We start from the raw sequence: 119,397 nt of genomic DNA on the forward strand, positions 1-119,397 counted from the left end.
ATTTTTATTTATGTTATAGTACAATCTTAGATACAATATTAGGCAAATTAAAATTTGTATTATTTTTTTTTTGCTAGAGCTTTATCAACTTACTCCTCTGTGTGTTAGGTTTCATTACACCCCAGTGACGCAAGTAAGTTTCTTTCTAAATGTTTCTAGGCAACACACACTAACGAAGGGTTAAAACTTTAATGGTAACACATATATTTTATTGCATTTTTAAATTAGGAATAATTTACTGAACATTTTGACCGGTCGATATCCAGTTTTGAATAATTTTTTTTAAAGTTTTTTAAGTTTAAAATTAAGAACAGGGGGTGGACTGCGGCTAAGTAATGCATGCAGAAAAAAAAATAACTCTACTCTTCACCTTTCTTCTTATCCTAAATTTTATACTTAAATAACTTTAAAACTATTCATTCAAAACTGATTATCGACCAATCAACATTTTCAGCAAGTTATGCTTTATTTTAAAAGTTAATATAATATAAAGGTTACTGTTTAAGTTTCAAAAGTTGATAAAGCTCTAAAAATAATAAAAATAAGATGAAAACTAGAATATTGTCTAATTGTAATTATAATTAGTTTAAAATTTAATTAAATTGTAAACTCTAATTTAGCACAAACAAAAACGTTATAAAAATAAAATATTAATTATTTTAAGAGAAAACCGGTGTAAGACGTTAAAAGAATCACTCGGTATAAGCACACTCTATAGGCATTTCTAAAAGGGGAATGCTAAATAATGTAATAAATTGATAAAACCCATCGTGTGTGTGCGGTGTATCTTAAAGCTTGGGTTTTCTTAACAGCATATTCAAGCTTAATGTAACTTGTCAAACTTGACGCTAATGTGATCAATCACGTGGGTTCAAAATCGATTTAAGTAACCTGTAATTTGTCGTAACACACTTAATCTCCTACTTGGATGTATTAGCCAATAGTCTGTACTCTGTAGTATTTTAAGTAATCGTAAAATTACCATTTTCAACGACTGTTGCATTACAAATCAATTTCATATTCATTTATAATGACTATTAATAGAACACGCGGGATAAGTGTGACTGAAATTTCGATTCGAAGTAGGTACTGTCAAAAATAATGAGGAAATCTTACTTAATCTATGAGTAGGTAATACACATTTGTGACCGGAGCGAACTATTGTAATGTCAACAATTTGTTGACTTTTTAAATAATATGTATTAGGTATCAAAAAAATACCAAAGGTTTTGTTTGTAAACATAATCCAAAAAAGTATATGCAAGTAAAAAATGTATAAAACAATACTTATGTCTGCCAAAAGAAAGAAGGCTTTAGCTATCTCATGTCGACACATCCAGATTGATATTTTTTATCTAAAGTGCTCAATAAATAATTGATGTGATTGATTTTTTGTTAGTCTCAAAGACAAAGATAACAGTAATTCTACCCCTCTTGATACCTCGCTCTGTAATGGTCATTAAAAGAAAAAACATTTTTGGTACCAGGAGAAACATTTTTTTTTTTGGTAGATATATAAATATATTTCATTTATTGACAGCATTTCAGAAATTAACTTTTAGAAGTCAATTTTTTGTTTAGTTAAAATGTTTTCGAGAAACAACCAACAAATTATGTAAGTGTTTAGATTATTAAGTACATTGTTATCAAACATTGTTTGTATACAAAAATTGAATATTAAAAAAAAAATATTTCAGTATAATAGTTAGAAGTGCATTAAACTCAACAAATCATTTAATCGTTTTATTTTAATCGTAATTAACAATTATATTTATTTAATATAATATAACAAAATATATAATTAAATATATAAATAAATATCAGACTTTAATATGTGTAATTACAAAATAAAAGAGCAATAAGTAAAAAGGATAAGAATAATGATTACTCATAATTTTGTATTATCTGAATAATTAATAAGAGGAATTAATTTAAGTACCTAATCGTACGATGAAAATAGAGGCAACCGTAAATGAAATGTATAATATAAATATATTATAATTAATAAGAATATGAAACATCATTGCATAAACAATAAACATTACCATAATAGCATCGAATAAATTAAACAAGAAAATTAAGAGTAACGGTGTAAGAACAAATATTAAAACACCATGGGTTTGAACCAATGAATAAATTAAATAACCAATTAATTCATGTTCTATAATGACAAACGCCCAATAAATGGAAATCATTTCAACGGAAACATCAATACAATTAATTTAGTCGATTCATAATAAAATAAGGCGATCAAAGCCCTAAGGCTAATATAATAATGTAGTATATTATTGTAATATTTCATAGCGTTAAATTATTTTTTAAAAACTAACGAAAAATTGAATAGGTTTTATTTTGTAGTTTGTAAACGATGCTGACAGGTTACTCCATTCTTGACCGATGACCGTACCAAAATCTTTGATTAATTTGCTTATAACTCAGACCTGGGCAGCTCGATACAATTAACTTCAATCAATCATCTCTCCGTTCCAATAAAAACCGCTAATCGGTTTCTTTTTTCAGGCAACGTATGTCGTTAATAATTTTTAAGCCCGAAGATATAATATTACTGTTGCAGTCTATCTAAAAATCAAAATTAGGAAATACCTAATTCTAATTTCTAATTGAATACGTTCTAAGATCTAAAATTAAACAATTACTATTTAAAAAAAAAAACGTTTAATTATCATTCAAGTACACGTTATTGAGCATCTGCTATACAACATAATTAAACGCACAACACCTACACATAGTATGCTTTGACAGATTTTTAATTGGAAATACTACTTCCGAAATATTAACGGATGCAAATGAAAAAAAAAATAATAAAAACCGTTCCAATGATTGCGCGGGGCGTCACCGGAAACCGGAACTTTAATGCACCTGTCCACAATAGTTATTCTTCCTATAAACAAATCGTACCTTTCTATCTGTCTACGAGCCACCAAAATACATATTATAACTACGTTTTGAATATTTTACTATCGGGAAACACAATAAAACCGAAGACTTAAAGGGTGTGTCCACAATTTCTTATCTAAGCCTGTCTCGAGTCCATTAGTGCGGTCGTTTAGTTGACTAGACCTTGATGTGGGTACCCAAATGCAATAAAATACCAAACTCACAAGTACATTATCATAAAAATTACATTTCTGACACTTAAAGTATTTTTTTTTTTTAAATAATCATTCTTTTTTTTTTTGGAATACGTTTTTTCTAAAGATATTAAAATAAAATACAACTTTTAGGAACTATTGATGTCTACCGAACGGTGTTGTTGACACCTTCCATAAAACAATGACGGGTTTTATACTATTTATTATTGTTGTATATAATTTTATAAACTCTTCAATATTGGCTCTATATTATTTGTTAGATCGTAAGTCGCCTATTTAAAATAACTATTAGTTGAATATTATAATTTTTTTATTAATCTACAACTATATAGACTTGAAAATAATAACCACAGCATTTATTTCATTTTATTTAACACCAATATAAATATCAAACCATAAAAACTGTTAATATATATATATATATATTTTTTTTTAAATTGAAATTTACCAGGACCATTAAAAATAATGTTATTAAATATGTTTACGCCTACTTTTTACGGTAATTGCGTATATTGTTGCATTTAATACAATGAAATATCGTTATATTTATTTTATGCTTTCCAACATATTAAAAATGGTACGTTTTTATAATTTATAGTTTATATATGTATTTTTGTCTTTAAATTTTAATTTAAACGTTAACTATTTGGATATGCCTTTACGTCCATGGTAGATAGGTAAGTAAGTAATAAAAATTATTAATTATTATCATAGAAAGGTCGGCATACTATATAAAACCTTTGTAACTAAGTAACTTGGTATATATAATGATAACATCATTAAATAACTAAATGTTTTCTAATGCTGTTTCCTATTTCTTAGCTTCAATGCGGATCTAAGAAGGTATTTTTAAAATTGTATTTACTCTTTTCAAATTAAATAACCGAGATGACGTAGGTACCAGAAACGAAATGGCAGCAAACGCAATTAACGTTAAGTGGATAATAGGTCGGTAACTGGAATTTTGTTAGTAAGACCTCTTGATAATGCCTCTGGATAACATCTCGAGCACCTCATTATAATCTAAAGAGCTAAATTTAGTTACCCCTTTTCGGTAAACGTAGGTCACAGAATTAAAAAAAAAAGAGCCATCACGCCAGCTCGAAATATATGCTTGTCACTTCATTTTATTTGAGTTAATATTGTTAAAGTCATGAATATTCCTTTATTACAATTTAGTTCTTTAAATACAGTTTTATACAGCGTTAGGTAAATTTTCGATATAGCCTATAAACCTATTATATATCTAAAGATCTTTGCCATGTTAATCGATTTTTATTTTATTTTTTAATTTAGAACAAGCTTTAATTAAAATACTTTAAAAGCTATTTACAGTGAAAATTATGAAAAAAACAAAAAAATTGACAACCGCTTTGTTATGAAAAAGTAAACAAAGCCTGTAACACTTAATGGACACGTTTTTATTCTAAATACACAACCATTGTTCATTATAAATAATAGGCAAATTATTTTTTTTATATTAATTTCACCGGCTTCTAAGAATCGATTTTGTTATAGAGCTGGATACAACTAAAAAAAATCATGATAAAATGTTATTATCTTTCGAGCTGATGTAGATCTCAGTTAAAACATATTAATTTTGTTCTTGTTATTATTTTTTAACTATATTTCAAATAGGTCCTAAACTTCAGTCTTGATAAACTTAGGGTACAAACAAGTGGAAACCATTAATCATTTTTATGATACTACTTAAGGATTTCAAACTTCAAAAACGCAAAAAAAAAACTCGTCCCATCAAGACAAACTACATAAAACGTTTGCTAACCAATCTCGGAAATTGTCTATGAAATTTATTCTTTAATTTACATTCATCATAATATGTACACTAGAACACAAAACTGAGTATAAATTATTCATTTCTTGTAGGATAATTCAATAAATCTATTTAGGGATTGTTCTAATATGTTTATTAGCACCTCCAAAAGCAACGATAAAGTCATACAAATAATAATAATAATAAGAATTTAAGTAAATTAACTGTCATAGGTAACATAAAAATGCAAAATAATAAACAACATTATAGAGTTAATGTATGTTGTATAAATTATGAAAGTAACAGAGGGAAATGATAGAGCAATCGCGGTTACAGTGACACCACAATTTGCAGACAAAATTAGACTTGACAACAAATTAAGAACCGCCAAAGCAGATTTACATTATAATAGCGTAGGTTTCCATTGTGACAATGTCATGTTTTGTTTTTGCACACCAAACAATGTACTTTTAATCGTGGGAATAACGTAAGGTTCAAAAACCAGCTAACAATAAAACTTTGTCCTTCGTATGGTTTGTTAATAATATATCAAATATCATACATAAAAATATTTTATATACTTAAAGACATCCGCTCAACTAATATTCGTACTTTGCTAAATTAATTTTTTCTTTGTTCCTTTGTTTTACACGTAGACAATTAGATTACACTAGATAATTATTGTACCGACAACAAGAAAATATGTCCATGTGTCCAAATAAGCAACCGACAATAATTTACTTACCGAGACTGACATTGACAAGTGTTCCGTATCATAGATGTTCTATTAAATCAATTTGTATCTACATGCAACCCTCTTGTATTGTAATGATTTAGTACATCCACTTGACGTTTTAATTCAAAATGCTCTATGTCTTAGATAAATGACAGTGTTAGTGAGAAAGGTCATAAGTCTAAAATCACTAGTTTTCACGAGACGCAAACAACTTTATAATAAAAACTATTTTTGAGGTAAATTTCAATTTTTTTTATAAACTAACTACACTTAACGATTATGAAACAAAAATTTAGAATCATGATACACCTATCTCCTTTTTTAGATTTTTTCAAATAGGGTAGAATTTTCTTTTTTTGGATTTAGAACTAGCCCATAAATTCAGGTAGTTTAAAATAATGTTAAAAATAATACCCGGAAGCCTTATACAAAATTAACCTGTAAATAAATTTACTTAGTCGAAATTTAATAAAACCTATTTTCCTTAAATATTATAGCCCATGACAAATTCCGCTCGCTTTCAATCCGCTTAAATATTAATAAAAAAATATTTTTTCTCGTAAGGCATGTTAAGCAAAAAAATACTTAATTTTTGACTGGCCAACACAGTACTGTCAAAACGAGACATATTATAATTTACATAGCAGAGAGGGACCTTCTTAAATTATTTTTTAGATGAATTTAATTTATAATGCATTATTGAAAATGGATTAAAAAAAAAAAATGAAAAATTTAGTATAATATCAAACTAATAAATCATACCTGCTACCAAATTTAACACTTCGGAACCTTAGTAATTGTTCAAGGATAATACAGCGCTAATAAGTGTACACCGTGTATGATAATGACGTATATATGTGTAATTATTAAGTGCGATACGTTTAAATGTGTCTAATTGTTGTAAGGTCCTTTTGATACAAGTCTGTAATTACTGCAGTATTGTGATCGGACCGTAGACGGGTTAAGTATAATGACCGCATGGTCTTGTATAGCACGTATTGTGGTGCGAGCCTTTGCCGGAGGTTTAGCACCGTGTCGTTTCACATGATTACAATAATTTATAAAGCTGCTTTGGATAACCGATAAATCTTTAATTCGGACCGTATAATATTGTTATGTGTCCGATCGCGGTGTAAATGATATTTTATGTTACCGACAAGTAGAGCTGCGGCTTGTAAAAGGCACCGACGAACCCCAAAAGCTAGCCAACCAGCTACGTCTCTTTTGCAGCCTGAGCGAATATTTCCATTCTCGTGTGTTTAATTTTAATCAGAATTTAAATGGAATTAATTATTCAGCGCAAGCCGATTGCCTTCATTAAATAATGAACGTGAAATATGGGTAATAATTAATACACTTGTACGGCGATTAATAAATTGCCGATATTATATTATACACTTGTGTTTACTCGTCATTAATCATTGAAGACTGTAGTAAATAGCGTAAATTTAATAACGCTTCGGATACACTCCACTCGACCCGTTTGGTTTGTATACATAATAGTACATTTTAACAAAGCGCTCAATCTAAAATGTTGCGAATTCCGTTTTAACTATACAGGAGGATTCGGTTTACCCCCCTTTGAGTTCTGATGCCATAGACAACGCACAAAAAGGATCCGGCTTCCATCGGGTAAGCAAATAACTTGTAAAAAGTAGTTTACGACACCAGTTGGTCCTCATTTCTCACTCACCGAACTTGATATACGAAAAAGCCCTTATCTTTAAGTGGCAGCAAACGAGCATTCAGAGAATGGTAGACTTCCCAGATGACAGTTCAATTTATGATCGATGAAGTCAAACACAGCCAATCAACAATGCCATTCGATTAACACGATAAACATCTAAAGGCCTATATTATACCACGCACGTACCTGACCAGTATTAAGCGAGGTTTAACAGGCCTGGTCATGATTTTTGGTTCTATTACAATTAAAACTAACTAGGTTAGGTGTCAAAGTATGTTGTTGGATGCTGGTGTCAGGACGTGAGCAGTCAACATAAATGTCCGCTAATAGAAAATGTTCAGACAAATGCTGTGTTAGGTGTAAAACGTACTGAGGGATGATCTATTAACTATTGTATAGGTAATGCTGTGTCAACTAGCTCAATCGCACTAACGTTCAGTAATTATGGGTGTCAATCAGTGTCGAAATCAGCTTCACATTGTTGAGAGAATAGGAGTGGCTTAAGCCCTCCACTATAGGGGCCGATGACAACTTAATCGCTGAGTATAATTAGATCTTGAAGCGGTTTCAAGTGACAGGAGAGGCTTTACTCCCTCTATCCTCGCCCTATTTATTTCGTCATTGGCGTCAACTGTCTTCGCTAGTAATGTAACGAATTACAAGAGGTTTGCAAGTAAACGGCTACAAAATTATATTATAAATAATAATACTGTTCCATACTATGCGCGATAAGTGTCGATAAGGGTCTTATGGGTGCCACCATAGTGATGGCCGACGATAGTACTTTTGAACCCTGCGGCTAATTTAGAAAATAGATAAAATTTGTACACGGTCTTTGAGGTAAAACCTATGCACTTGCGTGGTGCTTAAGACCAAGTACACGGACTCTGGTAAAATGCCGTTGTCGGAACCGAACAAATTCCACCGTCTGGCGTCAACAAGGTCGCATTCCTCGTCTAGACTCCTATACGGAGGTAGGTACCGCCGCGATTTTTATTTAGTCGATGCCTACACATACACACGCGCACATAAACGCTTGGGAAAATATAATAATTTAGATAACGCACTAGACATCTGGACACTTATTTCTCGGATGACACCACTATTCGATTACCTACGGTACACCGAGTGGTTGGCCGAGTGAACGCGTACATATACAAAATATAATATCATACGAAACGAGGGCAAAAACAAATAAAAATACGCATTACTGGTTTATAGTCCTTTTTTTTTTTTTTTTTTAAGGAATTCAATAGAGTACTCCCGATCTGATTTCCAGCTAAATTGCGTTTTTACGATGTAAGAGCATGTAACAGTAAAGTAATTCAGATGACCGATGGTCAAACTGCCTTGTGGCATTCCACAATTAAATTGACAATGCGTGAGGCGATTCATTGAAAACTACCAAACACAATTTACCCCGCAACAACCCTGCACAATAATACTATAAAACCTTTTTGAGCTGTTAGTCGATTGGTCCTAAACGGAACTTCGGGTCGAACAGTGTCGAGATTCAATATTATAACGTTTCTTTGTTACTGCCAGGCCGCAAAAAGAGAAGTTTTATTTTCAGGGTATGTTATTTAAACCAATGCATAGACATCTCAATTCTCAGTTACCAACAAGATTCCAATACTGATTCTTTTATATTCAATTTGTGAATTCAGATTCTGATTGTGGTCAATATCATGATCCGTCTTCAATAAGTGGATTCAGATTGAGTTGTCAATGCCACGTAAGTCAACAAAACATCTGGTGACTGTTTCCTAACCAAGTTTCCAGAGGTTTGTTTTATTGTCTTTGAGGGAACATTTGCGTATCTTTGGCCCCCAATAGAAATTTCTCAGTATAGTTCACGTCAATTATAAAATAGAATAAAATAATGTTAACAAATAATAATTTACCATGGTAATTAGCAAAACGATTAAAATGTTATTTATTGGTTGGACAGATTTGCGAAGGCCAAAAAGTATGGGAATTATGTACTATACATTTGAACACATAACTTAGTATTTTAGCTTATAGTATGATGTTGACATTTGTCTGGGATTCATATTTATAATATGTAGGAGTTCCGCCACTGGGCGGTCTCTCCATAAGCTATTTTTCTCAAAATCATATGTATATAATATATAACAAATGCTTATTGCATATTTTATACAGATTGTGTTTTTTACTTAAATAAAAATATATATATATATTTATAATATCATACTATATATTGTTTTGGTAAATCAAGTAAGGATTGCTGTGTTATATATCTTTTACCAAGTTTAATATTCTTCTTGTTTGCGTGTCGACCTCGAAATAAATTATACACACTTATAAAAAGCGGGTTTTCAAATCACATTCGCCCTCTTACAACTAATTTAGGTCCAGAAACGCCTATTGGATGTATAACGGAACCAGATTAAACGAATTGTTATTAATACACTAAACTTACTTAAAAATGTAATGAAAATAAATAATTACAATCCTATAAGTAAAAAAAAAAAAAGAAATTCTCAATTTTAAGTATAATATTGTTTATTGGGTAAATTGCTCCAATTCTGTTATAAATCGACATCAATAAATATTATGTATACCATTTAACTGCCTTAAGCCTTAACGTTTTTTATTAAGCGTTTTGTTTATTCGTATCGAGTTGTTGTACCGAAATTCATACAAACAACCTTTTTGGTTTATCAAATGTGTTTAGTGTGCTAAATCCAACGTCAATCAAGACATTTCAGAAAACGAATAAACATGAATAACGAAAGTATTCCAGAATAAAGTGATTCCGGATGAACCGTTTTCATCCCGACTTTGTACGGGATGTTTTTAAATTGTATTTTTATAATCTAAAGATATACATGGGATTTCGTAACAAACAAAAAGACATAAAACAGGCGGAAGACGGTACCAGAAATCTACTAACGAAATCACAAGATTATTTCAATCGGTTTTTTAAGGTTGTTTAATTTCGCTAAGCGTTTTATCTTATCTCGGAGATCCGCGTGGACTGACAAAGGAGTAAGTACGTATCCGTAAGAGAATTAATTTAATTTCCCCACCACTTTTCCCCTCTTGTAGCCTTAAGACGGTTTTTGAATTGAACGTAAACCCTATTTGGAGCATCTACGTTCTAGAAAAGAAACACATTTATTCTAAACGCAATTTTATCTATATAATACATAATATAATGATATTGTATAATAATAATTGTCATTGTTGTGAGACCGAATGAGTCCTTGTCGTGAACTGTTAAAAATTATATCACGGTTCGTCGTGATTGCTCCTCTCCTTTTTCGCTATACACCGCTATTGTCTATTCATATATTTCTCAATATAAAAAAAAAACACTTCTATAATAGTGTTACTTTTGGCAGATATAGAGACAATGACAAAACGATTTGCAAAACCAACTATTAGTTTGTGGTTGATATTCAACATGAATGTGTATACCTATATATTATGCGATTCGGCCCTTACACACACTTCCAAACCCATAAAATACTACTGGAAAATACTGTGACGTTAAAAAAATATCTCCAAAATCAGTTTTAGGTAGTGGCCGTGAAACGTTTAGTTTTTTTTGCCGCATAAAAACTAAATATTAAGTATTATAACTGTAGGGTAGCGAGACTGAGCTTTTGCGCCACCTGCGAGCCCAAGCTAAGTTCTGGAATTTCAGCCAAGTATTAACTGCGGCCTTGATCCAAGAGACTTTAAACTCGCATTATCACAACGTCGTGCAAAACCCTAACATTATACTTTTTCTTATTAATCCATTTTGTCTTGTGTGTTTATGAATATTAAAGGAGGAACTTGATAAACGATGCTACAAAATAAGTTAACTTTTAACAAAAACTGAAATAGTAATAGTCAGTCAATATTTTGAATTTATTAATTTTTTGTACAATTTGTATTAATTTACATAAAAATTGATCGATATTTATTTTTTGTGCAAGTTTGAACAATTGGTTTTTTATTATTAAATTAAATTGTGGTAATTAATTAAGGTAATTGTTGAGCTATAACAGAAAAACAAAAGGGTATTCATTTTATATATTAGTAGGTATATGTGTGAAGTTATCTTTGTTTTAGATAATTAAAATCATAGTTATAGACTTCGAATCGTGGCAGGGAAAGTGAGGTAAACTCCCAGTTTCAAACCTATCCAGTCTAACTTCTCGGCTCTTTTTTTAAATGCACTACCAACCGAAAAGTTTTCTCATGCCTATCAGTATAATTATTAGATTGGATGGGGACGAAATAGTAAGTTTCCTAACGCCTAAACATGAAACGTTCAAAGCCGCTTCGGGCTAATTTACTCGGGATAAACACTTGAACGCGTTTTGCGTTTCAGTCCTTTATTTAGTTTGTAAACCGTCATTGGAGAGCGTCTGTAATAGTAATGTTTTAGAACTCAGGTGACGCAAAATGGCGATGAATTAAAAGCGATTGATGTGTTTACTTTTAGCCTTTAGGCTAAAAGTGTAATGGAACTGGACCGGAGTCGCTCAATACAAGTCATTCGGTACAAGCTAATAATATAATTACACACAGGGTTGTCCCCTGTGTATAACAGTGATTGTCAGTTGCGTCGTTTCATCAGCGCTTGGGAGAATTTAGTATGCCATTGTATTTCGCGATTATATTATTAAGATTTAAGATTAATATGATGAACACTAACGTATCTAACATGCGGCACCACGATACGGTAAAATACACCTTGATGTATGTATCCACCGCGATAATTGCATTACAGAGATCTATAGTCGGGAAATATAATTTTGAAAGGGAACGTTGGGTTAATCCGAGAAATAGCAGAATTATACCTGGAAAATAATACAGAAAGCAGTATCCGAAGGTAGGTCAGAAGGTCTTATCATTCGGTTTATAACATAGACACCAGTCATAACGGCCAACAGGACGTGCCAGACAACGATGGATCGACAAGAAAAATGAGAAAGAACTAACGAAAATTAGAGATAAAATGGGTAGGGCTTTTATGTTTGCGGCAGTAGCCAGAATGTAAGATAGAAAACCTAAAAGAAGAAGAAAACCTAACTTTCAAATTACCTCTTAAAATAAACTCATTGTCAATATTCTTTCCAACCAATGCAAACGCGCCATGCATCCATCTAAAAATCCTTAACCTTCTTATTCGGTGTCCTATACCGAACTATCATCTCGCAAGACTGCTCCAAAACGAGTAAAATTTCTTAACTCTATTTAGTATTTACCACATGCAGGCTAAGCATAACAAGTCCTCTCTACCTCCAGCATTAACCCTTTCATTAAACTCCATAAGTACTCCGTTTTTTATACACTGCTATTTATTCTAACAATTACAATATGGCCAGCGGTATAGTGTTACTGTGTTTGTTATAACATTAATTATATGAAACAGTACATCAATCAAAGTTGATTTGTTTATTTTTCATTACAAAATTGCCAAGTTTTTAGTTGATTAAACCTATCGAATTCTATTATGCCATTAATCCGACGTTGATCAAGGCTTTTTAGGATATAATTTAATAAACAAACTAAAATACTCTAGATTATAATATAAAGATAAGTGTATTTATAAGAATAAATCAATATCCCAACAAACGTCATTAAGAAAATTATTTACATTAAATGTACATTTTACCAAATTAATGCAGTCTAACATCATTTTAACATAAATTATATTTTTTTATGTGTAATATTTGATCAGTTATTGAGTTATTATTTGTTTTATAATATACAAATATGTTTGAATTTAAAAAAAAAAAGTTTTACAATTATAGATTTTTATATAAATCATTCTACAGGTAGCCCCGTTACAACATACGATATAGGCACAGTATTAATTAAATAGTAACTTCCAATTTTTTTACAATCCTTATACGGAAAATATGTGCCAATTTCTTACTTATTCTTATAAATTATTAATTAAAATCATGGGGTGACCAATACTACCTTATCCGACTGTGACAATGACACAAATAATGCTCAATATATAAAGAAGATTACATAACCATGGCAAAATTATTTTTTTTAAAATTCAATTGATTATTGTGTTATTTAATCTGGGTATCGTTTTCTCACGATGTCGTGCATTTATTTCGTTTTTAATGTCCATGTGAGGAAGTAATAGAAAATATATATATAGGTTTACTTGAATTATTTATTAATTTAATGTAAGATAAGTACCTTTGAACCCTTTTAATGAATGAAGAAAAACACCAGAAGAACGTTTGCATCTGTTATGGAACAAAACGTTAAGAAAAGGTTGTCGATGTTGGACCGTTTTTGTAACATTAATTTAATTATTCATTTATTCATAATAACATATTAAAATATATTTTTTACTAACATAATATTATACTTAATTAAGATTTTTTTTTTAAACATTGTTGTATACATAACCTCATACCAATAAACATTATTAGTAACTTCAGGTATCTCAAAACGTACAATGATCACTCGGCAGGAATTTCAAATTTTTATTAATGCGGGTATTGATACCTATTTTTATTACACATTCATAATACTTGATACATGTATCAATTTCAAAATTTGTTGATACATTGCTCAAGTGTCAACAATGATTTAATACTTTCGTAGTTGATACTTGATACATTATTTAAAAAAATTCTAAGTACAAATTGTAATTGTAATTTATTTATAACCACTTGGTGCGTATAGCCACAAAAATTGTTATATGATACAATTGTTTCTTAGACATTTTTTAAAATAATTTTATGCAAAGTAAGGTTGCTGAGCACATCTAAGCTTCCTCTAAATTGCGCCTATGTTCAGAGAAATGAGCCATACTTTTTGCCCGCAATCTCTCGGGAAAGTATATAAAGCTGGAAAATATCTCGAGCAAACGTTGTATATTAAATATCTCCTCGGCTTTGCATTTTTTTTTTTTTGTATTTACACTTTTGAATATTGCAATATTTAAAAAGGCGAGGTAAAGATGTCTGCACTTAGGAAGAGAAATAAAGACAAGCGAGCTTTTCAAGTAGGGTAGTAGCAGCAGTATAAGGGAAGAAAAAAAGGTAAAATAGAAAATCGCCAGATGACCGCATTACATGTGTTCCGGTGCAATGCCGAGGCTTTTAGAAAATTAGTAGGAGACATCTTGGGGGAAAATTGCGGTGGCGACACAGTTGCAAATAAATAACGTGAAGCACCGAGCCTTTATTTAAGCCGTGATTGGACATAAAACGAGTTCTGAAAGATATTTCAATACCATTAATAATAATAATGAAAAAAAGAGGGAACAACCGAAGAATTACATGCGTTTGACTGTCGAAATTTTGGGTAGGTATATATAGAGAGAGAAAGAGACAGATCTATAGCAGATTACTCCTTTGATAGAGTGTAATTGAAACCTTTTTTTTTTATCAAAAGAACCAAAAAAAAAAATGCGTTTTTTTGTCCTCTTTCTAAAACGGTCAAACTACATAGGAACTCCTCCAAAAATAATTATTCCTACAAAATGTACCACACAACGCTTGTCGAATGTTAATGTTTCAATTGTACAAAATACAATGTATAATTTTGTTTTTCAAGTGCAAATGGAGATAATTATCCAAATTTCACGTTTGAAAATTCTAAAATCAAATCAATATTGTATTAAATTATCACATAGGTTTTAAAATTTACCCTGAAAATATGATTATAAAATGTATGTTTTAGGTGGTACAGGGCACAGGGCACAGAGGAAAACGGTAGTAGTCACAATATGAAAATTTTAGAGTATAGCAAAAACAAAGTTCGTGAATCCTCTCCCTCTTACATAAGAACGAAAAAAATCACATTAAATGCTACTCTAATAATAAATGTATTTATTTAAACAATCTATTGACATAAAAAAAAAAAAATGAATGGCATAAATTGAAAAAAACTATTTGAAAAAAAAAAATTGTATAACGTGACTACTACCGTTTTTCCCCTGTGCCCTTCAATTGTGTAAGCTACAAAAGTTTCTAACGAAATCCTTATAATATTTAATGATAAAACATTATATTTAATATTTTGTTAAACAATACTAAAACTAAAGCTATCTTTAAAAACTACCCTTTAGTATAATAAGTAGTAGTAGTAGGATTTTTTACAATTACTTTAGTTTTTTGCTCGAGGGTGAATTATTTGGCAAATAAACCGTTGTTGAAACGCTTTTAATTTCTGTTTCGCCGTGTTTTTCAAATTTTATTTGGAAAAGGAAATAAGCGTCCACCAGCTGTGGCCTGTGAGTGCCCGAAAAAGACACAAAATAAGTGTATACCTAGTACCTAAAAAATAATAATACCTAAAAATCTCCAAAAAAGATATATAGCCTTTTTCAGATTTTTAAACCGTTTGTGTTAAGTAAATAATAGTTTTTTATGTTTTGCTGACATTTTGATTATTTTTAAATAGAAACCAACAGCTCCCGTTCAAAGGACTACCTATTGTTTGGCTTCTTCTTGTTCGGGTCACTGCAGATCCGACCGATTATGAAGCGTTTATCAATTACAAGCGTGTAAAACGTCCAGTGTGTAATAGAATACTTTTTTGTGGCCAGTACTAAGTCCTCGTCTAAAGTTACACAAAACCGAAATTACTATTGTTTTGTTGTGTTCGCTATGTTTTAGACAGTCGTATAGCCGTTCAAACGTTATTGCCTGATATATTATAGCAACTTAAAACTCGTGTAGTATAATGTACACTGTCAGTGGCGCATGAGGTGGGAAGGGGGGTAGGGTCACGCCTTTCTTGAGTCATCTGAAGCCCCCTCGAAATGCTAATTATACCCTGCGAATAAGTTTTTATTGTAAGGTACTACGATGTAGGCAAGGGTTGGCAAATAATAATAATTTAAAAAATACAACTATCCAATGTAATTAATACATTAACTGCGAATTACATGTTACAAAGTTTTTTTTTTTAATATTTAACGTAAAAGAAAATTTGAAATGAAAAAAATGTTGATAAAAGTGCGGACACAATGTCTGGTACTTTCAATTGTGTATAAATATACGTTTGTTGGAATAATTGTGACGAGCTCGGCACTCGAAACAAAACTTTTGGCCTTTGAATAATAATTACACCGTTTAGAATGAAAAATTTGTATAAGAGTTGCTTTCAGCAGCGGGATAAAAGTTTGAGTTTCAATAGAACAAAGAATTAAGTAGCGCACAAAAAAAAACGAAAATAATAAAAAAACTTTGATTTGAAGAGAGAAAAAGAAAAATGAAATAAATATAAATTAAACGAAACGATACTCGGTGGAAGGAAAAAAGGGAGAAAAAAGGACACCCTTTGTTTTGTGCCTACCTCTAAGTTTCGGTAAGGTATGTACTATATACCTATTGAGGTGCTGTCAGCCGAAATGGGAGTTAAATAAAGAATCATTTGAATTCATCGTTTGTGTTGTCTGAAGCTTATATAATAGATTGTTATCTGGTTTCAATATTTTCACAAACACTGCTTCTCTTTGATGGAATTCCTTTTTTTTTATTCGGCCGCAAATTTGTAAAAAGAGTAATCGAAATAACGTCTTGATAATATAAAGATTACATATGTACACCAAGGCGGATAAATACAGATACAAAAGTATACAGCAAGTTAAAAAAACGGGGTATAAGAACGTTGGAAAGGTGACAAAGTCGATGGGAAGTTGTAAAAATAATAAATATACAGAATGTGTTTAAAGTAGATAAGTAGTAATCCTAATTAAAATGATGCTGGTCGTTATTTGAATACAATACATTTTTATCGATATATTAATAATTAAATTAAATTTGATAATTAAAAAAATAATTAACTAGAAAATTTGGCAAACAAAAAATTAGTATTTAAATACATTGTAATGTTTTATGTTAGTAATTAAAATATTTTTTCATTAAAATTCAAATGACAAACTACAACTTTCAAATTTGCTGTCAAAAAATTGTATTATACTTCATTATTTCCAATTTATGATAACTTATTATCTTTTTTTTCTACTAATTATTTGTTCTCCTTATATTATTGATGAGAAGTTTTACAATATCAACTAGATAGCTACTTAGTACCTACTTTCATTTTTATATAAAAGCATTTTTTTTTTTTGTATATGAAATAATTTTAGTATAGTAAGTATGCCGCCAACAATCGAAACAGGTCAACATTTTTCCTCGGTGAGGCCATTTAATAAACTATATGTCGGTTCTTAAGCTTAATAAGAATACAACAGCTCGGTATAGATGTAATTCTATGTCATTATATTTCACATTACATAGTTGGCCACGCTTTAACTCTGGTCTCTGAAATCAGACAAATTCATAGCCGGATTTTCTGGATTATTCGGTTTATCAATCAAACGTTTAGAATTAGGTGTCTAATTATAATTCGTTTAGGTATCTTTTCACCGAAGCAAACATTTTTAGAAACTAGTAATGTCCTCCAACTGTGTTTTTGAGTCTTTGCCGCATAGATACAACACTATGGATTGTCTAAAAAAAGTTTTAAACAGTTCTTAACGTGAAATATTTATGGTGCAAGTTTACAAGACGATATCTTCACTCAATTTATTTCCGAGTTGAGCAATTACATTTCTTCGAGTTTATTTTTGACTCGCCTGAATCAAATCTAAAATAACAAACACAATGTACATATTTTAATACAATACAAATTTAATACATTTTTTATATTAAATGTTATAATTATTAAATGTTTATAATATGTTATATGATTTGACACCCATTCTTCGAGACACGATTTTTGAAATAGGTAATATAATGGATTGTTTTGTTTGAACTTATATTTAAATTTTTTTTTTTTCAATAACTTTTTGCACGTGAAAATTACATAATAGGTCGTCAAAGAACTGTAACACTCGCCCGGGTTTTATTTTTAAGCCATTTGGGACGCCCCTCTTTCCTTTCCTTTGCTGTATTTGGAAACGCATTTGGCATTTCCACAAGTTTCACGTGACCTGTAGGTAAAGCAAAAGGTTTTACAATATTTTACAATTACATTAATTGCATAATAGCCATTCAAAGATAGACTGGCAAGGAGTAGAATTTTTTAAGCTATTAACGTATAGGTGATGTAAAAAAAAATATTACAAATTCTTTTTTTTTTCATTATTATTTTATTTTAAAATAAACATATAAAAATATTTTTATTTATATATTAATTTTAGTACGAAAATTTTGATCTTGGTGTTCTGTAGCATGAACAGTCCAGATTGTTAAAACAAAAAATAATTTTAAAACGCATAAAAATAGATACTAGAACAATATTAATAATAATAAAAAAGGGTAATAAAAACAAATACAATATAATTTTTTCTTACGAAATATTGTTTTCAAAAATCAGATTGACAAAATATTAAATGTATACATAAACAACATGATTTATACAATTTTTGTATGTTATTTCTTAGATGAATTTTATAATTGATCAAAGTTTTAACTGTAATGTTAGTGCATCGAAACCAACTTGGCACGAGATTTCTTTTCATCGCTTGAATCGCTCGTATCGAAACCAGAATCTTCGAAATATGTTTTGTTATTGCATGGCGATTGAGCAAGACGAGTCATGACGCAGTCTATAAGTTTGCCGAAGAAATCCGGAAACCCATCATAGCCTAAACAAAAGCAAAATGTATAAATGACGTTACCGAAAAAAGAAGACCACTATTATATTAAGCTTAAAATTATTTTTATTATAGGAATTTACCGGGGTAAGCGTTGATATCAATGATTGCATGCCGATTAGTGTTATTTTCGACTACAATATCAATACCGTAGAGAGACATGTTCAGGTAACTACTTATTGTTTTTACGATACTGTGCAATTTGATTGGATCTATGTTGGACGGTTTGGCACTTTCTGACGGGTCTAAGACGCTGAGCTCACTACTCGAATCCGATTTTGACACAGAATGACTGTCAAATGTTATTGTTTTTTTATCCTCTGCAAAGCAATAATAACAACAATGAGTTAATTGTTATCTGGCAATTAGTTAGATTTAGTTTGGAAATTCTGACTTGTAAAAATCAATAAACAAAGTTAAAACATTTTTCAGTTTTTAAATAACCCATTCTTAATCATGGCCATTTTTTATTTAAATAACTAACAAATAACCACTAATTTTAAAATACTCAATTATGATTAAATTTTTATTAAACATATCAATTTATATTTTATCATAAATAACTTGTTATTAATAATTTCAAAAAGGTACTAGATTTCACCCAATTATCGACACCACTGTTGTTTATGGTGAAAGAAATTAGGTGTAACATACATGTTTATAGTTATATAAACATTTTTATATGTAAATAAATTATTATTACACTCAAATTTCATTGATATAATGTAGTTCTCAATTATAGTTCAATTGTAATTTTAAATAGTAACAATTTAACGGAGAGCAACTAACTGGTCAAAGAAATTACCATTTGAAGGATAGAAGTTTTTTAATGACGGTCGTTCCACCACCTGGTAATGATCTCCGACGACATATATTTTGTACAACACAGCGTTGTGGTTAATAAATGATTGGGCCACACAAGGCGGCTTACAATCGGCCACGCCGCATTCATTAAAAATCACAGACATCTGAAAAATAAAAATAGAAACACTCTAAATGCAGTCAAATCAAAATTGATCAGTAGCGAGGCATGAGTCAGTCGGAAAGATGATTGAAAAATATTAAGTGTAAATATTTCAAAATAAATTAAGTGGATTGACATTGTTTCATCATCTCCTATGCCGCTTCGTTACTCAGATTTGTCAAAATTATTATAACAGGCATATCTTACCTGGTGACAGTATGTTGTACCTTGAGCTACGTACGGCTTGCATACTACAATAAAAAAAATAGCCATTATTCCAATAACCATTATATTAAATGCATCATAACTCATAAGAAATGTTTTTATAAAAAGCTTACTAAATGGGAAAGTAACGCCAGCATTTTTCAGCTTTTTTATGTTTTCTTCCACATTGTTAGACAGAATTTCCACAAAAGTTGGTGTAAACACATCTATGATAAACATAAATTAAAATAATATACATTAATTTAAATTATTTAAAAATAAAATATAATATATAAAATGTACACAAATTGGTTTTTGTTGGGAGGTTTAAATAAATTGGAATTAGAACTTAAAACTGATGACAAAAGAAAAAAAAAAGTACTATAACATAGTGATCACTTTTGTAATAATGTTAAAATTTTTAAATGAAGTTAATGGTAGGAGAGACGGCTGCTCATTTTCTCTTAACAGTTTTTCTCGCCTAATAAATGACCCTCGGCCACTCGCCATCTTAATTTTTAATACATAACCTAATTTATAAGTAAAAAAAAAAATAATCAAAACTTTAGTATTTGGCAACAATAAAAAACAAGCCATATACTGCGAAATTTAACACCCAGATTAAAAATAAATAAATCAAACTTAAAATAAAAAGTATTCCTCTTCTCCTTTTTTTTTTTTTATTGATAAATACAATTTTTAGCAAGTGATGTTAATTTAAAAAAAAACTAGAGCAATTCGTAAAATCATACTTGACTAAATAGTTATAAATTCATAAACAGAATAATTTGTAAAATAATTAACTCAAGTTGAATCCAAACCTAAGCATTATTTAAATAAATATTTAAAATAAAAACATAAATAATAAATACAATTGGTGTAAAAAACCCCAATCGTTATTTAAAATTGTTTACAATATTATTAACTGCATCAAAACTAAAATTATGTATTACAAAAAAAAAAAAAAAAAAATGGAATATCGAATAACATATGTGGCAATGAACCAAAATAAAGTGCAAGGCTGCTCATACCACCTACAAAATCTTGGCAATATGACATAATGACAAATTATAAAATTGCGATTGGGACTGAGCCAGCAAAAAGTTTAAATATTGTGATTTAGAAAATTGTCTTATTAACAGGGAATATTGCCAAATTAAAAAAAAAATGTTTAGTTGGTCTACTGTTTAAAAAGAATTATTTCATCGAGAAAAAAAAACAAAAGTCTGTCCTTCATGCATCAGATGTATAATTCAAAGTCAATGCTTTAAACCGATTCAGACAATAAATTAGAATTATTTTAAGTTGAGATCATAATTTACGTAAATAAAATGTTACATATTATAATAACTATCGTAATTAGGCCGATTAGCATGAAAAGCACTTGGGTTAATGTCCGAGTGCATTACCTATTTATATTTACTGACTAGTGAGCCGAATTAATTTAACTAAAAATACCTAGTTACGCAATAATAATTGTATATTGGTGTACCAATATTGTTCAGGCTGGTGTTCAACACGACACTATATGTTTTGAAACGATCGAGCAGGGTACGTACACTGTCTAACGGATCAATGATCAGTACTTTTGGATGATTCTTAATATACTGCTCGATCCTACCGATGATTTGTACAGCCTGTAGACAGTTAAAAAATAAAACCAAACATACCGTAAACGATAAATAATAATAATGATAAAATATTCTTTACTTGTTCATCTTTTCTAGCAATTATTTCCGTCAACTTGTGTAGGATTACGGCAAAAGGTCCTTGGTTTTCTAACGGTTTATCCAGGTCCAACTATAAAAATAAAAATAAAATAAAAAGTTATTTTAGAACTACTCTTCTTGCACAGTTTTTAATTAATAGCGTAAATATTATAATAACACACAAGAATAGACTTTTGAGATTTTCATAAATAATATAATATTTTATTATTTTTAATACCTGTTAATTATTATTAGAGATATTTTATTAAGTAATTAATATTAAAGATAAGTAATTTGATAACTATGATACATTTTTTAATCAAATTATGTAAATGAATATTTTATCAAGTAATTAAAATTTAAAAAAAATAACAGTTCTCGAAATAAAAACCACTTACTTTTACAAGTTCATATCCATGTTTTCTGCAACATAAAATTGACACAATTGATTTTTGTTGTTTTAACAATAATTGTATTAACTAATAAAGATTAGATTGGTTCAAATTTATTTAAAAAAAACACATTTGGGTATTTATCGCATTGAATAAAATAACACATTTTTTATGACATATAAAAGCAGACTTTACGAAATAGCTTACTTTCATCACTACAATTTACAATTTATTATAGACAAAATAAAAAAAACCAGCACAGGTCACAGGAATTATTATAAATTAATTTAAGTAATTATATTATTATTATTTAATATTAATAAATGCTTTGATGCGTATCTAAATAGAAGTATTGAACAACGAGGAAAACATTGTAAAATCAAATATGTGCTTAAAATTTTATTTTTAGCAATAGAGCAGATACAATAGCAGTTATTAATTTCTTGACAATATAGATAAACGCAAATGCGTTAGCAATGTCAGATAATACTATATTAGTCATCAAATATTGTTTTTATAACTAACAAACATCATCTCTGAGTAGATTTTAGATTTTAAACAAGGAATAAACATTTGAAATGAACCAATTTTTTCCTCAGCTTTGTATTTTTATAAAACAAAATTATATTTTACCGTGTATCACTAGTATTTACTAATGGAGTTTAGACATTAGACATTATTAAGCTAGGGCCGATACAAGTTAAACCTATTGTACTTCCAGTACAATAGGTTTCCAACATAACAGCCCGATTTATGGTTACCAATAAAAATAACAAATATATCCACAATAATAGTATTTGATTATTAAATGAGTTCCTCTAAAAAAGTGGGGTAGTGCGTTTTTTTTTTTTTTAATACCCTAAATTATAATAAATGTTGGAATGGTTGAAATGTGGAAATTTACCTGCACACTTTACCGAATTCGACCCAGTTGAGCTTCTGGCTCTTTCGGTCCGACATCCAGTAGCCGATGACCATTGGTGACGGTTTCTTGTTATCGGTCATCTCGACAGTGGACGTCGGTCGTGCCAAGAAATCGCACAAATCGATGTATTCAAGTGTTGCGTTGAGACACCACCGCGTGCACTTGTTTCACGAATTGACTGGACACAGACACAACAACATTGGCACATATTTTGTCATGTCGGTTCGATGAACGATTTTATTTTAAACTATTTTAGTTGGTTAGTTTTTTTTTCTTACTTACGACCAACACCAAAACAAAAACAGTAACACGCATACACCAGACCTGTTGTAGAGAATCGACGAAATTTATATTCGAAGGCCGCTTACCGCCCATTGCCGTATTACCTGATATCTATTAACAAACGGCGCGTCAACAGTTTCACTTTTTTATTACTTTTTCCTCCTTAACCTTATCACGCGTGAACACATGCAAAAGCAAAACATTATTTTTATTTTCGAGACGTTATCATTTATCACAACTGTTAACAACGGACTGATAACGACAGAAATTCGGCCATATAGCTGTGGCGGGCTACGGGCCCCACATAAAGCACTGTGGCGGATGCATACGAGGCGCCACAGCTCGCGCAACCTAGCTGTCGGCATCGATACCGCCTCAACACGTGGTCAGATCGCCAGATCCCGGTAGTTGTGACGAACAGCGAACTTCTCGCATGTGATCTAAGACCTAAGTCATTGATTAAATATACAATTGTATATTTAATCAATGCCTAAGTCATCCAAAGCGCACATAATATAAATACGCACACGACAACTACCGACCAATGTCTTCGGACACCGGCCGGGCAAAGCCTGCGTTTCGGGTGTGAATTTCGCTTAGTAAAACATTCTTACTGATATGCTAAAAAAATTCAACAAATTAATTACAAAATGTACAGCATGTATATTTTTGGCCTAAATGTGTTTATTGTGAATTTTTTTATTTTTAAACCATAGCAAATAAAACGTTTGAACCCCCTTAAAGCGTAAAACAATGAACACAGTACATGTAGCCTCATTGCATTTCTACTACAGTTAAAGTAGTAATAGTACTAATGGTACAATTAGTAATTAAGTTACTATTAATTCTTATTACTGAATGATGCAACATATTTCTACCATTGTCGTGGTCAGTAGAAACTAAAACTTCGTACAATTGTTTGAAGAAAAAAAAATGAATAACTATTTAGAAAGTTTTAAATAAATGTGCATGTTATCAGATTACCCTTGTAAATGTTATTAATTCTTATAATTTTAACAATTAACATTAAAGAAAAAATAATTATATTTCTCAGCTTATGATAAGTAAACCAAATCTTCACAAACGAATGTAAGTTATCAATAACTTAAAATAAATAGAAGGATAATAATTCATTGATGATTGAACTAAGAAATATAACAAAAGTATAGAAAAAATGTATCACAAACCTTGATAAAAAAAAACATAAGCAATTTATCCCTGCTACAAATAAAAATGTATTTTTCCTTTAATGTATGATAAAATATAAAAACGTATTACAGTATAATAAACATCAGTTACATATTTCTAACGTACACCAGACTTAAAAAAAATATAACGTAATAATGTATAAAAAATCACCAGAATGGTTACAAAAAAAATATAAGTAAAATGTAATTCAAACAATTAACAATAAAAAAAAAAAAAGAATTACATTTCTCTGTTTATGATAAATAATGCAAATATTCACAAACAATGTAGGTATATTATGTTGATAACTTACATATTTAAATGATTATTAGAACTCATTGAACTGGGAAATGTAACAAAAGCGTAGAAAAAATGTATCACAAAACTTGATATAAAAAACCATTAAACCTATTTATCCCAGCAATAAATTTAAAAAATACATATTTCTGTTAACATATAATAAAGTATAAAAATGTACTATAGTATAAATATAATAAACTGTAATATAAACCATCAGTTATTGTTAATAATCGACTTAAAAAAATATAGCAATAAAATAACTAAAACTAAAATTAAAAATCATCATAACGATTAAAAAAACAACTTAATAGAAAAATATAAAAAAAAAAACATCAAACAGAAGTTGACAACAAAAGTTTGTAAAAGCAATAAAAAAATTGTCACACTGTTGAATTTATACTTGATGTTGAGTAGCCATTTCGTCTGTTGATATATTTATAGCACCTCGACCAATATTTACTTGACATTCAGGGCACTTTGTTTGAATCATTGGAGAACCACATTCAGTTATACAACCTAACCGTATGACGTAAAAAACATAGTTTTGAGGTATTTTCAACGTGGTTTGTACGTTTAAAAAATTAGGATTTTTTAAAGTTTTTTTTTAAATAAAAAATTTTTCTTTTTAACCAAACACCACGTTGAAAGTACCAAGCAACTGTTTTTTTTTTATAAATAAGAAGGCGAATTAAAAAATAATAGACGCGATGGATAAATTATAAATCCAGATTAGGATTTAGTGAAAAATTCCAAAATAAAATGTTGATATATTTAATATTTTGTTTTCCAAAAAAAGGTCAAACTTACATGATCTGCAGTTTAACTTACGAGTCTGAACTCTAAAACTATTGTTTTATAATACATCTTAATGTATCTTAAATGATTTCTAAAACTTAAGAAAAGTTATTTTTTTTTAACAATAAACAACTATATCCGTTATATTAACTTTTGAAATATTTAATATTAATATTTAATAACTTATACTTTCCACAGCAATTTATAAATTAAATTTTATATTTCCTGAGCCTTTGTTTTTAGGTTTGGTGGTAAATAGTAAAGTAAAAGACTAGAACATTAATATTATTATTTATATTTAAGTATATTAAGAATATTTAATTCAAAACGATTTTAAATTTTACCACGTATTTTAACCGGTACACGTTTGGCAAAACAGCTGTTTGCCAACGTGTTTGCTATGTAGATAGTGTTATCAATATCAAGCGCTGTTATCACTATTTTCAAAACTTTCATTATATTATCATCATCATTATTACTATTGAGGACGGTAATATTTATTATTTTTCAACGATATTACGTACGTGTTGGCATAAAGTAGATGTTTAATGTAACTTTTTTTTTTTGCAGTAAAAGTTACGTATTTTTATTTATTCATATTATTTTATAATACGTATTTTTATACTTTTTGTTCGTTTTATAATTACTATCTATTCAGATGACTTAAGTGTCTTCCGAAATGTTTGTGTTAAAAATAATCGCGATTTCTTTGACGTTGTACACCAATGTGAGAGCAGAACTGTGTGATCCGAATCAAGTAGTCGAATTTACATGTAAAGATTCTTTATGTGAAACCATATCACCTGGTGAGTAAGATTTTACCTTAGTTCGTTCGATCACAATAATGTACACGGAACAGTCAGAAAAAAAGGTATTTTTTATTTTGTATTGACTTATAATTTATTTTCTACATATAGGCATGTTAACTTGTATGTTGCTCTCAGTATTTTTCAGAATTTTACTTTATATTTTTAATAACAATCAACAGACGTTATATATTATCTATTATGAACATTAATTTTATTCTTGTACAAATCTGATTGTCCAAATATTATCTACATTCTATCAGAATTGGAAATTATAAAAACAATTCATAAGTTATACATAAAATTTTAACAACGATTTGAAGAATACAATCATAAGTGTTTTTTTGTATAATATATAGTGTTAATTGTTCCGAGTACATGATTGAGTTTGTATTCAATTTTTTTTCAATAATATTGTTTGATATATCAATGAAAGTTGTATTTTTTATTTATTTGTTTTTAGAATCAAAATTATTGAATAGACATACCAAAAAGAATATTACCGATGTAGTGGGTTTTAATGAAAACAGTTTTTTGGTAAAGATCAAGGTAAAAAAAAAAATAAAATAAATAAGCTTATAATCAACAGAGTGTTATTATCAAATTCAGTTTTGAGTAAAATGTAACTTTTTAATTATTATTATTTTTAGCCATTTAAATTTACTTAACTATAAATTGCATGTTTCAGAATAATTTTAATATTATACCAAGAAACGATTTAAGAATAACAACATTCTCAGAACGAGGCTTCAATCACAAAGTTAAAATTAATAAGAATACTCGTAATATCTGTCAATATAAAGAAAAAAATAATAATGACGGGACACAATCCGATATTGTAAACAACTTGACATCTCAAACCATTGGTACAAATGTTGAAGATGAATTGAAAAATCCCATTAAGAAATTAGATTCTATCAATACACCTAGCGAACATACTGACAATGTACATGATATTAATATGTTTGAAGAAAATAAAGATGATGTCCCAAGTACATTGCTCAATATCTCTGAATCGGAAAATATAAATGTAGACCATAGCTTAGACGACACGTCAATTACTACTGATGAACTTAATGTTTCGACAATGAAGAATATTGCTGCAGTAGTTGAAAAGAATGTACCAAGTGAATCTGTTGGTTTATCAGAAGAAAAAAAGTTTGATAATCAACCGACGTTCAGTCCATTAGAAGCTCAAAAAGAAATTCCGGAAAACAGCGACAGCATTGACAATAATGACAATGAAAACGAACAAGATTTGAACTCCTTGCTATCCGACGGCACTGACGGACCAGAAACTACTGACCCGTTAGAATTACCTGATAAGTCCACTTTAGAGACAAGTGTAAATAAAGAATGTTCTTTAGGCGACTGTTCAAACAAAATGGAGAAGACATTACCTATAGAAGGAAAGGACGGCAATCAGCAGTTTCAAAGTAACCCGTCAATGAACGTTGCTGCACAAGCATCTGATGTGCTAATTACTGCTAACCCAAAAGAAACTAATACTATTAGCCTCAATGAAACTGATTTGAAAGATAAACAGAATGAGAGTATTGCACCTACTGCAACACCCGACATGCCAAATGCTAACCTGGAAAAATCTAGTACTAAGATCCCGAATGAAATAGATTTAATAAATGAACAGAACGGCGAAATTTTTCCTCAAGCTATCGGTGCTACAAGCCCAAATGAAATCTATTCAATAGACAAATCAAGCAGCAGCAATACTTTACCTCAAATTAACGGTATAACAATACGAGAGGGGACAAATATTGTTAACGAGGAAAAACCTAATACTACGAGCTTTAATGAAACTGATTTAAAAGATGAGCTGACTGAAAATACTGCACCACAATTGAATGAAAATCAATTGCAAGAAAAGACAAATACTTCAAATGAAGAAACAGTCGCTACTAAAGTACAAAAAGTTCCAATAAATGCTTCAAACGAAAAATTGGATGATGTATTAACCAAAAATGTTCTTTTTCATAACCAATCAACCAAAACTAAAGAACAAGAACAAATAAACATACAAAATAATCAAATTACAAGTTTAGATTTAAATAGTACAGATACCTACAATACGAGTGATGAAAACAATACAACTTTTGATAGTTCAGTAGAAGTACCATCAATTGAAACAAATAAAAAAGATTATGTGAGTCCGTACCAAAAGTCTTTGGACAATCCGGTAATAATTGAAACGGAAAACATTGGAAATGTTCAAAATAAAGATCGCGAAACGCCAGTAGATGTGCAGGCCGAATGTAACTCAGTCACTGATTGCCCCCATTCAACGGTCAGTCAAAATGGTCTTAGTTCTTCTTATCAGTATCAACATAAAGCTATAAAAAATGCAGTTGACCCTGAATTGATAGTTAAGAAAATTGATCGAGGTAGCTTTGTGTCATCTTTTGGTCACCCTGACAGTTGTAGCGGGATTAGTTGTATGTCAAACGAAGTTCTTAAACAAGACGTTAAAACCGTTGCACAGACTGTTCCTACTAGTGGTCAGGACGATTCTGTTCACGCCAATGATGCTGCTTATACCATTGAAAAGGTAGAAAAAGAAGATAAGTCAATGAATGAAATTATTGAAACCCATACAGATGAGTGGAACTTTATGGATTACATTCAGCAGTGGTTATCTTCACCTACGACAAACACAGTCGAGTTTATTTCAAATATTTTTAGTAACTCGAATAGTTTTAACGGTGAGTTTTTCACCTAATACTTGAGTTATTTGAAACTTTAAGGAATCCATGTTGTAATTTTTGCTTGCAGATAACCAAATCGAAATTTTTTCTTGTGATGATTTTGGTAACGAAGTAAGTTTAACTTTACTTGTTACTTCAACCTTTACCAACTAAGTATCTAGTATGATGAATCTCAATGGCGCAAAAACTAAACTTTTTTAATTTACTTTTCAACTGACAACTTAGAATTTATTTTCTGGACAAAATACTTAATTGTTGAAAACATTTTTTTTTTTATCAAACAACTATTTTTAAAGAATTTGACATTAATTGCTATTATTTTGTTTGCGTGTTTCAGGAAAATTTAAATCATCGCAAGCAAATGAATGACCATCTTAAGACATATTTTATTGTTGCCGCAGTGGTAACACTTTTATTTACTGTTGGCTATTGCAAATATCAAGTACGTAAAGAACATTTTTTGTACAAGTTATGATTTTCACAAGTTCTTAATGCTTGTTCAATCTATTTCAACCACTTTCTTTTTTTATTGTTAAAGTTAAATTTTTCTTTGTAGAAAGGTGCTTATGAAAACCACTTGTTAACGTTATTAGCAGTTAAAGAGCAAAGTTTGTTGATAGCTGAAAACGAACTGTGTATATTAAAAGAGCAGAACACCGAAGGCACGACGATTGTAAGTATAAACTTTCAATGACAGGTTTAAATACATTTTTAAAAATTATTATATTTATTTGTTTTGTTTTTAAGGCGGTCGAAAAGAATGCAGAATTTGATGAGCTAAGAGATCAGTTGGCAAGATCTGAGGTGTGTAATGTTTTTATTTTTAGTTGTATACAATCATATTTCTCATGAAATATTTTATTCAATAGGATATTATTTCATCTCAATCTATAAAAATCGAAAATCTCGAACAAGAAGTAGAAGAACTGACTGAATCTGGTATGGAAATGCACTCGCTGTTGTCCTCAGCGTTGGAATCGAGTACGAAAAATAACGAGAACTTACATGCAGTCAAAGCCAAGTTGGTAGAATCTGAAAATTTAATTACAGCACTAACTCAAAAGGTATTGTTTCTATATTTTATCAGATTTAACTGATCCAGTTTTAGAAATTTTAATAAAATATTTTACAAATAACTTTTAGAATTTCGAAAAAACTATGGAATTAGAAAAGAAGTGTGAGGTTATTAAAAATTACCAAATGTCTACAGACGAACTAGCACAAAAAAATTCCCAACTGTTTGAAGAAAACGAAAAACTCTCATCGGAACTTGAACAAGTGAGTTAAGCTAAACACTCTTGATTTTTATTACAATACATAATTGTCTGTTATTTGTGATTAAAACTTGTGTTAATCGAAAATTTAAACATCTAAACGCTTTGTTTAGATTATAGCTAAAAACATGTTGAAAGAATCAAAAATGATTAAACAAATAAAAACTTTGGAATTTGAGCTGGACAAAAAGAACAGTGCTTTAATAACAGCCGAATCTGAAGTGACTCTATCCAAAAATTCTTTGGAAGACATGTTGTCGCAAAAATTCAATCTTGCCGATGCTAAAAAAATGATGAATTCCATTAAAGCCTCTGCCGAATTAAAATCGGCCAAACACATGTGCGAACAGTACAAATGTAAATTAGAAGAATATGCTCAGTCGAACCAACAATTCACAGGTTAAAAAAATATGGGTTAATGTTTGTCTTTCTGAAATTTTTTTACAGTTCTTTTTTTTACTTTTATAGATCATATTGATACTTTGAAAACTGAGATCACCAATATAAAAGCCAGTTATTCAAAACTGAACAAAACAAACGACGAACTCGAAAACAAATTAAATGTTCTTACTAAATTTTTCAAAGACCAGGAAAAAGAATATCAGAAGTAAGGTAGAAAATATGATATTTCATATGTTAAATTACCAATGTTTTAATTTTACAGACAAATTAACGAGAAATCATTATTATATAACAACAAAGAAGGAGAATCTGCTAATCTTAATGAACAGCTCGAATTTTTAAACCAAGAAATCTCGAACTACAAGTATAAATAGCTAAATTATTTTTTTTTTTTAATTGTTATTTATAAATAATTTTTGTTACAGATCGGAAATTCAGTCGCTGAAAAAAGAAATAACCGATCAAGAAGCGAGTTATAAAATACAATTATCGGCTGCAGAAAAAAAAGCGAGCGATTACTGGGTACATGACTTGAAAACGTTTTTCCTTCTCAGTACAAACTTAATTTATACATTTTTGCTGCGATGCCAAATACATTGGTCAAGTACGATATTGATTAATAATATATATTATATATTATTTTTTTAGATTTCATTTAGGCAATCTGAAAGAAAACTCAAAGAAATGGAACTTGAATCTGCTCAACTTAGAAATAAACTGACGATGTCGGATAAGAAGCATGAAAACGGCACGAGTGAGTGATTTTTTTATTTTGGTGGAGAGTTTCCCACAATAAAAAGTGTGTAAATTAAATTTTCTCAAAATTCTAAAAACAAATTAAATAAAGGTACTGAAGAGAATAACTATTAAATATAGTTATTTCATATTGAAAAGTGTGTACATTTTCAGTGTTGAACTTTTGTCTTTTTTTGGCCTTATATATAATTAATATATACTACCTATATCTGTAGTCCGCTAAACAAAAAGTGGCTGGTGACCGTCATGCACCAAGTGAATTTTTCGTGATAATGGTTATCAAATCATTTGCCGCGCTTTTTAAAATATTTTAAAAATTATTCTTCAATGAATGCATGGACAAAAAATAAAGGGGGATGCAGAAATTTGAAATTGTACAATACCGTACTGTAGATATTATTCACGATACAGCTGCATGTGGTGCGGATAATGGTCACAGTAAAATGAGAACCATTGTGTACAGGCTGGTTGAGCCCAGGGTACAACGGCGGTCAACCGTCATTTTTTGTGTTGCGCACTATAATATATACTATACATACTTGCTACAAAAAATTAAAACACATCACTGTATAAACAATACCTTCTGAGCACCACATTCAAGCTATAATAAAACAACCATTTTATGTTTGCAGCTAGCATTGATTCGTCCAAAGACTTTGAAGACGAACTCTTGGACATTCCGTTACCTACGGTTTCTCCAGAATTCACCCTGTTAGATTTTGAACCTCCACCACCATTGATCCCGTCGTCTCTACGCCATGCGTCTACTGACCAACGGCTCCCTCCACTCGGAGCACTAGGCCAAGCGTCCACATCTCCCATCCCATTGTCCAGGCGGATCAATCGCTCAATGTCACCTGACTCACCGCCACCGCCACCTTCAATTCAAAGGTCTTCCGCTTTTAGGCCTTTGCCACATCGATACAACTATATGGATCGTCAAAGTGAGTTCTTGACAGTTTTGAACCATAAATTTTGATTATATTTGTTTACTAAAGCATGATGTACAATTTACTTTCAGATTCATTAGGCCATTCAGTCGAATCACTTGACAAATAACTTCTATACGTTATGTATTTTTAATGGTTACTAATATTATGGTATCTGTAAAACGGATATTATTATTAATTCTTAAATCCATTTGTTTATGTTCATATTATTATATATATATATATTACGTATGTTTAGTGATTTATATTCTTCTAACAGTGTTCATATCACTCTACAATAATTCTTTCAGACCAATAATAATAATTGTTCTTTTCTTTTTTACAAAAAAAAGTTAATTTCATTTTATTGTACTGTTTAAAACAGATTTTATTAACGGCCAAGAAAAGTGAACTGTTTAGTTTCAAAAATAAAAAATAAAATAGTTAATTTTTTTTTTTAACTGAATTATAGTTATTAGGATTTGCATTTACAAATCTTAATTATGGCAACTATTCAGTGACTGATCGTAGGAGAAAAGGTACTGATTTATTCCATTTTGATTGTACATACAATATTATAATATTGTAATTAATATATATATATAAATACAATAATTACATATTATTTGTATTTATCAAATATATTTGTCATTTCACTTTTTAATTTTCGTATTAAAGTATATATATTTTATTATTTTGCAAGTTTTAGGTCGAAATTATTACAACGGTGTATGGTATAGAAAAATTGTTGTGCATGTATTATTTGTCAAGCAAAAACATTTTTTTCTTAATTACTATGTCCTAACTTTTGGACACTTAATGGAGTATGTATTACCTACGACGAGTAAACTGTACCATTTAATCGTTATTTACAAAGATCCAATTACAATGTACTAGCAACTTTTTATTTTTTTTATATAATTTTTTTGTTAAATATTAAAACGGAAAAATTAAATTAAAACATGTCCTATGGATTATTTGGCCTTTATGTTCAGAAACCAAAAATAATTGTTACATATGATCAGTGAAATCATGGTAGTACTTTATACAATTTTTTTAAATTTTAAGTTAGAATGATTTGGGAATATATTATTATTATTATTATCATTATTTTGTATTCATTATTATTTTTGTTAATCGTTAGATATGTGTTACATTCTAATATTTGTTAAATGTTTATAGGTTAACTACACTAATTAGAATATAGAAAATGAATTGATGATTAATTATTATCTACCACCTAAAACATCTTATATGATAACATTTTATTAAATGTCTTCTTTTTTTTTGTATATAAATGTAGGTGTTTTTTTTTTTTAAAACCGCATCCTAAATCCAATAACTTATGTTCCTTTATCGATGGTATAAACATGGGACATTTTTTTAAAAACCCGATTTTCCTGTTTTAAATACAAAATAAAATTCCCCCAAAAAATGTCTTTGCTTTTAGGACAGAATATCACCCATCGGTAATGACAACATTTCAATTTTATTCAATAAAATATATTTTTCATCTTTTTTTTTTTTTTGTTACACATTATACAGGCCTAAAAATACAGTAATATCATAAAGGATACATAGGTTTTATTTATTTAGGGATTAATAGAACAGTAATTAATATATTTGTGCTTGAACAGAATGAACTTGGAAGGTCCCTTGAGGATAAATATTTTGCAATGTCTTGCAACAATTTCTATTAATTACAAATATAATTTGACCAGAAATTAAATCAAAAATAAAATTAATATCTGGCCAAAACTTATTAAAAAATATTTAAATTTATTTGCCAAATGGATTGGGTAAGACATTTTATTTCATAATACAAAAATCAAATGCTTAAATTTTGAGATTTAGCTTTTTAATATATTATTCTTAATGAATATACGAATTCTGTCCTTGTTCTATAATATATTTTATTGTTGTGTAAATATGTAATTCACTGATCGTTGATTACTTGAAATGTTTGCGAAAATATAAACAAAATATGCATTTATCTTTACGTAGATTTAAGTCATTAAGGTGGTTGAAAACTCGGCTTATTATTCCGGACACCTTTTCCGGGTAACCCAAGTGGACCTCATGGTTTCCTTCCACATCGGTCATCACGAAGTACGGGTTCGTTTCAAATATGTCGTACACCTGTTTGTAGATGGTACCGTAGTACTCCACGCTGTCCTTGGCTCTTATAAGCAGTGTAGGACACTTGACACTTTGCACGAAGTTCAAATGACTTTCGGGCGACAACATCGGATTGTTGGTCACTTTGTTGAGCCTTTGATCCGCGTTGAACGAGTACATGCCGTCGCTGCCACGCTTCGCAGACCTGACAAGTAACACCTCGGCTGTCTCGTCCGTCATCGGCCCGTAAAATCTGTGCTTGATGAGGGCAAAAGCTTGGGCTCGAGTGTACGCCGCGCCGGTGATGCAATTAAAGCCGGTCTGTTCTCTTTTACCACGAAAAACGTTTAAAAACCTTCTCCATTTTTACTTACTAAAAAAGTAAGTATAAAACTAAATTGGGAAAAAAAAAATACATTAATTTTAATTTTAATAATTAAAAATATATGGTAGCTATATTTTTTCTTCGCCAAATATTTTGGTAATATAAAAAATAGTAGTACCTACTATTAACCACTACGAACAAATTACAGTACCTATTGTTACTGTACACTTTTCAGTAACCGAAATCAATAAGGAAAAAGCTTAGGTAACTTAGGATAAAAAAGTATCAACATTTCTTTTGGGGGAGAAATTAAAAAAAAAAATAAAACTAATAAACAAAATTATGATATTTTCTTCTGTATACACCGTGCATTATTATTTTTATTTAAAAAATGTCATCAACCGTCCATTAGTGCATTGCTTAAAAAAATATTAAAAAGTATACAATTAAAGCTTAGACTTTTTAGACAACATAAACGCATTGATTAAATCTGCAATTCGTTCGGGATGATTCAAATGCACGTCGTGGTTGCCTTTTACGGTCCTAATCGTCACGTTGGGTCTGGTACTGTAAAGGTCGTAAGTGTTTTTCAAGTATGTTGAATAGCGCCCAAAGCTTTCATCGGCCAATACGAATATGGTTGGACACGATATACGATTGATGATATTTTCATGCTGGTCAAACGTCATGACCAGATGAAATGGCAATTTTAAGCGTTGATCGTAGGCAAATTTAAATCGATTTTCGTCTACTCTGATTAAACTTCTTTTAGCCAGTATATGTGCAGACTCGTCTGTCAATTTAGACGGTCGTGTGCTTTTGATTTTATCAACGGCTTGATCGTATGTATAAACTGGCGGATCGCGACCATTCTGTCGCCTCAGCAAAACGTGTAAATCGTCAATGCGACTTTTAACAGTTTCCACCGTATTGTTTCGTTCAACGGCCCGAGGTTCCATAGTATCGAGAATTATAAGGCATTTAATACTCTCTGGATAAAGGGCTGCGAACCAAGTGCCCACTGCCCCGCCTAAGCTGTGGCCTATGTAGACAAATTGAGACCAGCGAAAATGATCTTTGACTAATTTGATTGCAATTAGGAAATGTGTCAATTCTAACGGCAAAAATTGGGGGAAATGCGAAGAGTGACCGTGGCCTGGTAAGTCAATGCAAACGTAGTAGTACTCTTTTGGTAATAACGGCAGAAGCGTCGAAAACGTATCACAGTTGTCTTGAATTCCGTGGACGCATAGTACGGCAGAATTACAGTCGTCGCCATACACTTTTGCTGTAACCAAAATTAAAAGGGGAAAAGCTTCTATAAAAAGATTGTCAATAAATTTATCGGGAGAAAATGTAAAGCAGTCGTTATTGTTATAACAGGACATTTGTAATAGGTAATTGTATATTATATTGTCTGCAGCAGTTAGACGAAACTTTATATATGCCTTGGCTGAATTGTTGGAAATTGGCCATAATATTTTTAATTTTAATTTTAATGGTTATATTCAGGCTTTACACCAAAATTATCCGCAACCAAACTAAGTTCGTTAAATGTATCTGTTACTTTTTAAGTTTCAAAAGTTGATGGTGCTCATCTTTATTAATCTCAGAGGTCTTATAATTTTTACAGTAACATTGATAAACATGTTATCAAAAAAAAAAAATTATAAAATTGTAATTATTTTTTTGAGAAATTGAATGCATTATCCTTCATGAATCATTGTATTTAAACAAAAAATGTACGTGGAATGTAGATCAATGTGGAACTATGGGCATTTGACTAAAAAATATCCAAAAAATGTCATAGTGGATACGTATACCCATATTTGTATATTATACGTAGTTACCTAATATAAAATATATTCGTGTAAAACATGTGATTTAAATTTGAAATTATTAAGTTAAACAATTTTTTTTAAACAGTTGGCATAGAAAACTTACCGGAAATATGACCCCAAGGAACTGGAATTGAAATTTCTTGAGTATTCATTCCTATATTTTTTGATAACTTCAACTATAAAATTAAAAATATATTTTTCAACAAAATTTAATTTGTCTTGTCTTTTAAGTCTTATTAAAAAAAGTCCGACAGACAACAGTACAAGAAAATACTCAGCGGCCAGCGCATTATATTGAACTTATTAAGTTTTTATTCTAGGTATTATACAATTCATTAACTTAACGAATAGAGTACCTAAGTTTATTTTACTTTGGGTTTATAATTTATTCGTTAATCAAGGACGTCAAATTGCACAATTTAAAAAAAAAACAATGAAAACGGAATAATTAACCTTAAGGCCATCTTGAAAGTAAGGTCACAAAATATATATAAAATTAAAAAAAGCGAATATATTAATAAAATTTACAAGATATACCATAAATATAATAAACCATTTTTTTAACATAATCGCCTACAAGTTCAATGCATTTTTGCAGTCGGTGGATAAGCTTTTGTATGCCCGTGTCGTAGACCTTTGGCGCTAACAGCGACTTTTCCACCGTTTGCTTGACTTCGTCGTCATTGGAATGACGTTTCCCACCCAGAAACTCCTTCAATTTAGTGAACAGATGAAAATCCGACGGTGCCAAATCAGGTGAATAAGAGGGGTGGTTGACGATTTCCCATCCAAATATAGTGAGCAGCTCTTGAGAAATCCGTGCCGTGTGGGGCCCGGTGTTGTCGTGAAGAAGGGAGAATCCACGACTCAACATCCCACTTCGACGGTTTTGAATGTTTCTTCTTAGCTTGTTTATTTCAGCTTTATTTTATTAAATAATTAAATGTATTATACAATAATATAATAATTTAATTTATTGTTTTTAATATAAAATTGTATATATTTGTGTTTGTTAACACATTACACGGAGGCTTGAAAATACAATAATTCCGTAAAGGGTATAAGTTTTATCTATTTGTGTATTAATTAAAGATTTATTAAATAGATGCCAGTTAATTCTACAATAAATTTGTGCCTAGTTACAGTACACGGTTCTGAGATTTTCGACAAAAATTGTGCAAAGTCTTACATTAATTTCTATTAAATACCTACTAATATTAATAGATAACTATATAAAAAAATTTTGATTACAATCAGTTTTCGCAAAAATAAAAATAAAACCCTGCATTACTGCATTTAAGGAATTTAAACCTCAAAGGAAATCACCAACGTCAAAAAAATATATACATATTTATATATATACATATATAATTTGCTTCATAATTTGCTAAGTTTTTCATTCAAAAATCGGTTTATTATCCCATAAACCCTTTCGGGGTAACTTAAGTGGACATCGTGGTTTCCTTCCACATCGGTCATCACGAAGTACGGGTTCGTTTCAAACATGTCGAACACCTGTTTGTAGATGGTACCGTAGTACTCCACGCTGTCCTTGGCTCTTATAAGCAGTGTAGGGCACTTGACACTTTTGACGACGTTCAAATGGCTTTCGGGCGACAACATCGGATTGTTGGTCACTTTGAGCCTTTGGTCCGCGTTGAACGAGTACATGCCGTCGCTGCCACGCTTCGCGGACCTGACAAGTAACGCCTCGGCTGCCTCGTCCGTCATCGGCCCGTAAAATCTGTGCTTGATGAGGGCAAAAGCTTGGGCTCGAGTGTACGTCGGTGGTGCGGTTAAAAAAGCCGGCCCGTTCTCTTTGCTCAACAGACTGTCAAAGGCTCGCCGAGCGAACGGAACCAGTTCGTCGGGTTCCACGGGTATAGGCCCGGCAGTGTCCAACACCACCAGTCGTGACACGTGTTCCGGATAGACGGCGGCGAATATGGTCAAAATCTGTCCGCCCATGCTGTGGCCCAACGCGCAGAAATCGGGCCACCGCAGATGGTCGACTATACGTTTCAGGCATATCACGTAATCCACATGAGTCCACCGCGTGCCCAAAGGAGTGCCGGATGAATGACCATGATTGGGCAGGTCCACGCACAGGTAAACTTTGCGGCGGTCCAGTAGTGGAATAAGACGATCGAACGAACCGCAGTTGTCTTGCAGGCCATGCACGCACAACACTCGTTCGCGTTGTGACTGTTCGCCCCACAGTTTTGCTAGAATACACAATACAAACGCAATTTCAGTAGTTTCCAATTGACAACTATCCACTGTGAAGGAAAAGCAACCGCGGCATATTATGATGAATACAGGGAGAATGAGATATTAATAAAGTACAATAGACATTTCCCTAGTATATTATAGGAACGCACAATAATGGGAGAATCCCAAAGTGTGTCCATCATGGTGGTCGTTATTTTTGACTTCATGCTAGATCCCGGATTCAAATTGAAAAAAAATATACTCTTCATTTTGTTGAGTCTTGTTTGAATCCCTTGTCTCCCTGTTCGAGCGGTGGCTTTCTCAGTAAGTTACAAAATATATCCCAATTTTTTTATCATTATGTATTCAAAACAAATTTCCTGCGAGAATACTTTTAGGTGTGATAAAATATTCAACATGATTTTGCAGTCTAGAACACCGTCAAATAGACTTACCCCATTTATACTTGAGCAAATATGTAACTAAATACCAATTTGGAAAAATATGAAGAATTTTTGTCTGATTAATAACTTGAAAAGTAAAAATATTTTGTGAACTTTTTTCCAACAAAAACTACGAATTAAAAAACTAAATTAAATTATCTTCTGATTCGCCTATGAACTTCACCGCTTGGCAGTATAGGTGTAATATACATAAAAAGTATCCAAATTTTAAGTAATCAACTATCACATACCACATCACCATTATTTTATATCTCCCTCAGCGCCACTAACCTGAGTAACAAGAATTTTTAACATAGTTATTGTGTTAGTTAAAAATCAAATATAAAGGTTTTTCTAATATCTAATCATAGTTTTAAAAATAATAAGATATTATGCGCACTTTTCATTACAAAAATTCTATCTGAAAAAAAAGTATTTACTAAGTTTTTAAAAATTAAGCATACAAAGGTTTTGTAAATCATTTTACAAGGAATTTTGACTCAGGGAAGCCCTCCACCAGTTCTGTGATATGAATAGAAAAAAACAATTAAACCACATTGAGTGATAGACCCACAATTGTATGACAAAAATTAAAAAATAAAAGTTGATAGTTTGAGAAGAATAATCACAACAACTATAGTAAATAATTATATTTTAGTACCAACAAACAATTGAAAAAAAAAAACAAAGTATGACTATACAATAAATTCTAACAAATAACATCTCTTCTTAGTAATTTTGTTTCAAAAATTCTGAAACAAACGCAAATACTCGGTCAGGATGATTTAAATGTACATCGTGGTTGCCATTAACAGTCCTAATCGTCATGTTGGGTCTTGTACTGTAAAACTCATAAGCGTTTTTCAAGTATGTTGAATAGCGCCCACAGTTTTCATCGGCCAATACAAATATGGTTGGACATGATATACGATTGATAATATTTTCATGCTGGTCAAACGTCATGACCGGATGAAATGGCAATTTTAAGCGTTGATCGTAGGCAAATTTAAATCGATTTTCGTCTACTCTGATTAAACTTCTTTTAGCCAGTATATGTGCAGACTCATCTGTCAATTTAGACGGTCGTCCACTTCTGATTTTATCGACTGCTTGATCGTATGTATAAACTGGCGGATCACGACCACTCTGTCGCCTCTGTAAAATGTGAAAATCATCAATGCGACTTTTAACAGTTTCCATCGTATTTTTTCGTTCAACGTCCCGAGGTCCCATAGTGTCCAGAATTATAAGGCATTTAATACACTCAGGATAAAGAGCGGTGAACCAAGTTCCCAGTTGTCCTCCAAAGCTATGGCCTAAGTAGACAAATTGAGACCAACAAAAATGATCTTTGACTAATTTGATTGCACTTAGGTAATTTGTAAATTCTAACGGCACAAATTGGGGAAAATGTGAAGAGTGACCGTGGCCTGGTAAGTCAATACAAACGTAGTAATACTCTTTTGGTAATAACGGCAGAAGCGTTGAAAACGTATCACAGTTGTCTTGAATTCCGTGGACGCATAATACGGCAGAATTACAGTGGTTACCATACATTTTTGCTGTAACCAAAATAAATAAGGAAAAAGTTAAATTTTGGATAAAAAAGGTGAATCAATTTTTTTGTAGGGAATTTAAAGGAATTAAACTAATAATCATATGTATATTATTTAATAGATTTTTAAACGTAAATGCCTTACATAATTATTTATATAAAAAAAAAAAATACCCATTAACTTCCTTGAATAAATTTTAAATAAAGTGTATAGTTAAAGCTTAGATTTTTCAGAAACAAAAAACACATTGATTAAATCTGCAATTCGTTCGGGATGATTCAAATGTACGTCGTGGTTTCCATTAACTCTAACGACTCGAGCATTGGGAATGCTTTTGAACAGTTTCCTTGTTGATTTAACATCATTTCGTTTTTGTTCTGGATTGTCCGTAACCCAAATGTACAGCAACGGACATTTGATACTTTGTACGACCATCCATTGTTGCATTGGAGACTGTATTATGTTATAACTTAATTTCATCCTTTGATCGGTAGTAAACGAATAATGGCCATCGCTGTTTGTTTGTAAAGAACGTTTTACTAACACGTTTGCAGACTCTGGAGTCAATTTAGATGGTCTCTTTGTCAGTAATAAATTTATAGCTTGCTCATAGGTGTAAGACGGCGGCCCTCGGTTTGCTGTTTTGTTCTCTAAATTCAATAAGTCATCACAAACTTTTCTCATACTCTTGACTGTATCCTCGGGCCGTATACTTATCGGGCCAGCACAATCTAACATTACAAGTTGATCCAAATGTTCTGGGTAGATGGCAGCAAACAAACCAGCAACCATACCACCCAAACTGTGACCAATACATTTAAATTTTGTCCATTTTAAATAGTCGACAACGCGCTTCAAGGAGATCATAAAGTGCTCCAGGGTAATTCGAAATCCAGCACCAAAATGTGATGATTGCCCGTGTCCTGGGAGGTCTATGCATAAAAAATAGAAACCTGTATGCAGTAACGGGATGAGCCGATCAAATGTTTCACAATTATCTTGTCGTCCGTGGATACAAAGAACTCTAGTGGCCAAAGGATTACCCCAGGTTTTAGCTGAAATTAAATGTTCGTTTTTGTTTACCAAACTATTCATATTAGTTAACAATAAATTATTGTTAGTTACTCAATAACATAAATTACATAGTCAACAACATGACTGTAATATTATACATGATTAAAGTTCAAAGTATTCTTAATTGTTTTGCTATAATTTAAATACACTATAAGGAATATATAATTGACGGCTACATGGCAAAAGGGACTGAGCATCGTGACTTATTCGGTTGGATAGAGAAAACAGTTAATCTGATAATTTTATAATGCTCAACAACTTTTCATAAATAAGTCAACCCTGTTTGAAACTTAGAAACACTGCAGTCTTTTTTATCTTGGAAGGTACGACCGTTAAAATAAGGTAGTAAAATGTACTTATTTTTTAATCGTACAAAACAGGGATTGATACTACAAGAATATTTAAAACAATTAAAACCCAACAACCATAATCAATAATATTATTATGATATAAATCAGTGTAAAATACAATCATAGTTAACAAATAAATAATCTAGTATAAAATTTAAATTTGTTGCTTAAGAAATAAAAACAAATTTAAACAGTTGGCACAGAAAACTTACCAGAAATGTGACCCCAAGGAACTGGTATTAGAATTTCTTGAGTGTTCATTCTTGTAATTTTTTTTTAACCAACAATTATAAAATTAGAAATACATTTGTATTTTATGTAATAATTATCAACTTTTATTTGTCTTGTCTTTGTCAAAGTCACGACAGACAGAGTACAACACAATATTCAGTATTATACTGAATGCATTATATATTTATACTTAAACTGATACGTAATACTAATTACAGAGGTAAATCGTAAAAGTTATAACATTTATAATTGTTAATTGTTATCATTTTTAGGTTGTCATTTATCTGTTATCACTCATAAATATTAAACGTGAAAATTAAAAAATCTAACTGTTAATTCAAAATCATATTTAAAAATGTTAGAAGCAATAAGTTATAATAATATAATTATTATATAATAACAAACTTTACCTATAGTGTTTTAATAGTGATTTTTTATTTTATTTAATCAGAATGTATGTTTTTAAATTGACTCATATTAATTAAAAACGAATAGTTTAAAATAATATACACTGTAAAGTGTACCCATAACAAAAAAAAATACTATGCTTAATGTTGAAAATGAGCAACCAATCAGCCAATACTATAGTCAATAAGTTGCTGAGACTAACGGATCAAGCTATAGAGAGATTGGAGTATGGACCTGCATTTGTCCATCTCTCGGTTTTATTAGAAATAGCACCGCATCACAAAAGTAAAGTTCAACAAAAATTTGTAACTTGTTTATGTAAGTTATTTCGTTGGTCGTAAAAACTCCAATATCCCTAAATGTTGAATAGTATTATTTATAAAATGTTATTTTAGGTAATTATGGAAGAGAACTTGAAAGCAACCAATGTTACTCCGAAGTTTTCAAATTCTATGAAAGTGCGTTGAAATGGTTTCCAGATTGTGAAACTTTATTCAACAATTTGGCATCTCATCTTATAAGGTTTAACATTTTTCAAACGACACTTGTATTATATTTTTAACTTTTAAAACAATGTTAGTATTTGTTTACCGCTTTATATAGATTAGGCTATAACGAAGAAGGAGAACAATTTGTAAAAAAAGCACTAGCCATCAACAGTCAGTATTTACCAGCCTTAACAAATTTGCAAATTGTTAAGAGCAATTACATAGAACGTTGGCATTACAGAATGTTAAACGATTCAAAACGAAATTTAGCTTACAAGCAAGCCATTGGTTGCAGAATACGAGAAGGCTATAATCAAGTTTTGGACATCGGTAGCGGTACTCTTATTTTAAGGTGAACAAACAAGCAGTTGTATTTTTTTTTAAATATTAATTTATTTAATAAATATTTTAGTATGTACGCAGCGGAATACCATCCAGAAAAAATATACTCTTGTGACTATTCTCCAATCATGTCGAAAATTGCTTCGGAGGTGATGGTTTTAAACAAAATGGAAAATTCAATCAAATTGTTCAACATAAATTCTAATCAAATTTCTATTCCAGAACACATTGAAGAACGGTAATTATCTCTCATCTTGTTTGCTTTCTTGGACTGATATCTTAGTCCAATGTTATATATCAACCTATGGTTTAACCACAGCCATCCATGGTCGAGCTACACGTCCTGCTTTAAAACATAATTTTAAAAGAATTACTTTTTTTTCCGTCAGTTGTGGTATATTTTAAAACAGCTACTTTTGGTAATTATAAAATCTAACTAACTAACAAAAATAATTAAACAGTTTACCTGATGAGAAAAATGTCGACTAATTTTAAATTGCCCAATGATTAAAAATAACTGTTTGTATTTCAGCGTTTCTTTGGTTATAACTGAAACAATGGACGCTGGCTTGTTTGGTGAACACATTCTCAGTACTCTCCAACATGCTTGGGAAAATTTGTTGTTGCCTCCCAAGTCTAAAGAAAATCCAGAGCTGCCGCACGGGTGTGTTATTCCTCTTCGAGCTACAGTTTATGCAGTACCCATCGAATGTTCTTACATTCGCCAAAGGAATATTTACGATGGAGAAAAAAAACAGTACTTTAAACATCTTAATTTATGTTCAATGCTCGATGAACCGTACGATTGCGAAAAATTAAATCAGTTACCCGGAGGTTATGTTTTATTAGCCGAACCTCGAGTAGTTATGGAAGTCAACTTTAATGATCCTTCTGAAATAAACTATTTGTTAAGTACTGAAAATCAAGAAATGAAAACCGTTAACTATCAGGTATCTCGTACAGGTGTAGTGGACGCAATTGCTTCATGGTTTGTTGTGCATTTAACTGAGGACATTGTAATCGATACGTTGGATACACAAAACGAAAATTGCTGTTGGGAACAATCGTTGTTTATTTATAAGAAGACCAAAAGAGTCAAACCAGGTGAAGAACTAACTGTTCAATTCAAATGGCAAAATGATCATTTTGTTCTTAATTTGTATGACAAAATCGAAGATCCTCTGTCAATTTCATTAGACAGAGAAATCATATCTTTTTTAAATGACGACAGTCAAGTCAAAACTTACATTAACACTGCAAAGCAATGGTAAACATCAGACGAGATAAATCAGAATTTAAAAGTAAATAGTATATTTGTTTTAGGTACTCTGAAAATCAATCAAATTTTCAAAATATCACTATTTTAGATCTATGTCCGTTTCCAATTTTCGGTCTTGAAGTGCTGTCATTAGATTCTACAAATGGTTGTGATAAGGTACAATTATTTTACTCAAATGAAAATCTGACCGAAGCTTTGTGGAAATGTAATCCAAATGTCTCAGGGAATGCCAAAAAGAAAATAAATCTCTTTGACCAGAAAAAAAATACACAAAAATTTGACGTCATAATCATGAATTATATAAATTTTTACGGAGAACTCAATATAAGTCTAATAAATGAACTAACATACTTCAAGTAAGAAAACGTATTATCATATTGGTTTAACTCGAACATGGTAGTATTTTTAATTTATACCTACTTATTTAACTTATGAGTTATGAGCTGAATAAGTGAAATCTATCAAATTTACTATTGTGATAGCATAAGAAGTTTAAGTTCTGTTATTTTTATATCCAATCATTTTTAAAATAGGTAATTCAATTTTCTTTTCTAATTTATATAGAAAAAATATTAATTGTACCTACTTTTTCTTTTAGACAAATATTAAGACCAAATGGCATAATTTTACCAACGGAGCTATCGATTAAATGTCAACTAGTTTATTCAAAATGGTTACCGCAAGTTAGTAGTGTAGTTGAACACGAAATTTGTAATGTTCATATTCGTAATCTTATGAATACATACAGCGTAAGTTGTTATTACAGACAGTTAATAAATAATAATAAAAAATCTTATTAAGCCAGAAACCTGGTTATCAAAGTTTAATAAAAAAATGTATTTATATATTATCATCAATGCTTTATCTAACTGTTGTTGAGCTTTAAATTTTTGATTGAACAAATTTGAAATTTTTTTTTATATTTTTTAAAGCATAAATGATTAGAAGAAAGAAAGCTAAATATTGAAAATATAAAATATTAGGTAGATAAAAAATGTTGATTTTCATCACCGTTTTACTTATAGTAAAACCAGCGCGTAAAAAAAAATTAAAAAATGTTTTTTTGTTAATCTAATGCAGATTTATATGCCATTTCTGAAAATACAAGAATTAAATTGAATAATTTTAAAGTTAATCATGATATATTTAGGAGAGTAATGTGTTTAGGCAGAATTCATGTTTGTATATGTATGTACTTGCATGTGTGTTAGTTTGTTCCTATTTCCGTTTTAACTATTCAGCCATTTTGATGTAAAATAAAAACTAAAATAACCTTTGAACTTCCAGGAGCGTTCTTAGTTAGGTGAGCGTGGGGTTCTTTGCAGTTCTGCGTATCCAAACAAAAAAAACTACTAATAATTGTAAATCTAGAATACTCATTGGAAGCAATGGTGATTTCTGACAGTTGTTATCGAAATTTACCTAACATTTAGCCTATTTTGTTCAAACATAATCTAAAATTATCCTTATAAGTTTAATATTTTGACCATTTTTTTTACTAAGTTTGTTAAAAAAAATAAGTACGTTAATACTCAGAATTTCTGTTTAAAACTTTTGAGTATATTTAATTGTTGTAGTATTTATTAAAAAATCAAAAATTGTTGACTTTGTATACTAAGTGCTCCGATCCTCTTAATAATTTTTCAAACGTTTAACAGGTAAATCATCATTTGGATGTGTTCAAAAATTTAGTAACTAGTATTCGCCTTTCAAATTGTCAACTGTGTTTATCACTTGCGTCAGATCAAATGTCCAGGGAAACCTCAACTGTCGCAAGCGTTCCTATTACCGCAGATGGGTGTCTAAACGCTATTGTGTATTTCTTCGAAATTAACATTTACCACGATCACAAAGTGACAACCGGCAATGAACACTCATACGTGAATCAGTGTGCATTTATAGTGGAACGTCCGTCAAATGTCCATAAAGGTGATACAGTAGCGATAAATGTGATGTACGACAACGGTCATTTGCAATTAAATGTTAACAGTTAGCGAAAGTACTATTTACATCATTACTCATATTACTGATTTTTGTATTGCATTATTATTTATTAATTTGTGAACTTAAAAATTTAAGTTTTGGACTAATAAATTATTATGGACAACATAATAATTGTCTTAAGTTTGCTAATTACTAAAACAAAACTACTTTTTTTTCCCTCTTATATATTATAATATACGGGAAGTCGGACGGAGGTCTTGGTTTTGCCAAATATGTCCATGTCTATCTGTATCAATATAAATATAAACATATCTTGTGTGCTAGACAAAGTCAATGTAGTGCTTACGGTAAATAATTACAGATAAAGATATTATTTTTAAGCTATGTTTTGGAATCCGATGTGTAAAGAGACAAGTTTTTAAAATGTTTTTTAAAACATTCTAAACAAATAGATAACAAAAAAAAGTAAATTTAGAAGAAAAAAACTAAAATCTATGGAGAATTGCGGAAGTTTTTTTCATTAACTTTGTCAAAGTACTAAATGAATAATGATTTTTTTAAATTCAAATCACTGAATAGTGTTACTCGAAAAAAAGTATTATGTTTATTTTAGGTGTACTTGTTTAATCTCGGCCAACATTTTAATATTCATCATAATGTATTTATTGTCAAGTATTTTCATACGCAATTTGTATTAACTTGTGGTCAAAATAAAATAACATGTATGTTAAAAGAGACCTGTTTTTATTCTTATTTCTTTATTTACTATTGAAAATCAGAATTTTATATTATTTATTTTCATTTTAACTCTAAAACCTGAGTAGATTTTTGGTTGTTTTTGTATAAGGCCTATTCAAATTTGCCTTACTGCATCTGTATGTAATGTAAACAGTATAGGTACCACACTAAAAACGAGTCACGATGAAACGTTAAAAACGTTGTTTTTGAAAAATGTTATAAGTTTTAACAGTAAACCATTTTTTTACTATAAATAATAACGTAATTATGGTATATTCCGAACATAGTCCAGTAGTAGTATATAGTAATACTGGATAATATATACCTATTTTATATATTTATTTATAATATATAGTATATATATAAATATAATGTTATCATGTTATGGCTATCGCCAGAGGCTGACTGGGGGGAGTGGTTACAAAATCATTGATACTTACCAACAAAATAAATTGCTTTGTATTGGTTGACTCGTGTTGCGGAAAGTGAATATTTTAAGGTTTTAATTTTTTTTAAATATCGTCCACATTGTTTAAAAATCTAAAGTTATGGTTAAAAAATTGCAATCGAAAGAGACTTTTCACGCAAAAAAAATTATTTGAAAAATGTTCGCAATTTTTTTCATCGCGAAATTTATTGCACTTTTTCAAAAATCCTTTCATACCTATCTAATACCTACAAACCAAAACTATGATAATCCAGACGTCCTTCAAAACCTTTGACCTCTAGATCGTACCAATGAAGTACCATCAAAAATTGTTTCACAAAATTTTGAGATAAGTGTCTGTCAATTAAACATTCATTGATATCTTCGCAGAAGGCGTCTGGGCTGATACAAGCCACCGGATCCTGACATGACCAGGCTACCATGGACATGAACAGTTTCCTGAGACCAGTCAGAACGCCTTCCTCTAGCGAACCTCCCAGAAATCCCATTTTAAAAGCTTCAACCATCCTTACCCTGTACTACTTTTCCCCTTGATCCAAATTCTCCCTTTCAATTTCTAAGACGTACCCAAAATCTCTAATATCTTCATTGTTGAACATTATGTATAAATTAACAAGATACATTCAGTCCGGCGGCCATAGAGTTTTAATTAAACAAATGTGATAATAAAATAGTAAAAAAAAACAGTAATTTAAAAGCCTTTGCGAGTTGCGACCATTTGTCCATTTAATTACCAAAATATTTGTAACAAAAAAAACCAACTATTGTGGTTTCTTCTTCTTTCGTTATTTCAGCAACCTTATTAATTATTGAAGTCCGTTAAGTATCACAAATAAATATACAAATTATAATAATCCGAATTCGCATGTATTTAACCAACCTAAAAATTGTGTGAGCAAACCTTTTCATTTCATAAATCAATTTATTTCAAACAAATACAATGGTCATTACACATTCAATTATAATAATATTTTTAAAATTTTTTAGCAATTCCTATATCATAGACAATCTATAATATTTTATAATATAATTAGATACTTTATTTTAGTAAAAATATTTTTAAATACAATTTAATCGTTCATAAAATTCGGTGTGTTTTGACTCTTAATCTTGGTTTCATTCATGATTTTGTTGTAATCTAATAGACATAAATAAAAATGTTTTAAACCACAACAAAATATTTTGTACCTCGCTTAGTTATTCAAATAATTATGTTATACCTATAATTCTCTATTACACTTTTAGATACAATTTGATATTAAAATCTGATTTTTTTTAAATATTATATAAATATAAAAAATGCAAAATATGCTAAGTATTGTCCAGTATTCTGTGTCGTTTCTGGCAACCTATGAAAATTAGGTAGCAACCATATTTTTTTTTTCTTACTAAAATAAAGTTACGATTTATATATAAAAAAATGTCAGCTTCATTATGGGGATTTTATTTTTAATTAATCTAAATCTACAAAATTAGTGCAACTTGATTTTTTATTAGCATTAGCGGCCATTTTATTCGTCATAATAAAAATCATTTTTTTCGTTAATCATTATTGAAGTTGGTTAGTATGACGAAGACATTAAAAAGTTATGGTGAGCCAAAGGTCGCAATTTTTGTCTAAAGTTATTATTTGATACAGCCCCTGTTTCATTTCTAAACAGTTTTAGATTTAAAACCATAAAATATAACATAAATTAACATTTATTTAAATGTTTAGACTGTGATTACAAATAGTTTTAACGTTTAGATAACTACCACAATTTTAATTGAAGTTTATTTAAAATAGATATCTTTTAAATAAATTATAATTTTTCACTTACCATCTTTGTAAATTTTTACAATGTTGAAGTTCATTTTATCCACAAACATACGATTGTAAGAAAATAATGGATTTCCGTTAACTACATTTTGAAAATCTTTTATGTATTTTTTTTCTAAAGCTTCTCTATATTTGTTGACTTTTTCTATGTTAGTGTTTAACGTAGTTATCATATCGTTAACATTTTCTGCGCTGTTCATATTCATGGATGGCGCATCAATTTGTGGAAATAACAAATAATTTAACGTCATAGGGCGTGAGCAGCGTCTGTATATTGTGACGATCCACTTGGGGTGCCTAGTTTGTAGAAGCTTTTTATCTTTAAAATCGATTAAATCTTCTAGCTCTTCTGCAGTAAATGTTAAATGTGTTAGCACTTTCTCTGGTAGCAAGTTTAACTTAATGAACGATCTTAGTAATTCCAGAATTATTTTGCCACTTTTATCAATTTCTTCCCCGTGTGCTACAGCTCTGGTAACCACGTCACCGTATTTATTTTGCCCTGAATAAAATATTTGTGTAACCAACGACAGGTACGAACCGACACAAGCGAGAACGGGGTAGACCGATGCCGCCAATACTTGCCGCTGAAACGATTCGATATAATCCACGTTTAAGGTACGTTTAATCATCTCAAATAATACCATAATATTTGCATACTGTCCGTCCGCCAGTTGTTCATTAATAGTGACGTCACGTAATAAATTGATATCGGTATCGTATTCAAATGTCAACTCCAATACCCCATCCGTGTATTTCTCACGGGATAGAAGATCGTTGAATAACATTTTATTAGGATGGAAAACAGAAGTTTTAAAATTTGTATTTGCTGCGCGGCCTGCGCCCAATAAATGTTTTATGGTAACGTTACTGTCTTCTAATTGTTGCACGTCTTCGAGGAACTCTAATGTGTCGTACTTACCATTATAAATGAAATCCGACTTCTCAGGTAGCAAATCATTGTAGTCTTCAAGTTCTTTGGTATAAGTTTCAAAATCATCGCGAGTCATTAATTTTTTATCAAGACCTTGATTTCTGTTATAACTAATGTGAGATACAATTTTGTGTATTTGCTTGCACATATCATTTCGATAGCATTTATTCAAAATATCTTCATTGATTTCAGTGTTAAATTTCTCAAATTGAATTTTAAAAATATTGTTTTTGTTGTTATATTCGTGTGACATTGGTTGTTTATAATTTTCATGTGGCTTAAGAAATGTTCTTACCATTAATGTTTCAAATACATTGTTCAAGTATAAATTCATCGACATCAATGTTGAAGGATAGATAATAACTCGGTTTTTGCGTTTCAGTTCCTCGAGCATAGCTATAACGATGTTTCCTTGAGTTTTTAATTCATCGCTATACTCTTTTAGTTTATCAAAAGTAATATTATTGGATTCTTTAAAAATGTTTTGAAAATTAAGATTATGCATGGTAAAATAGTACATCATATACCTATTATAAAAACACTCTAACAAATAATACTTGTCTGACAATACAAATGAATTAATAAATAGTAATAGAACAATGCTTTTAAAAATCATGTTTCAATTTTTAGTATGTATCTTATAATAAGAAATTGTATAACAAAACGCGTAAATCGTCGTGAATATTTTTCTCAACTGTACTACGTTATAATTTTTTTTTTTGTAAATGGGCATAGTGTCGAATAACATAATATATATGATCAACGATAATAAAACAACAAGTGTTGGCTGTGGAAGGTAATATGTTAAGGCATAGTTCATGTTTGTATGTATGTATGTAGGTATGTTTATTCCTATTTTTTGTTTAAACTACTTAAACGAGTTTGGTGTATTATGAAAACTAAAACCATCTGTGAATTCGCAAGTGTGTTCTTAGCGTAGCGTAAAATATACTATAGTTGCGCAAATACCAAAAAAATGAGATCTTTAAAACTAAGGAACTACTGAGACAACCAATCTAATTACAAATTTTAATTAACTTTGTTAAAAAAACTGTAAAATAAATTAAAAAAATAAAATGTTTAAGGCAATTAAATTGTTTTGAAATAAAATAAAATAACGTAATTGAATGTATGGCGTATGTGTATGTATATATGTTGCAGTAGTATGATTAGGCAACATAATTTTTCTTTTGTTAAGAAATATTTAAAAGTATGCAAGAGTAAAATTTGTCGTTTATATTCAATATTGTATCAAAAATAAATAACGAAGCAAAAAAACAATTTCATAGGCAAAATATGGTTGTAAAACGTATTTAACTTGTAATCTACGCATGTAAGGTAAAAAAGTTTTTCAGTCGAGTCTGCAACCACGAAAGAGCATTTTCATGTCTCGTTGAAGTACTGAATAAATTTAGAGTAGTGGTGGAATTATAGATAATGATATAGTATATTTTTTCGGATAATTGCCAGGGTTATGTGCCAGAGCTAAGACATGAAATTGTCAAAAACACATTTTGTTTTTATGATTCGTACTAGTTCACAAAATATTGCAACTAGATATACTTATTGAAGGTTGTGAGAAAACATTTGTTTTCTTTTATTGAGAGGAGAGGGCTTGACGAAATCTAAAGCTTTAACAAGCTTATTATTGTAAAAGAAGTAGAACATAATTTTTTACTTTAAATAATTAAAACGCTTTAATTAATTTTTTGAATCGTAAAAACATTGAATTAGAACATTGAAACTTTTTTTGTATATTGTAAATGATAATAAGCATCTGTTCAAATAGAAGCAACATATTTTAAATTCTATAGTTTTATTTTTGTTATATATATATTTGTTGTTACAATGTTACACTGTGGTTGGGTATTCTTTGCTCACCAACCAGAGAAAAATATGTTTTTTAAAACAAATGTGTCGATTTATTGCAATAATAACACCAGAATCCAGATATTTTGTTCTGTGAAAAAGGGGTTTTTCTTTGGTAAAAATTGTTGTTACCAAAATGCGCATTTACTTGTTAAACTTGGCAAATGATGTGACACATAATATAAAGTTTTATTTTACATCAAAATGCATTTATTTATACTTATGTGCTAACCGTATGAGAAATCTTAAAATGTCGACGGGACAGATATCAAGATTTGATTTTATACAGGCCTTCTGGCCGCACTAAACAATGAACAAATTAAAAAAATTACGTGGTTCGCCATTCACTAAAAGTAGATATTTTTATATCGATCGGCTAATATCTATTAGTTACCTGTTAACAGATGAAATATACTTTTTTAGTTTTCAAAGCAGTATTAAAATATTTTGTCATTCGTCAACAATATATCATGTTGTTACAGTAAGGAGTCCTATAAAAAAAAATTGGAGGGAAGGGTTAACCCCCAGGACAATAAATACGTCACTGTATATTGTAATGGTAAATGTTTAAACAGTTTTGCTGATCTATACTGTGCTAGAATCTTGCTATTCACATATTTGTATAGTGATGTTTTTATTGTGATAAAATCACTTCCATACTTGGTAATTAATAATTATACTTTTAAACAAATTTGCAAACGTCTGTTACTGTACTGCTTTTAAAGTACAATTTCTTTTAATTTTATTTAAATAATTTTTTTATTTGAATTTGTATTTAAATAAAGTATTATTTATTATTTTTAATAATTTGACCATTAATTTTTTTATAACATATACATATTATTCTTATTTCGTTCAGTTAATTTTTTTTAAAAAATTATATTCCCGGTTTAGTTTATGTACTGTTAGGAAATTCAGCAGTATGTTTAGAACGTCTTTGGAGTCCCAAACTTTAACCTTTATCTCCGCAGCGGTACAGCAGCAGCTGTTTGTTTATCATTCCGATTATTGAACAAAATTATTTGACATTCACAATCCACAGATAATTATTAGACCTCGTTTCGATTTTTCCGGTCGTAATTTATATTTAGTGTGATTTGTGAGTTTCAAAGTTAACAACAAACATCAAAATGAGCGGATTAATTACTAAAACGTCTAACCTAGTGAGCAGTAAGTAGCATTTAACCTTAAAAGTGGGGACATTTTAGATGCACCCAAATATGATAATAATCGTAATATCTACTAAATGCTAATATCTGCTATTCCATTTTACACAATATAGCTCTTGTCACTGTGGCTAAACCAAACCTGCAGACTTTTGTGAAGTACGCTAAAGTGGAATTAACTCCACCCAAATTGTCCGACTTGCCTGAAATCAGTAGCGACATTTCCAAAATCGTCCAAACAGCACGTACCGGCCGCTGGAAGAACCTAACTGTTAAAGTGTGTATTGCCATCAGTAAAATGTTTTTGTTAAGATTAAAAAAAAAATCATCTCCCTTTGCATTATACTTACTATTCCTTGGCAAAACAATGTGCATATCAGCTCTGAGTCAAAGTGAAACATTTGTTTGGTCAAATGGTTTTAGTGCAACTAATAATTTATACCTGAGAAGGGTTGACCATTGGATCCATTGCCGGAGAGGGGTAGGGCAGCTTATTTCACTAGACGATAAACTTAACAGTTAACAACGCCACCCAACATAATTTAAAAAAAGGGGGACGGAGTTGTCGAGTAGTTTTAGGTAGCGGTGCCAACGCACACTGTTGTTGGTTCGAATCCGGCCACAAAAAGTCCCTCTCACTGGGGAGGACAACCTGTCTAAGAGAAGAGACCGTCATCCCCCCTCTAAGCATGGCAGAAATGAGACCGGACTAGGCCTGAAAAAGGCCTACTCCCAGTCAAGTATGCCAAATGCTAGAATAGAAAGAAGAATAACATATTTAAAAATGTATCCTTTTAATATTCACTATGAATTTGTTTCACGTAGGGTACTTAAAGTGTTAATTATTTTTTTTTTTTTACAGGAAGCTACTGTAAAGTCATTAGTTGCCGTAGAAGTGTTAATGTGGTTCTACATTGGTGAAGTTATTGGCAAGAGACACTTGATTGGTTATGACATTAAACTGTAAATGTATTCCTGTTATTTTAAAGGTTATTTTCTTCAGATTGTACTCAGCTGTTTAAATGCCTAGAAATTATATTATGTCGTAGGTCATGCATTAATTTTACCATACACAGCAATTATGTCACTTTTTTTAACAGCTGTAATTAGTAAACAATAAAAAAAAAATTATTTTGTTTTTTAAATTATTTATGTATAATCAAAGTATGAAAGTATTAAGAAAAAGCTAAATATATTTCTTGCATTTTTCTCTATATTAGTAATAGCGTGTAGTTGACATAATATGAGTTACAAGTTGTAATAAAGAATTATAAAAAAGTTGTAGGATATTTTTCCGTATTTTTTTTTTTAATTCAACCTAAATTTATATTAAACATGTAAAAAAAAAGGACATCTTACAACGGTTACAAATACTTGTGATTCGTATAGGTATATACTATTTAAGTTTGATTGTGTTAAATTAAAAAGTCTTAATCAAAAAACAATGCGACAAATTCTAATATGATATAAGAATTTAAAAAAACACATTGATTGTTCATCGCTGTTCAGAAGTAAAAAGTTCTGGTAAACATTTTACAAAATATATTAAGATGTTATTTTGGCAAACAGTTAAAAAATACCCTGTAATATTTTTTGCATTTGAATGTGGTTTCAGAAATTAATTTTTGTTTTTTTACTATTCCATACTTTTTAAATATATATCAAATATTCAAAATATATTTTTATATTTATATTAATTATTAATAATTGGGTATAATTTGACACGGCTGCAACCCCGTGTTGAACTTATTTATTTAACCCCAACCCGTGGGTTGCGTCCACATTACGACCGCGTCAAATTGAATATTTTCAGTAAATATGACAAAAAACTTATCTTGTCTCAAACATTATTTAAAAATAAAAAAACTGAATATCAATTAAAACCATGTATTTTAATTAATAAAAAAAAAACAATTAAGACGTTCCAAAATTTCAAAGGTATTGTCAGCTACCCCATAACTAATATTAAAAGTGAACTGTTATGATACAGGGTGATTTTTTAAAGTGATCCACTTATATCATAAGGTTAAATTAGTTTTTTTATTTAAAGTATTTTTATACAAGTCATCTCAAATTTTCACAAACTTTTATATTGTTATTCCCCTTCAAAATCAGTTATTTTTATATTAACTTTTGAAACTTACATGGTAACGTATACATTTTATTAACTATTTAATTTAGGAATAATTTACTGAACTTTAACTGGTCAAATCTGTTTGGATTATTATTCTTAGTTATTTAAGTTTAAAGTGTCTGATGAAAGGAGGGTAGTGAGTAGTACTATTTTTATCTGAATACATTACTCAACTGTACTTCCTCACGTATCCTAAACTTTAAACTTAAATAACTTTAAGAATAATTATTCAAAACTGGTTATCGATCAGTCGAAATGTTCAGTAAATTATTTTTAATTTAAAAAGTTAAACAGTGGTACGGTACCATTTAAGTTTCAAAAGTTGCTATAAAAATAACTAATTTGGGAGGGTGTTAAAAACATAAAAAGTTTGTGAAAAATTGACATCACATTGTATAAAAACATCACGAAAAAATAATTCAACAACTGATTAAACCCATTAAGGCATTGAAATTTGAGTCTATCATTTTAACAAAAAATCACCTCGCATCGGTATTTTTCAAAATGTTATTAAGTAAATTATTTTTCAAAAGGTAATTTATGAATTACGGTGAATAAATGAAAATCGTTCATATTCGGTAGTTGGTATTAGTTTGCAATTAGCTATTGGTATTTGAATCAATACTGCCAACGTTTTTCTACGGTATTATTGTGTTGCGCTATCGCCGCCCGGCTCCCTGCGCTTGACAACATAACCAAAAATTGTTCTTTTCGAGTTGTTGGTTATCTGGAAATGGGAGCCACACTTTAAGTTCGCGTAATCCGCAAATTTTCTGGAAACTGTTCTTTATTATAGTTTTTATTCGTTGACAATCCGTTAAAGGTAAGTCGTTTTGTATATTGTACATGCCGGCATTGTAGATTGATGTTAAATACTCAAATCGATATTACTTACAACAAGTGCACGTATATCGGTTTGTGGTACGAGCATGTGTGATTATTTGTTAGTCGTGACGTGTGCTTTGGTTTAATTTTTTGTTTTTATTTTAATTAGAATGGCTGAAAGTCGAGGCAATTTTCGTGGCGGTTTTGGACGGGGTGGCTCTCGTGGTAGAGGACGCGGTCGTGGTCGTGGCCGCGGCAGAGGTAAGGAAGCCGAAAAGGAATGGGTGCCAGTAACAAAACTGGGCCGTTTAGTCAAAGATGGTAAAATAGCGTCTCTGGAAGAAATCTATTTATTCTCTTTGCCCATCAAAGTAAGTAAATACTTATTGGTTGCTCGAGTTATCGTAAAATTGGGTAGATTTGGACAATCAATTAAATCTTGCATATTGCAAGTGTAGACGTATATGTGTAGATGGCCCCTAAGACCGTTAGGTGTAGTCGTGCCTTATCGGATCATTATAGTTGATCAAAGAACACTTGTGAATTTCAAATAGACGATGTCCGATTTTCGAGAAAAATTACTCTCTAAATGTTTTGTTTGTAGGTAAAAATCTTTGATTTCAAGTAATTTCATGGTATGTTCATTTAAACCTTTGTTCAAAGTAATCTGTTGTGCCTCTGGAGTCGCCCAATATTACGATTTACTTTTGATACTTATGTGCCTTTATTCGTTGGTAAAAAAATTATTGTTGAAATTTAATTCACCAAACTTGGCCCTAATGAACATTCATGCAACCCCCCAGCATAAACATGATCTACTTTAATTTTGGCTGTTGTCCTAATCATAACTATTGTTTAGGAATTTGAAATTGTAGACTTCTTTATTGGGCCAGCCCTCAACGATGAAGTTTTGAAAATCATGCCCGTTCAGAAACAAACTCGTGCCGGTCAGCGTACCAGATTCAAGGCTTTTGTTGGTATGGTTAAGATATTTAAAATTTAATTGTGACTTGCCTTATTTATATATTTTGTTAGAATTAAAAACTGTATATTGTACGTTTTGAGGGATATAATCAAAGCCATTATTATTTCTACAAACTCTACTTAAAAAAAAAAAACTAATTTATTTAAATTTTTAGCCATTGGTGACACAAATGGACACATTGGATTAGGTGTTAAATGCTCCAAAGAAGTGGCCACAGCTATTCGTGGCGCTATCATATTAGCCAAGTTGTCTGTGGTTCCAGTCCGTCGAGGTTATTGGGGGAACAAAATTGGAAAGCCACATACTGTGCCTTGCAAGGTGAGTATCACTGAGTTTTTTCGACTAATTTTAAATCAATTAATTTATTGTTTTAAAAAAAAAAATTTAAGGTTACTGGAAAGTGTGGCTCAGTTGCTGTACGACTGATCCCAGCACCGAGAGGAACAGGTATTGTCAGTGCTCCCGTACCCAAGAAATTATTAACAATGGCTGGAATCGAAGATTGTTATACATCGGCTCGTGGTTCTACCGGAACTCTTGGAAATTTTGGTGAGTTGTTGATTTTTATTACTTTTGTTAAAGTAATTAGCCTAAACTGTAACTTTGCTTTAATTTTTTATTTTAGCCAAAGCCACGTATGCCGCTATTGCTAAGACATACGCTTATTTAACACCAGATTTGTGGAGGGACGTGCCACTGAAGAAGACCCCATATTCCGAATTTGCGGACCATTTATCTAAATGCCACAAAGTCGTCCAAAACGTCAGAGAATAATAATTTTGTACACGTTATTGACACGATACTGACTAATCCATGTTTGTTTGGTGTCGAATAAAACATTTAAAAAACTAATTTTGCCTAATTTGTTAGAATCAAAATTTGAATTCCTAACAACTCAAATGTAATAACTAAACTCTTTTAACTATTAGGTTAGGTTTTTTTGACAGGTAAAAAATTATTTGATGTTTTATGGTCATCTCATTTTTTTTTTTGGTCGGTATCTTTATTTTGCATAAAAATATTTCTGTTCAGTTTCGGTTTTCCTTGCATAGTTTTTAATATTTAACAACATAAAAAATATAATCTAAACCGCAGTTTTCCATAGATGGAGTGTGTGTGTGCATCTTTAAAACTAAACAACTGAATAATAATAAATCCACATCTAACTTAAACTTGATAAATTTGATGATACACAATAAAATATATGGTACAGGTATTGATTGCAAAGAAGAAAGAGTTAAAAAAACATATTTTTAAGCTTAATTTTATTCATTTTCTAAGTATAAAAACAATATTTATTAAAATGATTACTTTGTATTAAATAAGTTCAAGCTACTCAAATTTAGATCTAGGAATAATTAAAAAATTATTTTATTTTAGTAACATACACAAGTAGTAGTACAATGTGACCTAAGAACAACTATCAATAACAATTATTTTTTTTCTAAAAGTGCTCCAAATTATGTCTATTTAACACGGCAGATTATAAGTCTGATCTTTATACTGAACTTGTCTAAAAAAAAAAATATTTTAACTTAATAAATTTCTCCTAAGAATAGGAAATGTGGAGAAATTAGTCAAAGAATTGAAAGTATCTGTTTTGAATTAAAATAAATAAAATAATATTAAATAGCAAATTAATTTATTTAATTAAGCCCCCCTTGCTTTATAATAATAATTAAACAATAATAACAAAAATGGCGATACTAAATAAAAAAAAAAATGTACAATAATTTAAATAATATACAAATAAATAGGAAAAACTTTTTTTTCTATTATCGAGTGGAATGTAAATTTGTGGTAGCAAAAGAAAAAAAAATCAAATTTGGAAACGAGAAAACATATTTTCTTGAACAAAATTATTCTTATGATCATCTTTAGATCGCGTCAATATTATACAAATTAATGCTACGGTTATAGCTTTTTTTTTGTTATCAAAAACAATGTAGTTATTCTTATAGTATAAATTACAGTTATAAATATTCCAAAAAAAAAAAAAAAAACTTCTACGAGAAAAATATTTTCAACATTCACTAAATATTAGATTTATTATGTTTTTGTGATTCAAATATCCGATATCACAGAAAACGTTTGTGGTTACATTCTATAGTCAAATAATAATTTCTATTGCACACGCGGCAATACTCGATTGATCCCATAGTCGTGTTATCCGAGAAAATAGAATCTGAAACACGCACAGAAAAAACGGTAATGTATGAAGAATTAATTTATTTCACAGCTGTTAGGTGGATAATAAAAAGGAGTTAAGACTATTATATTATTTAATAAACAAGTATTTACGAATAGGTTCATTCGTTTTTTTATTATTATAATAAATGTGTATCGTATTTAATTCATCAGTGGTGTCATCAGAAAGGTATACGCAATTATTGTGTGGAAGAAATTTTTATAAGCGTGCATAAGGCAATGTTAATGAAAATACAAAAAAAATAAGTTTTCAAACAAGTAGTGTCTACAATTAGTTAATCACATTTTAGTAGTAACAGCTCGAACCATAATAATCGTCTTTCTAAACAATTTTACTCGTAACTGTGTATTAACTACAGCCAATAGTGTGGCTGTGTCACAATAAATAATGCAAGTTTAAGCGCTACATATTACATTACGTTATCAATCAATATAATATAACACATTATGATTTCTTTCTGAGGTCTATCTTTTTTAATTTTAATAATTAAATATACTTTACAATATTTCGTATAAGTTTAAAATTGGGCGACCATATAAGTTTTTAGATTCACAAATTTATACTCGTTAAAGAATAAAAAATGTATACAACACCGACTGTGTACCACTACACTATTAGAGGGTAATAAATAGTAGTTAATAAAATTATTTATATTGAAATATAAATGTATATTCAGTATTCCTTAATAATAATAATAATAATAATAATAATTGTAATTAAACATGCATTTTATTAAAATAATTATTAATTTTTTTAGACGTGTTATCAGAATAACCGTTGGTACTAGGTGAGACGTGAGTTTTTATACTTAACATAAGTGTGAAATGCGTAAAATAATACTTAGTGTTTTTTTGAATAAAGATATAGTGTACAGTGTTAGCAGTAATATAACAGCTTTTCAATGAAAATCATCATAAATGTATTACATGAAAAAAAAAATGTTAACATTAACCTTACAATAAGTTTGTTACATTACTAACTCAAGCACTGACAAACGGCATAAGCTAATAACATTGGACACTTATGTCGTTAAACATTAATATTATTATATTAAGACTATATAAAACGGCGAAAATATAATATTGATATTTTGACCCTAGGAAAATTTTTAAATTAAATTTAATCAATATTACTACAACCCAAAATGATGAGTGAAATAAAAAAAAAACAAATTATATACAATTATTATTACGAAATAGATATCTTAACACAAAAAACTATTTTAAGTAGAGCGATAATCAAGGGAACAATCACCCACAAATTACTACATGTACATATATTATTAATAAATAACAAATATAAAATTATATACCAAAAAAAAAAAAAAAAAAGAAAAAAGGAAAAATATATATTAACAAACAAATAATAATAGAAAAAAATTGTATATTTGATTTTTTTTTTTTTTTTTAAGAATAGCAGATAACGGGATGATAAATTAAAGCGGTTAGTTATACCATTCGTCAGACTCCTCCATTAGGGCTAAAGGGCAGTTGGCAGACGAATGTCCTGTATTGTCACAATAAGAGCAAAAACGGTACCCAAACTCGTTAATACTGACGACCGGAAAAAAATAAAAATAAAACGATAAAGGCATTAATTTAGGTGCATAAATGTGTCGACAAATCATATTGTTTAATAATGTTTTACATTGACTATAAATAAGTACTTTAACTCACAACACATAAATTTATTTTATACAATTTTTAATAATTAACACAAACCGATTAGATTATACGTACATAGTATAAATATTCATGTTAAGTTATAATTTGGTCAAGTCTTTTTCAAATTAGTATACCACTAAAACAGGACTGGCACAATTCAATGAAAAAAATAATCCAACTACCTATTTTAAATTCGACATGCAGCGGAAATAATTACAAGTGTACACCCAAACTCATTAAAAATTAAATTAAAACCTACAAATATATATTTTTTTAATTTTAAACGAAATTTTAATCGCTACAAACAACAAAATATGATTCGAGTACAGTTTTAAGATAAATTACACACACACACACCTTTATAAGTTCATGCATAAATTGTTGTTGTACTTAACTACGGATGAGAAAGCATATAAAAAAATCAAAAGCGCACAAGAAGAAAATAGCAGCATTTAGAAGATTCAATTTTATAGAAGCAAATCTCCAGAGTTGGCAATACATTTTTTAGAATTGCATTAAACCTTTATTTTGGGGTAATATTACAGCTGCCGAGCTACGATTGTCATTTTGCTAACTTTGGAAATTACTAGTAAATAATATCAACAAATCATATGAAGTAGCTAGATATTTTATTTATGACTAAAGAAAAATACCGCTTTTTTAGTAACATACAAATTAAGCAAATCTTCACACAAGTAATAATAATAATATCACATTTGTTTAATACACAAAAAAAATATATAATATACATAAGATACATATAAAATTAAAAATAGGTAAAAAAGCATGTTGTATACATTTATTATATTGGACAATTATAAAAAAAGTTTGACGTTAAACATATTAATTCATATAAATACAAAAATATTTTTTTATTTTATTTTAGAGGACATACATTTTTTTTAAACTATCAGATAAAATGATTTATTGGGTTGGTTACAAAAAACAAGCGATTACCCAAAAATGTATTGGAAGCCCAATAATCAAAACACTATTATACATAGGTAGTTATGAGTTATAATTATACTACTACATTATAGGCACATTTTTAATTAAACTATACAACTAGTAGCAATACAAATTGGAGTTAAAAAAAAAAATTATTTTATTTTACCTACGTTTAAAATATTTATACACTATATTATGTTTTTATAATACCAATCATGCACAACTTTAAACTGTCACTATTAAAAAATGTTTAAACATTTTTACACTTATAGAATTAAATGATGATGTTTTTATACCTTTATAGAATTGTGTTTTGTTATTATTTTTTAAATTAAAGCAGCAAAAAGTATCATGCAGTAAACAATTACTCTATTGTATCATAGCCAACAAAAATACAATTTATTTTTAATTAAGTTATCTAAATATATCAACGTTAAGAATATATGAGAATTCACCAGTGGTATGAACGAAATAGTCTACAAGGTGTACGCCCTATGACTACACCACTGATTTTTCACTGAATACAAACAATTTTCATCCAAATCAATTTAAGTAAAAAAAAAAAAAATTGTAAGCGGTAAGTTGTCTTTATAAGCTCAACAATATTAATATAATATTTTTTATTCAAAAATTCACCGACAAGAAACATAAAGTACGACGCTTATTAACTGAGCGGTCTACTGAAATATACCGATTGGACACAATAATAATTATCGAAAGAAAATTGTTAGACGATATTCACACACACACACACAAAACCCCTTAAAACATGCATTACGAAAAAATAATAGTGTTACTATCTATCTTTTAGTTATAATGTTGATTTTTTTTTTTTAATTTATTTGATGTGGTTAAGGTACTTGATTTAAAAAAAAAATGTAATTTGTTATGAAAAAACATAAGTGTTTTACCTTCTGCACACACTAGCGTTATAATAATATTGTCAATTAATATAATATAAATTATAGTACCTGTCCATGCTGCTGTCAGACAAATTGTCATCCCATTCGAGGTCTTCTCTTTCGTTTCTATTTCTTCCTAATACGTCGCCTAACCGAATGGGATCAAATAAGGTATCTGCAAAATTCCACTCTGCACCTTCTCTGCCACGATCACCCCATATCATACCCAATGTTCGTCGTACGGATTGCCCTCGATTGTTACGACGTCTATTGTTGGCCCTTCGATTTCTATTTACTTCTGGGACAACAACAGTAATAACGATGATTAGAAAATACTTCACTTCATGTTAAGTATTGTAATAATATTTAAAAAAATTTACCTCTAGAGTTATTTCTTTCTACTTTTAAATTCTCTCGTCTCTGCTTGACTTCATCTGGTAAATGTTCAGAAATTTTATCTAAGAAACTATCTAGCGTCAAACAATGTGACTTGCTTTTGACATACACGCGGCACGTGGGACAATGATTGACTCGTCTCGTCCACGAGTCTATACAATCATGACAAAATGTATGCGAACAATTTAATACGGTAGGCTGAAATTAAGTAAAATAATGAATTATTATAATAATATAACGATAATTTTTTTTCAATCTAAAATAAAATAAGTCAAAAGTTTATGTAACTACAGTTTATGTTTTAATTCTAGGCAAAAAAAATATTAATGATAGCATTTTACTCTTATATCCTACTATCGACTGAACATTGTTCGAAAATTTACATTTGTTACTTAAATAAAAAATTTCCAGGCTGTGGATAACTCTTAAAAACTTATGACAGATACCAAATTTTATGAACTCTAGATGACCATTACCTTAATGAACATTTCATAGCAGATGTTGCATTGTAGATCACTGTCTACGGCTTGTTCCAACTGATGTGCTACCCAAGAAAAACTTTCACCATCGTTATTACCGCACAATTGTTGACGGAGGGTTCGCACTTCATTTTCTGCTTCATTAAGTTTTTTTACAGCTTCTACAAGCATACTATCAGGTGAACCTTCTCTAGTTTCACCAGATTCTTTATCTAATAAAATCAATTACTTATTTAAATATACATATATATATATAATAATATGGTATTTCTTACTCGACAAAGACCAAATGTTTGGTTTTGGAACAGCTTCGGTATTGTTTTGATTTCTTTGGAATCTGGAAAGTCATACACTGTACTATGAACTAGCTGAACGTGTACGCAAACTAATATTAGTCGTTGTTAAAATAAAAACTTACTTATTGGCCGCATCTAAAAATTGCCGCCTGATTTGCTTTTGAATACTAGTCGAACGTGAATCATTTGAACTAGGTCGACCAATACGTGATCTAGGAATACTACTTGTAGGTGAATCATTGGAACTAGGAGGACGAACTATTATTTCATCACCTGAACTGTCGGCTAAAATAGAAATATTAAAACTAATTTTAATATTTTTAAATTTAACTAATATTTTGACTCAATACCTAACTGGGATCAAGAAAATTCATGAATTTTTACTTTTAATAGTCAAGTGAGCTAAAAATTTAAATTACATTCACAAAGACTAAAATTTATTTTACATGTTGCAAATTTCAGATTTAAAAAAAAAAAAGTATGTATATTATTTTAACATTTTAGAATTTTAGATCAAGTGTAACTATAAGTGCCATAAAACATAACAACTTTATAGAAACTATTTTTTATTTTTTTGATAAATAAAAATATTGTATATCATATAAATAAAAGAAGGGCTGCGGGGAAAAAAGATCAATGTCAATTTTCTTTTATTCTGAGAAAATCATATTTTTAATTTCAAAACGTAATACATTTTTCCTGTATGCCTAAACATCCGGCGGTCGTTACTCTCGACTAATCTGTTTTTTCCCTGGTTCGAGTGCATAAAAGATACAAGATACAAGATATTTCATAAATGTTTAACTCTAGTAAGTTTAGTTTTTCATTAAATTCATTTTTTTTTTAATACGAAACACACTATAACAAGTAATTTTATATTTTTATAAATTGAACATTTACAAGTTAATTTTTATTAATGAGATCTGTAATAATGTAATCTTTGAAATTTAATTTAATTAATATGACCTTTTTCAGCTTGTTTTTTTCATTTAAAGAAATCGGAAACAGCCTTGGAAGTGTCGTTCACGTAATTACCAATTTCAAAAGAGGTATGCTTATCAGTACTACGGCTGGGTTCAGAAGACAATTTAAGATTTTTGAAAATACGCTGTCTACCTTAGATGGTTCAGAACTTGGGCGCCCAGAGTATCGTTAGAAAGATTATTAGCCGGCCAAAAAGAATGTAAACCCGTCAAAAGCAAACACTTACGCTGGCTTTCCCTGTCTGATCGTCCAGAATCTAGATCGTGTGAATTCCAACATCGGTCGCCGAATCTGCAAGTTCCCCTCCTGTAGTACATACAAATTGAAGACATGTTCTGTCGTTCGAAAAACCCAAAACTAGGCAATGTCAATTGGATATAAATTCTGAAACAACAAACGACGGTATTAGCAGAAAACAAAAGTGTTCGCCGCACGGCTAAACTGAACCCAAATCTGACATGGATGTATATAATTGATCGGTACTTACATGTGTTTGATTACTCGAGTTAAAAAAAAAACAAAACTCTACTGTAGTGATTATTATATATTTTTTTGTTATTTGATGTTGGCCAGATTTAAAAATAGAAGGACGCGTCGTACGTCAAGCCGAGAACTACCGAATTTTCCTCTCCGGCCTGCGAAACGTATCTGGTAAGTGTCAAGTGTGATTTGTAAATCGTCAGAAAAAAAACAATTAAACGACAAGCCTGAACCTGAAGTTGACTGTAGGGTGGATAGTCGTGTCGGAATGTCGGGCAACCAGGGCAACACATTAAGGGACAGTGTGGCCAACGAGGTCATACGGTAATCCGACAAACCCAATACGGGAACACTGTCTAGTTGTTATGGATCTAGTTGTTATCGCGCTGTGATAACAGCTCCCAAAAAAAACAGTGGACGTTTCTAATAACAGAGTAAAAATATTATACATCGTCTTGTGTTTTCCTCCCGTTGATTTTATGCAGCTATTCGCATACGTTTTTACGTTCGTGATGAGCACGGGAAAATGTTTCCCAATATAGAAGAAAAAAACCATTCGTTGTAACGCAAGAAATGGACGTGAATGTCGAACAATTTTCAAATGAAACGTCGGGTTTAGTTGTACAGTCCAAAAATGTCAACGACGTCAACAGCAATAGACAAGATGATGTCTGCACTGTCAACGGAATCAATGGTATTGGTGGGACACAAGAAAACGAGGCCGAACTGCAGGATGTAGTACGACAGCAAAAGGACGAACTGGAATACTACAAACGGCAGTTGGCCATAAATGAACACAAATATTTGACTGATGTTAACAATTTGCAGTCGCAAATACAGTCCTTGACTAAAACGTACGAAACAGCCAAACATGAAAAAGAAGCAGCTTTCATGAGGTATGTTCTCAAAGAAAAAGAAATACTAGACTTGAATACAGAGAAGAAAAAATTACTGGGCAACGTTAAAGAAAAAGAAAAGGAAATTGTCCGACTAAAAGCCAACGCCAAAGAACACGCTAACTGTTTGAGTATTTTAGAAACCAAAAACAAAGAACTGAAAGAAACAAAAGCCTGTTTAGAAACGTTAAAAGAAGACAAATTAAAAATTTCAAAAGAATTGGAACATTGGAAGACTAAATACGATCAGAATACAAAATGTTCACAAGAAACCGAAAGCAAATTACTTCGTGAAGTACAAGAGTTACAAAATAAACTAGAAATGTTAATTAAAGAAAATGAAGCGTTTAATTTAGAGAGTAATTTAGAAAAAATTGTTTTGCAAAGTCAACTGTACTTGACATTAAATGAATCTTCGAGTAAACAATTACAGCAGGTCAGAATGTTAAATAGCACTGTCGAAGAGTTAAAAACTAAATTAAATCAATGTTCATCGACAATAAGTTTGTTAGAAAATGCAAATATTGATCTTAAAACCCTTATGGAAAGCAACGAAATCCGAACCAAAGAACTGCTTATATTTTCGGAGAATTTAAGTTCATTAAACGCATCGCTGCAGTCAGAAAATAAAAGTTTACAGTTGGATTTGAATAAGTTACAGAGTGATAATGTTGGGTTAAAGCAAAAAAATGCAGATCTCAAAATTGCATTTGAATATCAAAAAAACGCAATGTCTAACGAGAAAGAAATGTTTGACCAGGATAAAAAACAATTGGCTAGTCATTTAGCTCAAAAAATGAAAATGGTTTCCGATTTGAAAAAAGCTTTAGAGTCGACTCAAGATGATTTGCATGTTTCCAAATGCAAGTTTAAAACGACGGTCGCCGAATTAACAAAAGAATTACAAAAGAAAAACGTATTTGAAACTTCGGCTGAGATGAAAATGATATTGGACAAAATGGTTAAGCTGCAACAAGAAAACGCTAGGCTGTGTGAAAAGTTAGATTTTGTCGAAGACCATAATAGGCATTTGCTATCTGAGTTAAAAAAGAATAGGGTTTTTGTCCAAAGGCATGGGTTATCCGATAAAAATGGCCCTGTAAAAATACCTAATTCTGACGACCTGAAAAATAAACGTTATTAATTTTACGTCTTATTGATTAATAAAAAATTTGTTTATACTTACTTAAATAATTTTGTGACATTCCATTAATATGTATCGTTTTTGTTGTTATTAACTACTGAGTGTAAGAATTTATTCTAGTCCATGTATTATGTATTACTATCATTATTATTAGGATTATTGGGTCATAACGACATGTTTAAATAATGTTAATTTTTAGTAATATACTTAATATATACATTATAATTGCTATTACTTGATGTTATAATTTCAAAATACGTATCATTTTTTTTTATACTCCAAAGCTGAAAAAAATTACTAATTGTTAAATCTGGAAGGTTAAGTAGTTCTCGTCTGTCGGACACAACTTCTCGATATAAAAATTATTGCCACGAAATTGTTGACGAATGATTGTCATTTGTAGTTAGCACTTCACTTCCATTTCATATCTTCGGCGTTTTATTTACTAAAGTTTCTTTAATAGAAATCTAGAAGTTTTACACTGTTTTAATTAGTAATCATTGTAGAAATGCGACTGTGACATAAATTACATATTTTTTCACATTAGTAGACAGTTTCGGTACTTTGATAATTTTCGGATGTATGATGTATCCAAGTCTTAGTTTCTGTGCTATATTTTGAACCCATTGCAGAGTTCATCTTCAAATCGATGACAAACAACACAGAAACAAAAACATGGATACATCCGAAAATTATCAAATTCAAATTTCAATCCATAAAAGTTAAAACACATTTGAATTTTGGCGGGTTGCATGATTGTTCAATAAACTATAAAGGTTTAATACATTTTAATTAAATTTATCAATTCTTCGTGCAATCTGGCATTAGTTCTTAAATGTCCTAAACAAATAAAAGTATACATACGAACATACGCAAAATTATAATTACTTGACAACGTTAAAGAAAAAAGAAAAGCGAATTTTCCGCAAAGGAATTATACCAAATGCGCTATTAATTATTATTTAAACCATAAACAAAGAATTTAAAAAAATAAAAGCGCGTTTGGAAATGTTCTAAGAAGAACTGACAAAAATGTCAAGCCTTGAACATTGGAAGACTATAAATACATCAATAGAGTATAAAATGTTCATAAGAAACACGTCAAACGAATTATTTAAAAAATTTAAGAACTAAAAAATTACACCAGGCACGTTAACTAAAGAAAGAGAAGTTTTGTTCAATTTAGACTGATTTCGAAAAAAATATTTTGGAAAATCAACTGTACTAATTTATTAAGTATCACTATGGAATAATTGATTATAACATTAGGTTGATTGGTTTTTATCGAAAAACCAAACATTATATTCTTTTGAGTTATTGGACGTAGTGTCTTTTTTATTTAAATGCAGTTTTGAGTATTTTTTTTAAATTTAATAAATTTTGTAGTTGTCATTTTTAATTCAATTATTGTAAACTCTGACTGAAACGTCGCATTTAATTAGTATCTTATCTGTAACCCATTCAAATCCAAGTGTAAACTTTTATTTTCTGACTGCAGCGATGCGCTTAATGAACTTAAATTCTTCGAAAATACAAGTAATTGCTTAGTTTGGATATTGTTGCTTTCCATAAGTTTTAAGATAATATTCGCATTTCCTAACAAACTTATAGCCATTGAACATTGGTTTCATTTAATTTTTAATTCTTCCACAGTGCTATTTACCATATTTATCGGTTTGAATTGTTTACTTGAACATTCTTTTAAAGTCAAGTTCGGTTACAAAAAACATACAACACTTCTATTAAGATAAAAATAACATTAGACAAAACTATTGTCAACAGTAAAACTATAACAAGAAAATGATTGAAGATCAATAATTTGTGCTTTGATTATACCGAGTTGTAATGTGAGTAATAATAATATTATGTCTATAATTCTTTTGACGTATAATGTTGTTCAATTCTAATAGATTAAACAATTATAAAAAAAATAAATGATAACATATGGAACAATTACCAAAAATAAGAAATAACATATATTACAAATAATATATTTACAACAAAATAGAGCCAAGTAAACATGATTAACAAATTAGTTTTTTATTGGCAAATAAATGTCAATGCTTTTTCTACTTATGTATACCAACGTTAAACCGAAGTCATTAAGTCAATTTATTATGATATAATATTGAGAAAAAAAGGAATTGGGGATTTTACACTACTTTATAGAAATTCAGGTTCATTGGATGGACAAATTAGTATTTCACAACATTAAATTCAATATATCTATTTGTAATATCCATTTCGATTATTATGGGTTTGTCAAGTTAAAAATTTACTATGACGAACATTAACAATATTATAATTTAAATAATACAAAATATTTTGTTAATCATGTTTTATTTAAATAATAATTAAGTAGAAAGAGTAACCATATACACACATAAAATATTACTTTAATTCATTATTGTTTAATCTAAACCATACACTTTTTTTTAATTTTTTTTTTTATATGAAAAACATTTCAATCAGAGAAATATAAGTTGTGTCATGTACAGACACTGTAAATTTAAATAATTTGCGTAAATGCAAATTTCTTTTTGAAAGAGCAATATATAAATTGGTTTTAACATTTTATTGTTTTATTATATTTAATGAAAAAAGAAAATCTTACAATTTTTTGGAAATCAAAACACTTTTAAAAGCCATATTTACATTTATTTTATCGAGACATACTATGCGTAAGGTCAACGACTTCGATGGGTTCATTCGTTTGTCTCGGCGGTCCTACCGTTCTATAGTTGCTCAAATCGATATCGATTGGAATGATTTCTTGAATGTCCTGAAACCTTTGCAAAATATGATTCATTTGCTGTGGTCCTCTTCTCGAGCCTCTGCCCCTACCTCTTCCACCGCCTCTTCCTGAGTGGGTTACTTGTACTATTCGAATAGAGTTCATCACAGCTAGCCCTATAAAAAAATGGAAAAGACATATAATTCACAGACATCAACAGTACTTACACATTTTTAGAATAAATTATTTCAGTCGAAACTTGATTTTAAAACATAAGCATTTTACTCGAATAATTACTAAATGTCCAGATACTCAGTTTTATGGCCGTGTATTGAATGAAAAAATTTAAGCAAAAACATTAAAAATTAGATTTTTTAAAATGCAGTTTTCACAAAACTTTACATTTTGTTGTGTGTATACAAAATGAAAAAAACTGTGCATTTTATTTGTAGGTATACAATTTTATGCTAATGGTGTGAATCACAGTTTCAGAACCTAATCTATCCACTGTCAAACACCTGATCTAGTCGATTGTTTTTCAAACGACATGCTCAAAATTGTTTAAATATTGTTACGGCGCTATAAACTTTATTATTGTGACCATAATGATAGTCAAAATAACCATTTAAATACTTCTTACTTTCATTCTGAACTTTTTCTCGTTGTTCTTTAGCGGTGCTCCCGAGAAACTCGCAGAAATTATTAATAAAATTGTCCATGGTAAGACAACCTGTTTTGGTTTTAACCAAAGTACGACAAACTGGACAGATTTTACTTTTTTTTAACCACGTGTTGATACAATTTTCACAAAACGAATGGCTGCAATTGACCGTGCACGCCTAATATATCATCAAATATATAATCACATTAAAAAAATACATATACATCAATCATTTTTTTTTACCTTGACCATTAGTTCATTGCAAATTGGACATTGAAAGTCATTTTCTAAAATAGTATAAGCTTGGTCTTTGAACTTGGTAATTACTGTTTCTTGTAGGGCAAGTTTACCATCTTAAAAAAAAAAAAAACATTTTATTATAAATCAATTTACAGTAAAATAACGTTTACCTTCGTGTATCATGTTGTTATTACTATTGTGTTTTTTTAGTTCTTCAATTTCCAGGTTTTGCTGTAAAAAAAAAAAAATAATAATAACAATACAAAAATGAGAATATGATTGTTTAAGTACAGTTACAATTTTTGAATAGAGATGCCAATCATAACTATACTAGGTAAATACATACATAAAACACTTTATTTTATAATAGCCATTAATACTCACATTTTGAACTTTTTTACGCAATTTGGCAGTAAAATCGAGAGCTTTCTTAATGCAATCTTGAAATTCATTTAATTGAGTAACCGAATGTTTCAACATGATATTTTGGAATTTTAACTAAAACATGATATAACAAAACAGTAGATGATTGCACAAGCGGTATTTATGAGTCATGTTGTAAAAGAGGAAAAGACCTAACATATTCATATATAACTTACAGTTTCAACGTCAGAATGAAGATTTAATAATTTTTTTTTATATTCTTCATTGACCTTGCACTGCAATTGATTGTCATTGTTGGTGTTTTTGTTTTTGTTTACACATGCATCTAGTCTACAAAGTTAAAAGGTCTGTTATAGTTTTGAACTCATGTACATAGTGTACTAAGAGTATCGGATTACCCACAGCACTGTGAAAAAAATATTGTACGTCTCCACCACACGTGAAAGATAGTCTACATCATTATTCGTAAGAAGATAACTTACTTGATTTTTTTATCAGCATTCGCCTGTGAGATAAATCTGAATAGATGTTTATAATGACCCATGTCAGCTCCTAAGGCTATGATATCTCCGTGGTTTAAAACTACTGTCCCTGTTTTCTTTTTTTCGCCGGGAATTTTTGTATAGTTAACATACGTCCCATTACCAGTTCCCTGCAAAATTTCAGGTAATACAAAACTACCATGGGGTTTGATACATAATATTGTGTAATATGATAGCATGATAATTTACAATATAGTGGAATACTTTTAAATAGAAGGCAAATTATATTGTTTAATGTTTACGTTAGATAGTTTCTAAATATTTTGCTTTGCAATTTTTCCTAGTACAAACAGTTCTTCCCACATTATATTTCCTTAATGAATTTTAAACATATTAGCATTAAATAATCATTTGCAAAAATGGTCTGAACTCAAAGCACGGTAAAGTTAAAGAGAGAATTGCTGGGTAATTTTGGATTGATTGCATTAGTTATGGTTTGGAATAAACATAAATGCACTAATGTCTATGGAAGTCAATATTATGTAGGATATTTAAAGGAGCATTAAATATAAATATTAACTAATTAGTCATTGTCAAATCGATGTTTATAAACATTATAATGTAGCGAATAGGCTGTGACGTGAACACCAAATGATATGATGATCATATACTAAATTTTGACAACTAGTAATTATGACCATACTGGCTATTATTGGTCAATACTTATTCAGCGAATCACTCACATTATCTTTAATGGTGTAGTGGTTACAAGATTTTTTTATAATACAGTGTTGTCTTGATATACTGATATCTCCGATAACGAGTGAACAGCCGAGGGCGCGACCAATTATAAACTGTGAACATAAACTATGCTGTAAAGTACAGTAGGTAAACATAATATTATGTACGAGAAATGCTAATGCTAAGAAATGTGTAATCTAATAAGACATTACCTCATCTTCCAAGAAGTGGATTTCACCAGTGGATAGATTTTGTAAACACACACCATCGGTTATACTGGGGAAATTATTCGGGCGTTTCAAACTCATTATATTTTTAATGTCTTTTAACATTTAAATATGATTTTAATTAACGGCAAAGCATAAATAATAAGACATCTAAACAAACGTAATAAATGAGTCACGATTAAATTACAAATCGAGCAAACCAAAACGGTTCGACTAGACTGTACTGACTAAATAATTATACACTAAATCCAATCGAAATCGTCATGAAATAATAATGTTAATAACGTTGAAACAAACTGCAAATATTAATAACAGTTATTGTACCTGTACGGTAAACACAAGAAAATGTTTATTAAACTTGACACTTGTGCGCCTCAAATAGTTGCTTTGAAGTATGAACTATGAAAGAATCCCATGTCCGTTATCAATTGTTATCAATGTTGTCGACTACAACCATGGTTACCTATCATTTGACTGTCTACGGTTGACAAAATTGAAAATTCATCAGTTCAAAACTGTCAACTAAATAAAAACAACTTATTCACAGAACAGAACATAACGTTTTAATTTTTAATCGAACAAATCGATTTGAACAACTGCCCATGATATAACTAACAGTTATATAGTTATATAGTTAGCTATATCATGTATAAGCGCGACCCTTGCGACCGCAAGTCTACGCCACTGTCTTGACGAATAAAATAATTTTCATTATAAAGCTATTATTATTATTATTTAAAGCTTGCCGTGGTGATAATCAATACTATTGGATAATCGTCACTCTGGTAATAACTGAAAAAAAATATCTAACGATTCCAATGGTTTTATAATATTTCGAATATACAGGGTGATTCTTTTATCATGAACCAGTCAATATATCACTGGGTTTAATTAATAATTGAATTTGTTTTTTCATATTGTTTTTATACAACGTAATCTCAATTTTTCACAATTTTTTTTGTTTTTACCACCCTCAAAACTTAGATTTTTTGATAGCAAAACTCAAATGGTAACGTATATATTTTATTACCATATTAAATAGAGAATAATGTATTACAAATTTTGACTGATCGATAACCAGTTTCAGATAACTATATTTGAAGTTCAGTGGCGGCCCGTAAGAAAAATACTCGGGGGAAACTGAAAATTTAAACTATTAATACCTACTTAAATAAAAACATCAAACAAGAAAAACCTTTATTACTTTTGATTTATTTAATAATTGAATTAAATTCATAATAAGTCAACATACAATTTTATTTTTATATTATTATGTCTTACATTTTCTTATATACTAATTCAATTTTGCGATCTTTTTATCCGCAAACTCATCAATAACACTCTACATAAGTTGGATCCTTTGCCAGGCCCCAGACTTGTTTTAATACCGTCTAAAATACACGGCTCATCTCCCCTCCTTCAAATCCGCCGCGCCGATAACACTGTCGATAACTACCTGTTGTGATTGAAACAAACGGTCGATTGTTGCTGGTTTAGAGGGAACCGGTTATCGCCGTAATGATTTCATAACAAACCCATCAAAATATCTGTTTATAGATTGCGTGGTCTACAATAAGGATAAAAAACACAATAAAATATATGGGATATAGGCACTTTGTGGTTCGGGAAAATGTCCATATTATTTATTATTATTAATATATATTTATTTATTAGTAGTTAAAGATTATTAAAGGGAAACTCAGTTTCAAAGTCTCTTATGACGGGCCGCCACTATTGAAGTTATAAGATTTTAAAAGTTATGATGGGAGGGGAAGTGGAGTGTAGTATTATTTTTATCTGCGCGCATTTCCCAACCGCACTTCCCCTCCCATCCTAACTTTTAAACTCTTATAACTTCAAAAATAGTTATCCGAAACTAGTTATCGACCAGTCAAAATGCATACTGCATAGTGTAGGCTTATTGATTGAAAAGATGTTTAAATTAGAGATTTTAGTAGTTCCACGGTATTCAAGTCTGGGGAACTACTAAAATCTCTAATTTAAACATCTTTCAATCTTTTCAATCAATAAGCCTACGTCTCATCACAAACGCTCCCTGGTATGTAAGTAACCGAACCCTACACAATGACCTCAACATACCAATGCTATCAACCCTTGCTCCCTACCACTATAAAAAATTCCATACGAAAACTTTCAACCACTCTAATCCTCTTATATCTAAGCTAGCTTCTCTCACAATTCCCGACAATCCTCCTCGCCGACTAAAACGGAACTGGCCACGTGACCTACTCAAAACATAACATAAAATTAAAAAAAAAGTATAAAAAAGTACTAATCCCTTAAACTGAAAATTTAAATTCCTATTTGGAAGTAGTGTTAATGGACGCTCCCTTCCTTCACGTCGTCTTGTCTAGTTTCTATATTCAGCTCATTTACCTATTGTTTTATTGTACACAGATTGTAAATATTGTCTTTATTTTAAAAAAAAAAAAAAAAAAAAATCGAGAGTTCACTTAATAAAAATACAAAAAGGCCATAATAATTTATCATTTATTGATTTTTATTAAAATTCAAATAATTTAATAGTTGTGCTCAATGCACTGTTTCGTTTTTATTAGTTGTTTATCAAAGTATTATGATAGATTAAATATATTATTATGTATTTAATCTATGGTATTATGAGACATAGATTACTAGTATTGCCTTACTGAGATTAAGAAGCCCCGTGTTCGTTGTCGCTTGATCCCGGATGGGTGACCACCCGGGATGGTCATGCCGTGACTCCATCTCATGCGTGTTCCACACCTACCAACCAAAACCAATCAACAAATACATTTAATAGGTAAAGGTTTGAGTTGTCGAACTCGCCCCCCCCCCCAATAAAAAAAAGGCGTTGCACGGGTTACTTACAAGTAAAACGGAAGAATGCCAGATTTTTAACGGTCGAAAACGAAAAATTTGAGTTGTTGTTGGGACTTTTGTGACTTGAACGGTTGCGCGCTGTGGAGGTAGTCACGCGGTTGAGGTAACCATGCGGTGGAGGTAAACGTGCCGCATGCGCCGTGTCCGATCCGCGTGCATCGTCGGTCGTGTACAACGTTGAGGCGGCGGCATATGCGAATTGCGGTCCGTCGAAACGCCTCCGTTGTCGCGCGACCATTACTCCTCCGAGTCATCGGTGACCCGTCGATGTTTTAACGGGCCAACACTGTGGATGTAAAAAATAAAAAAATAAAATATGTAAATCAGTGGTCGATTTGAAAATGCGACCTTAGAAGAGTAGTTGTATTTTGGTAAAATAATTGTTCACGGATTTCTACAGTTAACACCAACGTGTAAGTGCACTCATTTTGTTTTAAATAATATAATTTTAAGTAGCTGCTGTCACTCAATAGGACGTACACTCTATCGTTGATTATAATTTAAATTTTAAACCCCCTTGCCAACCTTAAAAAAAAACATTTATTTTTTAAATTTCCATCGCAATAAGAGTTGCCAAGCTGTCTCAATAAATGCATTTTGTCTTAAATATGTACGTTCGTGACTGGTAAAAAGATTTTTAAAATTATAATAACGCGAATTCCCGGAACAACTTCGTGGCTTTTATCAAATTTATATTTGTCTGAATGGCGAATGCCCATTGTATTCATTTTGGAAGGAAGTGTTTTTTTTTTGTTCTCGTGTAAGGGGAGCGGAATGCTAGTAGGTACTCGAAAATGTGTCTTTTATTCATAGAATTTATGATACTTATTTATTTAGTGTTTTTATGAGAATATTATGGTTTAACTGTAGATTTCATGATAATAGGAATTTGATAAAAAAAAAAAAAAAATACTGCTTCAAAATTAGAAAATTCTATAATACATTTTTCTCAAGACAAATCCATATCCATTTTAATTATTAATGGACCAGTTGTAGACAATTTTTTTGTTAAGTTAACTAATTTAAAAACAAAACAATTAAATCTAAAAATTTGATAAAAATTAAGCTTTCCGAAGTATTAATAAAAATTGACGATGTATACTTAAGTAAAACAATATTAAAACTATAAGCTGAGCTCGTATTGTAAAATACAATATGGTTATTGATTTTTTTAATCAATAAGTTGGAAATAAGTATAACTAGTTAAGTTAGCTATCTATAATTTATAATCTATTGCTAAACTATACATAATTTAATTTCTCAGAAAATGCGCCTATCACACTTATACACAATGTAATTGTTAAAGTTATAAACAGTTTTCAATAAAAACTTTGTATCGATGTTGTTCGGTCGGCATTAAAATAAAATCCAAGCCAAAAAGAACATTGGTATTTTTATAAAAGTTTTATAATTATAACAATATTTTAAAAATTCTTTTGGTTTGGGACTCTTCCAGTTTTTTTAGAGTTTTTAAAGCTATTAATCAATTGGCAGTAAAATATATTATAAAATAGTTCTACTGACTTCTCCTCTCGTTGAAAACTTTCAAAAATCATGTTAAATTTGAATACTTATATTTATAAATTGAATTATAACGGTTATTATTATTCTAGAAAAAACTTAAGCAACACTTGTGGTGTTATTATTATTTCTGTTTTTATTGTTGTAATAAGAACTGTATATTTGTATTTATTTATTTATTTATTATAATATTTACGGACAAATGTCCATTTTCAAATATAGTGATAATAAGATAGAGATAATAACAGATACATTAATATGATACATTAGAAACAAATAGATTCGATTAATTAGAAATAAATTAGATTCATAAACTTAGAAACTAGATTATAAAATATATATATATATATAATATATATTGATATAAATGTATTGATCATAATTAGTTACTCGGTAATAACAATGAATAAGATAATTATTTCCTTTTTTCATCTGTTTCGGATTATCTTCTACTGTTTATTGCGTTAATAATTATTGAAATATTTCCATCTTATTATCGAAGCTAATTAAAACCGTCACATCTACCATCTGGCAGGTACAAGGGAATTTTTTAATTTCCCAGTATAATCATTTATGCATAAATCATAGTATAATATCACACTTTAAGTAGTTTTTAATACGGCGAGCTGAGTAGGCAAAATAGATACAGTAATGTATTCTCCCGCGTGTTTCGTGACTAACTAGATATTTTTAAAATTATTTTGGTACCGGAAATGTGTACTTCACACAGAAAAAAATATATAAAATTTTAACAAAGGCAGCTTAAAGAAATTAGAAACATGTATAAAAATAGTATGTTCACTGTTATTTTTCCAATACTTGCTTTATTTAAATAACAAGTGCACGAATAAATATCGAATGCAATGCGATTTTCGTTGTATATGCAAGTTACAGTAATAATAAATAATATGTAGTACGGTGCAAAATACATTAATATGTATCTGAAAGATAAAATATATCATTGCGACGAGCGAGTCGAGTAGTGCTTATAAGGATATAAGCTCTGCAGCAGCAAACGATTTTTTTTTTATTTCCTTCCATATACTTTTAGCAAATATTGTAAATAAAACATCAGATACAATTCAAATATGATACGATAAACGTAGGATATAAAACTTTCATTTGTATGTAACATATTCTGACAGTTGAATATTATTGAACGATTGAAGCGCACAAGTAAAGTATGATAATACTTTTAGTTGTTTTAAATTATTAATAAATATACTACACTATCGGCTATAAAAAAAATGGAATATTAAGTAAATGCCGCAGATTAAATAACGGACATGAATACAATAGTTGCCATAAGGAAAAATTCTCTCAGTGAAGGAACTTTGACATGACCTTAACGTATACATAATAATAAGTGTCATCTTGCTTGGCCCGTCTTGAAGGAATAATATTGTTACAAACATTAAATAACAACATTTGTATTATAGTAATATTTGGCTCACTGAGTTTTTAAAATACAAAAAAGCTGCTCATGCAATTATCGTTTTGTTTTTAGTACTTTTTGTTGATTTTCAGAAATAGTTCTTAAATGTGTTTTTACCAATTAAGTTTTATCAAACAACAATAATTTATAATTTAAACTTATTCGTGTAAATATATTTCAGTAAAATATGTAATTTTCGAAGAAAATAAACTACAGCACTAGAGAGAAATAAACGTTATTCATTTAACTACCAGGCGGGTTAAATAACAGAGTAAAATAATTTTAAACTAGTAGTCTTAAATTAATTGACTTTAATTAGCTAACAGAATTAACGTTTTACAGAGGTACAATAATAACTTTGTTTAAAATAATACAATATTATCAAATATATATTATAATAAGTGTACTCAAATATAAACGAAGTTAATAAAACTGTATAAAGCAATTAAATGTTTCATACGTTATTTAGATATCAAAAACATTTGACACTATAAAAAAGGCAACTATGAACTTAGTGGGTGACTGTTCTTATCAAATAGCTAATATTAATATGAATATATGGTATTATTTTCCATAATAAACTATTTCAAACGCTGTATTATTAATTAATGAACTTGGTATAGTATTTGACTCGATAAGGTTGATCATCAATATAGTACACATATCAAACATGTTTTAGACAGTCATTTGAGTAGCATTATTAAAATTATAATACCGAAATACTGTTAATTTTCGTTTATGTTTGCTAAAAATATACTTGTTTGGTTCACAATTATGGGTCTTGTAGTACCTTGTAGTATCCTTTTAATAAAAAGGCTTTACTAGAAAAAGTCAAACCTAAACATTTCCTCGCATTGTTCTGGTGGTAGGCATTTGCTGTCAAGTTAATAGCTTTTTGTGCCATTGTTGATTGTTGGCTATTGTTATGGCGATTTTCATTTGTAACCCGTCAGATTGGTGGTTGATCTTAGGTTAAACTCTGGGAACTATAATTAATATTATTTTTATAAATTTTGGTCTAAAAATAAATTATAATTTGTTTTAACCCTATTTGGCCATAGTTGATATCTAGTACTACTGAATAAATATATAAGTCAGAAATCATACACTTAAGTTACTTTAGGAGATCAAATTAAAAAAATTATATATCATTTTCCCCCCATTAACCAAAGGGGTAAAACGATTATCTATGTTACCCTTTTTTTGCAATAATATTAAGTAGGTAAATTTTTAACGATGTTACCACCTTGTGTTAGGTCAAAATAAGATTTGAATTCAAATTTGTGTGAAAAATTTATACAACAAAAGATTAATTACGTTTCGAGTAGGAAACCAAGTTGGAAAAGAAGTTTAATAGTGGTCAAACAAAATGAAACAATTTTTATTGTAAAAATAAAATTTAGTTTTAAAATAAAATATTTTGTTTGAAAGTATAGTGAAAAAAAATGAGTTTTAAATGTAAATTTTTTGAAATCTATAAATTCTACGCAAAAAGTACCGTTTTTGCACTGCGGCAAACTATGTAATTTATGAGGACACTTCAAGCGGAGTAAATTTTTTATGCAAAGGTGAATCAGTACCCTCGTTGTTTTTTTACCTGTAGAACTAACAATATATATAAAATTGTCTGGGGAGTTATGTAGGACAGTGTTATAAGAAAATAAAAGCGGCTCGCGGGATTGTTTTTAATGAATTCCATATTTCTGTACCATTAAATTTGGAAATATAATTTAAAACTTAATCAAATATAGGCCGCGTGCGTTTTTTAATTACAGAGCGGTTATCTTCAAGGTATTCTCCAAAGGGTTATTTACGAAATTAGACCCAGCCTTGACGGTTTGTCGTGGTATCATCAGGGATATAATAGCCGTTTGTAATTATTTACGTTATCAAGATGAGTATTATTTAAACCGACTATAATTGTACTCCGAATTGGAGGAGGCCGTTTTCACTACGGTCCTTTTATGCGGTTTCTGTGTGTACCTGCCGGAAACGGTTGTTATCTGCTAATTTACAGCAATACTGGCGTTAGCACTTTGTTTGATAACAGCTGTTGTTTTGCATAGTAGTAATAATAATAATATATATTATAACGCTGTATAAACTTTTTTAGGTTTTGTATATCAAGTTGATTTATACGATGAATTCAGGACTAGCAGCATGATTGATGACACTGGTTTATCGAACACACGATTAGCGTTGACTGTGCACAATAGACCAATCGACCAATCGTCGTTCTAAACAGCTCATTTAAACGAGTTTATAACATTTAATGTAATGAAAAAAAAATCAAAAATAAATAACGAGTAGGTTATTTCAGAGTTGGTTCCTGAATTCATTGTATCATTAAGACACCTTTTGTTTGATATTGCATAAACGGTTAGTATGCATACTAAACAATTATAAAAGCTAAAATTGTCTCGTTCGCCACAAGTTGTTTGCCCTTCATAGGATATTCGTTTTTAATTTTTACATTTTTTTTCGAGTCTAAAATGAAGTAGTCTTTTGTTGCTGAGGAACATGATGGAACAAAGCTAGATTTTTGGTCTGAAAATAGATCAAGTAAATACTTATAAATACTGTTAAAAAAAAAAACCTTAGTCAAATATTAATTTTATTGAAGAAAAACTAAAAAATCGATTGACACGATCTTAAATACATTTACAAAATATTATTGGTTTATAAACCGTGTACGGGCCAATCACAGCTGTGTTTTAATAAGGGATCATATATGATATAGTATCAGTAAAGTTTCATGCAATCTAGCACAGTTTTATATCGCACTGATATTAAATAATAATTTTTTTACTATCTTTAGATTTAATAATTCTTAAAGACCTACGAATACTCCGACTCCACTTGTGCTGACTTTTTATTCTATAGTTCTTACGTAAACGTTAATTAATTAAAAAACAAGTGTTTGAGTTGGATCATGCAAAAATATAAGTTATATTAATTATAAACGAAAGACGATTATTTTTAGTTTTTCCTAGGTAAAAATTGCATTTACATCAGCTCCATTCGTCTACAATTAATTTATTTGCGCCTATATTTTTGTTTATGTACAAATAATTTTTTTAATTTTGAAATTTGTAAACAATTCCAGTTATTTTTTTCAAAATTAATTGTTTTTATTGATTTGTATTTTGGCAGTAGTAATGTTTAAGACAGTTCGGGCCCAACATGGTACCGGAGACTTGGCGGCCGAACTCGAGTACACTATACTGCCACAGACGGACGACCGGTCTTCAGTGTCCAGTGGCGATGATGAACCGTGCACGAGCGACGGTCGCCGGCGTTCCGGTTACCGTCCGTCTGAGTACGGCGACAGTAACCGGCGGACCGTGATTCTCATCGTGGTCATGTTAGTGTTGGGCTGCGGCGTCGTGGCCGCCGCCGTGTTGGTGCCCATACTGTTGGCCACACGGTTGGTGGGCATGCCGACGTCCGCGAGGTTGCAGACATTCGCGGTGGCTGCGTCCGGCGTCGTACACTCGTCCCGAGGCGATTACGTGCAGCTTCTGCCGGTCAAGCAAGCGCCGCCCGGCACCGTCATCGAATTCGACAGGCTGTCATCGCTGCCGTCACCGCCACCGTCACAACCGGCACAGCCGTCTGGCCGTCGGGCGAAACGATCTGCCGCCGCGTTGACGGCCAAACGACGCCGGAAGTGGCACGAAAACAACTATTTCCGGAGATCCGGCGCTGATTTCCGTTCGTTGGACTTCCGGATTCCATAGCGTTGGCATCAACAACAACAAAAACGATAAGAATACATAATGTAAGTTGTTTTATATATTTTATACTATTATTATTAGCGCTATTTATTTATACGCGATCATAATATGACCAGTTTCAAAAGTTAGTAAGTTTAGATTAACAAAGTTTACAGGAAATGACTCATGACCGTGGCTCGACATACTAACATCGCAACAACTCCTCATCTTTAAATCAAACGATAATTAAATAAAAACTACTGTTTTCGATTAGAGATTTGATTTTGGAAAACTTGAAATTGGCATTTTGACCATAATTGTCATATTTTTCTTTCATTATATTGCACATTTTTCTGATAAATATTAATATCTACGTAAGGAATTAGCAATTTAGTATGCCGAGGGGAAAGCAATAGCTTCTAGTGCTTCTATCCTATTTACGTCATTGATTTGGGTTAATTTATCTTCAGGGCGGCGTATGCGTTTGATATGGATTAATTAGGATAGTGAATCATGTTTTTTCAGACAACATGACACTTGGTGGATGCGGCCTTTGTTCGATCATCGTGTTAATTATCGTTTGCTTAATAAAGATTGTGAGTCAACCCTCATTTGCTGAAGTGCCTGATGAGACACTTCAGTTTTCCCAGCGCTAGCATAAACGAAGCTATATGCCCTTAAAAAGCTTCATGGTATACTCTCTCATTATTATGTAAATTGTGTCGTTCGTAGTCAGAAAATGGCGTTTCAGCAAATGCAATGGATTATATTATCTTGTAGATAAAACAAATCAAGATATGTCGCGCAGCACCCATGCCACGCTAATTAGATTTGAATAAATAAATGTTTGTTTTATTTACATGGTTAAAATTCTTGCGTGAATCGCCTGTTTTTATTTTCTATTAGAATGTTAATTCTATAGCCATAATATTTACATATTTATAACGTATTCATAGTGAATAGTTAATTCATGTGTCAGTCTAGAGCTAAATGTGTTATCGTCAAACAATAGTCTAAATTACAAAAAGTTTCACACGAGATGCATTCTTTAAGTTAAAATGCAAATCTGAAAAGTCCAACTACTCTCCTCCGCACACCTTCACATTTGCATTTAAACTATACATCCACTTCTTCGGTCTTTCGTTATTATAACTCCTCTGAACTGTTTGGATTTTTTATTTCTCTTTCTTTTCACAGCATATGATCTCAATTTATTTTCACTCAGTTCTTCTTGCAACTCCCAAACTTTCCATCTGATTTAGTGTATTCAACTATACGCCCATAGCGATATTATCTTTTCAGATTCTTCCATTTTTCCTGTCATCCCTCTTAGTAAGGTCCAACATTCATTTAAGAATTTCCGACTTCATTACAATTTTGTAACATTTTTCTCTATATGACACTTTTCTGTGGCTCAACATCTCTATTGTCTATTGTCAACCTCACTTTATCCTACTCGACACACGCCTGACGCCACCATTCTCTCACATAATTTATGCCAAATACTTAAATGACACTACTCTATGTATGAACATTTTTGCTATCCAAGCATAAACAGGTCTCCAACCCTTGGTATTACTTGACATACACTAATGATTCTTAGTTCATTTTTCTCCAATACCTCTCTGATCATTGCTCTAAAAATTAACTCAAACAATATTGCCGCACACTCCCTTACATTAATAACAAAGCGTGTGTCACGTTTTGGTTGTTTGTTTCGATACATCTGTCCGCAAACGTCACACGGCCTTTGGCATGCTACAAAAGTAATAATAATAATAATAATATACGTGTTATCGTGTACGCAATAGAGTCGTACTAAATTATTATGTTTTTTTTGCTGTTGTTATTAGACGTGCATTATTAAACTTTTTTATTGTGCCATTACGGTTAATTGCGTTGCGAGAATTCACACAAAAAGCGTTCGGTATAATCTCCACACCGACGCATATTATTATAGTTATTATTTTATTGTTGTTATTATTATTTATGTGTGTGCAATTCCATAACGTTAAATAATTCATTCCAGAGCTTTCGTGTATCGCATTGGCAACACGTGACCGCAAACATTGTACAGTAAAACAATTCAGACGGACCGTCGTCGTGTGTTCGGTCACACATTTTCGGTGCAGAGAATTAAATAGATTTAACGGCGAGTTTTTTTCTACACGAAAACACGAGAAGTACAATTTTTAACGTACACAAATTTGTATGAAATTTACCAATAGCTACTGACGTAAGCGTAATTTTTATTTTTTACAGACCCGCTTAGGGTTTTGCCCTCCATACCCACATTGTTAAATACTATCTAGACTAATAACCTAAAAGCAGTTGTTCAATAAAATCTATCAAAGTATTTAAACATCACGATAGTTCTGCAATACGTGTTCAGCGTTTTGTGAAATTAATTTGAGTTTATGGATGGACGATAAAGACCAAACGGGTCAAATACACGTGCTTGTGTGTTGTGTACAATCTATCATAAGCTGCAGGGTTGGGTTGGTCTGGTGGTTCTCAACTAAAATATTATTATGCGAGCCCCCTTGACCAGAGCGGAATTAATAAGGGATCATAAACATGCAAGCAAAATCCTCAATGCGGGTACACGTCTTCAGTATTAAAAATTCATCATATCATTATTTCAGCATGGTAGTCTTTGGAATTATACAACGTCGGTTTATATTATCCTTATTAAATTTCCTCCATGTGATATGAGGGGTAAACTATTATTGGTCTGTAGCTAGTTCTTAGAGTCTTCCGCTGTGGAGACTCGTTTACGTTAAAACTTTGTTTTGTCGCGTTTATGTGATTACACTGGGAGACACTAATCTAACAATTCGGCAAGAGAATATCATATAGTATGTTTTCCAAATCTACTTAACGCTTATGTCCGAGCCCGGGGATAATAATCATATACAGGGTTGATTTTTTTTATCGTTAGCCAGAGTATACATCATCACATAGAATTTAATAAGTATTTCATTTTTTTTTATAGTGTTTAAACAATCACTTGATTGAGATAACAATTGTTATCTCAATATCTAACGATTCAGTATCAACATTTTAGACTAAAATGGTAAGGCATACGTTTCATTAACTTTTTAAATTGAAAATAATGTACTAAAAATGTCGACTAGTCGATAACCAGTTTTGGATAACTATTTTTGAAGTTATCGAAGTTTTAAGTTTAGGGCAGGAGGAAAGGTGGAATGTAGTATTATTTCTATCTGCGCGCACGTCCTAACTTTCAAATTATTATAACATTAAAAATAGTTGCTCAAAGCCGATTATCAACCAGTCAACATTTTTAGTAAAACATTCTTAGTTTAAAAAGCCAATAAAATATATACGTTATTACAGTTCAAGTTTCAAAAGTTGATATAAAAATTAATAGTTTGTGAGGGGGTTAAAAACATAAAAATGTGTAAGATGTTGAGATGGAATAGTTTAAAAACATAATGAAAAAAAATATGAATTATTCATTTAATTCTATAAGATATTGTGTGGCCCACGATAAAAAAATCACCCTGTATATACACTGTGCATTATTTTAGGTGAAATTGCTCGTGCAACAAACGCCATGTGGGTTTTATATGGAGTTCCTTGCGGAAACGAGATTGTTATCTTTTATTCTCATCCGAATGGTCGGGATCGTGAAAATGAATGGGGGCGCATGCCATAGCACGGGTAGCCGGACTATTAATAATGTCTGTACACATCGGCCGGTATATTAGAAAACTCATTTGGCGGTCGTGGCAGGAAAACCAGGTAATTTTGTCCCAAGTATATATTGCGCTTACGTGGATTTACCGTTCTGCCGGAAAATCGGAAGGGTTACTCAAAATCGTCGGTATACCCTCGGGGTCAACAGCAAACATTAAGTGTTAGTGTGTATAAGTGGTTCGTGCGTTCTCTCAGCAAAGGAATTATAATAATGATAATAAAAAAGAAAAAGAAAGTCACGGTCGAGAAAGCACCGAGAGAGAAATGTGCAGTCTGTTCAGCCGTATATAAGACGGCCGAGCGACAACAAAAGGAACCGCGTACCTACAGATTAAATTCTTTTTTATTATAGTTTTAATTTCCTTTTCCAACGACAGCTCTCTTTTTTTTTTTGGTCCTTTTTAGTACAAAAATAACCGCCATAAGCGTTGGCCTTATACAAAATAATTGTCAGTGACTACTTGAAACGTTTTTCTTGGTTTAAAAGTATACTTTTATTTTTTACTTCTTTTATTGTACTTTTTGAGCGACGATATAGTCATTAAACCGGTAACGTTTTATTAAAGCAAGCTGTACAATAAGTTACCAGAAGTTAATAGGTATAAAAGGTTCTCATTTTTTATTAGGTTTCAGTATTATATATTTTTTTTAATATTAACCGAACTTAATTACTATCGGCGATCCGGACTCTTAATGTTTAATTGTAGATTTTGAATTATTACTATAATAAAACAGCTCAAGCAGAATCACCTAATAATTTAAGGATTTTGTTGTCTATCTATTATCAAATCCTAAGACAACATCCTTCCCCTCCCACTCACGAAAGCGTTATGCTACAACACGAAAATGTATTACAGCCTTCCCTTCTTAATCTACCTCTGATTTTTACATCCTATCTCTTTCTGAACAGATGATCCTCCCTTATTAACGGATCCTTTTTTACTGTCAGAATCTTCCTCCGTATCTCTGAATAAGTCCTTAGAAATTCCAATGGGAATTCCTTATTGTATTCTGCTATATGTATTAGGCCTTTAAACTTGTTAGATATTTACGAATCGTATGAGATGCTACTATGGGTTAATTAGCCACATCATCAAATAATATAATGTTTCATAACACTCTATATTTGATTGCACAAATTTTAACTGTACAGATTGTAGATATTCTAATAAATGATACATTCTAATACATTCGATTAGTCTACCGACTAATGTCTACCTTAGTCTGTCAACAAACGAATGTAGTACACTTTTACACGTGTACAGTACATTATAAATGCTGACATAACCTTACAGAGACAAAACAGAGGTACTGCGATGACGATGGTATTAGCGCAGCGTCGAAGGACGATAATTAATAACGGAGTCATATTTTGCGAGATTAGGTCACAAAATGAGGAGATCCGGTACCTGCTATTAGTGAACTTGACGTCTTGAATAACACAAAACTATATCTATATTGTGTGAAATGATCGATTACTACTATTTGGCAAGGAACCGTTCCTCGCTTAAATATTGTCATCACGAACACAATGCGAAAGACAAATGGGACATTCTGTCATATTTTAAATTCCATCGGAGATACGTCACAAATTAGGTGTAACTAGGTAAAATAAAAAATTCGCATTGATTTTTATATTACCAACGAAAAGTTATAAAAACCTTATGAATTCTTACATTTTTTTTTAAATTTTATGTTTTTTTCAATGTAATAATTCCCTATTAATTATTTTTATTGTGTTTGTATTATAACTTTCGGTAAGACATACACTGTGTACAAATCAAAAAATATTTGATTTATGATCAAAATTTAAGTGCAAAATGTGTTGTCTTATAACATATGTACTGAGTTTCTCAAGTACCTAGATTTGTGATTTTTTTTTCTAAAACAATATTGTTCGACTTCTACCATGCTGAGCCAGAAATTAAATGTATATAGTACACATACAGAAATAGTATAAGCCTTGGCCAGGGGTCCAATAAATAAAAAACTATTATTTTAATATAAAAATAAAATATTATCCGATTTCCATATTATTGTCTATAGAAAAAAAACGTATTCTCGTATTCCTAATAATTTTCGTATAAAATTAAAACATACTATATATATATTTAATATTATGCTATTATATTTCGACAAACATCCATGAGGGTTAGGTGGAAAATGTATTATCGATGTGTCGTATAGTCTTTCTTAATAATTAGGTCAGAAAAATCGATTCAACCTAGACATTTTTTGTTTGCTGCATACACGGATTTTAATGAAAATGTCACTAAGTTTAACGCTGAGTGCCGGAATAAAGTGGGATCCATATCAAACATTAAATTAATAAATTTATAAAATTGTTTAAAAAAAAAAAAACTCAAGAAGAATGATGTTCAAAATACATTTGGAACGTCCAACTTATACTGCATTTACCCATTGGGTTTACCATCTTTAATAACTTTGATATTAGTTAATAATATTGATTAGAAATTTTAATATTTCTTGAAGCTTTTAAATGTTTTTACCTTTCTTGGTTTCTTTTACGGGTTGTAGACCTTTAAATTGAAATTATATCCTATGTATTTGCTTACAAAACGGAAAATGTAAATACAGACTGGTCGATATTGTGTTTCAAACGCTTTTATTTCGTAAGCGTTAAAGTTTAAGCAAGGTTATTCATATTTTTTATTTTCGTTTACTATTGAACCGCTTCAGTCCACCTGAATAAACATTAAAAACTGTACTGTAAAGCATATAGACATTATTAACTATTTTATGATACGGCCAGAGGAAAGGTTTGTGAAATTTAATATTTTGAAAAATAGTATAGTTCATATACAGTAAAATATTGTTTTACGCAATAACAGTATTTGATATTATTTTTTAAGCCAAACAAAAATATATTATGTTTGTTAAGATCATAAAATATTACGTTTACTGTTGGGACAGAAATGTTGTTAGAAATTCGTGTGAAACATTTCACTAGCGTTAGTTTTTATTTTCGCCGACATTTATTGTTAACACTTAACACATTTATTTATTCGTCAAGGATGTAATAATGTTGATGTAAGGATGTTTGACTATATTCTCACACTATTATTGCTGTGGGTACTATTTTATAGTTCTCGGTATTCTATAAAAAGGGAACGATTTACTTTAAGTTTTCAATGATTGTTTTCCTAAAAGTGTAGTACAATCTGTGCGGTGAAATTGAACCTATCTAAAAATAGATATTTTCTATATTTTCTTTTTCAAGCTGTACTGGGAGGACACTGTTAAACAAACACTTTTGAAGACACTATACGCACTACAATTAGTAGTGCTCTGCCATTCGCCCACCCGTCTATCCATAGTACACGAAAGGCTTTAAAAAAAAACTGAAGTATAAAAAGAGTTGCGTTAATAATGTTGTACCTTCTCATTTTGCCTGTCGCCGAGTATCTATTGCACACCTTTGTGTGTTTTTTTTAGTTAAAAAAAAAACCTAAATACACGCTGGTAAACCAATTACGACCTAAGACGGTATCTACTACAAGAATAAAATATTCATTTATGCTATCGACCTGTCATTAAACGTCAAAGTGTCTTTGGCAAACTAATACTTTCGCAGACTATAGCATATTATTATATTATTTTTTAGTACGGTAGACTACATTGTATCGTATACGCTTTTAAATTCTTTTCTAGCAATTTATCTTTGATGAGCTCTTTTGAATAAGAAAGAAACTTTGTTGGCTGAGCCGTGATTCGGGGCGATTATATACAAAGATATTATCTTATATTATAATGTACAAACGAAATAGCAAGTAAGCTCCTTGAAAACTTTTCTTATTAAAAAAAAAATCGTATTATGAATTTCAATTTCTGATTTTAACTCTGTTTACTGTTTAAAATCGGAGATCGGTGAAACTTTTACCATTAGTTCAAATCGGTATTGAACTTTAAATACTTTGTTTTTTTTTTTGAAATTTATGAGTATTTAATTAAAATTTGTGTTCTTCGTTTACTTGAATATGTGTATTTTAATATGTTATTATAATATATTGCACATATAAAAATAATAGTGTTGTCCAACAACGGTATCTGGGGCATCTTAATGCACTAGTAACATCTCGAAAAAAATATGGTGTATATACCTACTTAATATACTCCCTTGGTGTCTTATTAATATTAACGGGAAGGCGTTGTTTTGGTTGTGTGCTTCTAGAACAATGTAAAAAGTCAATACAGGGGTTGAAGGGTCAGTTGCACGTGTGGATACACACCGGCTTAGGCCCTGAATGAGAGCCGTTTAAACCATATGGTACCGAGTACGGTGTACACAACAATGCCATCCCTTTCTCTTCACTGTGCCGTTCAATATACCTTGTAATACACTGTTCGTGGTAGAGGCGATAATAAAGTTGTTGTTTAAAGCAATGGTCAACATTTTATGGAAAAATGAATAAATGAGTCATTGACGCTACGATCACGTCCTGTTAATAAAAATCAATATACAAACCAAAACAGAAAACGATTGAAACGAATAAATTTTACCAACGACAATAGACATACATATATTTTGAGATGTTGTAAAATATGTGTTTTTCTTTTACATATATGCCACCAATCACCCGCTTGATAAACGATTCGTATACGGACAATACCCATATATTACCTTCTATATCATTGCGGTTGTTTCCGATATACGCCCAGGCCTTTTTTTCATATTGGTTTATATATATATTTTCTACCTGCTGAATTTATTATTTTTTTGATGGAAATTCAGTAGACAGTGTGCGTAACGAGCGAAGTCATTAGGAAAACATTTATTTCATGTACAAGAGTACTTTTCTTGCTTTCCGAATGAAGGAGTCGTAAGACTGATATTAAATAAGAAACCTAAATTGTCATGTTCATCATATCCCTTATACCGTTTGTAAATGAAATCGTTAACACAGACGTGTCGCCATTAAAAGTATTGCTAAATTATCAAAACTAATTTTGTAGATAAACTGGACTTTTATTTTTAAAACCTTTTTTGAATTATATAATAATAATACCATATTGCAATAATTATTATAAAATTGCATACATCAATAACATATCATTTTAGCTAATACTTGCATGTTTTTGTACAACCAGATATTGCATTTTTATCGAAAGCAAATATAATTGGTACTTGATAATTTTATTGAATTTTCAGTATCAATAAAAAAAAAAAAATAATAATTAAGGGGTTTGTCTTCTGCGGAGCAAAGAATAAGTTCAGTTCCTTTAATATATAAATTATAAGTATTATTAAGTCCCAGAAACCGTGAATTTAGAAAATTATATTTCAAAATAATAATAAACGATAGCGTAGCATAATTAAAAATTCCAAGATTATATTAATGGTAGTTTAATTAAAAAGAGCGAACCGTTGAGTTATTTTACAATTCGAAGCAGTTTGTGTGGTGCACTGATTTATATAGGTATTATGGTATATAAGTATAATAAGTATTTTCATCGTCAATTGTCTCCAAATAAAAATTTAAAATTCTAGTTAAATAACTACGCTGTATGAAGTCGTAAATGTGAATTTGTAAATATATAATAATTGATAGGATTGGTTAATTTTGAAAACTATGTTATTTATTTGCAAAGAACATTGTAAAAAGATAATAAAGATATTACTAATATTTGTGATACGAACTTATAATATCTAACGAGAACAGATTTGAACTTAAAACTTTGTCAGAGAATCATGTCTCGTACTCTAGAAAAATGTCTGTATTTTGTTTCCATTTTTTTTAACTGTTGTCTGGGTTATGATTCCCAGATTTTCTTGTCAAGAATATATTGGATTTGTTGTCACCGAGGTGTCAAAAATGGCTTAACCAGTAAGCGTTTTCGCAAGTTTTCATTTCAGGTTGACGTTTTGTATAGCTTTTTTTCGTTTTAAAACAAAAATTACTTTTAACACCGGACGGAGCGAACAACTTTTCGTTGCAAAAGTTAGCAACGCTTTTTTCAAAAAGAATGTGATTATGTCGGATGATAAGGTGACATGAAAGGAAATTAAAACAACGTTAAAAAAAAAATTGCATTACCACTTGTCAAACAAAACAAATATATATAATAATAATGAAATTAAAAATTACATATTTAACAACATACCGTCCGTACGTCGATACAATTACTTTTAATAAGGAAATAGCAAATAAAAAATAAAAAAGGGGCAGTTATAGTTTTGTATTTAAATTTCTGTCTAAACAAATATTCGTTATTTTTTCATTTACAAAACAATAAATAAATAATCGCTTCATTTGCCCAACGAAAATGATAAAAGCTCTATTCGGCCCATTTACTTCAGTAATGATAATATTGTACTTTAAATAATTTTAAAAGAAAGATGAAATAAAAATATACAAGAGTATTTTTACCTACAATTTCTAAGAATTATTATTGTAAGTATTTGGTAGTAAACATAGTTAGTGCATGTTTTTTTCAAAATGCAGACTAATAAATGGTGTATAGAAATTATTGTAAGCATACTTCGAATGAAACTCGAGCAAATTCTTAAAAACTATCATCATTTACGTTTGAATCATTGAACTGTTAGTTAGCTATATATTGTTTTAATAGTAAGATTAATCAAATGGGATCACAGAAAGTACTTATTACTGACAAAAGTAACTTTTATTATCAATTTTCAGTCTTATTTTTTTTTTTATTGAACTTTCTTTTTAATTAGTTTTTTATAAACTTTTCTTGACAGTAAATCGTTACGTTTTATGAAAATAAATCATTAATATTTCTATTTATTTAGATACGGCGACTGCGCGCTGTTCGGATGCTTTGAGACTAAACAATGCTTACGCTATAATTTATGTTTAAATTTTTGTAAACTAAAGAATTGTTAAATTTGTTATTGGAATTTGTTTAAACTCGCAATCAACTTAATAGTGTGTTAAGTTTAATAGAGATAAGTAAATACTTAATAACTCTTGTGGGATGTTTTCATGGAGTTATCATTATTATATATTATTAAAAAGAAAGCTTTTATAATAAAGGTTTGTCAATTATAAAATGCGACTTTAAATTAATAAGTAATAACAATGAGAAAGTACCTATTTATTTTTATATGACTTATTTTATAGTAAAGTCTTTCACAAAGGCACCATTCGCTATATGAGATCATTTTTAAAAACTTAAAAATTTTAAAAAAGGACTTTCATACAACCAAGAAGTTACATTTTTACTGTAAATTAAAAATTAAACATTACTGTACTTTGGGCACTTACCCATCCGTTTGTGGTCGTACATAAAACTTGAACAAAAAGTAATGAAATTTATTTGCATAATTTTAACGTTTTTTTTTTTTGGACGGTTACTTATAACTTACTAATTTGTAGAGAACATTTATGACGTTGTTGGATTTATACTATTATTTATGACAGTGTGTAAATATCATGGGTTTCGGTTAATCAGAACTGAGAGCATGTTATATATCTATATTATTGAGAGTATAGAATAAAGCTTTCCGGGTCTTTCGTTACCGGATGCAGGCAAGTACAAAATAAAAGCACAGAGTTCAATTATGTAGCTTATTATTTATTTGACTCGGGTTCCGCCGGTTCAAGACGTGTATCGAATATACACGGCCTCTTGATTGCGGATCGACTGATACGGTCTTGATTTATCAATATTAATATTACGGATTACAATCAGTATTTATCAGTCTCTTATTTTACCAACTTCCTTGTTTTCCGTCCTGTAGTAGGGGTCTTTGTATAAAACAAAAATTTGGTCGTGTGCGGAAATTATATATAAAATAGATAGAAAGGACTTGTTTTATGAGCACATTTTTTACGATTCCATCGCCGTGTGTACTTTTTACGCCATCGCCGCGGAATTGAAATTTCGATTTTATTTTTATTAACGGTTATAGTGAACTTTGACGAAAAGCCTCAACTACACACTTACATATATATATATACGGCGTTGTATGAAATCTTATTTATTTTTTGCACTACTTTATATAGATATCACGCGTAAAAAGTGAATAAATAAAAATATACAACAAAGTATATAAGAGATATTGACGATCTACGTCGTTCCAACTCGTTCGCGGTGCAAACTAATATTAATAATAATAAAAATAGATTTTTTCCAAGACCAAGTGGTTCGCAATTCCGTTCACTTTAACGAGTTTTCACTATAGGACCGCAGATGTAGGTCGCGGTGCTTTCAATTTTTATTTAACTAGATTTACAATTTAATAACATAAAATGATTTTACTGTAGAAGTACTGATAACCGGAAAAGAAAATGGACCGTTGAAAAAGCGATTGAGACAAAGTAATCTTGGGAACTCCAAAAAATTTTTTTAACGTTATTTTCAGCTCCACTTAATGTTGGATCAAAACGACAGCTTTGTATAAAAATGCCTTAATGCACTTTAATAAAACAATTATTTTTAAACACGCCGAAAATGCTTCTCAAACATCTGGCGTTAATGGTTCACGAGTTTGACAATTTCGCAATATTATTTTTATTTTTCGGTTTAGATAAATGAAATGGCGATCACGAAAAAGAGCTCGAATAATTAAATACAAATGTCTAAGAACACAGAACCTATGACACGAAAAGGGAAAAAAATGAGAGTACTAAGCATCTTTGGAATGAAAATTTAAGTGCCAAAGACTACATGATGGACCGAGAAGGTCGAAGTGATGGATTGTTACATTAGAGTAAGACCTAACAGAAGTGGGTTTGAATGAAAACGCATTCCTTGTTTTGACCTAACAAAATAGATAAAAATGGTAGGCTGTTTTGGTGGCGGCAATAACTTTTTGCCATTGTCCACATTAAAAACAAGTTATTTTACTGTCTATTCTTATGTTTTGTAATTTCGAAAAATAGAAGAACTAGCGAAAATGTCTACAAACGAGCTGGCGGCTTAAAACAAATCAAGTAATTACACGATCACCTTAAGTATAGCTGCCAATGAAATTAAATTCGAGAGGACCTACCTTTAATATGTCTTTATTGCTATCCAGAGCACGTGCTGTCGGCTGAAATAAATTCTTGACATATCTCCGCGTTCTTTTTGGTCTAGAAAATTCGAAGAAAAAAGAGAAGCTCAAAAAACCATAGGCAGGATGTGACGTTAATATTCATTTAGAATATGATTATAATATAACGCAGTGAAAGTGAAAGTCCTTTTGACATTAGCATTTAGTCAAAGTGTATGTGACGTTTTCCACTCAAGATCTTTTCCTCCTATACTTACTATTATTTCAATTGCCAGCTACTATTTGTATTGAAAAGATAATGGACACATTGGTGTGTTTTCCATACGATTATTATAAAACGTAACTGTTAACTTATTATTGGAAACATGTCGGACACCATCCTGATGCCTTTTGTCACCGGTCACACAGTAAAAAATGCCAATAAGAAATAATCGGTTTCACATCTAGTATTGGAACAGTGCTTTTTTTGAACGCAATAATATTATTATCTATGGTCTTTCATAGACTCGTAACGAGTGGGGCAGTTATTTCAGTTTTAATGAATAAAATCATGAACAGCGTTGTGTAGAAACAATTTTAAATCCGATTCCGCTAAAAGGATATTTAAAAGTCGATTACTTGCGCATTAAAAGCTTAACGCAAACAAAAATAATTAAACGAATGCGGCAATAGCGCAGTGCTATTCGATAAATAAAAATAAAGCTTGAAAGCATTAAAAACATAACAGGAGGAGTGAAACTGGTAATGTGCATTAAAAGTTTAGCTCCAATAACGTGTGCATTGTTCTCGACAATTTTTTTTAAGAATAAACAATATTATATACTATACAGTAGTAAGTTTCATTATAACAAAAATGTTGTTTCATTAAAAACCGTAAACCGTTAGTTGGTTTTTAGATTTATTCACGTTTAATAGTAATTGATTCACAGTGGAAAATCTAAAACCAAAAAATTCAGTTTTGATTTAAAAACAACACAATGTATAATATTATAATATTTAATGAAACATACACACTATTGTGGTTTTGTTTCGATGAATATACATATCCAGAATCGTTTCCCCCTTAATCAATTAAGCTGTTTCGAAGATTCAGATTGTTATTTTTTATTTGAATTATTAGAACATAAGTAATGGCTAGTTTTTACGCTTGTAAATTGATTACTTCACGGCCAGTACGTATTATCAACTATATGAAGTAATTTATCATTTTGTTTACAACAGTGTATATTAAGTATCGTGTTTAGCCGCAGCTGGTACAATTAAATCTCGAAATTAGGACAACGGGTACAATGTGCATACTATTATCAATTAAAAATTAATTTGAAAAAAATGAGCCAATTTAAAACTGCCAATTTGCTGTTTTATACAACAATTTCCTCCTCTCCCTCATTGCCCACATGTTATTTTCTTATGCAAATAGGTCAGACAAATCGATTCGGTTTGAACATCATTGGATGCGACAAACACTCGTTTAATGTAGGTTTCATGGTTTTTATTTCAAGTACTCCTCGTTGTATACTCTGACAATCAATCGTCCGCATTTGTATTGCTGCAATACGCGTGAATGTTAATGCACTTGTGTCGAGTTAGACATCTTTGATAAAAGCCGGAGATGTAATTCTACTGCATTTTTTCGGATGTATATATATATTTATACCGGAAGGAATAACTATCGACCATTTCATCAACAATGCACGTTTTGGTAGACTTACAGGAGGCGGCCATCACGGTATTGCGATCGTCGCCTTTGTATTTCGCGGCGATTCTTGATCGTCCCTTTTAAGTGTGTTTATTTCTAAAAGAAAGGTTCGAAAAGCCCGAAATGACGGGGGGGCGCACATTAATTACTATACCGGCGTCTACGGGGAACGCGCGGTCGGTTTATGCCGTTACGTTTGCCCTAACATTTTTCATCCCTCATTGATTGATTAATCGTCCGTTCCAGGAGTACAATCATATAGCGTGATCGGTTAGGTTGTATAATAACAATGATTACACAGTGTCGGGTAAATGAAAAACGCATTTTTTCATTTTTAACCCACCCCGGTCCGGTCCGCGTCCAAAGCTCGCTGATTAATGACCAACGGAACGCCGACCGTTATTAATTTCTGGCGGGAGGTGTGAAATACTTTTATAGCGGAGAAGGCGCGAGAATTTTAAGGACAGCGACCGGACGGGAGACGGTGGCCGTTCTTTCTCGAACTTAACGTCGTGAGATTATTACGAAAATAATATACAGTGAACGTACTTCAACCGTTCTCATTCCCCGAGGAGCCAATACGTCATTGTTAAACCTATTGTCGCTATCTCACAACGTGTCCTATATAAGAACTGTCGTCCCTTAAAATTCCTGCCTGGTACACGGTCTGTGAAAAATGTCACAGACATTGATTCGATCGTTTGAAAAAGAAAAAATAAGGGTCTAATAAATATTAATAATATTTTATTAACATTGTAACGTTACTGGTTATATACTGTTCATATATAATATGAACGAACTGCCTAACGAACTTGTTTCGTTAGAATAAGTATTCTACACATAAACAGAATTGAGACTGGATTTATTTTTTCGGGGGGGGGGGGGGGGTGGTTAATGCCTTTTGTCCATCTATGACTCAATAACAGAAATGGACACATTAATTATAACAATTTTATTAGTTAACCTCATTTATTAAACTATGTTACCTAACCTAACTTTTTGTTAAAAAAAGTATGATTAAACATACATATACAGTGTATACGTGTAGTTTATACATGCATAGAGTAGCAATATTTTTTTATATTTTGATACATGTACAATGATGTATGTAATTAAATTTGTACAACTTACTTGTTTTGTTGATAAATATATCAAGTTTCTAGAAGTTTCTATAGACTATACATATAAAAATAAAACCGGGTATATATACACACAAAATAAAAACATCATTGTAAAATTCAAACTTTCTCGGTTTCGCATTTATGCTAAAAGTGTCAATGATGGGCCTCAGATACTACATTTCAATTAATATTTTGACAATTATATTTTATCTCAATACGTCCCGCGGCAGCAGTTTAGTAATTATTTCTGCTTTAGCCATTAACGAGTTTCGAGTTTTTAATTAACGAAAAATATCTTAACGTCAAACGGATGTCTTTTTTCCCATATATCCGCCAATATCCTCGACCTTGCGCTCTATATTTTTGCCGTTTTACTACAAACCGCCCATCCGACTATCTTTTGTGTGCGTCCGTTTCAACTCCGCTTTGACCAACCATTTCATCGTCCAACCCAGGTCAGAGTGTATATATATATATATATATTGTATAATTTTGTATTTTATTTAGTAACCCTAATTTATAATAAAACATCTTGTAGCCTGCAGCTGAGAGTTAGATTATTTAACAGTGTGACCGCCCGTTCTAGCTCCTCGGGCGATATATTAAGTTAATAAGGGAGACTTTAAGGCCAATTAGACGTAGACAGCGGCCTAGCCAACCATTATCCCGTGGGGATCCGTCTATTTTAGCCTTATAGCCAGCTAGACAAGTAGGTCCGTTACAATATCTAAATGATGTATGAAAATATATGTTTTTACAATTATAAGTTAATACTCGTTATCAAATTTGTATTTTTTCTTAAGTACTGGTAAGTTATTCAATATATTATACATATCGTTGCTCGTAAATACCACAAATTAACTCATATCCAACCTAGAATAATTTCTTGACTGGAATTATAATATGGTTTTGTCCATCGTGCAAAATAGCGATTACTATTTACAGCTATTCTATTAACTAAATTTAATATGATTGGTGTTGAACCAGGGCTTTTAACAGGCAATTGCCTCGAATGACTTAACAACAAAACAACAATGTCCGTATAACAACAATAGTATAGTAATTTATTACAGATCAGGAACGTGCTTACAAAATATAAGGGGGGGGAGGTCACGATGCGTCAGCAAAACATCTTAAGTTTGACCCAACGTGGCAACAGAGCTTTGACGACCGGATCACAGTTCCATGCACAGCCGGCGGCTAGCAACAGAGACAAGTAATATTAATAACATGATAAAGAAGAACAATTTATTACATACATTTTAAACAATATTAAATAGTTAAATACAATTAATCGGTTCGATCTGAACGACCGATACGGAACCGATATGTGTGATATGTTAAGGATTATTTGGCGGGCAAAAAGGAGCGTGGGGACAGCTAGGAATAGCGAAAAGAGGTTGCCCTATCAAAAAATGCTATTTGCACAAATAAAGCTATACCAACACCAATTTGAATAGGAAAATTATTCAATTATTTGATGTTGCTTTACGGGTAACGGTTTTGGATTCGCAAAATATTGTATTGGACCGATTAGGCCTCGAAAAGTCATCAGTGGCCTAATCGGTCCAATACAATATTTATACAAATTTAAGGAAACAAGTTATCATAATAATAGTTAAAAAACAAAATTACTGTTGTGGGCTGTGCATGGAACCGTGATCGTTGTCGTCCCTTTGTTATCTATTCAACGACACCAGCACAAAGCTCTACCAAAAGCTCTCACTCGCCGGCTAACTGCTCTCCTGACTCGTTTCCACCGTGGCGCCGGAGCTTCCACACAAATTGCATTTTCTTGGCTTTCCTCGGCTGGACCTTCGGGAACGGCCATGACATCGCTTCCCAGGACACGTTTCCACAGTGGCGCCGGAGCTTCCACACAAATTGCATTTTCTTGGCTTTCCTCGGCTGGACCTTCGGGAACGGCCATGACATCGCTTCCCGGGACACGTTTCCACAGTGGCGCCGGAGCTTCCACACAAATTGCATTTTCTTGGCTTTCCTCGGCTGGACCTTCGGGAACGGCCATGACATCGCTTCCCGGACACGTTTCCACAGTGGCGCCGGAGCTTCCACACAAATTGCATTTTCTTGGCTTTCCTCGGCTGGACCTTCGGGAACGGCCATGACATCGCTTCCCAGGACACGTTTCCACAGTGGCGCCGGAGCTTCCACACAAATTGCATTTTCTTGGCTTTCCTCGGCTGACCTTCGGGAACGGCCATGACATCGCTTCCCGGACACGTTTCCACAGTGGCGCCGGAGCTTCCACACAAATTGCATTTTCTTGGCTTTCCTCGGCTGAACCTTCGGGAACGGCCATGACATGGCTTCCCGGGACTCGTTTCCACAGTGGCGCCGGAGCTTCCACACAAATTGCATTTTCTTGGCTTTCCTCGGCTGGACCTTCGAGAACGTAGTGAGGAGGACGATTTTGATAATCATAGTGAAAACAATTACAACGCTCGTTTTAGGAATAATGATAGATAAGAGAGTAAAAATTATAATACTCCACCCCGAGTAGAAAACATAGATAGTTGTGTCATTAATAATAAAAACTATAAAGGGGATAATCCAGTAATCATAGGTGTTTTAGATAATGTAGCACATCATTTTACTGTTGACTCAGGCGCGAGTACTAGCGTTATTAACGAAAATATGCTTCCCAAAAATCATGTAATTAGTTCTTACGGGAAGACAAAATTATATACAGCCAATGGTTCAAAATTATACTTAGTTGGCAGGTCAACTATTAAAGTATATTTTAATAATATTCCTGTAGAAATACAATGCGCGGTCGTACAAAATTTGAATTGCAATAGTCTTCTTGAAGTTGATTTTCTAATTAAATATAAGGGCGTAGTTAACTTTGCTAAGTCAAAAATACAACTTAATGTAAAAAATGAGATAATACACATTGATTTTTAAAAAAAAACATAATAATGGAATTAATATTAATAGGGTTATAGATAATAACAACAATAGTTATTATAGGGCTAATAAGAATGTGAATAATAAAAATAGTAGGATTAGCCAGAATACTAGGATTAATAATGGTAAAAGGAATTTTAAGATTTGTGTGCATAGTAATCATAGCGCTAATAAGAATATTAATTTGGGTAACTTTAATTATTATAAATATTATAGATACCCCCGTGGATTAAATAATAATCATTCTAGGACTGTATTCAATGGGAAAAATAGGACAACCCAAAATTATTATAATGGAACTAGAAATAGGAAGTTTGAATATAATTGTAATAGGTCTATTTTTAGTGCTGTTAACGATCAATCTAGAAAGAGTATTAGCAATAGACAGAGACCCAATTATACTAGCAGACCATTTATCACTAACCAGAAACATAACATAAGGAACTTAGATTATAACCTAGGAACCCAAAATTATGTCTAAACTTTAATTCCTCTGTTTTCCTCTGTCTCTTGATGGAAATAATTCCAAGAGGCAGTATAAGGAAAAGGAAAAATAAATTTCTATTTTTCTTTTGTAAAAGTATAATTTTTTGTTTTTTTTTTGGGGGAATCATACATATAATTATACACCTAGAAAAAAAACACATATTCCTTGACGGCAGACAACTGCCGTTGCAGATTTTATAACTTCAACCTAACCGTTATCCCGTAATTATAACCGTTCGGTTGTAAGGCAATGCCTTTTTTTGTTATTGCGTTGTCAGAAATGAATCATGGACATGTCCGAGTCTTATTTTCTGACAATCCTTGGACACCAATTCCCGACTCGCACTTCACACTATTATTTGAATTTGAGACGATTATAAAATATTATAATACGATTCCTTGACCGTTAGAACAGAAATTATAAAACAACGTATTTAAAACTGATGATCATGATTTTAACGGAGAACAATAATGTAACATGTACAATCACAGACGGTACCCGAGACGATGATATTTATGACACGCAAAACGAAGTCCTATATACACATACACACGCACACACCCGTATGTACCGATGATCGCAAAGTTTTGCTGACGCTGTAATTTTTGGGACAATTTTTATTATAATATTATTATGTTAGAAGGTTTTAATATTATTTTTCATAATAGTAAATAAATAAGTGATTTTTTTCCCCTCAAGACAAAGCAAACCTATATATTATTATCAAAATAAAAAAGAGTAAATATTATCGGTCTGTGTCATGCAATTATGCAAAAGTGTAAACATAATTATCTTTATATTTTGCCCCTTACATATAAATAAGCAATTAGGATCGGCACGCATATGTTCATTTACTATTAGTTAGATGACCTTCTCGCACAAATCATGTTGTCGGAGAAACACACTATTACTCTAATTAAACCTGACAAAATAAAACAGCTGCATTCATAGACCTATTAACATATTGGCGGCAAATAAGAAAGCGCGGATAAAAGTAATCGTGGGTTAGTAGAAAAGGGTAGAAAATACTATTTGAATTACTTAAGTACCTACTTAGGAGTTAGGATAATTTTCCTAGAACAGCCAATTCATTCAACGTATGTGTTTAATAGTTACTTTTTGTATATATACAACGAATACATCAAATCAATCTATGTATATATTTATGACTTGAATGAGTATCTTAAATACTTTTGTCATAAATATAGACGTGGGCCCGTGGTATGAAAGGGTTAAGAAAGGGTCGACAAAATATTTTGAAAAGAGTTCAAAGATGTCAAGAGGTAAGGAACCAGTTTGGCTTAATTTTAAAATGTTGAATTTAGGTTAATACGATAAAGTTTTATTTGGGATAGGTAAATGTTGTTTATTCCTTTTGTTCTATTTCTGAAAGTGACGACGAACACACTTTGAAAGTTTAATTGTCCAACGACCAATTGCCCAACACGTTATGAAATACTATGAACTCTTTTTTTCGTTGTTCGGCGCCACTGGTTACTGTTAAAAACCCAGCTATATTGTTACAGTGCGCATTTTAATAAGCTGTGTACTCCGAGATTTAAGGTTTGGCAAGCTTTTAGTCGTTACATTATACTCGGCTCCATTACCGAATGCGGTGTAAACAGACCATTAAAAAATCGTATAAAAAAATGTGAGACATTTAATTTTCGAAGTGTTATATTATTTCGGATCTATGTAAGTTGACAGATGAGATTTTAGAAGATAAATCACGGAATCATTCCATTACCTACACGGTAATGGAATTCTTAAGTCAAAGTGGTTTCCCACTGTTGTCGGCACTGTCAGATACTGCGAGAGCTTTTATAAATAATTAATAGAGAATTTAAAATAATCGACAGCTTCTCGACACCATCAATTTATAGAGCTATAACTGATAGAGTGAACTACGCAATGCGATTATTTAAGTTTATGCGAATATGGAGGCGAGACGAATAATTTTCATATAATTTTATTGATATTTCCGACAATTGATTACTGAAAATTAATTCTTCGTCGAGTCGATCGCGATTAACAATTTAAATAGTACATTAATAGTGTATGTATATTAATACACTAATTTTAATTTTTAATTAAAACAAATAATAAGTTGTAATAAAGTTGTGACATCATTCGAAAAAAAAAATAGTTATAAAAGCTGTATCCTTTTGACCAAATGATTACTTAATATAGTACATACATTTGCTTATTGTTATATTTTATTAAATAACTAAATTATACAATATAATTTGTTAGAAAACTCGCTAAGAAGACCGCTCGAATCAATGATCGTTTACAGACATTTGCACTTAATGACTTTTCTGCGTCGCGACACATCTTATTTCATTATTCATCATTAGCTCCTTGACAGGATGTAACCGCGTCCGCGTTTTACAGAACATTATAGCTTGGCTTAACGTTATTCAAATAGTTTTTTTAACCTCATTGTACCCAAATCCTCTTATTATTTTTACTGTAAAAATGTTTTGTGTTGCTTTAGAGTCCTAGGAGAATTTTTTTCTTTATTTGGCTTATAACCTTTTGATAAGTACTTGTTGTGATTTTCGTTGATATTTTATATGTCGTGTAAACAGGGTGTTCAATTTGACATAAAACACTTTATTATGTTGTAAATAAGTAATAAGAGCAAAAATATCGAATAAGAGCCCATCGGAAAAAAAACAAAATGTGGTATTTTTATTTTATTTTTCTGCGAATAGAATTAATATGTTCAGATATGTACCCACTAATGGATTTCGATATGTAGTTGCTGATTCATAGTCAACATAAACTATCAAAAGGGGGTCGACATTGCAATAGCGGATGTAGGTGGTAAAAATATTGTAATTTCATTTTTATTTTTTATTTTTCAGGTCCTATTTGATTAACCGTTGTCTTTGCGGGCAGTTGAACTCGCTTATACATACGAACAGGAAAACTCGACACCGGACTCATTACCGTAAACGCTTCGATGGAAACACAAATTGAACTGCACAACATAATAATATTGTAACGGTAATAATATCCAAACAAAGAAGCGTTTTCCAAGGATAGCGCAATTCGTTTACTCGGTTGACTTGTGTGTCAAAAACTTTTATATTAAGCGTTCCATGTACTTAGTTGTTTGTATACATATATGAAAGTAAATTTATTAAAAACTTAAAACTATATACATAATATTATATTCATTGTTTTACGTAAAATACATTGTTTGGAAATCTAAAAGTTGTCAATAAAATATTTTCGTACAAAAAAATGACATTTTTAAAAAATATATGTATATTTTTTGTGTTTTTTTTCTCTTAACAAATTCTTTAAGCAATTTAGACAGCAGGCGTATGAACACACATTTTCAACGATAATCATTAAAATTTGCGGTGAAGATTTTATCATTCAACTGTGTATGTATATTGGCACTTATTGCAGATAAAATAAGAAAATAATTCACGCAGGTATTACTCTCAACTATTAGCTTTTTAATATATTATACATTATACATGTACACGACCACACAGAATCGCCCTTAAAACCTCATTAATAACAAACTCGGATAATAATAATTAACGAATCACTATTTCTTTTATTAAAAAAAAAAAAATTAAATGAACGTGTTAATTTATACTATACATAATTTTGATATTATTCAGAAATGCATTAAACAAACTTTAATTTTCAGTTCATTACCTTTTAGGTACCGTGCCCATTCATTGGCACGAGTTAAAAGTGTGATAATAACGAGCAACATAAATATTCTTTTTTTTTATATCGCAACAATATGAATGTGTATTACACATTTTTTCAAAGTATTTTTGTCATTTGATTTTGATTCGTAAATATTTTTTGTTTATCAAAGGCATTGATTTTACAACAAATGAATTACTCTAGTGCTTAACAATAATAATATGTGGTAGGTACTTTGGAGGTAATATAAAAATAATGTTTATTATAATTAGCGCTATGAAAATAAATAAATTAGTTTTTTAAAATGTTTTAAACAAAATATGATATTTATGTATTTATAGATATGTTGTTGTCTGTTGGCAATAATATTTACTGGCAAACACGAATAGGTTTTGCTTCGTATTTTTCATTAGTCTGAAGGGTTTTGATGCAATTCAATGAAAATAATTTATTCGGGATTAATTGTATAATTGATTTATTCGGAAACGCTTGATGTGGCTTACATTGAAATATCTTCGCTGTATTTAATTAAAATAACTTAAGTTCTTGAGTCGAATAATAAATTCAAGACCATTCGAGATTCGAGACAGTTGCGCTTATGTAAAATTTGGTTTTATAAATTTAAATAAAAAAGAATCTATTATTATTACCATACTAAATTGGAATTAGTGAATTAAAAATAGTAATTATAGCATATACAATCCCAAAGAAAAATATATCTTTATACTTTTATGTTATGATTAGTAGGGCTTTTAAGTTAAGCATTTAAAACAAAGTTTTGATTTTTGTTTCTTCTTCTTTACATTTTTTTTCAGAGTAATTTCATTTGGTCTCTATTATATTTTAAGGTGAAAAATTGCATTTAAATAATGAACAACATTTTATAGTATTTCGACCAACTGTAGTTACAATATGTCATTTTTATATGTATATATATACTTTACTGACACATTTTGTTTAAAAAGATACTCAGCACCCTAAACCCATGATTTATGTTTTCAGCTATAAATGCTCCATTGATTTCTAGTGGTTGATAAAACGTAATCCCACGAACACAATATAAGCACTTTTTTCTTGTCATCAAAATTTCCCGAGACAAGCCTCAGTGGAATTTCGAAATCAGGAACCTTTAATCTGGCATCTTATTGGTGTTGTAGTGCTTTTGCGTCCTATAGGTATATCTAAATATATTCAGTGGAATTAAATTCCTAATGTCGAGTGTTATGCAAAGATAATTTTCATATTATCTAAATATGATATTGATAATTCTTTAAGAATTTATTTATAATTTCATTTTAAAAAAAATATCTAGGGAAAAAAAGCTTTTTTCTGAAAAATGTAAAACCTTAAATAAACATTTTTGTTTATTTATATTTTATTGGTATTTGTATATTATTATAATTTAATATAAATACGTTCTCGTTTACATTAGATATAAATAATATTAATTATTATAAAATGATAAATTTTATCTAGGTAAAATAAAAAGATAATAATTTGTACCTTGATAATGCATAACACTGGTAATAAATCTATCTAATAAACAAAACTTTGGGTTGGTCAGGTAAGGGAATTATTAGACTAGTTGATATATATCTAAGACCTAGTTCGAAACTTTATATTATAGTTTATCCACTGCACCACGCACGTTGAACACCATACACGAAAAGGACATTTGTAAATAATCAAAAACCCAGTGGGGATTGCAAAGGCAATGGCAATACATATACACTTTTACTATTTCATGTATGGCCAATAGCAAATGTACATTGGTTGAAATATGTGGTACGGTATATTTTAAAGGATGAGACCCGAATGCATTTTCTACCTTGGCGATAAACTAAAATGTAAATATAAGGCACTCGTAAGTCAAGAGGTTCATTTTTCATTTCCCTGTGTAGATTACATTCTACACCCCTTGGCGTTTGAGCAATATATTTTGTGTACATTGGTAGCACATACATAGTGTGTAGATAATATTTATTAAATAAACTAATAGCTTAACGAAAACACTAGGCGGGAATAACCCGTACCGTTATAAGTGTTTGAATAAAATAAACGTTATGCATATACAGCGAGCATTAACGGGCGTGGCAAGTATAACAATATGCCATTGTGTATATAAGCTGTCACGTGTCGCTAATTATATGCTTATAGTTTTGATATTTTAGTTTTCCCGAAACAAACGGAGTAGCTGTGAATGGCTGTGACAACCCCCTTTTCTACTTGGTACACTGTTGGAGTATAATTGCAACATGTATTTCCCGAAAGTTTCCTGGATCCTCATCACATTGTTTGGGTTGATGATAAAAGTTCATGCTTTCACTAACCGTACAGTGTATATCATATGTATTTTAATATTATTACTTTTAGTTTTCAACTTATGTTCATGGTATAAATTACTTGCGTATATCATATAGATTTAAAATTCTTATAAACGCCGTCTATGGTTGCTTCTCCGGTTAGACAAGAGTTTTTCAACTTTAACCATTTTGATAGACACGTCTGTGCACCGAACTAATGCGATGAGCGAAGTCACCTTTTTCCGTTTGTATAATGTTATAACACGGTACACTTTTGTCAGTTTATATGAACTCACGAATGAAACAATCATAACGATATTAAAAAAAAAAAATGTTATTATCCTTATTGTCTTGACCTATATTATCCTTTTAACAATAAATGTTTTTAGCGTATGAGTAAGCAAAAAAAAAAAAAAGTGTCCGATCACGATATTTCCAGATATTAAAATATGTCGATTTATCAAGCTTATCCGTAGTTCAAATAGCTGAAAACATAAGACAAATGTTAGTAATAATATTAGAGATGGACAAGATAAATTCAACTGATATAAGTATACGATTATTAGGCGACAAGAATGGCAATATAGTCAGCTGATAAGATAAAAAAAATTCATACTTCAACGTTTTTAGCGTTTGATAAAAGTAAGTAATGATTTTTCCAATTTTTCACATCTCCTTACTTTCCCATAGTCAGATTTAAAATGCTTTGACCCGTTATATTCTGCGCCATTGACTATCGCTTCCATACTTCTACTATTACTGATATGTTATTTCTTAGTTTTCTGTCTTGCCTTATTTTCTGCTTACTGTCATTGTATTGGAATATTATCGAGTTTCCGGAAAGTTGGCGAACGGCGGCAAAACTAATTCGGCGTTTCACCAGCACGGCGGACTTCCATCAGGTCCACAATAACGACTTCCGGCTCCGGGGAGAGATTCCATGAACGCTTAGGTATCGTGCCGGGTTTCCGGTCAACCGTGTAGCCGACGACCTCGTTCGCAAGATCGTTGGACCGTTGATTGAGCGTATAGAAGTCGACGAGGGAGAGAGGGTAAGGGTGGTTGTAGGATCGAAGAGCACTCGCCAAAGGGTAGTCGTTAAACGAAACCCATTCGGATTTGCGAGGAGGCATCTGCGATACGTGTAATTGCCGATTGCGGATAAAGGCGCACGAACACCGGATCGTCCTGATTGATTGTCAAGGCGCCGCCGCCGACTTCAATGACAAATCCTTCTCGATGGCGGAACCGACGATAATAGATTGGCCACTTAGCGACACGGCAAAGGGAGACGCGGACATAACGATAACAAAGGTATTGGGTATTCGGTCGGGTGAACGATTGTGAACAAGGTGTAACGTGGATACAGGGTGATCCGTTTAACGCAGGACTACGATTCTACTTTAAAAGAAGAATAGTTTGCTGAAAATGTTCACTGGTCGATAACCGCTTTCGAATAATTACATCGTTTTAAAGTTGGTAGAGTTTAAAGTGCACGACCAGAGTTGAGTGAAATATTATTTTAATCTGCGCGCGTTACTCGATCGCACTCCACCTCTGGTCCTAAAGTTTAAACTCCTTATTTTTCTAATTAATAAATTAAGTTAATTAAATGTATACGTTCCCGTTTAAGTTTCTAAAGTTGATAGAGCTCTAGAAAATACTAAAACAGGTTAATGTACATATTTGGTATGATATTGTACAAAAATGTTTTCAAAACGAAAAACTATAAAACTGAATTTATAAATGATTCACCCGGTATATAAGTCTAACCTGGATAGAGATTTACAGATCAAAGGATTCATTTCTTTTCCATTAGTACTGACTGACTCTTGCAAATCATATTATGGTTTTTTTCAACTTGCGTTCCAAATGCTTAATTGCGCATGAAAGTGCCCATGCAGCAAAAATATGTTTAAAAAATGTAATACTTTATAATAAGTTTTTTTTGCTGAATTCGAATTTGACCGAGTTTCTCTGGTACATCTAGTTGTTTATGAAATCGCCTGTAGAGTTATAAAAAACACCGATTTGTGTTGTTTTCAGCGTGTTTTGTACTTTTAAACAATTTTCTAAAAGTTTTTTTAATTTTATTAACATTGTTGGGTTGAGAACTAGCCTTAAAAGCAATATAGGACTTTATTTTAAAATACAATTTTAGATTCGTTAGGTTTTTATTAAGTCAGAGATGGTTTATTAAATTACAAGGTCATATTCAGATTTAGTGGAGAAAATCTAAAAGAAAACAGGTTGTACAGTGCAATTATTAAAATATTATCCAATATTTTAATAATTATATTTTTATAGAACGACAAATATTAATAACACAAATGTTGTACACGTTTTAGGCACTAGAATGAATTGAAAAACTAACAACGTGATTTGATTAATTCCAACAAACATATTTTTTACTATTTTTGATGAATAGAATAAGGTCGAAACGTTTATTAGAATAAACAATTTTCAGTAATTAAACATTTAACTAACGACTTTATACTGGTTTATATGATATAATATTATAATATAATCAGATTGGTTATGTTATTGTTAATATGATAATATATTTATTATATTTGATTTATATAGTCGTACAAAACTTAAAATCGAAGATAAATTTCATTCAGTCGTACGCTATTTAATAAGAAACATAATGAAAGCCTGCAAAGAGGAACAAAGTACTGTGAAGTCGAAGCGGCCACTATGGATTATAGGAAGTAAAATTATTATTATGACCGAAAGTAATAAAACCTCTCTCGTAAATAAAACAAATTTCCGGGTTCCTCATTTTCGTATTAAGTATATTTTTATACATTTTTATTACTATAAAAAGAACTATTTTCCTGGTTCCTGTAATTATTTTTCATTCTTTAAAAACACATAACTTTTTGCAGAAAGTCTTTCGAAATTTTATTGAAGTTATATTTTTTTATGGCCCGGATAATTATTTTTTTTAAGATCATTAAAGCCTACGACCAGCAAAAATACCAAACAAATTACTAAAAAATATGTAAATGAATGTAATTATATTAGTATAATTCTCGTTTTTTAAAACAAAACGCCAAGCAAAACTATACAAACATTAATAATAAATTATTATTCTTTACAACTACATACAGTCTTGTGTGTCTACATACACACACAAAATTATACTAGAAAAACATACAAGAGTCTAAAAAGAATCAAACTCAATAATAATCATGATTCTACTAAAAATGAAAAATCATATTGTGTATACTGTATACGTACACCACGTTGATGTCTTGTACTTATGTACTATTATATCCCTCTAGGAGTGTTTATTTTGTGGGACTTTATTTTGTAATTTATTTGTGATACAGTTAATAAAAATTGAATTACTCAAAATGCATCTGAAAGTTGAGACATCGTTTTCAAGAAAATACTACGACGCAAATATGCTTTTAATGAAGGCAATACATGTGTTTCTTTTTTATTAATCCGTAAAACACGATACACAAATCCACTTGACAATATTGCGTACATTACAAATGGAAGTCTTTGGAAAGCCGTCTCTGCAGTTGTGATACGACGAAAGCCAATTTCAGAAGCGATAAGGGCAATAGTTTCTACGATATCTCAAACGACAATAACAGAGATCACGTCTTGTATAGTAGCAGACACGTTTCTCTTAGTCATTCAGCGCTCACACGATTTCGATCAGGAATTGCTGTTTTTTTTTCAACGGAAACTCAATCATACCTTATTGGATCGTTGGAAAAATTACAAAGATTTATTTTAGCTTTACATTTATTTCACGAGCAGAGTCACAAATAGGAAACATTCTTAGCGGGGAGAGGAAGAAAACCCCTAGTATATATGTATAACAAATTTTATTTTATGCATAAGTATATTTATAGAATGTTAATTTAACTATTATCTTTTTCTCTTTAAAAAGAGTATTAAATTTACCGTATGTATTCTAGGTGTTTAAAAGTTTATTCAATCTACTCTAGAGTCTAGGTGATCATTTTAGATGAATCATCTGAAGTTGAAGTTGGCCCAAACCTAACTAAGGATATTAAAAATGATTTGACTAAAAAATAATGTATAGGCAAATTATTTGTAGAATTACGTTATCCGCTAATAGAAAATTAACAATTTACACGATTGAATACTAATTATACCCAAATTTCTAAAACCAGCACTTGAATTTAACATTAAACTAGTTAAAAAGTTAATCTTTTATTTAAAAAAATAAAAGCTTTATTTAAAAATAATAATTGCTACTACTTGATAAAAGTTCTGTAAAAATAATTTACTTTTTAAATTATCTTTGTATACTTATTACTAAAGTCCAGTAAACATTTGTTTTATACAAATCTTATAAAAAGATCTTACTAACGATTTCTGGGAATTACAATTTGTAAACTTTTACAATATCTAGTTTTATTGAAACTTTTATTTAAAAACGTCTATGTTAATTTTTATAACTGGAACTTTTGTGTAAAAGTTATTAAATAACTCAAAAAAATATTTTTTTTTTTTAAAGTTCGATAACTGTTTCAAGTTCTGTTTAAACCTATTTGTATTTTATCTTCTGACAAGTAACTAAAATTTTTGAGTCAAAGAAAATATTTTTTCATATTATTTTCGTACATAATTACATTACAAAAAGAGTATTAAACCTTTTTTTTCAAGATTATATGTATAAATAACTAGAAGTATCGTTCAAAACATTTTTAGTACTAATACTATAGACTTTTTTTTTCAAATAGATCCTAACCAGACATTTAATATTAATTGATAATGTTGCCCGCTCCAAATATCGATTAATCTTAATAAAGCTTATATTAATAATAAACGTCGAATACATTCTGTAAACTTACTTTATTTCTATTTAGTTTTATTACTATAGACTTAAATATTTTGAAGGTTCTCGGTCGGTTATGTAACGTTCGCCGTGATTCATCTACGTCTTCAAGTTAAAAAGTTAATTTTCAATGGAAAGTACTTTTATTAGTTCACATGAGGTTTTTGTCGGAATTGTTTTTGTAGTTAAAATTTGTTTGTTTTTAATCCGATTGGTAACACGAATAACCCTTGCCTTTGCTGTGTGACGGTCGCTTTAGTCGTTTATTTTATGCATTGTTGTTGACTTGATTATAGTGTCCACAGCCGTCTTGTTAGATGGTACGTGGTCTAACATACTTAACCTTTTGACCTTAGTTGACCAAAGTTAAGTCTTACTTTTTAGATATTGACCCTCGTCGTATGTGTTTGCTTCAAGTAACCCCTTCTAAAAGGTGAAGGAAAAGCAGAACTACCGACTAATCGGTTATCGGCTATCATTGATTAAATTGTTTATTTAAAACAGTTCATCAAAAAATTTGAGAATTTTATATAGATAAAAAAATGTAATATAAAAACAATATCTTCTCAGCTACGCTTCAAAGCTAATCGATAATCAACTGCACACTGTAAATTCCTACTGCATAATTAGGTTTCTACTGCACCTTAAACAAAGTCCTGAGAGATGATTTTTCCAAAAAGTTATCCAGATAGTATTAGGATTAATATTATATTTAGTTTAAACTTTAAAGTAGTAACTATTCAACTTTCTTATTACTATTTTTAGGAACTCAGTCAATATTTCTACATTTATGTAAAATCATGTTTTTTTTTGTCAAATGTAAATGTTAATGTTAAATTAAAAGATAATAAAAAAGAATTATTTTCTTTTACGTTTTTTGTATTGTATTAGGTTTTAGTTATATTGTCAAAGAAGATATATAAGATGTTTTATTTTGTAAAAAAAACATTTAACATTTTTTCTTTGACTATTTTTTTTCCATAGCTTTTCTAGGAAACGAGTGCGAATCGTGCTTAATCTTTGGGAGTGGTATATGAATGGTGAAAAAGTTTCTTTCTTTCTCTAATAAATTGTTAATATCGACTAAAAAAACATTGAACATCTAAATTTCAGTTATAAACCTACACAGCGTTTTTCCGAGACTTTTCTTCTAAATCATTCAAATATTGATTAAAAATAAATACATCTGTATCGTGACTAGAGTGTTTCTATGAGGCTTAGAATCGAAACGATATATTTAACTTACAATTAATTTATTAAAATAATTGCTGGATAGATTCCAAAAATATTTTGAAATCGCCAAGTCTCCATATAAATTCGAGACACTGGGTTTAATATTTTTAATTAAGTTTAAACGTTTGGCTTTGTTTCGCACATTTTTGCTTCCCAATGGCGATGCCATTGCATTTAATTTGTATTTTCCAATTTTCTTTTAGACGACATTACGCGGAATTCAGCCAACGGAATCTGTGAAATTCTTGAAGTGATAATCAAAAATATTCAATATGTCGGGCATTGCATTGCAGAATAACTGGCACGAGGATAACGATATCATTATCCATCATGGTGGAATTTTTATTTTTGCGAAATAAGCAGTAGTAGTATATATATATAAATATATATGTGTATATTCTATAAACATTTTTTTTTAGATATGTGAGCAAAAAAAAAGAAGAGAGAGAGACGGAATTGTCGTAATTTTCTTAATATAATATATCAAAATAATTTTACCCAAACTAATTTTTGATCGGTTTTAATAGTCATTTGTCAATTTATCTGCAATAATGTATGTACTTAATCACGAATGTATAAAAAAGTAATTTATATTATATACATTTAAATTTGTTTTGGAACAACAAATTTGACGGTTCTTAACTTACAACTTTGACAGCTTATAACTTAGATAAATCTTGTCGGATCCAGACACAAGCAGCCTTTGAGTTACGAACCCCCTTTGAGTATTTTTACAATTTTTTTAGGCGCAATTTTAGGATTATAAATACGATGACAAAATGTATTTTTTGTATTTTCTTAAGAACTTTAATAAATTGATTTATTGATGTGCCGGTAGTATTTTTAGTGTCAGTTTAATTTTACTGGATTCCTGAAAATACACAAAAACTGTACTCGGCTGCTGAAATATCTATACTTCTGGCTTGTTGTTGCTGGGTTGAATACTAAACCTCGGAATGGTTATAATATTTTTTGGCGCCATTATGAAAATACATACAGGTAACGTAGGATACCTTTTTGCGGTAAATTATACATTACAGTGGATTTAAATTTTAATCTATCCAAATGAGGTTCACCATAATATTCGTTTTAATCGTCAACTATACTCTCTGTATTTTATATTTTTTTTTAAGAGCAGCATTTTGTTTATAGAAAAATATATTAAACACCCGCTATTGCTAATGGTTTTGGCGTCCAAAACGTTTTAATTTAATTAAACCCTGTCGAATAATTAAAACCCTAATTAGTTTCACCCAATCATGGTCAAGCATTTATCGACCGCATTTCTATGGATTGACATGTCGAGTACTACTAAAGCTCACAACGTTATTTGTTAAAAACTGGTCTTTTTTTTTATATTTGAACAATAGTGTTTCGATTTGTATACATACGTAATAGAAACGCATTATATACTATGCTTATACATAATATGTAATATAATATGTTTCTTATGCATAATATTATATAGGTATATGTGAGACGAAAAAGGACCACTTGTTGCAAAAATCAACTTTTGAGTTATTGGTTATTTCAAATTCTGAACACTATAAGACCAGAATCGTTTTCTATCTGAAAACTATTCCTATCTTGAAAATTGGCCGTTATTTCAGTTAGAATTTACTTTCGGAAAATTAGTTTTTTAAGAAAAAAACTCTTTAAAGTTTTGAAGTATTGCCAACTTTTTATTTTACATAATCGAAAAATGAAACTTAACCAACAATTTCAATAAAGTTACCTTAAACAGATAACAAACTTTTTTTTCTTCAAGATGTTTCCAACCATGATCGGTGTTTTAGCCTCTCTAGCGGTTTGGATTCTCGCGACAAGAGATCCTTTTCTTTTTCCTCCTCACATATATTTTTAACTTTATGCTTCATGTAAGCCTTCGCAGTTTACTGGGTTTTTGGGCCAATTATTTTTTACTAGGCCACCCCCTTCGCCAAACAAGCCACGGGAATACCTAGTCTGTCTCTATATTATTATTCTAAGCAACCGACAGTCCCTAAACGGTCAGGCACATTTGTTATTCTTATCGATCGTCTTTCTTTTGTAGCTTTCGCCTAATAAGACAATATGCCTTTTCGGTCTAGTTAAGCACTCTATTATGACAGTGTGATGTTTTAATGATACGTATAACGGATGCGCCATAATGATGTATTGTGCACACATATTATTCCTTGACAAGGCATGTAGGTTAGTTAGTATCACCTTACCCATAGTAATTATTATTATCGCGGTGTCGTGTTCGAAATAAAACCATTATAAAAACACATTTTTCGTTGGTTTGGGTAGGCAGAAAACATAATCTTGTAAAGTACCAAAATATAATTGGACAATTTTTTTTTTTCAACGAGGAAAACCTTTTGGTCGGAAAGACATTGCTCAGTGTCTTGAATAAATAAATAATAATAATAATAATAATAATTCGAGTCGTAACTGGGACGGGGGAGAACGACCTGGATTCGATAAAAACTCCAGCTCGAGTTTTATATAGTATTTTTTTTTTTATTATACAATATTGTAACTTATATAACACCATTGATTATAAATATTAACATTTATAATCAATGATAATATGTACAAAATATTTATTGTAGTAGAGTCGATTGATTCTTATTAGCTTTACTCATCATTTGGTGTTTCATATTGGTAAGGAAAATAAATATATAACCTATTAATACGCTGTTACGTTTGTAATGTAATTGCCGGTGTTAAAAAAGTTGTTTTTTTTTTTTTTTTTAATAATCATACAAATTTAAACCCGTCGCTAAAACGCTGCGCAGTATTAATGTTATTGTTTGGGGTCGTACGAAACGGTATTAACCGCTTCGATTAGCCGTTTGTTGTGTGTAAATGTCGTCGGGAAAACACAAGAGGATTTTGGCAAAACATCCCAAAACCACAGGGCGGCATTTGGTCGCGTTCGACAACGGTTTCACACACACGCCGAGTGTACGAGTGGTCGATAAATTACCCCAAAAACGTCCGACTCCCCGAATGGGCTTGCGGTTCAAGCGCTAATACATCATTCATAATCTACACACACACCGGTGTACAATAACATTATTTGTGGCATTATTCTGGAACACGGGGTTTTTTCGGCGACTATAAAATAAAAAAGAACATTGAAAACTATCGATAAATTCGCATATTTCCGGTCAAACTTTTCGGTGCACGTAGGTCCGGCCGTTGCATCAATATTATATTAACGAAACACGGTCAAAATTTATTGTTCACGTATATGAAAATACGGTTTCCTTATGAGTAAAAGTATTGTTATCTTACAATATTATAAAACGACCATACATTTACAAGTTTCGTATTTTACAGAGCTCTATTAACTTTTGAAACTTAAACAGTAATATGTAATTACCTATTTAAATTAGAAAAATTTGCGAACCTCTTGTCTGGTTGTTTTCCAGTTTTTAATAATTACTTTTAAAGTTATCAAAATTTAGGATGCGAGAAGGGACTGTTACTGAGTAATGCGTGCAGTTAAGAATATTATTATACTCCTTCTTTCCTCCCATCTTAAGTTTCAAAAGTTGATAGTGTTAAAAATTGATTATCAAGAAAGCCAACAATTGTCACTTATTAAATATCCACCGATCGAGAATGTAGATCATTAAAGTATATTATAAACGGTTGAAGGAAAACAGCGATAAATAATAGTTGAATCTAGCGAAGACTTCTAATTTCAATACACTCGTATAGATGATTATCACTCGAATTTTGGATTGGTTGGCTAACATATTACATCACAGTTGAGCATTAAGCACGTATTTGTTATATACATGTGCGTTTATGTTAATGATTAACATATAGAATATAGGCAATCATATTTTTCTCTTTTTGCAGTATGCTGACATTTTTTCATAGAAATAACCATCGATTTTTTAAGTTTTATTGAAAGTTTTGTACGACGCTCATATTATTATTATGTATTACAGTGTTGAATGAAAAAAAAATCACATTTACATTTGCCCTATTTGTTTGTAACCACTTCAACGCGGTCTGATACATTCAAAGTATTTTCGACTACATCATAGCACAGCTTGTTTTTATGTGACACCGTAAATGGATATTATATTATGTTTTCGGCGTTATTTTCAGACATCATATCGTATAATATATTATAAGCAAATTATGTTTCCGTATTATATTCGAGGGGAGCAATTTGAACGAACAATAAAATAATATATTTGAGTCGTTTGTTTGTTATATTTTATCATATGCTCGGACAAATACAAATCACATCAGACAATACGAGGAAAGTGCGCGTTTCAGCTTGACGTCTACGCAGTACTCTCCGGGGACGGCCAAAGAATGTTCAAAGTAGGTAATTTATTTTCTAACGTTTCCCATATTATATAAGAAAACAACAAGACGGGCAAATAATTAAGCCGGCCGGCTCTAACGCACACAATATACAGACACAAAATATATAAATACCGCGGAAAACTCCCAATCACGTTTACCAAAAGCACCCGAGTTCGTATATTTCACCTCGAGCGTACCACGTCCGACGTTCCACACAAACAACACTCAGGAAGGGTTTGTTTCGGAGAACCAGCTCATAAACTTCCTAAACGAAACCGTTTTTGTTTTGTCCATCGCAGTCTGCCATGCTATTGTAGGTTTGGCGCAACGGTAAAGTTCAACTGGCGCGCCGAGAGGAAATCTCAAGTAGAATCATAAACGGTGTAGTGTATGTATTGTTTTACGGAAAATCAATTTTAACAAGGCAATCGGGGTAACGAAAAATGGAATTTCGAGCTACAATGCAGTTAACCGTTTTATCGGCATGTTAAAACAATACGGACGGACCGACCTTCTGATTAGGATATTGCGCTCAGATTTGACGACCGGCCTACGGAAATTCATTACTTAATATTGT

General features: G+C 30.6%; 12 protein-coding genes across 18 annotated transcripts; 6 read left to right on the plus strand and 6 right to left on the minus strand.

The window, feature by feature from the left end:
* Positions 1 to 18,478: 18,478 nt before the first annotated feature.
* LOC126834395 (inositol-tetrakisphosphate 1-kinase-like) lies at positions 18,479 to 23,581 on the minus strand. The gene is made up of 9 exons (XM_050566281.1): positions 23,092 to 23,581; positions 22,194 to 22,218; positions 21,797 to 21,886; positions 21,579 to 21,723; positions 20,221 to 20,313; positions 20,090 to 20,133; positions 19,724 to 19,886; positions 19,002 to 19,238; positions 18,479 to 18,909 (listed from the first exon to the last, which is right to left on the minus strand). Exons 1-9 carry the CDS (start codon positions 23,190 to 23,192, stop codon positions 18,743 to 18,745), a joined length of 1,065 nt encoding a protein of 354 aa, XP_050422238.1. The 5' UTR covers positions 23,193 to 23,581; the 3' UTR covers positions 18,479 to 18,742.
* A 2,588-nt stretch (positions 23,582 to 26,169) lies between these two features.
* LOC126834383 (interaptin-like) lies at positions 26,170 to 32,905 on the plus strand. Its single transcript, XM_050566252.1, has 16 exons — positions 26,170 to 26,483; positions 26,947 to 27,032; positions 27,172 to 29,200; positions 29,271 to 29,314; positions 29,541 to 29,645; positions 29,760 to 29,876; positions 29,951 to 30,007; positions 30,073 to 30,267; positions 30,347 to 30,481; positions 30,591 to 30,876; positions 30,946 to 31,084; positions 31,142 to 31,243; positions 31,305 to 31,401; positions 31,528 to 31,633; positions 32,268 to 32,579; positions 32,657 to 32,905. The coding sequence occupies exons 1-16, from the start codon at positions 26,357 to 26,359 to the stop codon at positions 32,692 to 32,694; spliced, it is 3,975 nt and encodes a 1,324-aa protein (XP_050422209.1). The 5' UTR covers positions 26,170 to 26,356; the 3' UTR covers positions 32,695 to 32,905.
* A 1,511-nt stretch (positions 32,906 to 34,416) lies between these two features.
* Positions 34,417 to 37,073, minus strand: LOC126834397 (serine hydrolase-like protein). Its single transcript, XM_050566287.1, has 2 exons — positions 36,952 to 37,073; positions 34,417 to 36,295 (listed from the first exon to the last, which is right to left on the minus strand). Exons 1-2 carry the CDS (start codon positions 36,998 to 37,000, stop codon positions 35,454 to 35,456), a joined length of 891 nt encoding a protein of 296 aa, XP_050422244.1. The 5' UTR covers positions 37,001 to 37,073; the 3' UTR covers positions 34,417 to 35,453.
* A 1,152-nt stretch (positions 37,074 to 38,225) lies between these two features.
* LOC126834396 (serine hydrolase-like protein) lies at positions 38,226 to 42,948 on the minus strand. 4 transcript variants are annotated; one of them, XM_050566285.1, is made up of 3 exons: positions 42,695 to 42,948; positions 41,232 to 42,113; positions 40,952 to 41,064 (listed from the first exon to the last, which is right to left on the minus strand). In XM_050566285.1, the coding sequence occupies exons 1-2, from the start codon at positions 42,741 to 42,743 to the stop codon at positions 41,272 to 41,274; spliced, it is 891 nt and encodes a 296-aa protein (XP_050422242.1). In that variant the 5' UTR covers positions 42,744 to 42,948; the 3' UTR covers positions 40,952 to 41,064; positions 41,232 to 41,271. The 4 variants fall into 4 exon arrangements, with proteins under 4 accessions (XP_050422240.1, XP_050422243.1, XP_050422242.1 ...); XM_050566283.1 differs by lacking the exons at positions 40,952 to 41,064; positions 41,232 to 42,113 and adding an exon at positions 38,226 to 39,073; XM_050566286.1 differs by lacking the exon at positions 41,232 to 42,113 and having other exon boundaries at positions 39,080 to 41,064.
* Positions 42,949 to 43,054: 106 nt separating this feature from the next.
* LOC126834386 (protein arginine N-methyltransferase 9-like) lies at positions 43,055 to 47,676 on the plus strand. Its single transcript, XM_050566263.1, has 8 exons — positions 43,055 to 43,439; positions 43,517 to 43,643; positions 43,725 to 43,961; positions 44,022 to 44,189; positions 44,484 to 45,218; positions 45,275 to 45,586; positions 45,829 to 45,979; positions 46,889 to 47,676. Exons 1-8 carry the CDS (start codon positions 43,265 to 43,267, stop codon positions 47,222 to 47,224), a joined length of 2,241 nt encoding a protein of 746 aa, XP_050422220.1. The 5' UTR covers positions 43,055 to 43,264; the 3' UTR covers positions 47,225 to 47,676.
* A 1,716-nt stretch (positions 47,677 to 49,392) lies between these two features.
* On the minus strand, positions 49,393 to 51,731 carry LOC126834389 (uncharacterized). The gene is made up of 2 exons (XM_050566271.1): positions 50,181 to 51,731; positions 49,393 to 49,498 (listed from the first exon to the last, which is right to left on the minus strand). Exons 1-2 carry the CDS (start codon positions 51,727 to 51,729, stop codon positions 49,431 to 49,433), a joined length of 1,617 nt encoding a protein of 538 aa, XP_050422228.1. The 5' UTR covers positions 51,730 to 51,731; the 3' UTR covers positions 49,393 to 49,430.
* A 2,267-nt stretch (positions 51,732 to 53,998) lies between these two features.
* On the plus strand, positions 53,999 to 55,293 carry LOC126834404 (ATP synthase subunit g, mitochondrial-like). The gene is made up of 3 exons (XM_050566296.1): positions 53,999 to 54,152; positions 54,265 to 54,425; positions 55,011 to 55,293. The coding sequence occupies exons 1-3, from the start codon at positions 54,113 to 54,115 to the stop codon at positions 55,113 to 55,115; spliced, it is 306 nt and encodes a 101-aa protein (XP_050422253.1). The 5' UTR covers positions 53,999 to 54,112; the 3' UTR covers positions 55,116 to 55,293.
* A 1,669-nt stretch (positions 55,294 to 56,962) lies between these two features.
* Positions 56,963 to 58,944, plus strand: LOC126834398 (40S ribosomal protein S2). Its single transcript, XM_050566288.1, has 6 exons — positions 56,963 to 57,105; positions 57,277 to 57,478; positions 57,967 to 58,084; positions 58,247 to 58,410; positions 58,482 to 58,641; positions 58,718 to 58,944. Exons 2-6 carry the CDS (start codon positions 57,278 to 57,280, stop codon positions 58,864 to 58,866), a joined length of 792 nt encoding a protein of 263 aa, XP_050422245.1. The 5' UTR covers positions 56,963 to 57,105; position 57,277; the 3' UTR covers positions 58,867 to 58,944.
* A 608-nt stretch (positions 58,945 to 59,552) lies between these two features.
* LOC126834393 (E3 ubiquitin-protein ligase CHFR-like) lies at positions 59,553 to 66,708 on the minus strand. 4 transcript variants are annotated; one of them, XM_050566279.1, is made up of 9 exons: positions 66,458 to 66,705; positions 66,197 to 66,354; positions 65,109 to 65,271; positions 64,966 to 65,027; positions 64,688 to 64,902; positions 64,196 to 64,409; positions 63,885 to 64,113; positions 61,756 to 61,854; positions 59,553 to 60,277 (listed from the first exon to the last, which is right to left on the minus strand). In XM_050566279.1, coding segments are annotated over exons 2-9 (1,089 nt in total). In that variant the 5' UTR covers positions 66,303 to 66,354; positions 66,458 to 66,705; the 3' UTR covers positions 59,553 to 60,276. The 4 variants fall into 4 exon arrangements, with proteins under 4 accessions (XP_050422236.1, XP_050422237.1, XP_050422235.1 ...); XM_050566280.1 differs by lacking the exon at positions 61,756 to 61,854 and having other exon boundaries at positions 59,557 to 60,277; positions 66,458 to 66,704; XM_050566278.1 differs by lacking the exon at positions 59,553 to 60,277 and having other exon boundaries at positions 61,694 to 61,854; positions 63,885 to 64,110; positions 66,458 to 66,708.
* A 135-nt stretch (positions 66,709 to 66,843) lies between these two features.
* Positions 66,844 to 68,658, plus strand: LOC126834390 (coiled-coil domain-containing protein 186). The gene has a single exon (XM_050566272.1). The coding sequence runs from the start codon at positions 67,024 to 67,026 to the stop codon at positions 68,488 to 68,490; it is 1,467 nt and encodes a 488-aa protein (XP_050422229.1). The 5' UTR covers positions 66,844 to 67,023; the 3' UTR covers positions 68,491 to 68,658.
* Positions 68,659 to 70,515: 1,857 nt separating this feature from the next.
* LOC126834391 (E3 ubiquitin-protein ligase CHFR-like) lies at positions 70,516 to 74,360 on the minus strand. The gene is made up of 9 exons (XM_050566273.1): positions 73,945 to 74,360; positions 73,735 to 73,845; positions 72,992 to 73,161; positions 72,725 to 72,839; positions 72,510 to 72,623; positions 72,296 to 72,356; positions 72,129 to 72,238; positions 71,865 to 72,063; positions 70,516 to 71,400 (listed from the first exon to the last, which is right to left on the minus strand). Exons 1-9 carry the CDS (start codon positions 74,062 to 74,064, stop codon positions 71,153 to 71,155), a joined length of 1,248 nt encoding a protein of 415 aa, XP_050422230.1. The 5' UTR covers positions 74,065 to 74,360; the 3' UTR covers positions 70,516 to 71,152.
* Positions 74,361 to 77,046: 2,686 nt separating this feature from the next.
* On the plus strand, positions 77,047 to 105,644 carry LOC126834405 (uncharacterized). The gene is made up of 3 exons (XM_050566297.1): positions 77,047 to 77,255; positions 82,952 to 83,579; positions 105,329 to 105,644. The coding sequence occupies exon 2, from the start codon at positions 82,957 to 82,959 to the stop codon at positions 83,536 to 83,538; it is 582 nt and encodes a 193-aa protein (XP_050422254.1). The 5' UTR covers positions 77,047 to 77,255; positions 82,952 to 82,956; the 3' UTR covers positions 83,539 to 83,579; positions 105,329 to 105,644.
* The last annotated feature ends 13,753 nt before the right edge of the window (positions 105,645 to 119,397 follow it).

This window comes from Adelges cooleyi, unplaced genomic scaffold, assembly GCF_023614345.1.
Source record: "Adelges cooleyi isolate 19-005CV unplaced genomic scaffold, UGA_ACOO_1.1 ACOO_flye_CR_arks_rails_tigmint_CR_PRNA_21, whole genome shotgun sequence".
Lineage (NCBI taxonomy): Eukaryota > Metazoa > Arthropoda > Insecta > Hemiptera > Adelgidae > Adelges > Adelges cooleyi.

Bases quoted from the DNA above. Each gene is read 5' to 3' on its own strand.
- LOC126834395 (XM_050566281.1), bottom strand. From the start codon at position 23,192: ATGACCGATAACAAGAAACCGTCACCAATGGTCATCGGCTACTGGATG. The intron at 21,887-22,193 runs GTAAGTGGTTTT...TTATTTTTATAG, and splicing joins ATGGATATGAACTTGTAAAA to TTGGACCTGGATAAACCGTT. The intron at 21,724-21,796 runs GTAAAGAATATT...AACTGTCTACAG, and splicing joins TTGCTAGAAAAGATGAACAA to GCTGTACAAATCATCGGTAG.
- LOC126834383 (XM_050566252.1), top strand. From the start codon at position 26,357: ATGTTTGTGTTAAAAATAATCGCGATTTCTTTGACGTTGTACACCAAT. The intron at 29,201-29,270 runs GTGAGTTTTTCA...TTTTGCTTGCAG, and splicing joins TAACTCGAATAGTTTTAACG to ATAACCAAATCGAAATTTTT. The intron at 31,402-31,527 runs GTACATGACTTG...TTATTTTTTTAG, and splicing joins AAAAAGCGAGCGATTACTGG to ATTTCATTTAGGCAATCTGA.
- LOC126834397 (XM_050566287.1), bottom strand. From the start codon at position 37,000: ATGAATACTCAAGAAATTTCAATTCCAGTTCCTTGGGGTCATATTTCC. The intron at 36,296-36,951 runs GTAAGTTTTCTA...TTTTGGTTACAG, and splicing joins TCCTTGGGGTCATATTTCCG to CAAAAGTGTATGGCGACGAC.
- LOC126834396 (XM_050566283.1), bottom strand. From the start codon at position 42,743: ATGAACACTCAAGAAATTCTAATACCAGTTCCTTGGGGTCACATTTCT. The intron at 39,074-42,694 runs GTAAGTTTTCTG...TGTGTATTCTAG, and splicing joins TCCTTGGGGTCACATTTCTG to CAAAACTGTGGGGCGAACAG.
- LOC126834386 (XM_050566263.1), top strand. From the start codon at position 43,265: ATGTTGAAAATGAGCAACCAATCAGCCAATACTATAGTCAATAAGTTG. The intron at 43,962-44,021 runs GTGAACAAACAA...TAAATATTTTAG, and splicing joins AGCGGTACTCTTATTTTAAG to TATGTACGCAGCGGAATACC. The intron at 45,980-46,888 runs GTAAGTTGTTAT...AACGTTTAACAG, and splicing joins ATCTTATGAATACATACAGC to GTAAATCATCATTTGGATGT.
- LOC126834389 (XM_050566271.1), bottom strand. From the start codon at position 51,729: ATGATTTTTAAAAGCATTGTTCTATTACTATTTATTAATTCATTTGTA. The intron at 49,499-50,180 runs GTAAGTGAAAAA...TATGTCTATTAG, and splicing joins TGTAAAAATTTACAAAGATG to ATTACAACAAAATCATGAAT.
- LOC126834404 (XM_050566296.1), top strand. From the start codon at position 54,113: ATGAGCGGATTAATTACTAAAACGTCTAACCTAGTGAGCA. The intron at 54,153-54,264 runs GTAAGTAGCATT...TACACAATATAG, and splicing joins AACGTCTAACCTAGTGAGCA to CTCTTGTCACTGTGGCTAAA. The intron at 54,426-55,010 runs GTGTGTATTGCC...TTTTTTTTACAG, and splicing joins GGAAGAACCTAACTGTTAAA to GAAGCTACTGTAAAGTCATT.
- LOC126834398 (XM_050566288.1), top strand. From the start codon at position 57,278: ATGGCTGAAAGTCGAGGCAATTTTCGTGGCGGTTTTGGACGGGGTGGC. The intron at 57,479-57,966 runs GTAAGTAAATAC...ACTATTGTTTAG, and splicing joins TATTCTCTTTGCCCATCAAA to GAATTTGAAATTGTAGACTT. The intron at 58,411-58,481 runs GTGAGTATCACT...AAAAAATTTAAG, and splicing joins CACATACTGTGCCTTGCAAG to GTTACTGGAAAGTGTGGCTC.
- LOC126834393 (XM_050566277.1), bottom strand. From the start codon at position 66,302: ATGTCTTCAATTTGTATGTACTACAGGAGGGGAACTTGCAGATTCGGC. The intron at 64,410-64,687 runs GTAATGGTCATC...ACTTAATTTCAG, and splicing joins GCTATGAAATGTTCATTAAG to CCTACCGTATTAAATTGTTC. The intron at 61,855-63,884 runs GTACTATAATTT...TCCGGTCGTCAG, and splicing joins TCTGACAGCAGCATGGACAG to TATTAACGAGTTTGGGTACC.
- LOC126834390 (XM_050566272.1), top strand. From the start codon at position 67,024: ATGGACGTGAATGTCGAACAATTTTCAAATGAAACGTCGGGTTTAGTT.
- LOC126834391 (XM_050566273.1), bottom strand. From the start codon at position 74,064: ATGTTAAAAGACATTAAAAATATAATGAGTTTGAAACGCCCGAATAAT. The intron at 72,624-72,724 runs GTAAGTTATATA...ATCATGTTTTAG, and splicing joins TTCATTCTGACGTTGAAACT to TTAAAATTCCAAAATATCAT. The intron at 72,064-72,128 runs GTAAAAAAAAAT...ATGATATATTAG, and splicing joins GCAATGAACTAATGGTCAAG to GCGTGCACGGTCAATTGCAG.
- LOC126834405 (XM_050566297.1), top strand. From the start codon at position 82,957: ATGTTTAAGACAGTTCGGGCCCAACATGGTACCGGAGACTTGGCGGCC.